The sequence below is a fragment of the Scyliorhinus canicula genome, chromosome 12 (assembly GCF_902713615.1).
Source record: "Scyliorhinus canicula chromosome 12, sScyCan1.1, whole genome shotgun sequence".
Lineage (NCBI taxonomy): Eukaryota > Metazoa > Chordata > Chondrichthyes > Carcharhiniformes > Scyliorhinidae > Scyliorhinus > Scyliorhinus canicula.
In genome coordinates, this window is record NC_052157.1 from 131931792 (window position 1) to 132075970 (window position 144179).

Here is a 144179-nt window from a genome sequence, read left to right on the forward strand (position 1 = left end):
ATGCAGAGGCTAAGGAATTTTTTTCCCACTGGCTGAGATGTTTTAACGCCTACCTGGCAGAAGCCAGCACCGCTGGAACAACGGAGGAACAAAAACTCAGCCTACTGCACGCGAGGGTAAGCGACAGAATCTCTACACAGCTAAATCCGGCCGGTTCTTACACCGCAGCGCTGGCGATATTGGACAAAATGTACGTTAGGCCCATTAACGAGGTTTATGCACGACTCGCCATCAGCGGCCTACAGAAACGCTAGCCGAGTTTGTACGGGAACTGAACAATCTTTCTAATGACTGTAATTATCAAGCCGTTACCGCGGCTGAACATAGGGAGCTTGCTGTGCGGGACGTTTTCGTAGCGGGCCTTAGATCTAACTATGTGCGCCAAAGACTGCTAGAAAAGTGGGCCCAGGACTTAGATACTACTGTGGAGGCTGCTACCACTATGGAAGTCTCCTTCCGCAGCCTCACCTCGTTTCCCGTGGACCCCGCGACCTCATCGTGGACCCCCGACCAACAATCCCCCCAGGCCTGTGCCGCATGGCCCCCCCAGCTACTGCGCTGCCAAAGCCAGTTACTCTGCTGCCCCAGCCAGCTACTCAGCTGCTCCAGCCAGCTACTCAGCTGCCCCAGCCTGCCATTTCTGTGGCCAAAGCCAGCACCCGCGGCAGCACTGCCCAGCCCGATCCGCGACCTGCAGCAGCTGCGGGAAGAAAGGCCACTATGCCAGAGTGTGCCTCGCGAAAAGGGCCACAGTTTCTAACTCCCTGAATTCTGAATTCTCCCTGTGTACCCGAACAGGCACAGGAATGTGGTGACTAGGGGCTTTTCACAGTAACTTCATTGCAGTGTTAATGTAAGCCTACTTGTGACAATAAAGATTATTTAAACAACCTGCTGCATTGGCCAACTGAACATTAATTCCTTGGGTGTGATGTCCTGAGCTTGCGAAATGCAGTGTGGTGTTTGTATTCCCCGCTGGCAGCTTTACATAGAAATGTACAGCACAGATACAGGCCATTTGGCCCACCACATCTTTGTTGGTGCTTGTGTTCCACACAAGCCACCATCCACTCTTCTTGATTACACTATCAGGGTACCCTTACACTTCCTTCTTCCTCATGTGTTCATCAAATTCTTTGAATGTATCTACACCAGAATCATTGAATAGTGACAGCATAGAAGGCTGTTTTGTCTGTGTCAGTTCTCTGCAACCATAACTCAGCTAGTCCCACTCCCCAACCTTTCTCACTTGCTATGTCTCTACTCGTTAATTTACCACATCTTCCCAAATTTGACCCCTTGGCCCCACTATTTAGTTTTAAACCCTCTCTACTCCCCTGGTTATGCGGCTCACCCAAACACCAGCCCCAGCACAGTTCAGGTGTAGACCGCCCCAATGGTGAACTCCACACTTTCCCCAATACTGATGTCGGTGAGCCATGAACCAGAACCCACTTCTCCCACACCAGTCTTTGAGCCAAGCAATTGTTTCTCTGATTTAGCTTACCCTATCCCAATTTGCATGTGACTCAGGTAATAATCCAGAGACTTCCAGGTCTGGGAAAATGGCACACACCTTGGCACCAAATGGTCCAGTTGACTCTCTGGGCAGGATTCTCTGTTAGCCGACACCATAATCATGGCAGGCACCGATTTGACGGCAAATAGTGACTGTCCGTTACCTCGAAAACGGCGTCAATGCATTTCACTCCGCATGTACAGTAGGCACCATTTGCATATTAGTGGGCCCGACCCGGTATTCTCCAGGGCCTCCGCAATTCTCCGCCTCCGATGGGCCGAGTTCCTGACGGCGTGGTTCACTTCTGCTTTTAAAAATCGTGAAACCGGCGTGGCGACTGCTGAGGGAGAGAGAGGCGGGGTGCAGAAAGTGTCCAAAATGGCCATAGTGTGCTAACAGTTGGTCCCCTGGCCAGGGAACGTCTTCCAGGGCCAGGGGAGTAGCGGGGATGGCCAGGAGGTGGGCTGTGGGGTCAGGGTGGACGGACACGGAGCACCATTGATGTAGCTGGCAAGGCAGCCGCGCACACTGCTAACAGCCCGTCTTGAACCTAGTGCCACAGGTCATCTAGGTGTCCCTCCAGGACACCGCCCTGGATGCCCTCTGGCCCCAGCCGACCCATCAGCTGCATGGGCGAGTTCCATCACAACCAGTGCCATCTTTTCACTGGGATAAGTGTGAGTGGGGATTATAATGTGTATGTGTGGCTGCAGCTTGTCAGACTCCCGAGTGTCGATCACGGACCCGGTGTATCCTGCATCATTTTTCAGTGGAATCGAGTGTGTTCCACGTGGCACCTCTGCTAGCCCCTCAACGGTAGTGGAATCGATCCAGGTGTGGCGACAGTTTTTCTGTCGTAAAAGTCCATGGATTCTTTGTAGGCATCAATACTTAGTCTCAGAAATGGAGAAACTAGCCCTCTATCTTTGTTGCAGAGAACAGTGTCAACCCCACCTCGCTATACTGTTCCCCACTTCGCTATACTGTTCCCCACTACTACATTCTTTTTACACCCCCCCCCCTCCCCCCCCCCACCTGAATCCTTCCAGTACAACAGTGCCATTGTCAGTCAGTTGATCCAACCTTCAACCCCCACACTTATCCAAGTAAGCTGAAAGAATCTCAAACCTGTTGGACAATTGCAGAGGCTGATACTCCTGCCCTCTGTGACCCCTTCTTTACCTGCCTCAGCTAGTCATAACCTCATGTCCTTGACCACCTTCCAAATCAGAAGACTCTATCCTACCTTCTGGTACAAAGTACCAAAGTAACTTTGCCCCTCTCTGATGTGTTGTAGTGCCTGCAGCTCAAATTACCCTAAGCTGAAGCATCTCAAGCTGCAGCTCCTGACTACACACCAGTATCTAGAAGCTCCAACATGCTGCAGCCATGACACATCACCTGTCCTGCCTCCCTTGTGTGTCAATTAATTACCTAATTATTGTATTCAATTATTTACTTTCTTATATGTGTTTTAATAACCTGACCACAAATCCCTGTACTATTTTAAACTTTAAGAATGGAATAGACCTTAACCATTTACCAGATACTCACCAAACAGCTAGCTTCTTACCCTCTAATAGAGCAAGAACTAATTCCCACAGTGTGAAAAGTCGGAAAAAGCAAAGGGGCATCTCCCTCCCCTCCTCACTTCTTCAATACACCGAACTCCCAGAACTCCATTGAGGTTGCACTGTGATGTCTGAATTTATATGTTCTGAACCTAAGGGGACGAGCAGAGCCTAATGTGACGACTGCAATATTTTAGGAATTTTGGCATCTAAATATTGGGACAATTTAAGGGTTAAAAGCCTGGGGTTAGAGTGTGCTTGACTGCGTGGGTCATGCTTTTTAAAAAAAATAGTTGTTTTGCAGGGCCAGGGCGTTTTTAGCAGCCAGAAGGCGAAACTGATGAAAGAATGTGTTTTTTCAGTGCGATGGGCTGAAGGGCCTTTTCTGTACTGTAGACCTCTATGACTCTTATACACTGCTCACAATGTCAGCTCCTCTACATCGAGGAGACAAAACATAGGTTGTGTGAGCGTGTTGTAGAGCACCTCCATTTAGTTCACAATCATAACTCCAAACTTCTAGTCACCTGCCATTTTAATTTACTGCCCCACTCCTCAGCCTGGTACACTGTTTCTATGAAGCTAATGTAAGCTTGAGGAACAGCACTTCGTTTTTCAATTAGGCAATTTAAGTGCCTTCCAGGGTCAACACTGAGTTCAACGATTCCAGGTCATAACCTCTGCTCCCCTTTTTTTGTTTGCTTTCAGATGGTAGCCATTTTGGAAATGATTTGGTTATTTTCCCACTTACAACTCCTTTGACACATCTTCTGTTTCTTGTTCACCTCTCCCCCTTTTGCCTTGCACCAACATCCCTTTTGTTATTCAATCTGTCCTGTCCGCCACTTGATCACAGACCTTCACTTCATTTATTTTGCTCCACTCCACGTTTTCCCTGCCACGTGTTTTAAATCTGTTTCATCAGAACTGGAAAAAGTAGATGAAAGTTTAAAGACCTAAAATTTTCATCAAGACAAACTTAACACCATACAACCAATTCTAGCCCCATCTTATTCCCAAAATGCACTCGCCCTATACCCCAAACTCACTCTCCCTTAACACCTCCATAAAAATCCAAAGCCTTAATCCAACTAAAAAGACAACCCCGGCCCCTCGCCCCCAACAGCTGACGGTAACGTTCCCTGAAAAAGGAGATGAAAGGCTGACCCGAGTAGAACCCTTCCACAAACCCCCTCATGGTATATTTGATCTTCTCTAGGTGCTTGTACACTGAAAAGGACCCAAACATCTTGAGCAGCTCCATTATCTCCCCCTCCTAGAGAGAGGGTCTGTAATATATAGTAACAGATCGCCCGCACTTAAGGACACCCTATGCTCCCTTCCCCACACTCTATCTCCCTCCATCAGGTAGATAAACTCAATGCAATGGCCAGCGGCTGGATTGCCAAGGCAAACAATAGCAGAGACAATGGGCTCCCCGTCTTGTAACCCTGGTCAGTTGGAAATAACCCAAACACAGGGCATTAGTATGTACCCTTGCAGTGGGGGCCTTGTTTCAAAGCTTAATCCATAAAATAAATTTTGGCCCGATGCCAAACCACCCCAGGATCACAAAGAGGTTCCCTCACTCAACCCTACCAAACTCCTTCTCCGCATCCATCAAAACAATCACCTCTGGCTTGGTCTCGAAGGAAGGCAACAACCTAACATTTAACAATCCCTGAATATTAGCCGACAACCGCCGGCCCTTAACAAATCCAGTCTGCTCCTCCAAAATCCACCGGTAGGCTGTGCTCCAACCATATTGCCAACGCCTTAGCCACCAAGTTAGCGTCAGCATTTACCGAGATAGGCCGATACGACCCACATTCCATGGGATTCTTGTTCTTCTTCAGCATCATGGAAATCAATGCCTGTGACAGTGGGACTGGCTATACCCTCCGGGACACAAAATCATTCAACATATCCAGCAGAAGTGGGGCCAACTGACCAGCAAACTGATTGCAAAATTCAATGGGAGGACCCATCCGGCCCTGGGGTTTTGTCCGTCTGCATTAACCAAATACAATTCGTGATCTCCTCCAGCCCCATCGCGTCTCCAACTCCTGCCTTCTCTCCTGCTCCACCTCCAGGAAGGTCAACCCATTCAAAAATTGTCTCATTGATGAGCCGCCCACTGGAGGCTCTGACTCATGCACCCCATGGTAAAAGGCCTCAAACACCGCATTAACCTTCCCTGGGGCAGAAACTATCCCACCACCCGAGTCCCTAACCTGCACTATCTCTCGGGAGGCTGCCCGTTGCCTCAGCTGGTGAGCCAAAAAGATGACTGGCCTTCTCCCCATACTCATAGAAAGTCCCCCTTGAGCGACACAACCGGGTCACTGCCTTATCCATTGACAACTCATACTCCATTTGCAACTTTCTGTCCGCCAATAACTCTGACGTTGGGCGATCGAGTACTGCATGGCATCCACCAGCCTTTGCCTCTCCACCTTCCCAGATTTATCCCTATGCGCTTAACTCTTTCTCCCCCCCCCCCCCCCCCCCCCAACCAGCTCTTTCAGGGCCTCCAAGAGCATGGACGGCGAGACCACCATACTCCTCAATGGCAGAGGATACCTGCGCACAAAAACTCTCATCTGCAAGCAACACCATGTCTAGTCTCCACAGGTGTCTCCGAGAGCAGCCCAGCTCCAACATAAAGTCCACAAAATCAGGAGCTTGCTTCGATATAATGAACGACGAGTAACCTGCCCCCTCACCCCAAGGAGAAGAGACTTATCACCACAACAAAGTAAATACGGCTGTAGACCCGGTGGACATGAGAAAAAAAGAAGACTGCTTATCCCTCAGAAACTTAAATTCCATGGGTCCTGGAAACTGGGTTCGCGGAGCTGACCACACCGCAAGCTCTGACTCCACAGGCAGGAATGGAATGAGTGACCACCAAGCAGAGTAAGAGAGCTAGGCAGTCAGTGCAGGAATCTCTTGTGACCATTCCCAATGCAAAACAGATGTACACCGTTGGATACTGTTGAGGGGAATGACCTCTCAGGGGAAAGCAACAACAGCCGGATCTAGTGCATTATGGTTGGTTCTGCTGCAGGAGGGGAGGAGTAAAAAGTGTGGGAATGCAAATGTTACAGGGATTCAATTGTAAGGGGAATAGACAGGCGTTTTTGTGACCGCAAACGAGACTCAAGGATGGTATGTTGCCTCCCTGGTGCTAGGGTCAAGAATGTCTCAAGAGTGGTTACAGAACATTCTGGAGGGGGAGGGTGAACAGCCAATGGTCGCTGTACACATCGGTACCAATGGCATAGGTTAAAAAAAAAAAGGGATGAGATCCTAAAAGCAGAATATAGGGAGTGAGGAATAAAGTTGAGAAGTTGGACCTCAAAAGTAGCGATCTCAGGATTACTGCCAGTGCCACGTGCTAGCCAGAGTAGAAATAGCAAGATACATTGAATGAATACGTGGCGTGTGAGGAGGGGGGGGGGGGGGGGGGGGGGAAAGAGAGAGAATTCAGACTCCTGGGGTATTGGTACTGGTTCTAGAGGAGTTGGGTCCAGTACAAACTGGACAGGTTACATCTGGGCAAGGCCGGATGTCCAGGACCAGGGGCTGGTTTAGCACAGTGGGCTAAACAGCTGGCTTGTGATGCAGAGCAAGGCCAGCAGCACCGGATCAATTCTCATACAGGCCTCCCCAAACAGGCACCGGAATGTGGCGACTAGGGGCTTTTCACAGTAACTTCATTGAAGCCTACTCGTGACAATAACCGATTATTATTATGTCCAGGGGAACTATTTGCTCAAGTGGTTGGGGAGGGCTTGAACTAAAATGGCAGGGTGATGGGAACCTATGCTAAGAGTCAGAGGAGGAGGAAAAAAAGACAAAAACAAAAGACAGAAAGGTGAATAAGAAAAGTGATAGACAGAGAAACCAAGGGTCAGATTCAAACAGGGCCACAATGAAAAATATTGGTAGCGAGGCAAGTAATGTTAAAAAGAAAATTTTAAAGGCTTTGTGCCTTAACGCATGGAGCATTTGCATTAAAACAGTTGAACTAATCGCGCAAATTGACCGGTATCATATAATCGAGATTACAGAGACATGGCAGCAGGGTGACCAGAGATGGTAACTGAATGTCCAGGGCTTTTCAGTATTTAGGAAGGACAGACAAAAAGGAAAAGGTGGTGGGGTTGCATTGTTGCTTAAAGATTGGAGGGTAGCTAACGTAACTCCACTATTTAAAAAAGGAGGTAGAGAGAGGGAATCATAGACCAGTAAGTCTGATGTCGGTAGTGGGGATAATTCCAGAATCCATTATCAAATATTTTATAGTTGAGCACTTAGAAAACAGGGTAGGATCGGGCAGAATCAGCATGGATCCATGATCTATGGAATTCTTCGAGAATGTAATTAGTAGAGTTGACGGGGTGGGGGGGGGGGGGGGGGGGGGGGGACAGAGCCAGTGGATGCGGTATATTTGGACTTTCAGAAGGCTTTTGACAAAGCTCCACATAAGAGATTAGTGTGTAGAATTAAAACGCATGGGACTAGGGCTAGTGTATTGAGAGGGATAAAAAACTAGTAGGCAGACAGGAAACAATGGGTAGGAATTAACGGGTCTTTTTCAAATTGGCAGGCAGTGCCTAGTGGGGTCCCACAGGGATCGGTGCTAGGACTATATTGATGCGATTCATAATATATATTAATGATTTAGAGGGAACAAAATGTAGGGCGGGATTCTCCCAACGGAAGTCTAAGTGCCGATGCCGGAGTAAAAACCGGAGTGTTTTACTCCGGCGTCGGTGCCCGTTCCCAGACCCCTATTCTCCCCCCTCCATGGGGCTAGCAGGGGCGCCGTGCGATTTACAGGGGCGGGGCCCCGGCATGGCGTCAGAGACCCAGCGCCGCGTAAAAGACGCGGCGCCTTGGGTCCCGCACATGCCAGACCCCATCGGAGGCCCCCCCATGCCTTTGCGGCGAGTACCCGCCGGCAGCAACCAGGTGTGGATGGCACCGGCGGGACTAGGCTGTTTACGCTTGGCCCATCCGGACCGGAGATTCTCCGAGCGGCCCGACGCGATTCGCACAATGCTGGTTCGGGGGGGGGGGGGGGGGGGGGGAGAATCGCGTGCAGGTGTCGGCGATTCTGCCACCCGGCGGGGGGGGGGGGAATACCGGCCATAGTATCTCCAGCACGGTAGCCTTGTGGATAGCACAATTGCTTCACAGCTCCAGGGTCCCAGGTTCGATTCCAGTTTGGGTCACTGTCTGTGTGGAGTCTGCACATCCTCCCCGTGTGCGCGTGGATTTCCTCCGGGTGCTCCGCTTTCCTCCCACAGTCCAAAGATGTGCAGGTTAGGTGGATTGGCCATGATAAATTACACTTAGTGTCCAAAATTGCCATTAGCGTTGGGTGGGGTTACTGGGTTATGGGGATAAGGTGGAGGTGTTGACCTTGGGTAGGGTGCTCTTTCCAAGAGCCGGTGCAGACTCGATGGGCCGAATGGCCTCCTTCTGCACTGCAAATTCTATGATATCTATGACACCAAGTTGGGTGGAAGGGTGAGCTGTGACAAGGATGCAGATTCTTTGGTGTGATTTGGACAAGTTGGAGGGAGTGGGAAAATTAATGGCAGATGCAGTAGAATTGGGATAAATGGGAGGTTATCCACTTTGGTAGCAAAAACAAGGCAACAGACTATTATCTGAATGGCCATAAATTAGGAGGGGAATGTGAAACAAGACCTGGGTGTCCTCGTACACGGTCACTGAAGGAAGCATGCAGGTACAGCAGGCGGTAAAGAATGCAAATGGTATGCTGGCTTTCATTGTGAGAGGATTAGAGTATAGGAGCAGGGATGTCTTTTCTGCAATTATACAGGGCCTTAGTGAGACCACACCTGGAATAGTGTGCGCAGTTTTGGTCTCCTTATCTGAAAGAAGGATGTTCTTGCTCTCAAGGGAGTGCAGGGAAGGTTTACCAGACTGATTCCTGGAATAGTGAGGCTGACGTGAGGAGAGATTAAATCATCAGCATTGTATTCACTGGAGTTCAGAAGAACGAGGGGATCGCATGGAAACCTAGAAAATTCTAACAGAACTAGACAGGGTAGATGCAGGAAGGTTGTTCCCGATGGTGTGGGTATCCAAAATTAGGGGTCACAGTCTGAGGATACAGGGCAGACCATTTAGGACAGAGATGGGAAATTTCTTCACCCAGAGTGGTGAGCCTGTGGAATGTGTTACCACAGGAAGTAGAGGCCAAAACATTGCATATTTTCAAGCAGTTAGATACAGCACTTGGGGTGAAGGGGATCAAAGGATATGGGGAAAAAAACAGGATTAGGCTAGAGTTGGATGATCAGCCATGATCATAATGAATGGCAGAGAAGGCTCGTAGGGCTGAATGGCCTCCACCTGCTCTTATTTTCTATGTGTTGATGAGTGTAAGTGTATTCAACACAACCCAACAGGCACCAAGGTAATTCAGGGTACATATTTTTAAACAGTGTGTGCCGATAGATATCCAGAACCAATTAGGATAGGCTGCATGTTTACTGTGTGTGATGGATGCTTAAATGACATTTTCCAAACACTTTAAAATGCGAAATCAAACAGCACGAACAGATCAAATTATTTTTTAAAGCAAATAATCTCATATATGGCATGGGAAGGATAATTCTGAAGTTTGTTATAATTGCAAATTGCTGGGGTGGCACTGCTGCCTACAGCGCTGAGGATCTGGGTTCAATTCCAGCCACAGGTCACTGTCTGTGTGGGTATAACCCCCACAACCCAAAGATGTGCAGGGTAGGTGGACTGGCTATGCTAAATTGCCCCTTAATTGGAAAAATACTTGGGTACTCTAAATTTATTTATTTTTTTTAAATTGTAAATTGCTGATACCGAGCTGGAAAGTTATTGTTGACGAGAGAAATAGAATAATGGGAGGAGGTGGGTTGAAACAGCAACGTTGGTGCAGCAGCATCAGTTAGCTCAGCTGGCTAGAAAACTAGTGGTACAATCCCCATCCTGGCTGGAAGAGCTTTTGGGGTTTTGCTTTCAGCTGTGTTTAGCAATCCTCGGATAAGGAAGCCACATCGAGAGGGTAAGCTTACTTACTCCAGCTCCTCTGGGGTGAGCAGGGAGTGAAGAGAGAGATTTTGTAAAATGTTTTGAGGAAAGAAAATGCAGAATGTGCCATTAAAGTGCATTTAATAAAATATTTCCCTTTTGCTAAACAATAGAAAAAAATGAATCATTCAATTTCTGTCCAATATTAATTAACTTTTGCTTCAAAGATATATAAAGAGGGTAACATGTCTACAATGCATTTGTTCTGCAGTTATTGAAAGGGATCAGTCACTTGCTCACAAACACTGATCAAAATTGCTATTCTTAATCAAAATTCAATATCAAGTTGACACTTTCAAAAATAATGTGAATTTCTCAAACGCCATTTATTTTTTTATTATGGCAATATTGAACCATATTCTTCAAATCGGATTTCAAATATTACAGTTGGTTCAAAATATTCTGAACAATTTTCACATCGCGACATCAAACCAAAGTATTACACATTTTAAGTATTGAAATCGGTGAAGTCTAATGGCTACAAACTGCAATTCATCCTCTAATAAACAGTCATTGCCTAATCATTTAAAAATCACTTGTAGAAACACTCAAAATATATTCAGTTTGGACTCCCTACAGATTTTTGTTGGAACACTTGTATAAGATGGAATGAAAACAGGCATATTCAATATAGATGATATTTTTAATCACATTGATTTTAGCTACAGAAAAATATTCAGAAATAGAAACTTCAGTTGCACCAATTTACCAGGTTTTTAGGATTCGTGTTTAAGATATTGAGGAGCTGTTCCGCTTCTGAATTTCCAAATTCAATAGATGACCAGGAAGCCAACAGCTTTATAGTAATTTTCACACATCAGTGATAGATAATGTTCAAACTGTGATCAATGAGCCAAAATTCAGCCCATAAAGAGATTTTATCCAATACTGTGCCCTTATAGTATGTGATACAATGGTGTTCTACCTCTTCCAAATGGTGTTATGCAGAATGCACAATCCATGATTCCAGGGCGAGGAAAGGCAAAGCAATGCAATCTCACCAACTTGTTCACAGACCTGTCAACAAATTAAAACCATTGCTTGATCAGCAAGTGGCAGTACAAATCAGAACACATTGGCTCACATGGCAGCTGATGAAGTGGCAGTTTGAGTTACAAGAACATCCAATTTTAGTTTTCTAGCATTTGAGATTTTGATTAAGAGCTGGTGTTTTTCACTCCATTTTTGCTTATTCTTCTGATCAATTTTCACAAAGGTTTTTCTCAAGTTGCATGTGCCTGATTTGCTTCCCCCAGACTCAATCTTGGGGTATCATAGAGCTTATTGAGAGACTGCTTTTCCACAAATGAAAACACCAAGTGCTCCGCTAAGAATTCATGAAAGGTTAATTTTAATATTTACTCTATATCTCTCAAATTAATAAGTTGTGAGATATTAAAAATAATCACTAGAGAACAGCACACAGGGCATGACCAAAACTGATTACTTAAAAACTTGGGCCATTTTTGGAAGGGCTTTTACATCTAAATGCATGCATGTCATTCTGGAAATTTAATCTTGCACCTTTCACTGTCCTTGTATTATTTGTGCAAGTTATATACAATGAAAATAAATTAAACTCTCAGGAGTGTCAAGTAATATGGGAGAGTTGGAAAATATAAGCGAAGAACAATCCTTGTAATGTGTAATGAGCCATATTTCTGACGTGCATGCTGACTACAGAGCTCACCCAGTGAGGAAGAAAAATTGCTGGGCAAGAAATGTTTCTTAAATAAAGACGCTTTCAGTTTAATTTCAATTTTGACTGTTTCAAAAGCAAATTCCATCATTTCTGCCCTTTCCCTAGAAGGGAATTATAGATGCCCCACCCCCCAAAGTTGGACAGGCAAAATTGAAAGTCCGACTTCCACAAATTATGAACATTATCCTTTATCTGCATGTGGTCTAACCTCAAGGGTTCAAACTAAACTTAAAGTTTGTACAAGCTTAAAAAGTCAGCAAGCTGTGCATGCAGTGCAGTTATTCTTTGTGGAAATTATTAAAAATCCTATGATACAGTACTAGACCAGTTAATTTTTTAAAATACAAGTGGCAACTGTGCCAAGTCTACTGCACTTCACTGATTAAGTTACTGAATTATTAGCGATCACAAAAATATTAGAAATGTATAATTTAGATCTAGTTAAAAGCTATTTCAAGTTGCAACAAATAATATTTAGGTGGTGTGTGTGCTAATCCTAAATAATTAAATTTTATGCAACTCACAAACAGGGTAATTTGGTTTCAAAGTAGTTCTCCAACATAAATAAGAATATTTTCACTGCTTCTATGGGAAGAACAGATTCATCCTCAAGTTATTTTGTGCACACATTGCCATAAGGTGATGGACCAATTAGCGAGATTTTATACAATAGTGCTGGTCTGTGTTTATGATGATATGCAAAAAAAATCTGAACGAGAAATGAAAATGCATTCTTTCCAAAAAGTATAAATTATGTAAAATTGTTTGTCCTGAAAGAAGCATGGGCAGTTGTCCGTTGATTATTAACAGTAGTTAAAAAACTCAGGAAGATGTTTTAATAACATTTTATAAATATCCTCTATATGAAAGCTACATGGAACATTCAGTAATGCCAATGTTTATCTCTTCACTACCTTGCCAAAGTGGTTAATTTTTATACAAGGTTAGGTGTCAAGAAATATCACACTATTTGAGGGCAGGCGAATCATGGCAAAGGCTGATTTTGCCCTCATCAGACAACTACACAGCACACTTTCCAGCAGGGCTACTGGACAGCAATTACAAATGTAAATACTGGCTTATACCAGGATACAAAAGTCAATCATCAAGTTCTTTGCCGCTTCAATTGACAGTAGCCAACATGAGCTAGAATGACATTTTTAAAAATTGCTTTTGCTTTTATATAGCACCTTTCACAATTTCCGAACCTCCCAATGCACTTTACAACCAATGAAAGACAGAGACTGTTCATGAAATGCTAAAGGTTATATAATGCAGGTTTACGTACAGCTCATGGAGAAACAATCAAATTAATTACACTGAAACTTGAAGTTAAAACAAAGTTAATTGTGGAGTCATGGAGCTTTAATGTAATGTGATGAAGTAGTGTAACAACAGACTACTATATTTTAATCTCTGAACATAAAAATAGACAATGGCAAAATTTAAATAGATAAGTACTGTTGCCATTAAAATATTGTTAGAATAAGTTTCCTTGTATGCAAATTGCTCTGGAGACTAAAAAGTAATTAAAACAGGCCGATGATTTAAGTCAAAGTGATAAATACGAATACGCAATTTGAAAAGTTTAGCAACCACAACTACTACAAGATAGCCAAACCAGAGTGTATAGTTTTTTCTTCTGTCAAGGTAATGCCTGACCTCTGCTTGGATTTCAACACCCATTAAGCACATTCCGGATAAACCATTGTAAACAGATCATAAAAGAGTAATGCAGCAAGCACGTTTTCAGATTCACAGCTGGGCCATACAAGGACAATCTCTAGCTAGAACATCTTAATTACTGATTTGTTTTTTTAAATTGAGAAATAAAGGAGTTGGCAAATATGATAAATTTAAACAGCCTTTCTATTTTTTTCATGATAGAACACTGGAGATAAAATGGAAAATGAATGCTTTGTCCTTTACTTGAAGGGGCCCTCCTACAATGTACCCCAAATTATCAACATGCAGTGCAATGAGGAACAAATGATATTTACAATGAAACATTGTACTCAGGTTAAGATTACCAAGAAATATTAATGTTATTTATTTCTCTAAAGACTGAATCATAGATTGGATTGTAAAACACTGATGAAATTCCCAGAATTGCATGCATTAAACACAATTTGCATTTACTCGCAACTTTAAACTAGAATCCCTGAATATTAACTGTTCTTATTGATGACATCAGGGGAAAAAAATGCTGTACAGAACTTAGCAAATATAAAACATACCTTGAAATTTGCAAGCCAGATTTAAAAGGGAAAACAAAGGTGAAGTACTCTGGGTGCTGGGAATCTATAATAAAAATGGAAAATGCTGAAAAAACTCAGCCGGTCAGGCTACATCTGACTGAAGATTCTGAGGATGAAGCCCAACATGCTGAGGGTTTCCCTCATTTTCTGTTTTTTATTTCACATTAAAAAGAGGTACTAATTGTAACATTACAATTACGATCTCTTTAAAAAATTCAGAGGTCAGGCATTAACCTTTGAAGTAGCCTTTGTTATAAATCCCCACTAGATTTATATCTTTCAGCTGAAGTACCAATATTACTTCAAGCATTTCACAACATCATTAGTTTGAACACAGTTGTGCTCCCATTATTTATGTTCCAGCACCATCATCACCAGTCAACAGATTGAACCTCAGAGCAGAGTTCGCTCAGGTTTAACATGCAGTTCAAATTCTTTCAGCCAACAAACACTTGTGGCTGGATGGGTGGTGGAAGTTTGTCATTTTCTACATTGTCAGAATCGATTGCAGCCACTGGCTGGCCTCTAGGTTTGATATCAAGTGGAAATTTCTCAATAATGTCTTCAACCTCTTTGGTTACACCTTCGCTCCAATCAATCAGGTCTTTCTCAAGCTGCTTGGCATCTGACAGGATGTTGTGCTGTCTCTCATTCAGCTGTGAAATAAGATTTAGGTTTTTGTACATTTGTTTGAGTCCTGGGCATGTGTCAGGGGACCATTCCTCAGAGTCCTGCTTCTTAGGTGATGCTTGGCCAGACATGTAGCGATCAAAATCTTCCTGAGTCAGATTCAAAGATTGGGCATCCAATTTTTCAATAAAGGCAACTGCACAACACTGAAAACAAGATAGGTGTCACAAATTTAAAAACCACAGAAAATATAATTTAAACATTATTTGAAAAATGTCAAACTATTTTTGGCAGCATTGTACATTAATTCATTCATTAAATCTCAGGCAAGAACCAAAGTAAAACTTTGCTAAACATAATGCATTAAATAAATTTACTAAAGGTTAGGGATTATCCCAAACCTATAATTTGTCACGTTTCCATTTTAACTGCATTCTTAACTAAGGAAAAATGCACAAGCTTTAAACAGATGATGTTAATTCTAAGGGGTTTTAACCCATTCTGATCTTGCACCCTTTAGCAATTATAAAACGTTGCTGGAACGGGCTTGGGATCCATTTCCTCCATTGCTCAAAGAACTAGTGCATGAAATTGCAGACCCGTCATTGGTCATCACTGTTGAAAATGAGGTTCATAGGGACTCAGCTATTATATTTGTTGCAGTAATGTTATTTTAAAAATCTGGGTACAGTACATACAGTATGTCTGCCAAAGCTGTGGTTTAAGGTGTCATAAAAGAAAAGTAATCTGGGGGAGTGTTCTGCTGATCGAAATATTTACTCGTTTACAGGCAGCTGGCCAGTGGAATATTGTTTTGGTTTGGAGGTCGCTGGGGTGTAGATGGCATTTGGTCCTAGTTAAACAGGTCACAGGACATCTTGTAGGAAGAGACAGAATAATACCATATGCACAAAGAATAGCAAGTAAAACCTTACTGGCTGCTAACTTTCCCGATAAGTGGTATCTAAACTATATTGGTTTGCTTAATTGGGATATTTAGTGGCAGATTTAGGAAGTAAATTGTCCCATCAAGCCTACACCAACAAAATAATCTATCTAATCTCACTAGAGTTCCATCTTTGATTTAAGAACTGTTAACTACAAAGTTATATATTTGTTGTTAATGTGACTAATTCTGTGTTTGAATTAAAGTTTGTTTTAATATAAAAAATATCTATTGGTCAGTGTTATCACTCCTGTGCTGCAATGGCCTTTCCTCACAGTTTTACAAATTGCAAGTAGTTGGGTTCTCATCCGGGAACCTAATGACCAACTCTTTTCTCTTGAAAATTCCCACATTGTTGGGCAGTCAATATTAGCCCAGAAGGTATCTGCATTGCATTATGATCCCCCATCACTCATTTAGGATGTGGGTACTGCTTTTTTGCCACTGACAAAAGTTGATCACTGTTGGAAGTACAACTCCCTTACTGCTTCAGAACATGGGTGTATGAAGATGCATACGCAACAGAATTCTCTACATACATTACATTCTATTTAAAATGGGAGTATATTTAATTGAAATTATCAGCAGGTTCATAACACTGATCTATAATTTCTAGAAAACAATTCATGTGCATTCGTCGTATCAGTCAAGTATCATCAATTTGACTTTATCAAATTGTTGACCATTTTAAGAGGATTCTAAATGCCTTGTCAGAACACTTACTAAATTTGTAAAATAATATCCATCTTCACCAGTCATCAGTCTGCTTGGATTACAGAATCGGGTAATATACTGGATGTTTGACTGTAAACGAGGTGGATTAGCCTTCAAAACAATGTAGATAAGTGTGGGTAAGAAGTCATCCGCAGAAGCAGGCTCATTCTTTGTGATCTTTATAGCATTGAATATTTGCTTGCTGCATTTTGTGATGCAGGTCAATTTGTCACGTGGAACACGTCTTGAATCCACTTCGATAACAGCTGTAAAAATTCACAAAATTACTTACATTATTAGACCAGTTTTACCACGATTAGTTTCCTTTTGTTCCTTAAAAAAAGTGGTTAATACATGGTTTGAACATTTGATGGCGCCAAATCTCAATTCATGAGAGCATAAAAGGGGTTGAAAATCTGTCTTGGACAGTGGCGGTAATATTGGATCAGTTGCCTGTTATACACCTGGTGTGACAAATAATTCCACTGACTGCAAAGGATCTGATACTGCAGCTTTGCATCAATGCCAGAGATGCATTTCTACCCCAAAGAGCAGTGTCAGTGTGGCTCAATTGGTAGCATTTTCCCCTCCGAGTTGCAAACTTGCAGATTCAAGTCCCACTTCAGCCTAAAAATTAAGTATGTCTTTCAGATGAGGTTGAACCATCCTCAGGTGGATGCAAAAGATTCCATGGTACTATTTTGAAGGAAGGAGGGGAGCTATTCCCAGTTTCCTGAGCAATATGTATCCTCAAATCAACATCACAAGAACGGATCATCTAGTTATTATCACCCTCCTGTGCGTGAGAACCCAAGTGTCCAATTTGGCTGCCATGTTTTCTGCACTACAACAATGAATACACTAAAAGTACTTCATTGGCTGTGAAGCATTTTTAGACGTTCATTGGTTGTATAAATGCAAGATTCACTCACAAAAGCAATAATCATGGCTGCATAGACCCCCACCGGGCGGAACATCGGTCCGGGGTTGGCGACGACATTTTGGTGGCAAGCATAGACAGGTGGCCATAGCCTCAAAATTGGAGAGTTCAGCCCCATGTCTTTGACCTGACCCCGTCCCCAGTACACTATATACGTGAATTTCAGCGCCAGCCCAGTCTGAAATAGAGTTGAAAAAGCTATAAATTGCTTGAAAAACAAGGCCTCTGGATCAGACAAAATCCCAGCCAGAACCCTAAAGCATGGTGGAGATATATACCTGGATGATTGCCAAACCCACTATCTCTTATTTGGGAGGAGCAGGTCATGCCAGCAGATTGCAAGGATGCGTCTCAACTGTCTCCTCACAATGGCCAAAGAGCTTCGCCCAGAGTTGCAGTCTGGATTTCACCCACTGAGGGGGACAATACAGATATGATCTTCACCGCACAGTAAATCCAGGGGAAAAAAACAGGAAGCAGCACAAACTGCTGTAGAAGGCATTTTTGACATCACAAAAACCTTTGACTCAATCACAAGGCTTCAACTTTTAATCGCCTCCACTCCAAAACTTAGGTAAGTCTCATCTCAGTCACCAAGCTTCATACATAGATGATGCTGGTCTATGTGCTCACTTGGGAATCAGATCTCCGGAGCTCCAATTCATTATTGGCTCCTTTCACTGAAGCACACAAGATGGGCCATACTCTAAACATCTGGAAAACTAAGGTTTTCTTTCAACCTGTTCCCACAGCACAACAAAATAATTGCCCACCACATTGATCCACTGCGCGACCCTGGAAAACGTGAACCACTTACCATACCTTGAGAGTTTTCTCTTAACAAAGGAAGACATAAATGAAGGAATCCACCCCATCGCCAATGTTCTAGCTCAGCCTTTGGCCAAGAGAGGAAAAGAACATTCAAGGACCGGCCCATCAAACCTAGAATTACTGTCATGGTTTACTAGACAGCATGAATCTCCACCGCTCATACGCACTTTGGCGACTTGGATCATTTACAGCAGGCATCCCAAGATATTGGAGAAAAGCCAACAACACCGTTCCTTAAAAATTCTCCTTATACATTGACAGGATAGGCAATTTACTGTCAGAATCCTCTCCCAAGTCAATATTTCTAACTTCAAAGAACTTCACGCAAATCCAGCTTTGCTGTCTAGCCCAACAACAGGTTCCCAAAACAATTGCTCTACTCTGAACTTGATCACGGCAAAGGGCGCCTAGGGGGACAGAGGAAATGCTTTCAAGATGTTCTTAAAGCATCCCTGAAGAGATCCAATATTCCCATGGACTCATGGGAATCCATGGCTTGTAACAGCCCAAAATGGAGGAGGAGCATTTGAGGAGGCACCAAGCACCTCTAGAGAAATCAATGGCAGCGGACAAGCAGCTCATCAACTCAAAACTTTGAAACATTGGCTTGTCCACATGGTGGAGTCTGTATTGGTTTTGTTAGTCAACTTAGAACTTATCGAACCAAAGAAGACAAGTCATCCTTGATCCTGAGGGACTGCCTAAGAAGAAGCTACCAACTTCTTTCCATGAAAGCAGAGCATTGCAGATGTCAGCCTGTTACTGTGAAATACCGGGCAACCCCAGAATCTGTTATATGTGCATTGAAGACAGAAATCTGTGTGTCAACTTTAACAGAAAGATAATACTTGCAACTACCTACGCATCATAATAAAGCTCAAATTCAAATCATGTGATTTGAATGATATTGTAAACAATGAGCAGCACGGTAGCATTGTGGATAGCACAATCGCTTAACAGCTCCAGGGTCCCAGGTTCGCAGGTTCGATTCCGGCCTGGGTCACTGTCTGTGCGGAGTCTGCACATTCTCCCCGTGTGTGCGTGGGTTTCCTCCGGTTTCCTCCCACAGTCCAAAGATGTGCAGGTTAGGTGGATTGGCCATGATAAATTGCCCTTAGTGTCCAAAATTGCCCTTAGTGTTGGGTGGGGTTGCTGGGTTATGGGGATAGGGTGGAGGTGTTAACCTTGGGTAGTATGCTCTTTCCAGGAGCCGGTGCAGACTCGATGGGCCGAATGGCCTCCTTCTGCACTGTAAATTCTATGAAAAACAAAATTCTATGAAAAAACCTCAAGTGTCAGACATATCATTAGAAGTTAATTTAAACCAGGTGGTGTGGTTCCCAGGAACCTGCTGCTCTTGTCCTTCTAGATCAGGGGTGGGCAAACTACGGCCCGCGGGCCGCATGCGGCCCGCCAAAGGTATTTCTGCGGCCCACCAAGTCATTAAAAAAAAAAAAAAAAAATTTTTTTAAAAAAAATTTTTTTTTTTTTTTTTTTAAATTTTTTTTTTTAAAGGTTAATGGGTGGGGGGGGGGGGGCTGTTGGGTTACTTACTGGTATAGGGTGGATACGTTGACTTGAGTAGGGTGATCATTGCTTGGCACAACGTCGAGGGCCGAAGGGCCTGTTCTGTGCTGTACTGTTCTATGTTCTATATGAGGCGCCCACAATCATAACCGGGTGAAGTAATTATTTTACTTAATATACTATGCGGCCCTTTGTGAATTGTGAATTTCTGAATGCGGCCCTTGCACGGAAAAGTTTGCCCACCCCTGTTCTAGATGGTAGTGGTTGTGCATTTATAAGGTGTTGTCTAAGGAACTTTAGTCAGTTACTGCCATGCATCTTGTAGATGGTGCACACGGCTGCCACTGTTCGTCAGTGGTGGAGGGTTTGAATGTTTGTGTAAGGGGGAGCAATCAAATGGGCTGCTTTGTCATGGATGGGCTTCTTGAGCGTTGTTGGAGCTGCACTCATCCAGGCAATAATTACACTCCTGACGTGTGCCCTGTAGATGGTGGACAGACTTTGGGGGGGGGGGGGGGGGGGGGGTGGTTGTGTGTGTGTGTGTGTGTGTGTGTCAGGAGGTGAGTTAGTCGCCATAGGATTCCTAGCCTTTGACCTGCCCTGGTAGCTACAGCATTAATAGGGCTAGTCCAGTTCAGTTTCCGATCAATGGTAACCCCCCCCAGGATGTTGATTGTGGGGAATTCAGCAATGGTAATGCCATTGACTGCCAAGGGACAATGGTTAGATCATCTCTTGTAGGAGATGGTCATTGCCTGGCACTTGTACGGTGCAAATGTAACTTTCCACTTGTCAGCCCAAGCCTGGATATTGTCCAGGTCCAGCTGCATTTGGCCATGGACTCCTTCATTATCTGTAGAGTCGCGAATGGTGCTGTGCAGTCATCTGCAAACATCCCCACTTCTGACCTTATAATGGGAGGTTGTTGTTGAAGCAGTTGAAGATGGTTGTGCCTGGGACACTACCCTGAGGAACTTGTGCAATGATGTCCTGGAGCTGAGATAATTGACCTCCAACCACCACAAACATCTTCCTTTGTGTCAGATATGATTCTTACCAGCGGATTTCCCGCCGATTCCCATCAACTCCAGCTTCACTAGGGCTCCTTGCTGCCATACTCGGTCAAATGTTGCCTTGATGTCAAGGGCAGTCACTCTCACCTCACTTCTGGCATTCAGCTCTTTTGTCCATGAAATGCCACTGAATACAAGGCTACAGGCCAAGTGCTGAAAAACGGTATTAGAACAGACAGGCACTTGATGATTGGCGTGGACGCGATGGGCTGAACAGGCTCTTTCCATGCTGTAAAACTCTTATGACTATGATTTTCCCATTCTTCAGTTCTCACTCCAAATCCCCATCTCCTAGTATGCATATTTTCCCAATTCTTATCTGCCCCCTCTGAACCCCTTCCCCGATTTTCCCCGACGTCCCCATTCTCCTTCTCTCTTTTCTTGGGCTCCCAATTTCAGATCTCACTCAGATTTCAAGCTCAAGTTCAGCGACCATCAAAATGGACACCTATGATTTGTGAATGTCTACTTCTGACTGTCCAGCTCCCCTGTCACCGAAATTCCACATGACGGTGGATCTCTGCATTGGTGTTTGGGCGCTATCATCAGCCTGAAAATATTAACTGTTTCTCTCTCAAGAGGTGCTGCCAGACCTGCTGAGTATTTTCTGTCATTACTGCAGATTTCCAGCTCTTGCAGTATTTTACTTCTGCAGAAAACACATGTCTTTATTTTGTAATAGCAAACGTCAAATTGTTTTGGGGATTACAGTAAAAATGGATTGTATCCATATTAACAGTAATAAATAAACAAACCTGTAATTGCTTTTACAACTAATTCATAAACTTCCGGGATTTCTTCATTTACTGGAACACACAGCATTTCAAGAGTCACCCAGTGCAATGCCCTGGAAGTCAGAAAACATAGTGTGAACTTAGAATTGCAGAATCTCACAATTGTTAGAGCAGAAATGGCTAAATTATCTTCCAAATTCTGAAGTAATCAAAACATATCAATTGCAAAGGACATTTAATTCTGTCTACTTGCTTCCAATTAGGTCGCTTCCACAAGGTTGGAGTACTTGCAAACTTGTTTGTTGCTGGCAAGTATTTTAACATACTAAAAAAAATGGTGCCATCACATTCTTAAGTCACTGTAATATTAATTCATTTTTGAATTAAGTCAAAGATAGAGCCAAGTAGTCTCAAATTCTGGTAAAACACTGCACCCTTTCAGTCTGCAATGCAAGACTGTTGCCCACTAGAAGAACCATAGAGCCCCGACAGTGCAGGAGGTGGTCATTCAGCCCTTCCGGTCTGCACAGATCCTCTGGAAGAGCACCCTACCTGGGCCCATTCCCCAGCCATATCCCCATAACCCCTCCAAAACTGCACATCTTTGGACTGTGGGAGGAAACTAGAGCACCCGGAGGAAACCCATGCAGACATGGGGAGGAAGTGTAAACTCCACACAGTCACCCAAGGCCAGTATTGAACCTGGGTCCCTGGCATTGTGAGGCAACAGTGGTAACCATTGTGCCACCCTAGAAGAATAAGTATATTTGATACAATTAAAAAAACACACTTGTGGGGCACGGAGCACAGTGGTTAGCACTGTTGCTTCACAGTGTCAGGGTCCCAGGTTCAATTCCCGGCTTGGGTCACTGTCTGTGCAGAGTCTGCACGTTCTCGTCGCCCCTGCATGGGTTTCTTCCGGGTGCTCCGGTTTCCTCCCACAAGTCCCGAAAACTTGTGCTGTTAGGTTAATTAGACATTCTGAATTCTCCTATAGTGTACCCGAACAGGCACCAGTGTGTGGCGACTTGGGGATTATCACAGTAACTTCATTGCAGTGTTACTGTACGTGTGACAATAATAACGATTATTAGTCTGGATAGCTGGGAATTGGATATTTTTTGAAACACAGATTAGAACACAAAACCGGCACCGAGTCCTCTTGACTCCTGGTCCACATACACCCCCCCCCCCCCCCCCACACACACCTCAAAATTTAAATTTAAATTTAAAAAGTTCCCATTGTAGTGCTTACATCCTTTCATGATCTCCTTAATGCTAACCTCAAACATCCAAGCCTCCTGAACTAAAGCTTCTGGTGAATTTACCTTCACCCCATCATAGTGAGCAAGACATTGGCTAATTAGGTCCTATGCTTTGAAATTTCTTCCTCTCTTCATTTAAAGGTTTGCTTTAAAACTCAATTCTTTGAACAAGATTTGGGTCACCCTCCTTCACTGGTTCATTTAAGAAAAAAATGATTTCCTAGTTAAGTGCCTTAGATCATCGCCCCCCCCCCCCCCCCCCCCCCCCCCCCCCCCCCCCCACCCACCCCCCCGATCTAGGGCACAATATAAATGCATATTCTTCTTTAAAATGTTTCATGCATGAACACTGAAAGTTGGATATCAAATTCCACCACAAAAACATTACAACTTAGTGTTCCTTAATAATATGCTGAATTCCAATTAGTGTTAGAAAGCTCCCCGTCACATTCCCACTTTCAGGGGCACTTCCAGGAGCAGTCGAGCAAGAAATTTGTCAGCCTGCTCCAGCAAGGGGCAGCCAATTATACTTCTTGAGTTCCCAATTCGGGATCATTATCAGATGTGCCCCTGCCCTTTTCCCATTGCACTGCAAATATTCTCTCTTCATCTATTTGACCAATGTTACCGTTGAAAGCTCCGACTGAAAGTGCGTCCATCACACTCTCGGGCAGAGCATCCTTTTCTTTTGATAAACAGTTTTAATTAGGTATTTTTTGACATTGTAAACAGTAGAATTACAGAACGAGAAAACAAAAGGACTGTACAATAAACAAAGTACATAGTGCAATTGCCGTAACCCGTCCCACCCAGAAGGGCAGAGCATTCCTAACCGCCTGCGTTAAAAAAAAACGTTTGCCTCATTTTTCTAAACTTCAATGGGTATAGGCCCACCTTTCTTCATAAGATAAGCCCCTCATCCCAGGCGTGAATGCATTATATATATTTTTTCAAATAAAGAGACCAAAACTGAGCACAGTATTCCAGATGTGATTTCACCAAGGCCCTATGAAGTTGCAGTAAAATTTCATAAAACGTTATGCACATAACTGAAGTCCCTCATCGTTGGAACCATTCTCCTAAATGTTTTCTGCATCCATCTTCTTAAAGGAATCTGACTTATGAAGAGACAGTGGAAATATATGGGCTTCTCAGCCTGAAATGTAAGCATCTAACAGCTGGATTTTATAGAGATATACATAAAGATCAGAAAGGTTTTAAAAATATACTGTGCAGTTAAGCCAAGAGGCACAGATTCAAAATATAAAACGATAACATTAGGTCTGATACCTGAAAATGTTTTGTCATAAGGAGAGGGGGATTAGAGCAAAGTGGGGATAGGAAAAACCCTGGCAGGAACTTTCCAGCTGTTCCCACCGGCAGGATCTTTTGGTTCCGCTGACCCCGGTTGCATTCAACAGGAAACCCCATTGACAACGGCCTCCGTGAAACATGTGGTGTATTGTGCAGAAAATCCCACCCCCGAAATTCATGTAAGATACAATTAAATGTACCAATGGAGTGAAAGTAGGGCAATTCTGGATGGATAAATTAGTGTGGGAACATGGTCTTCCTCATCCACAATAATTGTGATTGCATGAACAAGTTTAGAATTGGTTTAATATTTTTTGAAATACCTTGGAAAAATCTTTTACCTGATGTCTAACCTCACTTGAAACTTAAGTTCATGAAAAGTAAATATCTTTACCTGATTCTTTTCTGAACCGCAAGATCTTTTTTCTCATCATCAGTTGTCTCTGGACAAAAAACATTTTTGTACAGTCGTGTCATGATGTAGTTTTCAATCTGGTCCATTACCTTCTCTATCCGTTCAGAGGAACCTGAAATAACAATTAGATTTATAAAAACATACCTATATATAACTGGATAATTTTATCAGCAGAAAATACAGTTGCACAACCCAATGGAGGACACTGACACTATTATAAAGCTGGACTTTTAAAATGTGATTTTGTTGCAACTGGCATCAAGGTAACTCAACAAAACCCAGAATTATCACTTTGCTTCTGAACGTCAACCACTTAGAGGAAAACAATACGTGCAGTCCTGTGATTCCTCAGAATTGAGAATCAAGCACCCAGTCACTTAGTTACAAACCATTCACAAGGATTACTTCTTACTTTCAAATCCCGACAGAGCTGAGGAACATTATTTGATTGGAGCGGAAGAATAGAAAAAAGGAGGATGCTAATCTTATATTGATTTATTTAGCCAATGTCAACAGAACTATCTACAATTTTTCTTGATAAACTTTATTTTCCTCTCTTTGGTTCTGCAAAGCATATTCCTGCTGGGGCATAGTTCCACAAACACCATTCATCTTTTGCTGTCGCACCCAAGTAGTCATTATTCGCAAGTGATCTTTGACAGTGAGCATTATCAGGCTACTTGGGCTGTCATGGATGGGGATCACTGCTGCATTCAATCTTGTTCTTAACCAGTATCTCACACATGCCTTTTTAGCTGGGATCATTGGAGAATTATTAGAAATGGGAGCAATGGTCTTTTACCCTCGCTAATAGAGACTCACTGTCATGCCGTTATTTGTGCATGACCACAATCAACTAACTTAAAGGAGACCAGGAATTGAAGTTTGAACGTCCCTTATCTGTGTAACTCCACCACTCCCTCCACATCATTGAGAAATGCCATTTCTCCCTTTGACTGGGACCGTAACATGTTAAACAAATTCTATTTTAGCTCTTCAAAACCCACTGGAAAAGTATATATTTTTTAAAAATAAACAATTTTATTGAGGTAGTTTTTGGCTTTATAAACAGTTACAGACATCATCAGACAGAAAGCAAAAAAAGGCAAAAATGTGCAAACATCCATATACTTTCAATACTTCAATCATAACATATTGCACAAGCCCGCTCCTCTCCCACCGGTACTACCCGTCATATTTTCCCTCCTACTCTACTTCTCCCCCCCCTCCCCTGCTGACGCTCACTCTCCCGCAAAGAAGTCAATAAATGGTTGCCACCTCCGGGCGAACCCCTGAACAGATCCCCTCAAGGCAAACTTAATTTTCTCCATACCCAGGAAACTCGACATGTCCGCAAGCCACAACTCCGTCTTCGGGGGCTTTGAGTCCCTCCACACCAATAGTATTCGTCGCCGGGCTATCAGGGAAGCAAAGGCCAAAACATCGGCCTCTTTCTCCCCCTGGACCTCCGAAACCCCAAAGATTGCCACCACCCCTGGACTCATCACCACCCTTGTTTTTAGTACCCGGGACATGATCCCCGCAAATCCCACCCAGTACCCCCTCAGCTTAGGGCATGCCCAAAACATGTGCACGTGGTTCGCTGGTCCTCCCGCGCACCTAGCGCATTTGTCCTCTATCCCGAAGAATTTGCTCATCCGAGCCACCGTCATATGGGCCCGGTGAACGACCTTAAATTGAATCAGCCCGAGCCTAGCACATGTCGCGGTCGAATTTACCCTACTCAGGGCCTCTGCCCACAGCCCATCCTCCATTTCTCCGCCTAGCTCCTCCTCCCATTTAAGTTTCAGTTCCTCTGTCTGGGACCCTTCCTCCCTCATGAGCACCTTATATATACCAGAGACTCGACCCTCCCCTTCTTCCCTCCTAGAGACTATTCTGTCGAGGATCCCCATTGGCGGGAGGCGTGGGAAAGATGGGACCTGTCTACGAACAAAGTCCCGCAACTGTAGGTATCTAAAATCATTTCCCCTTACCAACCCAAATTTCTCCTCCAAGCTCCTCAGACTCGCAAAGCTCCCTTCCAGGAACATATCACCCACCCTTCCCGCCCCCCACCATACTCGGAACCCCCCATCCATACTCCCGGGGGCAAACCGATGGTTGTCGCAGATTGGCGCCCAGACAGACGCCCCCATCTGGAAAAGTATATTTAAAGGGAGTGCAGGAGACAACAGGGGTAGATGTACACAAATCTTTAAAGATGGTAGGGCAAGTTTAAAAAAGCAAATGGGATCCTTATTATTAAAATGGAACACAGAGGTAAAGAAAAAAGCTAAACCTCCATTAAAACACTGGTTCTGCCACATGGAGCATTATGTTGAATTCTGGGAACTGCACTTTGAAAGGTATGAACGATTTAAAAGAGGGTGCAGCTGAGATTTAGGAGAATGGTTCCAGGGATCAGGGACTTCCTTGAGAGGCTGAAGAAGCCAGCTTTGTTCTACTCCAAGTAGAGAAGGTTGAGAGGAGAGGGGTCTAGACAGAGTAAGTAAAAATAAATTATTTCCAGTGAAAAATAAATTATTTCCAGGGTTAGCAACTGAGGGCACATTTAAAAAAATGATTGGTTCAGGAACCAGATGGTAACATTAAAAAAAAAAATTAAACCGAGCTTTTGTGATCAGACAGTGCTGGTAAATTCAAATTTCAAGCAACAATCAAAATTATAAGAAAATTGAATAAATGCTTCAAGAAAAGAAACATTCACAATATATTCGGGAAAAGCAGGAGATTGGAATTAATTGTATAGCTCTCCCAAAGAGCTGGTCCAGGCACGATGGAACAAATAGCTTCCGTCCCTGTTGCATCATTCTATGATTCTGAATCAATGTTTTTTTCTTCATCAATGCTCACTTCACAAGTTAATGGCTGAACAACTTTTGTAAATTAAAAAAAACACAAGATGCAAAGACTGTGACCTTGTACATGAGAACAAGGGCAACCTCAGCAATTGCAACTATCGAGACATCTTCCTACCAAGCATCGTGGCTGAATGCATCTATCCCGAATCGCAGAGTAGTTTCGGGACTCGAAATTTATCCCAGTCCAGCAGCTACAAGAAAAATACCATGAACTATGGAGCCACTAAATATTGAGCGCGATTCAACCGAAAGATTTCTCCATGCCCGATTTCAGGCACGTTTGGCGGGGTGTTTCTCAGCGGCTGCAGCATCGAGAAACATTTTGCTATTCAATGACACATTGCTGTTTTATTTGGCCACAGGGAGATTCTCTCCACCAAGGCCACATTTAAAGTGATATCCTGCTGGCAAGTTTGAAAAACTCCTTGCAGGTAGGGGCTCTATTTTGGAAGGACGTCCCAATCTCCCCCCCGGAAGGCTATCCCAATCTCTTTCCCCCCACCCCTTGCTAATGCCCCTGGGCCCGAATCCTGGCAGTGTCAACTTGGCACCTGGGCACCGCTAGCCCAGCACCCTGGCAGTGCCCTGTCAACCCACCCAGGCACCTTGGCACTACCAGGGTGCCAGAGAGAGCCATGGTGCCACCCTGCCCCCAACCACTCCAATGGCCTGGGAGATCCCCACCCCAGGGTCGTTGCGCCTGGTCTACAGGAGGTCTTAACCAAGCAGCTTTGGTAGGCAGCCAATTTTTCTCAATTTAATAGATCACCTCTGCTCACATAATCGAATGCTTAAGTGAAGTCAATGGCCACGATTCACAACTCTCAATGGGCGTGGCCCATTTCTGCATATTTAAATTAGCTGTGAAGCTCACTTAAATAAACATTCACCGAAATCACCCGGGTCTCCCCGGATGTGCGTGTATAAGGTACCCTGGTGACATCTCGCACGCGCAGCCGTCAAGGGTAACAGAATTGACCATCAAAGCACAACCATCGCCTCTAGAGATTGAAGGTTGCCGGAATCAGAGTAAAACAAAAGTCTCAGCATGCACAGATTCCAAGTAACCTATTGAGAGAACTCAAATAAGCGGAGTGGAAAGTAAATGTATTTAAAATTGCAATTTCTTGAACACGTTAGAAAACTCACATCAGCAACAAAGCATGCACAGAAAATCTGTTAGGGCAGTTAGACTGAGTGTATGTAGAATCATAGACTGGTTACAGCATAGGAGTCTATTTGGCCTACTGCATCAGTACCAGTGCCTTGCAAGAACAACATTTCACCTTGTTCCACTCCCCTGCCTTTTACCAATAGTCCTACAAATTTTCTCCAGATCATTATCCAAATTTCTTTGGGTAACCTCCACCTGAATCTGCTTCCTATGTACTCCCAGGTAGTGCATAGTAGATCCGAATCACTTGCTGCATAAAAATGTTTTCTCATGTGCCATTGCTTCTTTTGTCTATCATCTTGAATCAGTGTCCTTTGCTTCTCGAACCTACAGCTAACATGAACCATTTTGCCCTATCTACTCTGTTCAGGGTAAAGTGACAGGCAAGGTATACTCAGCATACAACCAGATATAGCAGAAGTGAAATTAAAAGGAAATGAATTATTATGGCAAGAAGAGTAGGTACCATAAAAGAATGGAATACCAAAGCCTACGGCTCAATTTCATGTCATGGGCTTGATTTAAAAAGTGTTACCTTTAAAACTGGAGTGTGTCTGCAGTCTGTCAACCATGTTTTGATAGAAGTCTTGGACAAACTCAGACTGCTCCTCAATGCCCAAATCCTAAGAATTAAGTTGAATATAAAAACATTAGTTAAGATTCACTTGTAATGAATACTTATTTCTAATATAATCTTTGCAAACATATAAACATAGATTTATAGTTACAAATAGAACAACTTGCGTTTCTATTCTGCCTTAAATGCAAAAATACATTCCAAAATACTTCACTGTGGCAATAGACAAAGTGCAGAGAGAGAATTTAGGACAGTGAGGAAAAGCATCTTCAGAGATAGGTTCTGATGAGCATTTTATAGGAGTGGTACCAAAATTATGGGGTAACAAGGGAGTGTGCCAGAACGTGGAGGGTCAAAATAGTTCGGTGACAAGACATGGATGAAAGCTTGTGTTTGAATCCATCTGGTTTAAATCTAGAACTAAAATGAGAAATGAGACTCCAGCGGCAACTGGAGTGAATTCCAGGCAGCGGCACTCATTTCCACAGGTCCCGAAAGACGTACTGTTAGGTGTTTTGGACAGTATGAATTCTCTCTCTGTGTACCCGAACAAGCGCCGTCGTGTGTTGACTGGGGCATTTTCACAGTAACGTCATTGCAGTGCTAATGTAAGCCTACTTGTGACACTAATAAAGATTATTATATTTACAGCATTGTATCACTGGCAATAAGGTCAATGGCATAATTCCACCACTGAGATTCGGAAACTTCTCGGGATTCAACAAACTTTGTAGACTTGTAGTAAGTACTAATGTGCACCTTTCTTTGGATTGCTACCCTTCTATGGTGGGGAGGCTTGAATGTTCCGTTGATGGCAAAAGCAATGACGTTGGGAATCTTAAACTCCTGGCAGGGTCACCTATGATGGCAGGGAACCAGACAAAGCACAATTTTTTTTTAAATCCTCGACGGTGGATCGGGTGGAAGAAACTAGTGTGGAATCAATGGCTGCAATGGCAGATGAAGGCTGCAGCTGTAGGGAGATCCCCAGTCGTCGAGGTTCCTTGCCACTGGAACTGGACATATCCTCGGTCAAGGACAATATGATTGCTGATGTGCAACAGCATAGCCACATTAATAGATGTGCTGCACCAGGCGTTTCCCTAGAGAAAACCCTCACAGACGAGCTCTGCTCTAATCGGTGAGAAGTGAAAAGGACAAGACTGTGAGATCTGAAGACCCTAACTTCCCGGCACATGGACAGTGGACTTTGATTCAGTCGCCTCGCTCTTGGAATAGGAACAGGAGAGCATTTCAGCAGCTTTCCTCAGGATCCACTCTTCTCACCCCACATGGGGAAATAGCTAGTAAAGGTGCCCTAAAAATAGTTTGTCCCATCCCCAACCTGGCTGGAAAATGGCATCTACCTGCAGTCAGAAAATCAAAGTTGAACCTGAAGTATAGTAATAATAATAATAATCTTTATTAGTGTCACAAGTAGGTTTACATTAGCACTGCAATGAAGTTACTGTGAAAATCCCCTAGTTGCCACACTCCGACGCCTGTTCGGATACACCAAGGGAGAATTAGAATGTCCAATTCACCTAACAAGCACGACTTTAGGGATTGTGGGAGGAACCGGAGCACCTGGAGGAAACCCACACAGACACGGGAGAACGTGCAGACTCCGTACAGACATTGACCAAGCCGGGAATCGAACATTGGTCCCTGGCGCTGTGAAGCAACTGTGCTAACCATTATGTATGAACCCTCATGAATAATTAGTAAATCAATCAACCGGAACCGAGAACTGTCTTTGTTGACCATGAACTCAGATACTTCAATACAGATGTCACTGCCTTGCAAGAGACCTGAAGAGCAGGTGAAGGGCAACTGAGGGAAGTTGACAGTGATTACACCTTCTTCTGGAGAAGAAAACTCAAGGATCAGCCCAGGATACATGGAATTAGGTTCGCCATCAAGAACAAACTCACCAAATGACTCTTTGAGTTACCTGTCGGCATCAAGTGTCCTCCTTCTACAACTTGCCAGGAACCAACAGGCAACGGTTGTGAGTGCCTATGCCCCAACCCTTGATGCCAGTCCAAAGAAGGCTTCTACTCTACCCTGGACATCATCCTCTTTGGGACTTCAACGCCAAGGTTGGAAAGGACTCAACTTTGGAAAGAAACCATCGTAAAGGAAGGGGTTAGGAATGGCAACCAACTGGTCTCTTCTGCTCACCAAATGTGCGGAGCACCAGCTTATCATCACTAACATACTGTTCTGCAAAACGACAAGTTGAAGACTTCCTGGAGATATCTGCAACCAAAGCTCTAGCCATGATCGACTTAGTCATCGTCCGATCCAGAGACCAAAAGGATGCCTTCATCAGCAAAGCGATGACCTGTGCAGATGACTGCTGAACAGACCCCTGGCTCATCCGCTCCTCTATGTCCATCCAACTCCATCAGAAGGAGTGGAAGATGAAGAAATTATTATAAATAGCCCAACAAAAGGATCAACGTTGAGTGGCTTCAAGAGCCAAGCACGCTAACAAACGTCCAACAAAGCCTTCTCCAAAATGCCCATTCTAATGGCGTGGAGAAAAACTGGAAAGAGCTGGACAACGATCATAAGCTGTGAAGAAACCATCAGCTACAAGACCAGAAAACACCAATAATGGTTTGACGAATAGAAGCACACCATCCAAGATCTCATCCACGCCTGGCAATATGGCATAACCAACAAGGGAGAGCTCATCAATGAGCCAAGATGGAGGTGCAAAGAAGAACTAGGGAAATCAAGAACCAATGGTGGACTGAGAAAGCCAAGGAGCTGCAACTGCTCACTGACGAGCAAGACTCCCGGGGCCTCTTCAGTGCCACATAGGCAATATATGGACCAAACACCCTAAGCCTCAAACTGATGCGGACCAAAAGACAGAACCCTCTTGAGAGACAGAGAAAACATTGGCCTCCAATCGAGCAAACACTTCAAAGATTTCCTAAACTGTGATACAATCATAAAAATTTGCTTTGTAAAAGCTTAAAGACAAATCTTATGGGTGATTTTACAGTTTGAAATCTGAGCATTTTAGTTAGCCCAAGATTAGATAATGTACAATTCTGAGGTCTGTTGATATTAATGTTCATCTTTTATTTTCATATACAAAGCACACAGCTGAAACAAACTCTTTGCAAATTTTACCTTTTTATGTTGCATAGACTCAATGAATCCTCTGCATTGTTTCAGTATATCTTGACCAGGCTTGCGAAAGCTCTTCAGAAAATCAATGAAATCCTTAGATGCACGTTCTGTTTCTAGGCTGGCCTGCCTATTTATGGATGGACTCGAGGATTTGGCTTCTTGACTGTCTGCTATTTGCGATAAAATTGTATAAATGAGAAACCTAGTGTTCAAATATAATTGGTTTGTCTCACATTTAGTTTGTCTGAAGGCACAATTGGGGTATCCGTTAAAAATGGTGCCCTGATCTCTAAGGAGCGGGACTCATCAGATATTAGGTCCTGCCCCTTCTCAGGTCCAGCAAAAACCCCGATGTGCCATCGAAAACCTCAATCCTGGTTTTAAAAAATTCGCAGTGTCATTCTGCATTTTCAGTATAGAATGTACTACAATATCTGCAATTACTTCAGGAACCTTGAGCTGAGGAACAGATTTATACAATGGATGGATGTTATTTTAACATTACAACTTTTGTTTCTAGGTGGTCTTCCTAATTGCTGGGAAAGATATGCGTGCAACAAGAGCAAACAATGACAATCAGAAGGGATGGAATAGCTCTGACCTTCAGAGAGTCAAAAGCAATCTCAATCTCCAACAATTATTGCTAACTAAATGTCATACAAACTACTTTCTTGGTTCTGTGCTAGCACAAAATAAAAATCACAGCAAACACCTTGCAAAGTGCTCTACATGCAACACATAATTTAAAGTAGGAGACAATGCAATTTCCAGTACTGAATATTTAGATTTTCTTTGAAAAGTGCAGTATTTGTCAAAATATCAACAGGCTAAAACTATCAGCGGACTAGCATGTTAATAGGTTATTCCATTAAATATTTTAACTGACTCAACTAGTTTAATGAACTGATTAACCCCAACATAAAATAGCAGACATAGGAAGCAGTGTTCATTAACACAATCAACTGCAAATTTGACCCTTATTTTGCAGCTGAATAGAATGCAATACCGAAAAAACTATTTGAATTAATTAATAGGCTATACAATTCTTAAAGCATATATTTATACATTATTTATGTTCATTAAACATTCCACAGTGAATAGTTAACATATTTAATTCAACAATTCAAAGTTGAGCTTTTAGCACAAAATTGTATCAAGCATGAAATAAGATAAATAAATCTCCACTAATAACCACTAAACTAAACGGCAATTACTACAATATTGGAAATTACTAAAAGCTAGTAACAAGAAGCTCAAAACTGTTAATAATTTTACATTCAAGTTAAAACAAAATAGCCCCTGAATTAGCTCCCAGGAAGAAAACCAAATTACAACCTTTGTTTAAAAAAAAGCACAGATTTCAAATTATACCAGAGTGTGAAAGTCTTATTTCAGGTATAAGTGTAAAAGAGAGAGAATATTTTCTATTGACGATTGTATGAATTGTGGGAAAGATTAGAACCCTTTTAAAACCACATTTCTTTCATGTGGTTTATCAGAATATTCAGAAAAACCCAAGCTACAGCAATTACAGTTGTGATTCTCCGCTTTGCAGACTAAGTGCTCCCCCAAGCGATGAATCGGGACTGATTCCTGCTGGAGCGAAGAGTGAGGCTGACATGCCATTGAATGGCACTTAAGAAATGTTTTAACCAGGATTGGGGTTTGCGTGCCACTCAATGGCATATTGGAGTATTGCAGGACCGGAGAGGAGCAGGGCCTAATCTCCGACAGGTCCTGCTCCTCAGAGATCAGTCTTTCACTCTCCTCAGGGATCTTCCATTTTGACATGCTGGTCGACAGTTTTAAGGATTTACGGCTGCAGACAGGAAGGCCAGCCAAATGGTCCCCATCCTGGGAAAAACCCTCAACCTGAGCCCTTCCAGCCCAGCCCAAGAACCCCAACAATCTCTCTTCGACTCCAACCCCATGAAGGACCTTCCTCGCACCCTGAAGGCAAATGTAGGGAGAGTACCCAAGGGTACCCACCCTCTTGCCTCCTCCTTGGAGTGCAAACCGTCATGTCCCTATTTCTCAGGACTTTCACTTATTCACGCCAGCGGGATTCTCAGTTGGGGGGGGGGGGGGCTGCAGCAACCCAGCAGGCAGGCAAATTGGAAGTCTTGCCTGATAATGGTATGAAAATTAGGTTTGATCAGGTATTAGCATGCTCCCGCTGGGTACGGGTGGTACCCTTCTTGGGGAAGGCTGGGAGACTCGCCAGGGTGAAACCAGTTTTTGCCTCCCACTCGATTCAGCGGGCCTGCGTAATTCCTGCCATTGGCGAGCAGCCCTGGAGAATCCACACGCCCGTCCCCGCCACCCCGACCTAAATTTAGTTCTGCAGCAGTGGTAAAGTTATTTTTAAATTGCCTTTGTTTAATAGGTATTTTAAAAAAGGCTTGTGGATCCTGTATAAAAAAAATTGAGACACAAACAAGAACAATTTTCTTTCGCTGAAGTTGAACAGTTAAACACTATTAATGTTTTCAAACTCGAAAACAAAAAGGGTGTTAAAAAAAAACCCCACTAAGTTAGGACTCCAGTTCAATCCCAGCCCTGGATCGCTGTCCATGTAGAGTTTGCACATTCGCCCCCTGACTGTGTGGATCTCACTCCCATAACCCAAAAAGATGTGCAGGGTAGGTGAATTGGCCACGCTAAATTGCCCCTTAACTGGAAAAAAAAAGTAGTGTACTCCAAATTTATATTTTAAAACTATTAGCATTACCAAACTTACTAATGCCTTTAAGCAATTCATTTATTTATTTAGCGAATGCAAATTCCCTAAGCCAAACAGTTTCTTTCAGTCCTGCTGTGATGAGCACTGATGGGCCTCCGCTGAGTCTGTGTATTGGACATTCTTCTATGATGCGGTGCATAGTATGCTCTCTCCCACAGGTGCTTAAGGGGCTGGCACTGATGTCCATCTGTAGAGGTTGGCCAAGCAGGGGCTGTGACTGAACCTTCCTCTTTCCTTGGAATGCTGAAACCAGGCAGTTGGGTTTATGCAATTAAAAGCTGATCACAACTAGGGTTCATCTGGAGGTGGCAGTTGTTTGTCAACTTCTTTGGAGAAAACTGTCAGCAGAGGTGGGGGAGGGGGGTTAGATTATTGTTTCGAGGAAGTGGGACTTGTGAGGGAGGGAGTGGTCTTTGCATTATGTTTATATTTGTACTGTTTACTGTTATCATTATAAAATTATAAATGCTTTAATAAAATGTTTTTTTTTAAACGCCGAGAACATACTTGACGTACCATCAGCCATGTAGTTATATATTGTAATGTTTGCACTTTTACATAGGTAAATACTTCATGAAATATTAATTGTTTTGTTTTACAGGAAGGTAATAATTTGATAATGCACTTTTCTTGTCAATACCCTTTTTTTCCTCATTGAAAATTGCCGGAGTCCCCTTTCAGTGTTTGCCCATCTTTATCCCTAGGGCCTTTTTTAGAAGGGTGACTAGCAGCATCACGAGCTTTGTCTGGGCGCATGGGACCCTGAGGGTGAAGAGGGTCTTCTTGGAGCAGGGTAGAAATGGGGGGGGGGGGGGGGGGGGGGGGCTGGTGTTACCTAATCTCTCGGGGTATTATTGGGCGGCCAATGTGTCGATGGTGCGCAAGTGGGTGATGGAGGGGGAGGGGGCAGCATGGAAACAGATGGAGAGGGCGTCCTGTGGAGATACAAGCCTGGGGGCCCTGGTAACGGCACCGTGGCCGCTCCCTCCTACGAGGTATACCATGAGTCCGGTAGTGGCGGCTACCCTCAAGATTTGGGGGCAGTGGAGGCGACATAGGGGAGAAGTGGGGGGGGGCTCGATGGAGGCTCCGTTAAGGGGGAACCATCGGTTCGTCCCGGGGAACATTGATGGGAGATTCCAGGGTTGGCACAGAGCGGGCATCAGACAGCTGAGGGACCTGTTCATTGAGGGGAGGTTTGTGAGCCTGGGGGAGTTGGAGGAGAAATTTGGGCTCCCCCCGGGGAACATGTTCAGGTATCTGCAGGTAAAGGCGTTTGCTAGGCGGCAGGTGGAGGGATTCCCTTCGCTCCCCGCGAGGGGGGTGAGCGACAGGGTGCTTTCGGGGGTCTGGGTCGGAGAGCGGAAGATATCCGATGTCTACAAGGTAATGCAGGAGGTGGAGGAGGCGTCAGTAGAGGAGCTGAAAGCTAAGTGGGAGGGGGAACTGGGGGAACAGATCGAAGACGGGACATGGGCTGATGCCCTGGAGAGGGTTAATTCTTCCTCCTCATGTGCGCGACTTAGCCTCATCCAATTCAAGGTGCTGCACCGGGCCCACATGTCCGGGTCTAGGATGAGTAGGTTCTTTGGGGGCGAAGACAGGTGTGTCAGGTGTTCTGGGAGTCCAGCGAACCATGCCCATATGTTCTGGGCATGCCCGGCACTGGAGGAGTTCTGGAAGGGGGTGGCGAGGACGGTGTCAAGGGTGGTAGGATCCAGGGTCAAGCCAGGCTGGGGACTCGCGATTTTTGGGGTTGGGGTGGAGCCGGGAGTGCAGGAGGCGAAAGAGGCCGGCGTGCTGGCCTTTGCGTCCCTAGTAGCCCGGCGGAGGATCTTGCTACAATGGAAGGATGCATGGGAGGGCAACACGGTAGCATGGTGGTTAGCATAAATGCTTCACAGCTCCAGGGTCCCAGGTTCGATTCCCGGCTGGATCACTGTCTGTGCGGAGTCTGCACGTCCTCCCCGTGTGTGCGTGGGTTTCCTCCGGGTGCTCCGGTTTCCTCCCACAGTCCAAAGATGTGCGGGTTAGGTGGATTGGCCATGCTAAATTGCCCGTAGTGTCCTAAAATGTAAGGTTAAGGGGGGGTTGTTGGGTTACGGGTATAGGGTGGATACGTGGGTTTGAGTAGGGTGATCATGGCTCGGCACAACATCGAGGGCCGAAGGGCCTGTTCTGTGCTGTACTGTTCTATGTTCTATGATGCGAGGCCCCCAAGCGTGGAGACCTGGATCAATGACATGGCGGGTTTTATTAAGCTAGAGAAGGTCAAATTCGCCCTGAGAGGATCGGTACAAGGGCTCTTTAGGCGGTGGCAACCTTTCCTCGACTTTCTAGCTCAACGATAGGGTACTGGGACAGCAGCAGCAGCTGCTGGGAGGGAGATGATGATTATGTTTGCTTATTTAATTTTAATTTATTTTTAAGTTCTCTTGTTGTTCACTGGGTTTGGGGGGGGGGGGGATGTGTTACATGCGTTGATACGGCCTTGGGAGTGTTACAGTTATTATGGGGTTATTTTGTTGCATTTCATTGTCTGTTGTCATATTTTCTTTAAAAAATTCCAATAAAAATTATTTTTAAAAAAATGAAAATTGCAGGAGATTGTATGAAGACTTCCCACCCTAATTAAAATGCTGTCTTTTCATACATCCACTGTAAGTTGAACTTCACCTGGGAGGCATTACAATTACACAAATTAATGGAATACTTTAACCTTGTGTCACAGACTAGATATATACCTTGAATCAACAAAATTTGTGTATTTTTTTGCTGAATGAAATACATGCAAGTTCCATAACAATTTTGAGCCAAAATGATAAATTGGTTAGCACCCACCTTGCAATTTGCCAGCAAATACTGCAGTGAAATGAGGGGTAAAAGATACTAAATGAACGCAAAGCACAACAAGAGGTACACATTCCCCATATACATGCATATGTAAAACAAGTGAGAAATAGAAGCAATTGTAGTTATTAATTTTAAATGTGTCACATTCGCTTTACACCAAGATGAAGGCAGTTTTGCAAATAATGCAGCGCTTATCAAAATCAGAGTTTGTGTTATATAGTAGTAACAGTTTGTCAATATTGCAATTGCCAATCTAAACTGGTGTTTTTAGGCCTCAAAAGTTTCATGTATTTGTCACTTAAATGTACTATCGCCCAATGCAATTGGGCCTTTCACTCTACTTGCATCACTGGTAGTCTCCTATATTGGATATCCTCTGGCCTCCCTATGCTCATTAAGAACTGGATTAATTATGCCCAATTTATTTCACACAATCTTTACAGCCAGTCAGAGACAACCTCTTGCATGTTGAATAGAAAGCTCTAGGATATAAAGTTCTAAAATTAAGTATTTAATAATTTGGTCATCAAACTTTCGTGGAAAAGTGACTGGATGCTTTATTTATACTGGAAGTATTGAGCACTGAATACCAGGGTGCTTGTAATGCATTGGTATGCATATAAATGTTGCGGGTTATATCATAACAAGCATTGTTTAAAACAGAATTCCCTTCTTACACCCCAAATCCTGATTTTGTTGGAATAGAGTGCAAAATGTGTTTTATTGCTCTGCATCAGATTTAAGTGTAGGATACTGATACACTTCCCAAAAGTGAAACTTCCATTCCCAGCACTAGCATGTCCCGCCTTCATAGAATTGTTTTTCTAGATTCCGGTTCTATCTTCTTTCCCTTTACTATTATGATGCCATGAGAGTTGAGCTGAATAAAATTAAATAGCTTGGTGTAATTAATAAATGGAACAGCATGACTCATCTTTTTCAAGTACATATTGTTAGGAATACCCCATAGAGCTTAGCTTTCCTGAATGTGAAACAGCACCAAAAGCAAACAGAACTCCTTTCTATGATTTCCAGTAGCGTTTGTGTTCATCAAAGTGAGCCTTTAAATTTCACCCGACTGCATTGAGCTCAAATGCATGCTATTAAATCAAAATTAATAACAGTAAGAATTCTAACTGTGATTCTTGCACCTGTTTCCACTCAGCATTTGCCCCTTCCCTAATTTCCAAAAAGTACACTGCTACTTCCTACTATCCTTTAGTCAATGTCTTTGTCAAATCTTATCCTTATCCTGAATCCTCAATTCGATGGTCTTATCTCTCACATTTAACAGAAAACATTCCAAGTTTAAAGTGAATTTTGATTTCCAAGCTTTACAAAAAGAACTGTCACAGCTCATTCACCTCCACAACACTTGTGAACCATTTATTTTCCATCCCTCACCTACTCTGCATTAAATCACTGTTGGTACTGACATTTCAGTTTAAATAACAGGTGTAGCAGTGGGTAGAGGGAGAAAAGATTAAAACTGGCTTGATCAAGTGAAAATGTAATTATCCCCAAAGAAGATTCCAGTGTCTCAATGAACTGAAAAAATGTTTTGGAGATTTTATTTTAGCTGTGCATTCTGCCCATCAAAATTCATGGTTTGAGTTAATTTTGTAGTTATTGATGGGTTGAAAGAAGTCTCAGGAATTCTTTTGCTTCAATTATTTTTTCCATTTTTAGGAGCAAACATGTCAAGTTGTGAGAAAATATTTATAGTATAAACATGATTTTTTTTCAGGTTTGATTATACATTGTTCTAAATTCCAAACATACTTTAGTGAACTTGATGACACTACATTATAATGCAATAATTTTGGTCATCTTGGTATCATTATTCAGAAAGCACCCTTCTGAATAATCTGTCTATTCTATAAACAATAAAGAGAAATCTAAGGTGGAGGAAGGGAAATATATAGACAATTTATATAAAAATCTATTTTGAAAACAGGGATTAGATTTTTAGTAGCCATAGTTGTTAAAATTTAAAAAGCAGATGGACATGATAACTCTCACCTGAGGTAATTGATATGGGGTAGTTACAAAGTCAAATACTTTATTCTGACTTCATGCTTTGTTTACTAAAACATCATATGCCCTTGAAACAAGTATATAGGGAATGAAAATTCTAGGGGAAAAAAATCAATTTATTCCGATTCAAAACTACACTTCACGTTTTGATTCACTGCGCTGAAACGAGGTTAGTAAACAGAGATTTGCCACTTTTATTAATGTCTTCACTAAGTGAAGATATGGTGCCAAACTTATCGGTAGGCAGATCTGGCAATATTTAAGGCAGAGATTTGAGCTCTAAAAGTCTGCTACCAAGTGTGCAAAAACAGCCACTATATTGTTTAATATTGAAGCAGGTACCAGACTTTAGTTTTGGATGCAAAATGAAATAACTATCAAAACACAGAAGGTATTTTAACTTGTATACTAGTGCAAGAAATACAAATGAAAGCTTGAAATTAGTTTTCATACACTAGAATTCAAATCAATTACATCTCTCCTCAAAAAATATGTAAAGATAATTATAAAATAACATTGCGATTTGAATAAAAATGTCAAATTAGTTATTCAACAACTATGGGCAGTAAAAGTAACCCCAGTTACCAAAGCCTGGTAACACACGATACTAGTCAGCACAGACAGACAGCTTTGTGGCTGTGCTGCATTACCTTCAGTAGGAGATGCCAGCTCCCATGGTGGAGTAAAAATCTCCTTCAAATCCCTAAGAATGTTATCCGCATTGCACTCCCTCCCACCTATTCCATGCTTAAGAACTTTGTCTTGATTCGCTAAATGCCGATGCAATAAAAAGGGTAAAAACAGAAGCAAGAGACAAGTTGGAGAACAGCATGAATGGAAAGCAGAAAAAAAAAAATCACAAAAAAAAACGTCATTATTCAGACCATAATCATACGGAACAGACACAATGAAAATTAGATACCAACAGCTGTTAGATGCCTCCATGCTGTGTCAAGTGACGAGAGAGCACTGATATGTATGAAGTAATGGATTTATTTTCCTCGTTGTGTATGTTATAAGTTATTATTCCATTAAAAACAACTTCTGTCAGATATCTATTGAGCAAAAAATGCAACATTGCAATTTAAACATTGAGGTATCTGACTCCTAAATTACAGTGGCTGGAAAACTCCTCTAGCTGTTCCTATCCCACCTCTGTTCCTTTGCCAAAGGTGCAGCAAAATAAAAACATAGTATGTAAATTAGATTTCTGATCCACTTCCAGCAAAGCAGCACCAGTGGACTGGGAAGAGCGCCAAGAAATTTTCCAACAAACAGGTTTGCATTTTAATTTTCTTTATAACCGTTGAAAATAAATGGTTTTAAGGGCTGTAACGCACTGCCCGAGACTCTGCTGGAGATAGATTCAATTGAAGCATTCAAACGGGCGTTAGACTGTTAGCTGAAAAGGAAGAATGTGCAAGGGAGAGGGTGGGGGAATTGCACACCATGAATTGTTTATTCAGACAGCTGGTGCAGACATGATGGGCTGAATAGCCTCTTTCTGGGCTGTAACAATTTGGTGATAGAAAATAGGAGATCTGCTGAAAGAAAAGGCAACATGTATATTTTTTGAGAAATTGGTCCTAATTTTGTACTACTAATATGAATTGCAAACTTTCCAAATCGAAATGAAAATTGAGAACATGGAAAATGTCTTATGATATGCAGCTATTAAGTGAATGTATTGTTATCAAACTATCTAATGCAAAGTCATTGGTTCATATGAAAATGAAAAATCCATTTACATATTTCATAAGCAAATATATTAATGAGAATATTTACAGTACAAGTATGATTATGCATTTTCTAAATTCAGAATATATTTAATGAACTTGATTACACATTATCATGAATAATTTTAGTCATCTCAGTAACATTATTCAGAAAGAACACCTCTGAATAAGCTGTCTAGTCTAGAAGCAATAAAGAGAATATATACTTACATTTTATATAAAAAATCTTTTAAAAATGAAAAAGAAGTGATTAAATTTTTAGTCGTTAAAATTTAAAGAGCTGGACAAAATAACTCATCTGAAGTAATTGATATGGGGTAATTATAAAGTCAAAGACTTTATTCTCTGGCTTCATACTTTGCTTAGCAAACATCATATGTCCTTGGAGCAAAGTATATAAAGAAAAATAAATTCTTAATAAAAGTCAATTCATCCCAATTTAAAAATTCAACATGATACTTCATATTCCTGATTCACTCTGCTGAAATAGACTTGTCGAACAAAGATTTGGCAACTTCATTAATGCCTTCAGCAAGTGAAAATATTGTGTCAATCTGATCAGGAGGCAGATCTGGTACTATAAAGCAGATTTGTGCTCTAAAACTCTTCCATTAAGTTGCAGGATTTCAAAACACAAGCAGCTCCTGGCTATGGAGGGGAGGCATTCACCAAAGTGGGGGGCGGGGGGTGAGGCAACCCATTGTGCAGTCACGCATCTCATAGCATTGTGACAAAATCAGCAATGGTACTTTCTGTAGAAGGACATAAATGTGTGGGGGAGTTGCAAGAACAACCACTACATTGTATAATATTCAAAATAATCCAGATAAAACAGATATCAGACATTGGATTTGAATGTAGAAACTATAAACCTAAACAAAGAAGGCATTACTTTTACACAACGGTGCAATAAATAAAAATGAAACCAAACTTTTTTTGAGAAGCTGACATTATTTTTCACATACTAGATTTGATATCAATCACATCTCTCCTCACAAAAATTGGAAAATTAAATATAAAATAAAAAAATGTGATTTGAAGAGAAATAATAAATCAATTGTTCAGCAACTGTTAAAGTAACCCTAGTTACCCAAGAATAGGTAACTCACAATAATAACCAGCATAGGGAGGCAGCTTAGTGGCTGCGCTGTATTACCTTCAGTGAGAGAAGCCAGCTCCCATGGTGCAGTACAAAAATCCCTCAAATCCCCAAGAATATTGTGTGCATTGCACTCCCTCCCACCTATTTTATACTTAAGAGCTTTGTCTTGATTCAATAATGCAGTTGCAATGGAGAAAAAATAGCAAGATCCTATAGGAGAACAGTATTCTCAACAAAAAATTAAGCTTACAAATGGGAAAAGCTTTAGATTGAAAATATACATTTTTAATTTCAAAGAAACCCGTGCTGTGTATGCTCGACATCTTTTATCCATGATGCCTGCAACTGCCTCAAATTGAAGTGCTACTAAGGGCCCAAGATGATTTCGACGGGAAATGTAAGCATTTTTTGTACCATCAATAGGGACATGTTTTGTAAAGTGTGCAAATACCCAGCACAGAGTACAAAAAAAACTCAGAACAGTGAAAAAAAGAGAACAAATAGAGGTCTCCTTGCATTAGATAATACCAATTGGATATATAATTGATGTTCTATCAAGCTGAAAACATATGGCACAATGTTGCCTCATATCAATTAGACTTGAAGCATCACATTAAGACTGTGCCCTGTTGCATAATTAAATTCACTAGTTTAGCATGGGGCAGGACAAGGGTTTCTAACAAGCTGCATTTTTATATAAAGCAGTGCTCCAGCATCTGCAGTAATTTTCTTTTATCTTAATGCTGATACCTTGCCTGAAGTAGTTTTCCAGATTTCTTTTGGTTGTATAGTTTAACAGCAATCTTGTTGCTGATGACTATCGATAAGAATATAAAGCATAAACCTGCAGATGCTGGAAATCTGAAATGAACACAAAATGCTGGATATTCAACAGATGAAAGATAAGGAAATATCTAGTATTGCTATCAGAATGATTTTCAAAGCAGCCATGTGGTATATCTGAAGTGTGATCAAATGATAACCTCAAAATAGAACAAGCGCCAAGATAAAGTATGTTTTGCAAACAGATGGTGCAAAGTGAAAACCTGTTTTTAAATAACAGAATCCAGAACAAGAAGCATAATTTTAAAAGTTTCACTAAAAATACATAGTTTAACATTTCATTGTTTCTATGACATTAAACACCAGAAGGGCTAGGGAGTAAACATGCAGTTACCCTATAAACCAATGGTCAATTTTCATTCTCACTGTATCTCAGTGAAGTTTCTCTTGCTGATTCTTGTCAAGTGATGATCCAATATTTTCTCCATGTGGAATTCTCCATGCCATACTAACGCAAGAATTATTGCTATTGATTTAAAATTTGTAGTACAAGAGATTCATACCAATATTTGCAATCAGAAAAACATTGCAAACTCCAAGGCTGAAACATTAAATAACTGTTTTCTGAAAAATAAGTTCAGCTCAAATGTTTCCAAGGTAATTTACCTTTCTTTGGTGCAGCCCGGGATGATGGACTGAAGAACTTTTTGACAGTCTGGACTTTTCTTTTTGTCTCATTTGTTTTTTTCTCCTCAAATTTAGAAAAAGTGAGTGATGGAGCCCCTTGACTGCTAGCATATGCAGCCTCCTCTTCACGCTGTAATCTATGGATTTAAAATATACTGTTTTAGATTAGTTTGCAATACAGAAGCAAATATTCAGTGCATATTGCAGAGGGTCTCTAACATGGTGATAAATTAACCTTCAGGTAGAATTTAATTGCATTAAATATTTTCAACCTATTGCTGAACTAGGTATCATAATACTGTAGTCAGAAAGTTCCACTTCAATTAAATAAAAAAGGAGTTTTAACTGCCGACATATTAGGAATGTTATGTCCAGGAATTGCATGAAAAAGAAGCAAATGAGAGGAGACACTAACTGAAAAACATACCAGAGAAAGCAATACCAAAAGAAATAGCTGCAGGAATTTAGTGGGAGCATAGGTACAGGTCTAAAAGTAATAACACAAAATAATTTATCCTGGTGCCCAAAATGTCATATTGCACTTCACAATGTAGAATGTATTACATTCACTCAGTTTCATTTCTTGTTTGCATTGGTAACATTTTATAAAACTCAGCATAAACCAGGTTTTGGACCACGGACGATTGTTCTGTGAAGCATGTTACATTTGGCATATACAGAAAAATACATTTTTCGGATGGGATATTGGGTTGTGTTGTTCAAGGGATTAATTTGTCAAAAAATGAACAACCAAGATGAGAAAATAAAAGTCTCTGCCAGTAGATCTTAAATGTATAAAAAGGGTATTCCCAGTGAAACACAGAATAATTAAAGTGAGAGCACTACCGTTCTGCAAACTCCCAGTCTTCCTGAATTTGTCGCTGTCTCGCTTTGCTGTATTCTTCTCTCCAACACTTGGAACAAAATCCTTGCCAACCAGGATTGCCATAGTAACCACAGCCTTTCTTACACAGCAATTCGGATTGGTCCACATGGATTCCTCTACGCTCAGATTTCAAGCTCATCTTTCTATTGGAAGACAAAGCAAAGTTACAGAAAAGATAAAACTTTGCCCCAAAGCCGGAAAGAAAGATCCAATCAGCATAAAACAGCTACTTAGATCTGATGGAGATCATTAAATAATTTACTCAAATGCCTTCACTGTACAACTTTTATAAATTTTTTTAAATGTTTCATTATATAGGATAAGCTCTATAAAAAAATGTATTTATTCAGATGAAACTAGTGATCATTGAATTATTTTTTTTCCTCTTCCTTGTAGCTCTATTAGAAAAAATGTATACATATTCAGGGTTCAGCTATCAAAATTAACCTTCATGCTTTAACTTTTTTTTTAAAATCACATGGAAAGCATTTTAATATTCTCAAAGTGCTAGCTGCCTCATATATACAATTAGATACAGTATCTACATTTATATTGTAAAAGAGCATTAAATGTCCTTAAGACTGTTATGTCGTTTTCTAGTGCAAGCTGACATCAAATTATTTTGCCAGTCATGTGCTATTTCTCAGACCATTTTAATTTTAAAAAATATATTTATATTAAGTTTTTTCATTTTTACAGATAACGCAACAAATCATCAGGATTCATACAGCATGATATAAATGTTTCAACATACAAAAAACGCTGTACAATTGGTTCCGCCCAATTTTAAAACTTGGCACCCCCATTTACACCAGGAGAAAGGATAAACGGATCAAATGGAGAATGAGGAAAGAGGATAAAGCCAGAGTGAAGGGTGTGCAGTCAACAACACCCTGCATCATGGGGAATGTCTGGAATCGGAGCAAAGTACTGTGCTTATCATGTATACTTGCCTGCGATTAAGAGAGAATGAAATGTAGTTAGCTCTTAATGAATGGAGCGAATGGTCTCTCTCTGACAGTCACAGATAGGAAACTGAGGTGCGTAAACATCTGGAGTCCGGTCCAAACGTTCAACACCACTGTCACCTTCACAGCTACTGGGAACTGATATAAGTTGCAGTGCAGCTGCAGCAGTTGACAGATTTCAGTGAAGATGACCTTACTGAAGGGCAGCTATCATACATATTGCCCCTCACTGAGGTTCAGGTGGGAGAATTGCTCCCAAAATATTCTGGGCAGATAAAAGAGCCATCCAGACTCTAAATATTAGCTCTCTTCTCTCTACAGATGCCGTCAGACCTGCTGAGATTGTCCAGTATTTTATGTTTTTGCTTCAGATTCCAAAATTCAACTACTTATGATTTCCTGTTGAACGCCCTTTTTTCCCCTTCCTTTCTCTTTCAATAGCTTGCCCTGCTCTGCATGGCCCTTGTTCAATCCCCAAGCAATGCCATATCCAAGGGGAATAAAGTGCCACGGATTCCATTTTTGACAATCAACACTGGTTAGCAATCAAACAGGATGACGTGGGCTTCCGGTTGCGGCTATGACTAGCTAAGCCGCACATTTGGAAGCTCCTGCAACAAAGGTGTTTTTGGGCCAATTGGAGGGCCCCAACGGCGCTGAAAAAACGAATCCCGGTGGGGGAAGGTCCCCTGAGGAGAACTAGACCGATTTTATGGTCGGTACCCGGAGTGGAGCGGCAAGAAAAACGGCAGCAGCTCCCCAAAAAAAGCGGGGGAAGAAAATCAAAATGGCGGCCGGCGGTGCACCGGAGGAGTGGAAGAAATGGGCGGAGGAGCAGCAGGCCGCTCTCCTCCGTTTTTTCACGGAGATGAAAGTGGAACTCTTAGAGTCCATGAACGCGACGGCCACCAGGTTGGTGGGAGCCCAGGCGATCCAAGAGGCGTCGATTAAAGATCTGCAGCAGGAGATGGCCGCGAGGGAGGAGGAGGCCACAGTCATCGGGGCAAAGGTGGAGGCGCACGAGGCACTCCACACGAAGTGGCAGAGCCGCTTCGAGGAGCTGGACACTCGGATGAGGAGGAAAAATTTGAGGATCCTGGGCCTGGAAGAAGGCCTGGAGGGGTCGGATCTCCCGGGATATGTGGCGGAGATGTTGAGCTCCCTGATGGGGGAAGGGGCCGGTCCGGCGCCCCTGGAATTGGAAGAGGCATACCGGGTCATGGCCAGGAGGCCTAGGGCAAACGAGCCCCCGAGGGCGGTGCTGGTGCGGTTCCAGCGGCTAAGTGATCGAGAGAAAGTCCTGAGGTGGGCTAAAAGGGAGAAAAGCAGCAAGTGGCAGAACTCGACGGTAAGGGTGTACCAGGACTGGAGTGCGGAGGTGGCAAAGCGGCGGGCCCGGTACAACCGGACAAAGGCGGTGCTACACGCGAAAAAGATCAAATTTGGAATGTTGCAACCGGCGCGCTTGTGGGTCACCTACAAGGACCAACATCATTATTTCGAGTCCCCAGAGGAGGCCTGGACCTTTGTACAAGAGGAAAAGTTGGACACGAACTAAAACCTGGGAGCACCGGCGGTCGTAGCCGCCGGGGGACTCTTGATTGTGCAAGTGGCCCTTTTCTTTTTCAGGCCAGGTCGGAACTGGGTAACAGTTTCGTGGAGTGTTTGGGGTGTTTTTTCTCGAACGGTTGACTTTTCTGAATATTTTGAAGGTTTCGAGTTGGTGGGTGTTTCTGTATATTTGTACTGTTGAAATCTCTATTGTGGGTCGTTAGCTTCTTATGGGGTGTTTTTTCCCGTTTCCAATTTCCCTTAGTTATTTACCCCTCCTACCCTTTTTCTTTGGGTGCTTGGGGGGGTTTTTTGGTTCTTTTTTTTCTTTTCGGGTTATGGTTATCTGCGGTTATTTATACTGTTTGATGGAGGGTGATGGTTGGGCACGCGGTTAGTTGATAGTTAGTTAATTATTTTGTTATTTAAGTATGTAGTTAAGTATTTATGTATTTAGTTGCCATTGGGTATTTGTATTTATATCGTTAAGTTGGGGAGACGGGACGGGGGGAAGCGGGTTGATTATGCGGGTCTTTCTCGGGGGTTTTAAGGGGATCTTTCACGGGCGCAGATGGGGTGAACCGGGAGGAGTCGGAATGTGGCAGGAGCAGCCGGGTCAGCGGAGACCAGCTGACTCTCGGGAGTACGATGTGGGGTACATCGCGGCTAGGAGGGGTCCTAGCCAGGGGGGGGGGGGGGGGGGGGGGAAGGGGGGGGGACTGGGGGGGGACACCGGGTTGCTGCTAGAAAGACCAGGGACGAGAAGGGGAGAGCCGGGGGGGGTGGGGGGGGGGGGGGGGGGGCCATCGCTATGGGAAGCGGGTCAGAAAAGAAGGGATGACCCGGGGCGAGCAAGGGACAAGACATGGCTAATCGACAGGGAGTAGGGACGGGTCGCTCTGCGACCCGATTGATCACGTGGAACGTAAGGGGGCTGAATGGGCCGGTCAAAAGATCAAGGGTCTTCTCACACCTGAAGGGACTGAAGGCTGATGTAGCAATGCTGCAGGAGACTCATTTGAGGGTAGCAGATCAGGTCCGCCTGAGAAGGGGGTGGGTGGGACAGGTGTTCCACTCAGGCTTGGATATCAAGAACCGGGGGGGTGGCGATTTTGGTGGGAAAGAGAGTGTCGTTTGTGGCGGCAGAGGTGGTGGCAGACAAGGAGGGCAGGTACGTGATGGTGAGGGGTAGGCTGCAGGGAGAGAGTGTGGTACTGGTAAATGTGTATGCCCCGAACTGGGACGACGCGGGTTTTATGAGGCGCCTGCTGGGCCTCATCCCGGGACTGGAGGCAGGGGGCCTGATCATGGGAGGGGACTTTAATACGGTGTTAGACCCTGGGCTGGATAGATCGAGTTCCAGGACGAATAGGAGGCCGGCAGCGGCAGAGGTGTTAAGGGGGTTCATGGAGCAGATGGGAGGGGTAGACCCATGGAGATTTGGTAGGCCTAGGGCGAGGGAGTATTCTTTTTTCTCCCACGTCCACAGAGTGTACTCTAGGATCGATTTTTTCGTATTGAGCAGGGGGCTGATACCGAGAGTGCAGGACACGGAGTACTCGGCCATTGCGATATCGGACCATGCACCACATTGGGTGGACGTGGACATGGGGGAGGCGCGGGACCAACGCCCGTTGTGGCGCCTGGATGTAGGGCTGTTGGCGGACGAAGAGGTGTGCAGAAGGGTGAGAACGGGCATTGAGAACTATCTGGGTACGAATGACACAGGTGAGGTGCAGGTGGGGACGGTCTGGGAGGCCTTGAAAGCAGTGATTAGAGGAGAGCTGATCTCCATAAGGGCACACAGAGAGAGGAAGGAGAGGCAGGAAAGGGAGAGGCTGGTGGGGGAGCTCCTAGAAGTAGATAGGAAATATGCGGCGGCGCCAGAGGAGGGGCTATTAAGGGAGCGGCGTAGCTTGCAGGCCAGGTTCGACCTACTGACCACTAGGAAGGCGGAAATGCAGTGGAGAAGGGCGCAGGGTGCGGCGTATGAGTACGGGGAAAAGGCGAGCAGGATGCTGGCACACCAGCTTCGTAAGCGAGATGCAGCCAGAGAGATTGGGGGAGTGAGAGAGAGGGGTGGGGATGTAGTGCAGAAGGGGCAAGAGGTGAATAGGGTCTTTAGGGACTTCTATAGGGAATTGTATAGGTCTGAACCGCCGAAGAGGAGAGGGGGAATGAAGAACTTTCTCGACAAATTGGGGTTCCCAAAGGTACAGGAGGAGCTGGTGGAAGGGTTGGGGGCGCCGATAGAGCTGCAGGAGCTAATTAAAGGGATAGGCCAGATGCAGGCGGGGAAGGCGCCGGGGCCGGATGGGTTCCCGGTGGAGTTTTACAGGAAATTTGTGGACTTGGTGGGTCCAGTGCTGGTGCGAGCCTTCAATGAGGCGCGCGAGGGGGGGGTTCTGCCTCCAACAATGTCGCAGGCCCTGATCTCCTTGATTTTGAAGCGGGACAAGGACCCGGTCCAGTGCGGGTCCTACAGGCCTATCTCCCTCTTAAATGTAGATGCCAAGCTGTTAGCAAAGGTCCTGGCAACCAGGATAGAGGACTGTGTGCCAGGGGTAGTCCATGAAGACCAGACGGGGTTCGTGAAGGGACGCCAACTTAACACAAATGTTCGGAGATTGTTAAATGTGATTATGATGCCAGCAGTGGAAGGGGAGGCGGAGATAGTGGTAGCGCTGGACGCGGAGAAGGCATTTGACAGGGTGGAGTGGGAATACTTGTGGGAGACGTTGGAAAGGTTTGGGTTTGGGGAGGGATTTATCAAGTGGGTAAAACTGCTCTATTCAGCTCCGATGGCAAGTGTGGTAACAAACGGGAGGAGGTCAGAATATTTTGGGCTCCATCGAGGTACTAGGCAGGGATGTCCCCTATCTCCCTTACTCTTTGCATTAGCGATTGAGCCGTTGGCGATGGCACTGAGGGGTTCAGGGGGGTGGAGAGGACTGACAAGGGGAGGGGAGGAACATCGGGTCTCGCTCTATGCGGATGATTTGTTGTTGTATGTGGCAGACCCGGAGGGGGGAATGCCGGAGGTAATGGGGATACTAGCGGAGTTCGGGGACTTTTCGGGATATAAATTAAATCTGGGGAAAAGTGAGGTCTTTGTAATACACCCGGGAGACCAAGGGGAGGGAATTGGGAGGCTCCCCTTCAAAAGAGCAGTTAAAAGTTTTAGGTATTGGGGGTGCAGGTGGCAAAGAACTGGGGGACCCTACACAAGTTGAACTTTTCCAGACTGGTGGAGCAGATGGAGGAGGAGTTTAAGAGGTGGGACATGGTGCCGCTGTCGCTAGCAGGGAGGGTGCAGTCAGTTAAAATGACGGTCCTCCCGAGGTTCTTGTTTTTGTTCCAGTGTCTGCCCATCTTCCTCCCCAGGGCCTTTTTCAAGAAGGTAACGAGTAGTATCATGGGGTATGTGTGGGCACATGGCACCCCGAGAGTTAGAAGGGTCTTTTTGGAGCGGAGTAGGGATAGTGGAGGGCTGGCGTTACCCAACCTTTCCGGATATTACTGGGCGGCAAATACATCGATGGTACGAAAGTGGATGATGGAAGGGGAGGGGGCAGCCTGGAAGCGCATGGAGAGGGCGTCCTGCGGCAACATAAGCTTAGGGGCACTGGTAACGGCACCATGGCCGCTCCCTCCCACGAGGTATACCACGAGCCCGGTGGTGGCGGCCACCCTCAAGATCTGGGGGCAGTGGAGGCGACACAGGGGGGAAGTGGGAGGTCTGATAGGGGCACCACTAAGAGGGAACCACAGATTTGCGCCGGGAAACACAGGAGGGGGATTCCAGAGCTGGCAGAGGGCGGGTATTAGACAACTGAGGGACTTGTTTATAGAGGGGAGGTTTGCGAGCCTGGGAGAGCTGGAGGAGAAATTTGGGCTCCCCCCGGGGAACACGTTCAGGTACCTCCAAGTGAAGGCATTTGCCAGACGACAGGTAGCGGGGTTCCCCGCGCTCCCCGACAGGGGGGTGAGTGAGAGGGTGCTATCAGGGGTCTGGGTCGGGGAGGGGAAGATCTCGGACATCTATAAGATTATGCAGGAGGTGGAGGAGGTACCAGTAGAGGAGCTGAAAGATAAGTGGGAGTTAGAGCTGGGGGAACAGATAGAGGACGGGACATGGGCAGACGCCCTGGAGAGGGTTAACTCGTCGTCGTCATGTGCGCGACTAAGTCTCATTCAATTTAAGGTACTGCATAGAGCCCACATGACGGGGACAAGGATGAGTCGGTTTTTCGGGGGTGAAGACAGGTGTATTAGATGTTCGGGAAGCCCTGCGAATCATGCACATATGTTTTGGGCATGTCCGGCACTGGAGGAGTTCTGGAAGGGGGTGGCAGGGACGGTGTCGAGAGTGGTGGGGTCCAGGGTCAAGCCAGGATGGGGACTTGCGATCTTCGGGGTTGGGGTGGAACCGGGGGTACAGGAGGCGAGGGAGGCTGGAATATTAGCCTTTGCGTCCTTGGTGGCTCGGAGGAGGATCCTGATTCAGTGGAGGGACGAAAGGCCTCCGAGTGTTAACACCTGGTTAAACGACATGGCAAACTTTATCCAATTGGAAAGGATCAAATTCGCCCTGAGAGGGTCGGTGCAGGGGTTTTCCAGGCGATGGCAACCCTTCCTAGACCTCTTGGATCAGAGATAGAAACTGAGGCCATGACAGCAGCAACCCGGGAGGGGAGGGGAGGGCGGGGAGGGGGGGAGGGGGGGGGGGGGGGGGGAGGGGGGAAAACGACGAAGGAAGTACGGTAGCGGCGGTGGCACGGGCAAGGCCTGCCCGAGGACGCTGCTAGAAATGATAAGTTGGTCTGACTGTCGGTTCGCCGGCGGGGGGGGGGGGGGGGGGGGGGGGGGGGGGGGGGGAATGAGCGGGTAGGGGGGGGGATGCGCGGGTAGGGGGGGGGGGGGGATTCTTTTTCTCTTTCTTGTTAAGTAGGGGGGTTTGACTTTGTTCTGTTATAATTTAAATGTAAATGTAGGGGGGGTTAAAATGTTTGTATTTTGAAAAATTCAATAAAAATTTAAAAAAAAAAAAAAAAAAAAAAAAAAAACAGGATGACGTGCAATTTTGCACTGAAAATATTCAAATATATCTCCTTCTGAATCAGACTATTTCAAAAGAATGCACCAAATCATGAAGATCATCAGGACCTGTACATATGTTAACCAAAACATACTGAAACAGAATGCTTGCAGTACTATTGCTAGTGCATATTAATTTAAATTATCCTTTCAAAACTGAAGCAGAAAGCAGCCTTGGATGTTAATGCAAGAGATGCTGGCAAACATAAAAAGGGTGAAAAAAGACCATCAAGCTCCCTGGCACTCTCGTCCTATCCACTAGGTGGTACAACCTCTTGTCATGAGAATGTCACTTTAGGAAATGTTAGTCTGCTCAAGTTATTGCAGTGGTGTCAGAGTGTGGGTGAAGCTGGGCTGTCTGTCAGCTTTTAGTTTCAATTTGTGTGTCTATGTTTTTTGGTTTTGTTTTAGTGTTGGAGCTGCAGCCAGCCAAAGAATGTGTAATGTTGTTCTCTCTGCCATGTAAAGACTATCTCTAGATCATTTGGTGAATTCAGAGTGATAACTGTTTCCAGTAGTGAATTTAAACCTGATGTGCTTCTGTTGAAAGGTTTTTTTTTTCTGTCTTATGGATGTTAAAAGGAAGTTTAAGGATTTCTTTGTGTTGTATTCTTTGTGGGTTGTATTTGAATTTGGTTGCTAAGATGTTCACTGTATGTTTTAATAAGGTTAACTTGAGTTCATAGAATAAACATTGTTTTGCTGAAAAAAATACTTCTCGATCTCGGTTGTACCACACCTGTAGAGTGGGCCGCGTGCTCCCCATACCAAAATCTATTAAAAGAGGAGTGTCAGGTGAACTCCATGATACATTTTGGGGTTCTCTAAACCTGGCCCAAAACAGAAAACCCTGCCCTCCTGACTTCTAATGCCGAGAGAGGAAAAAGAGGGATAAAATGACCTTTCCTCCAACATTAGGCCAGATGTTCATTGATGATTTCACATTGTTCAGTACTATTTGCAACTCCTTATAAACTGAAGCTGCTATGCCCATATGCAACAAGACCTGTACAGTAGTCATGTTGGTCAGTGGGGGTCAGTTTCATTCATTTGGCTAGGCAGTTGGTTCGTGACGCAGAGCAAGGCCAGCAGCCTGGGTTCAATTCCCATACCGGCTGAGGTTATTCATGAAGGCCCGCCTTCTCAACCTTGCTCCTTATCTGCGGTGTGGTGATCCTCAGGTTAAATCACCACCAGTCAGCTCTCCCCCTCAAAAAGGGGAAAGCAGCCTATGGTCATCTGGGACTATAGCCACTTTATCTTTACAATAGTCAGACTTGGGTCAAGTGGCAATTAATGCTCACACCACCCAAGTGCCAGACAATGTCAACCCCAACAACAGAAAATCGAATAATCTCTCCATGACATTCAATGGCATTACCATTGCTGAATCCCCTACCATCCACATCCTTATGGCTACGATTAACAAGAAACTGAACCAGCCATATAAATACTGTGGCTACAAGAGGTCAGAGGCTGGGAATTCTGTGGCAGTAACTGATGACCTAATTTCTAAAAGCGGTCCACCATCGTCAAAGCACAAGTAAGTATGATGGAATACTTTTCACTTGCCCGGATGAATGCAGCTCCAAAAATATTCAATAAGCTCTGCATTGTCTAGGAAAAAGCAGTTCATTTAATTGGTACCCCATCCACCATCTGAAATATTCATTCCCTTCACAACCAGCACACAGTGGCAGTGGTGTGTACCATTCATAAGATGCACTGCAACAACACATCAAGGTTCCTTCGGCAACTCCTCCCAAACCTATGTCCTCTACTGCATAGATATTTTTATTTTATTTTATTTTTTTTTTTAAAAAGGTGCAGACACACGTGAACACTACCAAGTACATGTCCCTTTCCAAGTCACACACCATCCTAATTTGGAATTATATCGCCGCCATTCCTGGGTAAAATTCCTGGAATTTCCTCTCCAACAAGCACTGTGGGTGTATCTACATCACATGAACTATAACAGTTCAAGAAGGTGGCTCACCGTCTTCTGCTCAAGAGCAATTAGAAATGGGCAATAAATGTTGCCATGGATGCTCACATTCCAAGAAGGATTTCTTTTTAAAAGATGCTCAACTGAGGTGTTCTGGAATTTTTGACCATTTGTGATAATATTCCACCAAAACAAATCTAATTATTAAAATCATAAAATCAAGCTCACAATAGCTTTAAAATTATTACTTTAGGTGGAACCAAAAGATTGGGGGTGTCACTGTGGAGCTAAGTGGACAGAGTGTATTCAAGCAATTTCAACCAGTTTTCATGGTGTTGCTGATCACATACCACTTAGCTGAGGCATTAAAAGCAATGACTCAACCTTCCTGCTCCTACCTTAGGATAGGGTAGTTTCCAGAGGGTGGATAGGAGAAGGGAGCGTCTCAGACATTTACAAGGAACTTATGGGGTCAGAGGAGACGCAGTATGAGGAGCTGAAGCGCAAGTGGGAGGAGGAGCTGAGAGGAGAGATAGAGGATGGTAAAAGAGGATGGAATGAGTAGAGTCACCGCGCCCGCAACAGGTGCCAGGCTCAGCCTGATACAATTTAAGGTCGTTCACCGGGCTCACGAGTGGCCCGGATGAGCAGATTCTTTAGGGTGGAAGTCAGGGGTGCAAAATGTGCAGGAGGACCAGCGAACCATGTCCACGTGTTCTGGGCATGTCCAAAGCTTAAGGGATTTTGGAAGGGGTTTGCAGATGTCATGTCCACGGTGTTAAAAACAAGGGTGGCGCCAAGTCCAGAGGTGGCAATTTTCGGGGTGTCGGAAGACCCGGGAATCCAGGAGGAGAAAGAGGCAGACGTTATGGCCTTTGCTTCCCTGGTAGACTGGAGACGGATACAATCAACTTGTAGGGACTCAAAGCCCCCGAAGTCGGAGACCTAGCTATCGGACATGGCTAGCTTTCTCTGTTTGGAGAAAATCAAGTTCGCCTTGAGAGGGTCACTGTTAGGGTTCGTCCAGAGGTGGCAACTGTTCGTCAACTTCTTCGCGGAAAATTAATCGTCAGCAGTAGCGGGGGGGGGGGGGGGGGGGGGGGGGGGGTTTAGCTTAGAGTAGGGGGTTAATAAAGGTGGGACCTGTAAGGGAGGAAGACAGCTTTTGCACTACGTTTATAGTTTCATGAACATTGTTTGTGTTGTTATAATACCAAAAAATACCTCAATAAAATGTTTATTTAAAAAAAAGCAATGACTCATTTGGAATTACTTTAACCCAACTTGCCTTTCAGAAAGAAAAATGTTGTGATCAGGTGCAATGGAATGCAATATCGGACAGGGTATAAAACCAGCATTTTACTCAATCCCATGGGTCATCCACCCAGCATATTAGGTTTGAAGTACCCTTATTGCGCCAAGATGGCTCCATGAACATCAGAATGGTGTGGCGGAGTAGCGAGGGCAGTAAATTGTCCACTATATAGGTGAATCTGTGCTCAGGAAAAGAGTGCTGTCCATAAAGTAGACAACAGTCAAGTCAGATAAAATGATTTACTGAAAGAAAGTCAAAAAAATGTAAGCAGTTTATTGCAAAATTAGTATTGAAGAGGGTCTGAACAGAAAAGATACAAGAATGTACTATTTTGATGTCTCAAATAGTCAGCAGTATAGACCCATTCCGGAATACAAAGCACAGGGATTGCTGATGGGAGTAATTAGTGCAACTGAACCAGGCAGAAAATCCAAGATAAATCCAAAAACTTGCAAAACTGATAAGAAAAGAGCTGGATGGACAGCCACAATCTCAGAGTTAAAGGTTCCTATTCTGGTTTGCAATCGCTTAATCAAGATTTTGATTAAAACTATGAAAGCAGGACATGTATGTCCTTTTTCGCAGAACATTTGATACTCCAGAACCACATGTAACAGAGGCATCTCAGCTCTCGCCAATACTAAAACACTAGAGGACAAACAACAAGTTCATAGCAAAAGAAAACAAAACAGGGTTTCCAATTTTCTGGATAAGCCTGCAGCCAAATTTGTAAACAATAAATCAGTCACCTTGAAATACTTTGTGATAAATGTACAGATAGCAAGAAGGTAAAAATAGCCCACTAATGCTCCATAAGATTGAATATGCCTTTAGGTGCGACACGAATACTGGAAATTCACATGGCTCCTTTATGAACAAGGAGCAGGAGGAGTAAGCCATTCATCCCCTCTAGCCTGCTCTGCCATTTATTAAGATCATGGCTGACCTGATATTAATCTCAAATCTGCATCCCACCTATCCCGTATAACCTATCATCCCCTTGCTTACTGAACACGGAGTAATATAATAGCGACATTGTCCAATGTTAATCTCACTTCCAAATAAGTTACTGTGACATACAAGAGAAATGTTTTGGACCAGTGGATCTCAACCAAGGCAAGGATTTAGTACCTGCATGCTTCCATCTTTGATTAGGCTCAAATGTCATTCCCCTATTCCAATGCTTTGTAACCCAGTCCGCATATGAGGAATGGCCCCTTGGACGAAGTGCTGTGTACAGGCAGTCCTCGGACATACATCACAATTGGCTCCTGAAAATCGCGTTATAAGTTGAAGCGTCATAAGTCAGGACCAATTTTCTCAAAGGAACAATGTTGAAAAGAGGGGATTGATGAGTGAACCAAGGCCCAATACCCTACTTACTAGTTACCCATTTCTCTTTTCCAACTTATTCTCAGGAGTTTATACTCGATATCTTGGTTAACGATATCACACTTTTTAACCAGTTTTCAGGATTTTTAATGGGTGAGAAAGTCTTTTTGGGCTTCGTCGCCAATTGCTTTTGAACGGGAACCCATGTCCCCAGCCATTCCTCATGAAGGCCAACGTCCATCCTCATGTGTTTTACTGTTCCCACTGATTTCAGACCTCTACAGGATGGCTGTCTAAGGTCCAGCCAACTTGGCTTAGGCAACATTGGACAACTCTGGAGCCTGGCTTGGGCCAGTGAGTTGCAGAGAACTGGTCAGGTGCAGTGTTCCGGAATGATCAGCCAGAAAGCAGCTTCCATGTTGCTGCAGGCTACCCACCAGTCATTCACCACTTGTCGTTGACATCTATGGTGCCGATGACACAGCTGGTGTGGGGCAGGCATGGGGATCTTTCTCGCGATCCACGATGCCATTCCCAGCTTGAATCAGACACACTGTTCCAGAGCATAAAGCATCAGAACGCAGGCACCAGAATCTCACGGTAATCAATGGGAAAGTGTTGGTGGGGCAAGGCTACCTTTTAATAGTGGCAAATCAGAGGGAGGTGTCTCTACTCCCTGAGCTCGTTTGGAGTCAGTGACACAATATAATAAAAATATAAAAGATAGGTAGCGCAGAACGTTCATGTACATGCATGAACCTTTGAACCGCTTTGCTGGCATTGCATTGTAAAGTTGAAACCCATGATGTAAAGTTGAAACATGTTGTCAATTTACAAATGTTGTAAGTACTGTTTGTCATAACTCGAGAGTCACAAAGTCAAGTTGAGGACTGCCTGTATTAACAGCAGCATTTAACAATTTTTCACATCGGTGTAGTGAAGCCGAGGTGAACATGGACAGCAACTACCCGATTCCATTTCTAAATGTTCATGTGGAGCTGCTGGAAATTGCTGCTCCAATTACTTTTTTTAAAGTGAGTGCTGATGAACTCAGTATTATTTTTATTCTTAAATCTTCGTCATAATCTTTTAATTGCCTCGAAATGTTCACAAATCAGTTTCCATCTCTGCCTACCGTTCCAATATAACCTCTTTGCACACTTTTTTAAATAAATTTAGAATATCCAATTCATTTTTTCCAATTAAGGGGCAATTTAACGTGGCCAATCCACCTAACCTGCACATCTTTGGGTTGTGGGGGTGAAACCCACGCAGACACGGGGAGAATGTGCAAACTCCTCACAGACAGTGACCCAGGGCCGGGATTCGAACCGGGTCCTCAGCGCCGTAGGCAGCAATGCTAACCACTGTGCCACCCTACCTCTTTGCACACTTAACCCATCTTGAAGATTAGAACAGTGACAATACTACCAAAATACTTTGTTGATTGGGAAGCACTTCTGGGGCATCATAAAATGTACACTTCATTATAAAATATTTTTCACCCACTATGTATTTAACAGAATTATAATGTTTATCTCAAGTTCCAGTTCCAATTCACACCCTAGATATTATCCTATTTTCTCATTACATGATGGGCCATGCAATATTATCTTTTGTTTTTCGAATTTAACATAGTTATACACTCTTTGAGCATGGTTTCACAGTATATCTGAATTCCTTGAAATGTTTACTATTGTAAGCAAATGCACGAGGATCATATGTAGGTATACACCCCTGAATATTAAAATGGTGTGTCATGCATGTTGACAGATCCATGGATGAAATACGAGTTACCATGTTGCCATTGAGGCACCCGTCTCCTCAGCTGGCAACCCTAATGCGGATTGGATTGTGGAAATTTGACCGAAAGGAATAGTTCTTTTTTTCATGGAATGTCAGCATTTCTGGCTAGGCCAGCATTTGTTTACCCATCCCTAATTGTCCAGGTGGTGGTTAGGTGAGCCACCTTCTTGAACTGCTGCAGTCCACGTGCTGCAGATATGCCCACAGTGCTGTTAGGAAGTGAGTGAATTCCAGGACTTTAATCCAGCGATAGTGAAGCAATGCTGATACAGTATCTCGATAAGGGGCAAATTTAGCATGGCCAATTCACCTACCTTACACATCTTTGGGTTGAGGTTAAGACCCTCAAACACGGGGAGAATGTGCAAAGTCACATGGACAGTGACCCAGGGAGGGATGGGACTGAACCCAGGTCCTCAGCGCTGTGATGCAGCAGTGTTAACCATTTCTCCAACATACTGTCCACAGTATCTCAAATTCAGCTGTCCAGAAACTGGGGCAATATTCTAAGCGGGCCATGCAATAATTTTTTGTTCCAATTAAATAAGTGGAGAAAAAAAAACTTAAACTGTTTGTGCAGGGCAATAAAGTTCAAGTATTCATGTCAAAAAGCCAGCAGATACCCCAAATGTCAGCTTTGTTAGCATCAATAGAAAAGACAAGTGAAGCTCCTTGGCAGGAAGATGTTCTGGAAAGGCTAGAAACTCAGATGGCTAGAAAACACTTCTCTATATATTTTAAAAGAATGTAATTGTCTTGGTTTCATATGTGCCCTTGTTCATTGAATTAAGGTTACAAATTTTACCCCACCAGAAACCAGCAAAACCCAAACTTCAGCACAGACCAGGTCCCGAGTATCCCTCTTTGAGACACCGTACCTGCAGTTCTAAGTCAGGATGGCGTGTAGCTTGGACGGCAACTGTAGGCTATGGTACTCTTGGGTTTGAAAGGTGCAAGGAAGGCTTGAACAATTCTGCAGTATATCTTGGGAGGTGATACACACGGCTGGCACTGTGTGTTGGTGTCGGAGGGAGCGAATGTTTAAGGAGGTGGCTAGCGTGTCAGTTAAGCAGGCGGCTTTGTCCTGCATGGTGTTGAGCTTCTTTATTATTGGAGTTGCACTCATCCATGCAAATAGGAAATATTCCATCACACTACTGACTTTTGCCATGTGTATGGTGGAGAGGCTTTTGGGAATCAGGTGGTGAGTTAGTTGCCAAAAGAATTCCCAGCTTCTGACGTGCTCTTGTAGGCACAGTATTTATATGATCCAGTTAGGCTTCTGGGATGTTGATAGTGAGGGATTCAGCGATGGGAATGCCATTGAATGTTATGGGGAGATGGTTAGATTCTCTCTTGCTGGAGGTGATCGTTGCCTGACACTTGTGTGACATGAATGTTACTGTGCCACTCATCAGTGGCTGAGTGCTGTCCAGGTCATGCTGCTTTATGGACATGAACTGCTTCATATATCTGAGAAGTCATGATGAACATCTGCGAACATCCCCAACTGTGAGCTTATAATGGTGGGGAGGTCATTGATAAAGCAAGCAGCTGAAGATAGTCGGGCCTTGGACACCAACTACTCTAAGGAACACCGCAGCGATGTTCCGGGGTTCAAATGATTGACCTCATGGTGTTTTCCCAGTTCCATGCAAAACACAATTTGTTACTCACTTCGACTGGCAGATTCATAACTTCCATGTATGAGACGGAAGGCAATTTTTTTTTTTTTTTTAAAGACTTAAAGCAAATAATTCCCCAGGGTTATTTAGTATCAATTACAGAGTGTAAAGACAAGAGACTAGAAAGAAGACATACAAGGCACTAATAATCATTGTACTGGAGTTTGTTGACAGGGATGACGTAGAAGATTGAAAATAGTCTTACATGGTGGTGCCCATAGTTGAAAATGTAATAGGTTAAATTATAGATCCATCAGCTTAACTGATTCCATTATTTTCCATGGAAGTTATCAAGTCCAAATATTTACCAAGTGAACAACAGTTAAAATGACTGTAGGCATGAAAATTCTGTTTGACCAACTGGTAATTTATTTTTGGATGTGTCAAATCAAGTCAAATGTGGTAAATGTGACAACACTAAACAAAAGCAAACAAAAAATCTTTAGGACCACAAATATGTGAACGTACAAGCTTAGATGGAGCAGTGTTTTTTAAATAAAACTTATGCCAATATTATAAAATTAAAAACTTTAACTTTCTGTAGATTATTAAAGAAAGTGCTAAAATGTTTCCAATTCACAGTTGTTCAGCGAACTAAAGAAATTTTAAAACATTCAGCTTTTTATTTTCCATTTTATGTCCCCGATTCCCTCCACACTTCTGAAACTGGCGGTCATTGGACCTGCTGTGGGTATTGTCTGGTTACATAGGCTCTCCTAAGTAGACTTCACGTGTTATATTTTAGCGTTTTTTTTCTAAAAATCTTTTCAAAGGCTGACTAAGATTGGAAAGACAAGGTAATTTATGAACCATTAAACTGCTTTATTATTGTGAACATAGCAAGTGAATATACAGAGCAATAATCATGCTCAGACTCACTTAATTCAGATTCAATCAGTATTAACTGACTTCACAATTTTTTTTAAAATGCACATGCTTCATAAAAAAATAATTACAGCACAGGAGGCTGTTCGGCCATAATGTCCATGCTGGCTAAGAACAGGAGTTAGTCCCACTTTTCCACCTTTTCCCTGGATCCCTTCAAAATCCTCTCTATTTGGGCAACTATCCAATTCCCCTTTCGAAGCCAAATTAATTTGCCTCTACCAAACACAGGCATGTGTCTCCTTTCTTGAAGATGGTCACAATTAAGGCATCTTTGAGATCACCCGGCATGCTCTCTTCCTTCCAGACAAGGTTGATAAGGTTGTGGATTCTGGTCAAGAGTGCCTTTGGCATAAACATTTTGTGGTGACTCGGCTGTGCGTGTGTGTGTACAGGTTGCTCGAGATTGGGGGGGGGTTTGGTCCTGTCCATAGCTGGAGGATTACCGGAAGGAGGTTTTTAGGGTGCACGTGAAACTGGACCCAGACGCTCGGGAGGCTATATTCGGGGTGTCGGACCAGACGGGGTTGGAAACGGGCATGGAGGCAGATGTTGTAGCCTTCGCCCAAAAGGCGGATCCTGTCCGTGTGGAGATCAACCTCTCCACCCAGTGCCCTGGCGTGGAGACCTGCTGGAATTCTTGATGCTTGAAAATTTGAACTGAGGGGAACGATGGAGGGGTTCTACAATTCATGGGCGTTATTCATTATGAACTTTCGAGAATTGGATCACATCGAACATTGCGGGGGGATGACGACTGTGTATTAATGGTGACTATGGGCGATTCCTTTTTGTAATTTGTTTAACATGCGGGCTAATGTCTGTGGTTTGGTTGGAGGATGGGATCTTTGTTATTGATATGGGGATTGGCATTACATTTGTTATTGATTATTGTTTATTGATTATGGGTGCAAATTTGGGAGAAAATGTGAAAAAGGAGAATAAAAAATATTTTAAAAAAAATACTTCAGCATGGATTCCATCTGTGCCAGTCCTTGTTTTTCGGCTGTCGTATGGCTTTTTGGACTTTACGACAAGCTGGGGTTGCTCTGAGATAGTGGCAGGTTTTGTCTTGCTGGATGGTGTCGAGGGCAATTGCGTCAAAGGCTATCGAAGTGCTCTCTTCAGCAGGCGTTGTCTACCTCGTTGTCTTTGATGAGTGCCTCTCCGTTCTTGGCTCTCGTGGGGTGGATCCCTGGGTACTCAGACCATAGATGGTTTAGATTGTAAAGAAGCCATTCACATAATGGTTGTCAGCAAATTGCTGAGCCTCCTGCACTCTTTCCACCCACCAGCTATTCTTTAGGTTGCGAGTTCTTTGTTGCACCTCGACCTTGCATTGCTTTTGGCTCATTTTCTCTCAGTCGTGTGTTGGTGGAGCTGCCAGTTCAGGAACGCCTTATGTTTGCGGCCTGGATCTCATCGATCACTCTCGTTGAACAAGTCTGGGTGTTTCACGGTCGAGAGCCCAAGCGCCTCCTCGCAGGTGCTGACTATGGTGACTTTTAAGGCGGATCAGGCACTCTGGGTATTCTGTGCTTCTGGTTCTCAAGTAGCTCCTTCTTCTCAGGGTCTTTTGAGTCCAGCGACATCCTGCAGCAGAGTTTTTTCTGCCCGTCAGTTTTTAGCCAGGGTGATGGGAGATGGTAGAGCAGATTAGTCGTTGGTCAGTCTAACAGTCATCAGCTCCGGTGCTAGTACAGGTGATGCGGATGTCTTTACGGTTCCTTGCTCAGACAATGATATAGTTTATTAGGTGCCAGTGCTTGGAATGGGGGTGTTGCCATCAGGTCTTCTGCTCATCTCTCTGGGGGAAACAGGGTGTTCATGATGATCAGGCCGTGTTTGAAACATTTTGTCAGGGGGAGGACTCCATTGGCATTGTTTTTCCCCCCACACCGTACTTTCCCAACACACCTTTCCAGAGGTTTGCATCCCTCCTGACTCTAGCATTGAAGTCAGCGAGGAGAATCAGCTTATCGCCCTTTGGGATGTGGGACAGTGATTGGTCGAGGCTGGAGTAGAATGCCTCTTTTGTCTCGCCTGTTGCATCTAGAGTTGAGGCGTGATGTGCTGCTTCTGGGGCAGGGTGAGCCGTAGAGTCATGAGGCATTCACTCGCTCGCTCACACCGCAGGGGAGTTAATGGAGATGTCTGGCTAATTTTATTTTTACGGCAAAGCCAACCCCGTAAAGGAAACCTTCTTCTTTCAGTTTGCCTTTCCAGAAGAAGGTGTATCCGCCACCTTGATCTTTAAGTTGGCCTTCAACTGCCAATCATGTTTTGCTCAGGGCGACGATGTCAATGTTGTGGTGCCAACTTCTCAGGCTATGATGGCGGTGCGACATTCAAGTCTGTTGCTGTTGGGATTGTCCATATGCTCCTGACATTCCAGGTCCCAAAATTCATTTGGGTGGGTGGGTGCCTGAATTCTTTTAATGTGGAGTGGTCATTGCACGTCAATCCCACACTGTCTCAGTGGAGCACGGCCATGGCCCAGCAGGGAAATTCCAGACGACTGGAGACCAGGCTTTGCTGTAGGACAGGTTCTAACAAACACTCACCATCCTCCGATCATTAGCTGTCCGTGATGTCACTTATAACGGGTAATGTAATTTTCCTCTCTCTCGTGCCTTGCAGTCTCACACCCTTGCTTGCACTGCTCCTCTCGCCCTTGCTTGCACTGCTCCACTCGCCCCTGCTTGCACTGCTCCTCTCTAGTTGGGGCTGGATATGATTTTAGACAACTAAATTGAATGTCCTCGAAACTTTCTCTTTTCGAAAGAGAACAGTTTCAGCTACACCAATGTATCCACTTCATCCCTGGAACCATTCTAGAAAATCTGTCTTGAATACTCTCCAATCCTTCCTGAAGTGTGGCACCCCATTTATTTTTACATGGTCTTTCCTCATTCATTCTACCAAAATGAATCGCCCCATACTTCTCTGCATTAAACCGGATCTGCCCTGTGTCTGCCCATTCAACCAGGCTATACTTAGTGAAGTCTATCACTATAGTCCTCACAGTTCACACCTCTTCGCTGTACACCCAAGTCTAGGTCTTGAAAAACATTGGCTCTAATATCAACCCCTGGGGAGGCCGTCGTCCAGTATCAAAAACAACCGCTCACCACTATGCCCTGTTTCCTATCACTCAGCCAACTTTGTATTCCTACTGCCACTGTCCCTTTTATTCCATACGCTGCAACTTTGCTGTCGCCCCCTGAATCATTTCCTTGACTTCAACAAAATAATTTCCTAACCTCCCATGTGCTAAATCCAAGTCTGCTGTTGCCACTTACTTTTTATTAACCTGATAAATTCTGTTTTAAAAGCCTCCAGAGGATGGTCTACTATGCAAGACAACCCATGTCAATGACCATCTAGCGACCTCCCAACACAATGGGTGCAAGGTATTTATTGATTACTGATTTTGGGCTACTGCATTAATTATTACTCCTATATCTTCTCCATCACAAAGACTACAATTGATTAATCATCTGCTGACATGTTCAGACTTGCTTTGAGACCCTCAGGCTTGATTATTCACATTGTTCCAGATTATGAAAAACTTGGCTGTTTTTATCTGCCCATTAGCCATGTTCCCACTGAATCACAAGAGCTTTGCAGATCCTGTAAAACCTCAAATGTAAAATTCTTGTTTATTAAAATCTCTCGACAGCTTCAGCCTTCCTTAGCTTTGTCATCTTTTGCAGCCTTCTTGTCTAACATCCCCTGTAATCACCCACCAGTGGCAGCCTTATCTTTAGCCTGGGCCCCACTAATGACATTTCCTCCCTCAACCCATTCACTTCTCTCCTTAAAATCCACTTCATTATACGTGCCTACAATTTTCTTCTGGGCAAACAAAGGTAGAACTTCCGAACAAAAGGCAACTGAAGTGGCATCCAGTAGTAACTTGGGTGTTTACCAGGAAGACACCCTTCCTGTCATCTGACTCCCTAATCATGTGTCATGACCACAAGAAAATAACATGCATAACGATAGCAATCAAAGTTGGCAGCAACAGTACAAAAACTCCTTGCAGAAAAAATGAAAACATGGAGCAGATAACCGTCTCTACATTTATTCACTGGGAATGAACGTCTCGATGGAAACAGGCCACATGAAGGACACACAAGACTGCCCAGAGGGCACATTGCAACACATGAATAAAACAACCCGAAAGTGCGCCGCCAACAATGTAAACATACAGCCCCCAAACCTTCTCAGTTGGCCGGGGAGGAAATAGGGCCACGGATTCTGTACGCCGTTTCCATCTCAGGCGCAAAAATGTATTTCACAGCCTCAGGGCATTCCGAGGTACCTCAATTTAGGGAATTGGGGCGACCTGGAGTGCAACCGAGAAGGGGAGGGAGGGTGCAGGGGTTCAGTTCCGATGAAAGGTTATCTCCGCCTGGAAAGGCTGACTCCCGGTATTGTTGATTTGGCCTCAGCTTCGATGTCTCTCTCTGTCGTTGGGAGAGCGAGTGCGGCGCTGGGATGGTGGTCAGCCGGGGGGGGGGGGGGGGGGGGGTGTTTGTTTACGCCGAGGCGGAGTGGAGTGAGTGCTCATCCACGGCATAAGCGCTTCTCGCCCGAAGGGTCCAGCCGGGTGGTGCATCTTGAACGGCAAGCGCACCAACTTTTCATCAAGCCCATTTCCCAGACGCTCCGGGGAGGGGATGGAGAGCGAGGCCCTCCCTGTCCCCACAGCCATCAGAGAGGCGAGTGTGCAGAGTCGGGGTGGAGTGGACCGGCCCGGCTGCCTATCAGTCAGCCGGGGGCCCATTCCTAACTGCCGCTCCCCCAGCTAAGGCGCCGCATCCCGGACTCGGCAGATCGGACAGGCTCCTTAAAAACCGCCGTCCCTATTTTTTGTGTGTGTAAATTCCGCGCTAACCAAGCGACCACAACGGGCCCGGGCCTCACCTGGATCGCTCGCCGCCTCTCTCCCTCCTTCACCTCCCACCGGGATTTTTTGTTTTCTCTCTTCGCCAACCGCTGCTGAGCTGCGCGCGCCGCGGGGCGTGGCTGCGTCACCGCGCACAGAGCCACGCAGTGACGCCGCCGGCGTGCAACACTTCAGCTGACGTCACGTCCCCAGGACCCGCCCCGCCCCCCCCCCACGCGAGGGCGAGTCACTGTGGCAAGGTTTTCCTAAGGAAGCAGCTGTGCTCCGTAAGCTAGTGATTCAAAACAAACCTGTTGGACTTTAACTTGGTGTTGTAAGATTTCTTACTAAGGTTTTCCCGGGAAGTAACTTCTCGCCACTTCGCAACTCCAGCAATCAGTCGTTGTTCGTTCATTCAAATGGGTCCCGCGCTTTCTCCCCCAGTGCTCCCTCCGAACGCCATTCATGATCAGGGAATTTAGCTCTTACTTATTTTGTAGACATGGAAGGAGGCCATTCGACCCATCAAGTCTGCGAAAGAGCGCTCCACCTTGGACCTATCCCCGTAACCCCACCTAAACTGCACATCCTTTGGACGCTAAGGGGCAATTTATCATGGTCAATCCACCTCACCTGCACATTTTTGGACTGTGGAAGGAAAGCGGAGCACCAGGAGGAAACCCATGCATACACAGGGAGAAAGTGCAAACTCCACACAGACACACCTGAGACTGGAATCGAATCTGGATTTTTGGGGCTGTGAGGCACCAATACTAGCCACTGTGTCACCGTGCTGCCCACAGTGCCAGCCTGTTGCGGGCACAAAATATATTTTCTGTACAAGACTGGGAGCAAATATATATTTGATCCTTTCTCTGGTGCTTTTTCCCAGTTTGTTAGACCCTACAATATGTCTGCCATGTCTCAGTTGCTAGTACTCTCAACTTTGAGCGATTAAAGTTCTGCTTTCAAGTTCCACTCCCAATATTTAGCTCTCAAACACAACATCACAAATAAATAAACTAACATTGCTGTTTCTGGGTGCTTGTGCACAAATATGCTGCATTTCCTACAACAGTTAACACATTTCAAAAGTACTTGATTAGCCATATAAGTGCCTTTGAGACATCTGGTTGTCATAAAAAGTGCAAGTGCAAATCTTATTGCTATATTTTTTAAATTGTGAAGAAGAGATAATTTGCTGCCTTGTTGAACATACTTCCCATTTGTCATTTACAAGTGAACTACAAATAACTTTTCTCCTTTATAGTAAATTCTGTGATAACTAAGAAATTCTAATTTTATATATTTTTGCAGTCATGTTATTAAAAGCTAGTTAAGGTGCTTACAGTTAGTATATCTGCCAAAGCTGTGGTTATGTGGTTGTAAAAGTGTGGAAATCATTGATTTTGCAGGTGAAGTGTTCTGCTAATAGATTTGAGAACCAGTTACTTGTTTACAGCTGGCGAGCTAATGGAATATCGTTTACATTTAAAGGACAACTGCGGTTTGAATAGTTTATGAGGGGTATTCTGTTTGGTGCTGGCTAAACAGGTCATTGAGCATCTTGTGGGAGGATACAGAAGAGTGTCTTATGTTTTCGGTACAGATTATGTAAATAAAAGGTGGAGCCAGGTCTGTCTGTTAAAGTTTCTAGGATTTTAATCTGAACAGAGGCATTTCAGTTTTGGTCCTGAAAGATTCTCTCTCCAAAGATCCTGGACAGAGAAAAGCAAGAAAAAGACCTGATTGTCAACTTTATTCATGAGTGGTTTTTGAACCCTGTTGGTTTGTTTAATTGGAATAGAGTGGCAGGTTAAGAAAGTAAGTTTTCTTCTTTCACTTAAGAACTGTTGTAATTGCTAACTGTAAAGCTATTTCTCTCTTATTAATGTGGTTAATTCTGTGCTTAGATTAAAGTTTTGTTTTCACATAAAAGATACCTATTGGTCATTGTTATCACTACTGTGGTGCAGTAACCTTTTCTCACAGTTTTACAAATTGCAAACAGTCGGGTTCTCATCTGGGAACCTAACAATGGAAACTCGGCAGTCTCCTCAAAAGCAGATGGTTTAAGACCCACGAGAGTCTTCCAGATCAAAATTTTAAGAGGCTTTGTCTCTTTCAGCCTCACACCAGGTTTGGATAACAAGCCTGCAACAATCCCGGGATTGGATTATTTACTCCCTTTAACTTCACTGAAACCCCACTGATGTTATGTGGGGGAGTGTTCCAACCGGAAACACAGGTTTTGCGGCGTGTATTATTTTTTGGGTACGAGTACAAAATGTCTCTGGAGACAGTGAAAACTCAAGCCTATCTTTCATTGAAGAATCCCTTTTTGGGAAACCCAAAAGCATCTATTTATCCCATAATCCTAAACTCTAGTGAGACTCCTCCATTTCCTAAACAACAACCATACATTTGTTAGAACATAGAACAGTACAGCACAGAACAGGCCCTTCGGCCCTCGATGTTGTGCCGAGTATTGTCCGAAACAAAGATCAAGCTATCCCAATCCCTGTCATTCTGGTGTTCTCCATGTGCCTATCCAATAACCGCTTGAAAGTTCCTAAAGTGTCCGACCCCACTATCACAGCAGGCAGTCCATTCCACACCCTAACACTCTCTGAATAAAGAACCTACCTCAGACATCTCTCCTATATCTCCCACCCTGAACCTTATAGTTATGACCCCTTGTAACAGCTACATCCACCCGAGGAAATAGTTTCTGAACGTCCAGTCTATCCCCCTCATCATCTTATAAACCTCTATTAAGTCGCCTCATATCCTCCTCCGCTCCAAAGAGAAAAGCCCTAGCTCCCTCAACCTTTCCTCATAAGACCTATCCTGCAAACCAGGCAGCATCCTGGTAAATCTCCTTTGCACCCTTTCCAATGCTTCCACATTCTTCCTATAGTGAGGTGACCAGAACTGCACACAATACTCCAAATGTGGTCTCAATAGGGTCATGTACAGTTGCAGCATAACCTCGCGACTCTTAAACTCAAGCCCCCTGGTCAAATCTAGCCAGAAACTACCACACCGTACAGCCTAAGTGGCCAAGATTTGGGAATGGCCGTCAGTTCAGCGAAGAAAATCATCTTTTGCACAAACCGGCTGTTTGCCTTCAGCGCGTCATCTCTAGCAGTGCTGTTTCCTGAGGTTGGCTGCCTCTGTCTCTCTTGCTGTTGTTTCTTCAATGCCTCATCTGCAACTAGCCTACTTCCTAGCTTACAGCACTCTGACTACTAAATGTATCAATTGTAAAGAACAGCCTGCTCTCTATTCTTTTCTGTTCCTTCCTGTCTCTTAGTTGTTGCCCAAACTTGGTTCACAAAATACATAGCAGTTTGATTTTACTTGTGCAAAAAATACATTCATTTTAATAGATTCCCACCATTTTGTGACACTACACGCACCAAACCCAGACCCTACACTACCAACCATGGACTTTGAAAGAAAGAAATATGAGTCGTCCAGTCAGCCCGTCAAACGTTTTCTGCCATTCAATTAGATCATGGCTGAAATTTACCCTAACTCCATCTATCCACATTGGCTTCAACCATTGCTTAACAAAAAACCCTCAATATTAGTTTTGTCATTTTCACTTGGCCTAGGCCTTTTGGTGGGGGGTGGTGGGGGTGGGGGTGGGGGTGGGGGGGGGGGGTGGGGGGGTGGGGGGTGGTTTCCCCCTTGTTCTGTCTGTCCCACTGAGGAAATATGTGCTCTCCATCATCCCTATTAAATCCTTTATTTATCTTAAATTAGATCATTCCCTAATGTGGTTCAAGTCTATACAACCTGTCTTCATAACCTGACCCTATTAACCCTGGTATCATCCTGACAATTCTACACTGAACCCCTCCAAAGACCAATATATTCTTCCTTAAGTGCAGTGTCCTGAATTGAATGCAATGCACAAGAACTCTGTGCAGATGCAGCATAACGTGCATCCATTTGTATTCCAGCCCTCAAGATAAAGGCCAACATTTCATTAGCATTTTTAATTCTTCTCTTCCCCCCTTTTGTTTTTGGCACAAACGGTCCCTTGAGATCGATTGGTGGCACAAAATTACACATGTGTGCAGGAGTATAGAAAAGAGTATTATCGGCTGAAATGCCCCTGCCCTGGAGTAGAAGGATTCATCTCGCGATCCGATTCTGACTGACCATTACGTCTTTAATCCTGCCAGGAGTAACTGGAGAGGCATGTGTTTAGTCAGAACAGTGACAGGGCTTAATCCCATGTTGTAACTGAAATACTAAACTGACCAAAACACTGCCAGGAGATGGCGTTCGCAGATTGGAAAACCCTGCTCGACCATGGAGCGTTTCCTTGAGGGAGCCCCCAGTGCCCAATAAAATTCTTCAGGGTGACCTCCGACCTCGCCGGTAACAATCGAAATGCCCACACTATCTCACCTGGTTTCACACACCCATTTTGGAGAGGCCTGACACCAGCAGTCCTCCAGGTGGTGGTGCTGGCCACCCCATTGTGGAACATACCAATCCTCTGGATACTCTGCTTGGCATATATCATCATGAATCATCGGATACAGGGATGTGTTTCACTACCTTGTCTTGGGTTGGGGCAAGTGAGAACTGATGGTCCACCTCCGGAATGGAGACCACCCCTCTCTGCCACTCTGCCCTCGCAGTCTTATCCATGTGTGCTTTGTAGAAAATTATCTCTCCCAGATAAACACCTTAAGGGCTTCCCACTGAGTAGAAGGCATAATAGATGGCGGTGAACATATGTTCGCAAAATCCCTTGGCCCCAAATAGTACCGAATCCAATCTCCATGGCAATTGCTGGGAGGACCTGACTCTAGTGCCAAATCAACAAAATGTGGGGCATGGTCTGAAATCACAATTGTCGAGTAACCCTTCACCGAGGGGTGGAGACACCTACCTACCACAAAGAAGTCAATGTGCAAATATACCTGGTAGATATGGGGGGAAAGAAGGATGCTATCATCCGGATGCAAAACCACAGATCTGCCCCACCTATTTGCTCTATAAAAACCAACAACATCTTTTCCACTGCTGATGGAGTCAGAGATTTTGGTCTGGACTGATCCATCCTGGGGTCCAGAACACAGTTTAAGTCCCCCCCACACCCCCCAAAATAAACTGATGAGAATCCAAATCAGGGATGGAGGCTAGCCGAGATAATAAAACTCGTATCGCTGCAGTTTGGGATATATCCATTGACAAGGACCACTGAGGTGCCCGCCAAAGATCCACAGACAATAACGTGCCTACCATTGGGATCAGTCAAGGTCTTAATGGCAGAAAATTGAAACTTTTATTGATCAGAATTTCTGTACCCCGGGCCCTCCAATCAAAGTCCGAATGAAAAACTTGTCCCACTCACCCTTCAGCAACTTTGTCTTGTCTCTGACCCACAACTGAGTCTCTTGCAGAACCACCACATCGGCATTTAAACTTTTAAGATGAGCAAATACTCCCAACCTTTTCACTGGGTCATTCAAGCCTCTGACATTCCAGATGACTAACCGAATTGGGGGCTCCACACCTCCCACGAACCAAAATCAGCCATTTCCATCATGATGGATTATCCAACAGTTACACAGAAACTACAGCAACCAGGCCCTCCCAAGATGGCCACTAAACCCACTAACAAGATTAAACAAAGAAAAATCTGCAGTCAACATCAGCAAACTACCCCTATTCCCCCCCTACCACGCCCTCAGATATTACTGCACCCAAATATACATCCAGACAGTAATGCGAACATGATCCATTAAAACCCAGAACTAATAAGCCCCTGCCGAACAACAAAAACACTAAGCTCATTACCTCAAACCAAACTAATATAATAAGCTGCAGTCAACCTCTCAGGACCACTCCCGTTAGATAACTCTTTGGTTAGCAGGACGTTAAGACAAAGAAAAAAGGACACAAAGTATAAAAACCCCTTAACACGTGGTATTCCAACAGGGAGCTATATATTTACACAACCGTTAGAACAAATAGAGCAAAACCTCAGATAAAAATGAAACCCCTTACCCAAATCCAACTTAGGAAGCATCCAGTCCAAACAAGAACAGAAAAATGCAGAAATGAACAAGGAACCCCAACAATTCCACATATCAAAATGCCTAACTCCAATATACAAAAAATCTCAATCAACCCATACCCAGCCCATGTTTTTTTTACAAAGGAATCCACCTCCTCGAGTGCATAAAAAAAAAAGTATTTCCCCTCATAAGTCACCTTTAGCTATGCTGGGTACACCACACCAAATCGGACTCTACTTTTATGCAGGGCGGCTTTGGCCTTATTGAACATCTCCTGCTTTGTCGGCTCCACTCCCACGTCCTGATAAAACCTGATGGCATGGCCTTCCCATTTGTAATCATGATGCTCCTTTCCCCGTCTCAGGATCCGCTCTTCCTCTTATAAACTGTGAAACATCGCAATTACTGCTCTCGGTGGTTCGTTGGGATGGGGCTTCTGATGGTTTGTTTGGTGGGCACGCAGGTCCATCCTCCCCCACCATCATCCCAAACATCTTCGCAAAGAATTCTGTGGGAGACTCCACAAAACGGATATTTTGCCTCCTGGAACGATTCTCCAAATCACTGTTTGGCCTTCAGTGCTTTATTCACGTCGGCCTTCAGAGACATCTCCGCTTCCAGAGAGGCAATCTGGTCACTATGCCTCAAAAGGGCCGCCTCCATACCTTGAATCGTGCTGGTTCTCCCCAATGCCATGCAAATGGAGTCCAGGGCTAGGCGCTGTCATTGCAGACTTTCCCAATCTACATCATCCCCTCCATCAACATTTGTTTGCCTAAACGTGCAAATTATTCCTCTCAAATAGAATAATTGAGATTTTAATTTTGCAATGCCTTTAATGCACTTAGAATGATCTCCTGATGGTCGGCGATCCCGAATGTTTTGATGTAAAACAGTTGATCTAAGGTGACCATTTTCCAGACCGAAGCGAAGGAATGCCACGCTCTGGTCCCAGCGTGAATGCATTCTATGCCACACGCCAGTGTGGGCATGCAAATTGTACAGTAAAGGCTGTTGGCATATCATTAATAGGCCCGACCCAGCATTTTCCGTGCCTTGTGTAATGCTCTGCGTCCGCGAGGAGGAATACCGATGGCGAGCTTCACTAGTGGTATTTCAAATCGGGAAACAGGAGCTATGGCTGCTGAGGGTACAGGAGGGGGTACAAACAGTGTCCAACATCGCTATAGTGTGCTGACGGGGGGGGGGGGGGGGGGGGGGGATGGCATCTGACAGGGCTGTAGGGAGTAGTGGGGGTGGCTAGGAAGTGGTCTGTGCCACCGGGGGTAGCGGCTTGGTTAGGTGACCTGTACGACTTCCTACGATTGGAAAATATAAAGTTTGAGTTAAGGGGCTCTGCAGGGGGTTTGAGAAAAGGTCGGGAATATTTGTGACCATGTTTGAGGAGCTGTTCGTCGCGCGGGGGGGGGGGGGGGGGGGGGGTTGGGGGGTGAAAAGGGAAAAAACATTGTACAGATTGTATAGTTGATTGCTGGGAAGTATGTTTCCCAGGGTGTTTATTTGCTGTATCCTGTTTTGATACATGTTTGTAATAAAATACATTTTTTTAAAAAGGAAGTGGGCCGTGGGGTCAGGGTGGATGGGCACAGACTGTTATTGCCACAGCCTGCAAGGCAGCCATATGACTGCACACGCCACTGACTGCTCAGTGGGAACTTAGCACCACGGTATAGATACCTTCTGGCTCCAGCTGACCCATCAACGGGATGGGTGTGCTCCAGGCAACCAGTACTATCATCTTGGCTGGGATGAGGGTCGGCATACAATAGAATTGTGTGAGTTCTACGTGGCACCGGTACTAGTCCATTAACAGGAACCGATTCGCTCCAGGGCTGGCACCACTTTTGTCCATGTAGAACACTTGGGATTCAGTCCCGGGTTGACTGGGGTTGAGGTCCAGCGATTCTGCCCTGTGGCAGTTGCAGATGGGGAAATAAATTCTTTTAAACCTTTAACACAGTTTGTCCTCGCTAAAATCTCATTCCGAACCCTCTCAATCAATGCACCTGCGAACTATAGAATGCCACTCAGGTTGACCATGGAGTTTACCCGTATCCTCCCAACTAGTCTACTTCCATGGGTTATACACAGTATTGAGGCACTCTGATGGATCACAGACCCCATTTTGGATACCCCCACGAGTGCCAAATTTCACCTCTCCCATGTTCACCAAATTATTTAAGGGTTTCAGGCTCGATTGTGGCATTAAGCAACCACATTAATCATGAAAGCCCACCCAGGGATGCCAATGTTGACCAAGGCTCTGCTGCTTTGGTGAACACAAACTCACAAGATTTCCAGGATTCCATCGATCAATCTTTATTTAACAAGTTCAAGATTTCCCAGATTCATTCAATCAATCTTTATTTAACAAGCTCAAATAACTGCCCATATTTGTTTAGAGCAACTTTCTACCAGCATGCAATTCGGTCTAGCTACAATACATAATCGTCTTGCCATGTTATCAGATATTATTCAATGAAGTACAGTTAGTCAATGCACCTATGTACTTCATCCTTAATTACAATCATAGCTAGATGTTTATAAATGTTGCAGTTAGTTTCACAGCTGGGTACTTTCAAAGCCCATACCTACGATTGACAGCTTCTGGGCCACATCAAAGACATTTAAGTGCTTTCTGAAGAGAAAAAGAGGACGTGAACTTAAACGAGCACTTAACTGGCTAGTTTCACAGCTGTGTACTTCAAAGACTTTCAAGCCTGAAGGGAGATGAATGAAACAATGCAAACAGCTGGGTGTGTGTGGAAACTGTCAATCACAGCCTAGTAAAAGCAATTTCACAGAGATATACATGAATAGCATGTAAATCAAAGATCTGCCCGGATTTAAACCCAACTGACTTTTTCTCTTTCCAGGAATTCACATATGCTGCTTCCTCTGCCTGAGCGAGCAGGTGTATTCCATGGGTGAGTTTTAAAGCTGCGTTTTTCTTTCATTGCCTCAACATGGACAGCTCTCTAGCTTCCAGGCAGGGGTCTATCTTATGGGAGGCTTCCAGGCAGGGGTTTCTCTTAGGGGGGGTTTCAAGCAGTGGTCTCTCTTATGGGCAGGGTGGTCTCTGATGGGAATCTCTCTAATTAGGGGGTCTCTCATGGGAGTCTCTCTAATTAGGGGGTCTCTCCTGAGCGTATCTCTAATCAGGAGGTCTATGGTGGTGGATTCTCCAATTTGGGGGTCGCTGGCAGGGGGACGGTGGGGGGGTGTCTGGAGGAAGTGCGGTGGGCAGGTCTTGCATTGTGGGAGGAGGGTGGCCCTTTGTTGGACTTTGGGGGCAACTCCCTTAAAGAGCTATCCCCTTGGCCCTTAGCGTCAGGGCTGCATTTGTCAAGACCTGCACCAATTCTCGCCCACGTGATTCCAGAGGATCAGAGAGCCACGCTGGCCTGGAGAATATGGGTGTGAACCTCACTCCTGATGCCAGCAGGGGACCGGAGCATCGGAATGGGACTGCGCCCTTGTTGCCTGATGCTGAATTCTCGGCTTGATCACAAATTGCCCTTTCGGTGAAGTGAGACGGAGAATTCAGCCCAGTGTGTCTGGTCGAGCTGTGATTAAAAGTGAGGTAATCAGTGATTTTACTGGGGAAGTGTTCTGCTAATAAATATTTAAAAACATTTTACCTGTTTGCTGATAGATAACTAATGCAATGTTGTAACAGTTTGAGACTGGCTAAACAAATCAAGGCACATCGTTTAACAAGAGACAATAGAATGTTGTGTGCTTTGAGTGCAGCTGGTGTAGCTAATAGGGGCCTGGTCTGTCTGGTAAAAAAAGCCGTTTTTCCTGGACTCTAAGCTGAGCAGAAGATTTTCAGCTTGGTCCCAAAAAAGATGTCTCTCTCCAAAGACTCTGCACCAAGATAAGCAAGTAAAACCAGATTGTTAACCTTATACATAGGTAGCATTTGAAATATATGGGTTGTCCAATTGGAATGTAGCAGCATGTTTCGGGAAGCAAGTTAAGATGTTGTGACTGTTCATTGTAAAGCCATTTCTTTGTTGCTAATGTGCTTAATTCTGTTCTTAAAATGAATGTTTGTTTTAACAAACCAGGGGAGGTGGTGGCATAGTGGTATAGAGCGGGCCGGGTCCTAAAGGACATAGCTGCTAGACTGGGACTGCAGCAGGTGGTGAGAGAACCAACAAGAGGGAAACACATATTTGATCTCATCCTCACCAATCTGCCTGCCATAGAAGCATCTGTCCATGATAGTATTGGCAGAAGTGACCACCGCACAGTCCTTGTGGAGACAAAGTCCCATCTTCACATTGAGGATGTCCTCCATCGTGTTGTGCAGCACAACCACCGTGCTAAATAGGATAGACTTCGAACAGATCACGCAACTCAAGTCTGGGCATCCGTGAGGCACAGTGGGACATCAGCAGCAGCAGAATTGTATTCAACCACAATCTGCAACCTCATGGCCTGGCATATCCCCCACCTCACCATTACCACCAAATCAAAGGATCAGCCCTGGTTCAATGAAGAGTACAGTAGAACATGTCAGGAGCAACACCAGGCATACCGAAAAATGAGGTGTCGACCTGGTGAAGCTACAACATAGGACTACTTGTATGCCAAACAGCATAAGCAGCAAGTAATAGACAGAGCTAAACGATTGCACAACGAACACATCAGATCTAAGCTCTGCAGTCCTGCCACATCCAGCCGTGAACGGTGGTGCACCATTAAACAACTCATTGGAGGAGGAGGCTCCACAAATATCCCCGTCCTCAATGTTGGAGGAGCCCAGCACATATGTGCAAAACACAAGGCTGAGGCATTTGCAACAATCTTCAGCCAAAAGTGCCGAGTGGATGATCCATCTCAGTCTCCTCTGTTGTAAATGTACTGGAACAGCTCGGTCTCCTCTGGGGTTTCCCAGCATCACAGATCCCACTCTTCAGCCAGTATGATTCACTCCACATGATACCAAGAAACGGCTGAAGGCACTGGATACTGCAAAGGCTATGGGCCCTGACAATATCCCGGCAATAGTACTGAAGACTTGTGCTTCAGAACTTGCCGCACCTCAAGCCAAGCTGTTCCAGTACAGCTACAACACTGGCATCTACCCGGTAATGTGGAAAATTGCCCAGTTGTGTCCTGTACACAAGAAACAGGACAAATCCAACCCAGCCAATTACTGTCCTTTGAGGCTACTCACCGTAATCAGCAAAGTGATGAAAGGAGTCATCATCAGGGCACTTACTCAGCAATGACCTGCTCACGGATGCTCAATATAGGTTCTGCCAGGGTCACTCAGCTCCTGACCTCATTACAGCCTTGGTTTAAACATGGAAAAAAGAGCTGAATGCCACAGGTGAGGTAAGAGTGACTGTCCTTGACATCAAGGAAACATTTGACCGACTATGGCAGCAAGGAACCCTAGCTAAACTAGAATCAATGGGAATTGGGGAAAATTCTCCGCTGATTGCAGGCATACCTGGCACAAAGGAAGATGGTTGTCGTGGTTGGAGGTCAACCATCTCAACTTCAGGACATCACTGCAGGAGTTCCTCAGTGTAGTATCCTTGGCCCAACCATCTTCAGCTGCTTCATCAATGTCCTCCCTTCCATCTTAAGATCAGACGTGGGGATGTTTGCAGATGACTGCACAATGTTCAGCACCATTCACGGCTCCTCAGATAATGAAGCAGTCCATGTCCAAATGCAGCAAGACCTGGACAATATCCAGGCTTGGGCTGACAAGTGGCAAGTTACATTCGCGCCACACAAGTGCCAGGCAATGACCACCTCCTACAAGAGAGGATCTAACCACTACACCAGCTGCACTCAAAGCACACAACATTCTATTGTCTGTAGTACCCTTTACTACAATGGCATTACCATTGCTGAATCCTCCACAATCAACATCCTGGGGTTACCGTTGATCAGAAACAGAACTGGACTAGCCGCATTAATACTGTGGTTACCAGGGCAGGTCAAAGGCTAGGAATCCTACAACGAGTAACTCACCTCCTGACCCCCAAAAGCCTGTCCACTATTTACAAGGCACAAGTCAGAAGTGTAAGGGAATACTCTCCACTTGCCTGGATGAGTGCTGCTCCAACAACACTCAAGATGCTCAACACCATCCAGGACAAAGCAACCCGTTTGATTGCTCCCCCTTCCACAAACATTCAAATCCTCCACCACTGACAAACAGTGGCAGCCGTGTGCACCATCTACAAGATGCACTCCGGTAACTCACCAAGGTGCCTTAGACAACATCTTCCAAACCCACGACCACTACCATCTAGAAGGACAAGAGCAGTATATATCTGGGAACCCCACCACCTGGAGGTTCCCCTCCAAGTCACCCACTACTCTGACTTGGAAATATATTGCTGCTACTTCACTGTTGCTGGGGCAACATCCTGGAACTTCCTCCCTAACAGCCCACCTCAAGGACTGCAGCAGTTCAAGAAGGCAACTCAACACCACCTTGTGACGGGCAAATAGGGATGGGCAATAAATGCTGGCCTAACCAGCGACGCTCACATCCCATAAGTGAATAAAAAACAAATAAATAAAAGCTGTCTACTGGTCAGTGTTATCATTCCTGTGGTGCAGAAACATTTCCTCACGGTTTTACCGAATGTACATAGTTGGGTTCTCGTCCAGATCTTAACGAAAATTGGGGTTCTGGCTCAGACCCGTAACAATAAGGCAAACTAACTGGGGCATTGTATAAACCTTCTTTAATGTTTCTTGTAAGCTGCCCGCATGCGACCACACAACAACCTCAAAGATACCGGCAGGCTACTCACAAGGTGTATCCCTGAAGATACTGCATTAAAAAAATTATAAAGGTACCACACACTGAACTGAATAGGCTCTGCCAAATGAAAAGAATTAAGAAGGGACACTGGATGTGATTTGTAGATTCCAAATTTTACACATTAAATAAGAAAAGATTGGTCTCATACTCTTTAACTTTTATCATTTACCGATTGGCATTTTAGACAGGGTAGATTTTCAGAGCGAGTTTGTCACCTGTGAAAATGGGAGACCTAAATCACTTTTGTGGATGGGCCTTGTTTCGACGTGATTGTTGAACTGCCAGTGCTAAAGATTGGCACACAGTGGGGGTGGGAAATCTGGCAGTTCTCAGCTCAGCTGAAAGTTTGTGATCAATTGAATTGGGAAGAAAGGAAGTGATCCTTGGAGAAGGCTGCAGAGAGCTGAGCTTCAGATTGAGTGGAGTCAGGAGAACCATTAATAGTCCTCATTGCACCACTAAAATAGTTCTAAAAATGTACTGTGGCGATATGCAACACTGTAAATACACATGGGGTTAATGTAAATACACTACGACTAAGTAAACACTAGAGGGAGGACCAGAGACGTCATGACATGTAGACATACAACTAATGAACACATAGAATAGGACACGACCAATGGGCAGTCAAGACACCCAGAGGTGACACTACCAAAAAGGGGGCAACCCAGGACAGGGCACACATGTTCGGTCTCTCTCCACAGGCGACACTTAAGAGAGTAGGGCAGGGGCAGGTCAGAAGCATCACACCCATCGCGTGGCTTAGAGCAGACGGGTTAGTTAGACTGAGTTACTATAGCAAGATTAGCAGGAGAGTCGAACTCATAGAGAACTATGCTAATAGTTCAATATAATGGTTCAATAAATCACATTGAACTTACTTCAAGGTCTGGAGTATCTTTTGGTCAAAGCTGCATCGAGTTGCAGCCTGTGTTATCCCAGAGTACATAACACAACATGTACCTCTGTGAATTTTGAAGTGGTCTACACAGTCCTTTTAAAATTGGTCTGTACATGTTCTCCCATTGCTACTTCAAAATTGCATCAAGATCCTACTGAAGGCATTAGGACTCATTTGCGCAGGCTAATTTGGTGTTTGGCTATTTCTGCTGGCTACCTGGGGCCACCCATCACAAGGACTCACACTAAAATGGGTGGTAGAAAGGCTAAGGTGATTCATGCTGTGTTGTGTGTTCAATCACACTCACCCTGCAGTGAAGACAAAATTCACCTGCAATATTTCTTACATACTTTATGGTATTTATCAGTCACACAGACTGCACTTGCATCGCACACAGTTTATACTTCTGGCTGTAGTATGAGCTCAGTATCCATTTCAATACTAGTGTAAAGCTGAACATGTGGAAAGAAAGGTACAGACTGGCTCTCATGATAAATGTAGTTTCTACTCCAGGAAATCTATGTAATATGATAACTCATCATATTATTCCAAACCGGTTTAGTTAAACGTTCATTCCCCAGTTTTCTAGATCACCTTCGTATGACAGCTTCATGGACTATGGATGAATTGCAGTCTATACTCGAAATGTCCAGTAACTTTACGAATAAGTGCTGCAGTGAGAACTTTGGGCAGCTTTGCAATGGAAAGTTTTGTCCTCGGATGGGAAACTTCAAGGAGCACGCATTTGAAGGCAAGAGAAGGACCAGTATGAATCTGTCAACGTACAACACTTACAAAATAACAACACTGAGAACGACTTGCGAGCAGATCAGCAGTCATTTCCTCAGTCATAAAGTGGTGTGCTGGAGGAATAAGCTCAATTTTAAAAAGGCAGTTGATGCTACCTACATTGTAGGTCACCCTTGCAAATGGAGGATCAAAATACAATTTTTGGCATTGTTTAAAGAGTTTCTCACTGCTTCAGTCATAGTGTACCTCCAGGCTATTTCAAAGCATTTTTTTAAACAACGTAATAAATACCTTTTAAGTTTATGTTTGCTAAATTTTAGCACTTTTAACACATGTAAAAATAAAATCATTCCTAAATGTCTTTGAAATAATAGGACTCTGAAATTCTGTGTAAATTCTGCCAGACTCTTGCCGTAACTTTGGCAGAAGATTTGCAGAACCTCAAGAAAAACTATGTAAATGGCTGGACATACGACCATATTTCTAGGGATTCTGCTGATATCAGAACTTCCACGTAATTTCTGGGCCAAGAATTATATTGGATCAAATGTTGATATTGGTCTATATGAGAACACATAACACAAGCTAATAATCTCTCAAACTGTTTGCAGAATTATTTTTAAAATGCTGATGAATTTTGTTAGACGCCCATTTTTTTTTTTGCAGCTTTGTAAGGAATAACGGAAACTTTAAAAAAAAACATGAGCCAAAGGAAGAAACAAGATGACTTCTATACTTCAAAATCGGAGAATCGAACAAAAAAGTATTTGGTGTGAATTTATCTTTTCCAAGAATAAATAATTTCCAGCAAAACTGACTGACTCGGGTTTCAAGCATCTTTAAGTGTCCGCAACCAATGACATTAGCAGTGAGGAGGTGGGAGGAACTAGTTGAAGCAAACTCACAAACTTACGCTATTCTTCATTTGTTGGAATTCGTAAGTGGTGTATAGCATGAAACACTGCTTTCTACCTTTCCAAAAATTGGAAAAGAAGGGAAAGTATACTGCTAACTACAGTGTTTGCATCTTAAGTGTCTGATTGCAACTTCTGGCAGTCTTTCAAATTCTGTCTAAGTTTGGAAGGAACTTGTACCACATGATGAAGTGCAACACAGTCACAAATTATCAGCTTCATACAAGAAACCCTCACGCTACTGCTGTGTTTTCTGATCGCTTAACATGATTGAGGTGAACGGTGAAAGTATGTTGACGGTGATTATCCCACCATCTAATTTGTGAAGATTTCATAGTGGAGAGAAGCCTGTGTGGTGAAGGAAAATTAAATGCATGTTATTAATTTAATTATACACAATCGTACTACAACACTCTAATTCCCTGGAGAAATACGAGCAAACCATTTGACTTGTCTGATTAAAAATAAGAAAATGTACTACAGCGTTCTAAAGTGACTGTAGTGCAGCTGCATCCTGAAGTATTGCACCACAGTCTTGTTCTTGACGACAAGACAGATTTTGTATTAATTTATCTTACTCGTCAGCATGAAAAATGTTACAATATGCTAAAACTCTAAGTAACTAATACAGGAACTATTCCTTCCTTCCTACAGGACACTGTTGTGGGGTGTTGGTTGCTAAACAGATCTACCGTTTTGCTGATTTCGTTAATAAATTAAATTGCAAAAACTACTCCCCTCATAACATTCTGTCAAATGAACATGGAAGCTGAAAATGATTACAAAAGTTAGTTACCACCAGGTAATCTTGAATTCATAAATTGGGCGTTTGCAGTAGTAATAGTTTATGAGATGCTTATCACAAACACCTATGCATTGATGATCCACTGTAATTCCTCTGTCTGCTAAGTCTGTCACGATGCAGTGAAGAAGATCGTATACATCAGCAATAGCTTCCCAAGGGCCAAACGACACATCAACTTCACAGTGATGTTCAAAGAGCTTTGTCTCATTCTCACTTCTGTCAAAACGTAGTGAGTTGTACAGAGGGCGTTCATATGGTGTGACCGGCATCTCCTCCTTGTAAACACAAATTTTCAACTTTGCAAATCTTGCCTTTCGTTGAATTGCTCTTTGTTTTGCAATATCAATTATTTTTTCCAAATTCTCTGTTGATAAAAGGAGACAAAAGTGAACAATACCAGAAGTACACGATTCAATTTTAGTTACCTGGGCCGGAATTCCCTGTCGTTTGCTGGTGGCGGGATTCGCTGGTCCTGCTGGCAGCGCACCCCCACCCGTGGGTTACCCGGTGGCATGGGGTGGCTTCAATGGGAAATCCCAGCGACAAGCGGCGGGAGTAGAGAATCCCTCCGCCAGCGATCGGTGCGGCCAAATTCTCCGTTCTCGCTAACATCAGAAGCGGGACAGATCCGCAATAGAGATTCCAGCCCCTGGTGTTCTCTTCGAGCTCAGAAAGAAATTATCATCACCATTGCTTTCTAGGAGACAGAGAAGAAAAGAACTTGCATTTGTAATTTTCGTACGCAGTGGATAAAACTTTGCTAAGAAAGCGAGTTAATTCCCAAGCTGGTGTGACCTTTGACCTCCTCCCACAACCTTGATACATATTAATCACATTATAAATCAAAGAGCCATACCTTAACTAACTGGGAGATATCAGCAGCTTGTCTTCCTGTTGCGATGTGTATTTTTCAGAAATACTTGCACAAATCAAAAATCCAGTGGTAGTCACCACTGTTGTATATATATCACATATGAGGTATAACACGGTAAGGCTCCTGCACTACTACGGGGGTAGATCCCTGCCTGCTGGCTCTGCCCAGTAGGCGGAGTATAAATGTGTGTGCTCACCGAGCTGCAGCCATTTCGGCAGCAGCTGCAGGAGGCAACACATCTTTGCTTAATAAAGCCTCGATTACACTCTACTCTCGTCGTAATTGATAGTGCATCAATTTATTAAGCAGAGATTTTACAACGATGGACCTACACATCAAGCCAGATCGCCTGCAGCTGCACCCTCAAGCAGACAACGCCAAGTCGGCATTGGCCCACTGGCTAGCTTGCTTTGAAGCTGACATCGGATCTGCGACAGAACCACCCTCAGAGGCACAGAAGCTGCAGATCCTGTATACGCGGCTGAGCTCCAATATCTTTCCCCTCATCCGGAACGTGCCTACCTACGCTGAGGCCATGGCGCGACTGAAAGAGAACTACACCCAGCAGATCAACAAAATCTACGCCAGGCTCCTCCTGTCCACGCGTCATCAACTCCCCAGTGAGTCTATGGAAGATTTCTGGTGTGCCCTGCACCCCCTGGCGAGGGACTACGATTGCAAGGCCATTTTGGCCGTTGAACATTCCGAACTCCTAATTAGGGTCGCTTTCGTTACGGGCATAGGGTCGGCGTACATCCGCCAGCGCCTCTTAGAAGGGGCTACCCTCGACCTCACGGTGACCAAGAAACTCGTGATCTCACTAACGGGCGCCCGCCTCCCGTAATGTACAAGTGTACACCCCCCGACTGCATGGTGCCCCCCCTCCTGGACATCATGGATCCCACCAGCGAACACCCCATCGTGGACCCCACCAATGACCACCCCCAGCCAACCCCAAGCCTGCGCCGCGCTGCAGCCAACCTACCCCGGAGGACCCAAGTGCTACACCTGTGGACAGACAAAGCACCCCCGGCAGCGCTGCCTGGCGCAGAGCTCTGCAAGGCCTGCGGGATGAAAGGACATTTCCCTGCCGCTGTAACCAGGCCCATTGACCCTGCACCCCCCACGGGCGACCCGTGGGCGCTGCCATTTTTGCCCCCGCAACCCACGGTGGCCCGTAGGCACCGCCATCTTCCTCACCTCAGACCACGTGCGGCCCGTAGGCACCGCCATCTTCCTCACCTCAGACCACGTGCGGCCCGTAGGCACCGCCATCTTCCTCACCTCAGACCACGTGCGGCCCGTAGACACCGCCATCTTGCTTGCCTCAGGACATGTGCGACCCGTGGCGCCACCATCTTCCCCCCCATCAAGCCTCGTGCGGCCCAAGGGCATCGCCATGTTTAACGCCGCCCGCCACGTGCGCCCCGTGGGCGCCGCCATCTTCCCCGCCTCAGGACCCTGCTCATCAGGCACCTCATTGGGCCGCTCAGCGCCTGCAACCGCCATCGACCAGCCAGGGGCCTTCCAACACCAGCCACGCCTCGCCTCCATCACGATCGACCAGTCCCGACCGCACAACCTCGCGACCGCGTCGACGACAGTAAAGGTTGATGGGCACAAGACATCATGCCTTCTTGACTCCGGGAGCACTGAGAGCTTATTTCACCCCAATACGGTAAGGCGCTGCTCTCTCATGGTACACCCCATTAACCAGAGAATCTCCCTGGCCTCGGGGTACCACTCCGTTGTGATCTGGGGGTTCTGCCCTCACCATCCAGGCTTAGAGTTCAGCGACTTCCGGCTCTACGTCCTCCCCAACCTCTACGCTGCCTTGCTACTCGGCCTGGACTTCCAGTGCAACCTCCAGAGCCTAACCGTGAAATTCGGCGGGCCCCAACCGCCCCTTACTCTCTGCGGTCTCATGACCCTTAAGGTCAACCCACCTTCTCTGTTTGCAAACCTCACCCCGGATTTCAAACCCGTCGCCACCAGGAGCAGACGGTACAGTGCCCAGGACAGGACCTTCATCAGGTCTGAGTTCCAGCGGCTACTGCGGGAAGGCATTATCGAGGCCAGCAACAGCACCTGGAGAGCCCAAGTGGTAGTTGTGAAAACTGGGGAGAAAAACAGGATGGTCATTGACTACAGTCAGACCATCAATCGGTACACGCAGCTCGACGCGTACCCCTCCCACGCATATCTGATATGGTCAATCAGATTGCACAATACCGGGTCTTCTCGACAGTGGTGCTGAAATCTGCCTACCACCAGCTCCTCATTCGCAAGGCGGACCTCCCATACACTGCGTTCGAAGCAGACGGCCGCATTTACCATATCCTTAGGGTTCCCTTCGGCGTCACTAACAGGCTGAATGGTTGACCAGTACGGACTGCGGGCCACCTTCCCGTACCTGGATAACGTCACCATCTGCGGCCACTGATGCACGATCAATTGCACAAAGACGAGAGTTGAATACAACTGAGGCTTTATTACATGAAGATGTGAGGCCTCCTACAGCAGTTGGCGAAATGGCTGCTGTATGGGGAGCACACATATTTATACTACGCCTACTGGGCAGAGCCAGCAGGCAGGGATTACCCCCGTACCTGTAGTACAGGGTCTTACCACACATCTAATATATACAACAGTGGTGATTACCATAGCCATGACCAGCAGGACCACGACGCTAACCTTTCCAAATTCCTCCACACCGCCAAACTCCTCAACCAACTGCTTAGACATCCTCGGCTATGTGGTGCAAAATGGAGTTCGAGGGCCTGACCCCGATCGCATGTGCCCCCTCATGGAACTCCCTGTCCCCCACTGCCCCAAGGCCCTCAAACGATGCCTGGGGTTCTTCTCATACTATGCCCAGGGGTCCCTAACTATGCGGGCAAGGCCCGCCCACTCATTCACTCCACTGTTTTCCCACTGATGGCCGAGGCTCACCAGGCCTTCAACCGTATCAAGGCCGACATCGCCACGGCCGCAATGGACACGGTCGACGAGACGCTCCCCTTCCAAGTTGAGAGCGAAGCATCAGGCGTCGCTCTGGCCGCCACCCTCAACCAGCCAGGCAGGGCAGTGGCATTCTTTTCACGCACCCTCCATGCCTCTGAAATTCAGCACTCCTCCGTCGGGAAGGAGGCCCAGGCCAACGTAGAAGCTGTGCGACATTGGAGGCATTACCTGGCCGGCAGCTGATTCACTCTCCTCACTGACCAACGGTCGGTTGCCTTCACTAGGAGCGCTCGGTCTGGCTGGTAGCTGACAGCTCCTGGCTGGCAGCTCCAGGCACCGTTCTTCTCTGCAAGCACGTGCGGCTCCACAAGGTGGACCCGTTGGTCGAGAGGGTACAGCTACTCCATGCAAACCCGCAGTACACCCGCGGCCGCCAAGACAGTCTCCCCCAGGGACCTGGCACCCGCTGGGTCGGTCCCCCCCCCCCCCCCCCCGCCCCGGCGCCACCCTTCCTCCCCCAGCACACCCCACCACAGCCCCCGATCCAGGACGATTCGTCCTCCCCTTGGTCCCACCCGGGGATGAAGATGAGGTCGACACGCTCCCGGAGTCACCGGCGACCGAACCGACGCCTGCATCGTCACCGGGACTGCGGCGCTCGCAATGACGGATCAAGGCGCCCGATCGTCTTAATGTGTGAACTTTCCCTAAAATGTTACCCTATGCATGTAAATAGTCTTCCACCACCCCCGCTGGACTCTTTTTGAACAGGGGGTGAATGTGGTAGTCACTACTGTTGTACATATATCACATATGAGGTGTAATACGGTAAGGCTCCTGTACTCCAGGTACGGGTGTAGTTCCCTGCCTGCTGGCTCCGCCCAGTAGGCGGAGTATAAATGTGTGGGCTCACCGAGCTGCAGCCATTTCGGCAGCAGCTGCAGGAGGCAACACATCTCAGCTTAATAAAGCCTCGATTACACTCTACTCTCGTCTCGTCGTAATTAATAGTGCATCAAATCCCTATTCACTAATCTTGCAATTTTGCATTCATTTATTGACATTTGAACCAGAAATGGATGTTTTCTATGCATTATTATAGCCATGCCTCATGCCCTAAGATTTATGGGCTTTTATATTGGGTGGGATGTAGCAGACCTGTTAGCTGTTGCCGCAAATCCCATCACGGCCGCAAACTATCGCGAGAGGCCAAAAATGCAATTTGCGCCAGCGAGACTTCCGATCGTAATGGTCCTGAGTTCTCCCCAATGATGTGATCTCTGATTCGCCACAATTTGAACGCATTATATAATGTACTCGGCGAAGTTAAAGTCGAATCTTCAGATCTCAGTAAATCTTCCAACCCATCAGGCTTGATGTCACAAGAACCAGGCGCCATGACCTCCAGAAGGGAGAAAGGATTCATAGATTCATAGAACATACAGTGCAGAAGGAGGCCATTCGGCCCATTGAGTCTGCACCGACTTACTTAAGCCCTCACTTACACCCTGTCCCCGTAACCAAATAACCCTCCTAACCTTTTTGGTCACTAAGGGCAATTTATCATGGCCAATCCGCCTAACCTGCATGTCTTTGGACTGTGGGAGAAAACCGGAGCATCCGGAGGAAACCCATGCAGACACGGGGAGAATGTGCAGACTCTGCACAGACAGTGACCCCGCGGGGAATCGAACCTGGGACCCTGGCGCTGTGAAGCCACAGTGCTATCCACTTGTGCTACCGTGCTGCCCTAGGTGAACACCATTATCTCCAAATAGAATCAGGGAGCCCAAGGGACAGAGCCCGCTACCCAGGACCAGAGGGCGGGGTTCAGAGTGGTGGGGGCTCAGGATGGGAGGGGGGTTCGGAGCCTCTGGTATGGGGGGGGGGGGGGGGGGGGGGCAGCTGCTTGTGTAGCCCAGAAGCCTGCTGCCTGTGTCATTTAAACATTTTTTTAGAGCACTGTGTCATTCTGCTGCCTGTGTTATTAGCAAAGTGTAATGAGTGCCGCGTTAGTCAGCCGTTAGTGGCATAGGGGTATGGGGGTTCCTGTAGGTGCGCGGCTCTTGAGGTGGGGGGTAGGAAGTGATGAGACTGAAGAAGGCGGGCTGAAGAGGTTGGGTGGATGAGACCCTGAAAGAAAAAAACAACACGGGGGAATGGGGGAAATCGGGAAAATTAATGGAGTGTCTATTCAGGAGTCTTAAATGTAAAGATCTGTCAGCAATGAGATCTCGGGATGGTGCAGCCTTATTGAGAAGTGTACGTATTTGTTTTGTCTATCCCTGGTACAGAAGGTAATTGTGCTCTCTAACATTCCTGAGACTTATGCTCGTCAAACTAATTGGCCCTCATGAGTGAGCCCTCAACAATGTCAGCTGCCCACATTCTAGAATCATAGAATTCTCAAGGTCAAGGAGAGGGGTGATAACTCATGGTTCACGGACAAACGCTTGGGTGCACGGGATCGAGAGGGACTGTGGCTGCATAAGCCGGACTCCAGCGCCTGATATTGAGGATCATTAGCCTTCAAGGCGGACAGAAACTTTGAGTTGATCAAGCCCATGAGGGATGGGCGACCATTGAAACCTCCCGTCAGAACCCCCAGTAATGTCGAGATTAAGGGAGGGGACAATGAGGCATGAGGTCAGAGGCGACTCTGATGGGGCAAGAGCATTGACCAGAGCAGGTCAAGCAATGGCGATGGAAGGACACCCAAGATGTGAGTGAGCGTTGGCCACTGGATAAGGTGGAGGAATGGCTGCTTCCATGACCGGGACGACAATGGGTGAGGGCAGGAACTGAAGTTAAGCAGCAACCAACCTGACTGTCTTTTTCTCTTTCTCTAATCTTTGCAGCTTACCGATCAAGATCGGAATGGTGCCAGTAGAGCTGGTAATTCTGCTAATTACAGCATTGGAGGAGCACAGATTCCAGCAGCAACTTGCGGCGGGCGGCACCATGGGAACACCCAATGCCAGAAGAACAGGGGGCACAGAGGCAGCAGCAGCCAGACAGGGGCACGAGGGTGAAGGAGACCGAGGGTATATGGGACACATGGTGGCACTGGTGTTACCGCAGCACCCTGTTCAGCCCGGAAGGCTCAAGGGAGGATTCTAGTGACGAACATGTCCAGAGGCACAGCACTTAGCTGGGACACAGCTCTGTCCAGGGATCCAAAGTTCCTCCCTCTATCTGATATTCACCAGACACAATGTCCTCTCCCCATCCCCCTCTGCTCCTCTCCATTGTGTGAGTTCTTCTCTGCTCTCCTCTCTCCCCCCCTCCCCCTCTCTTTCCCGAGTCACTGTTGGCTTTGAACAGATCTTGGAACAAGCCGATGAATAGCCCCCACCCTTTCTGGATGTCCTAGTCTGACCCTCGGATGGTGTATTTCAGGGGTGGGCAAACTTTTCCATGCAAGGGCCGCATTCAGAAATTCACAATTCACAAAGGGCCGCATAGTATATTAAGTAAAATAATTACTTCACCCGGTTATGATTCTGGGCGCCTCATATAGAACATAGAACAGTACAGCACAGAACAGGCCCTTCGGCCCTCGACGTTGTGCCAAGCAATGATCACCCTACTCAAGTCAACGTATCCACCCTATACCAGTAAGTAACCCAACAGCCCCCCCACCCATTAACTTTTAAAAAAAAATTAAAAAAAAAAAAAAAAAAAAAATTTTTTTAAAAAAAAAATTTTTTTTTTTTTTTTTAATGACTTGGTGGGCCGCAGAAATACCTTTGGCGGGCCGCATGCGGCCCGCGGGCCGTAGTTTGCCCACCCCTGGTGTATTTGATCTTCTTCAGGTGGAGAAATTCCGACAGGTCTGCCAGCCAGTCTGCAGCTGTGGGTGGTGCTGCTGATCGCCAGCCGAGCAGGTATCGCCAGCGTGCGATTAGGGAAGCGAAAGCCAAACCGTCTGCCCTCTGCCCCATTTGAGGTTCTGGCTGGTCCAATACCCCAAAGACTGCCACACTCAGGCACAGCTCCACCCTCACCCCCACAACCTTGGACATCGCCTTGAAGAAGGCTGCCCAGAACCCGAAAAGTCTGGGACAAGCCCAGAACATGCGGGCGTGGTTGGCCGGGACTCCCTGGCGCCGTTCGTATTTATCCTCCACCTCCAGGAAGAACCTGCTCGTTCGGGTTCTCATCAGGTGTGCTCTGTGCACCACTTTAAACTGCAGTGAGACTGTTGCTAAGGGTGAGCAGTGCTGGAAACCTCAGTAGTGACAAGCATGCCTTGGCAGCCCTCGAGTATTACCTGTGAGGCTAGTGCCCATGAAAAGTGCCAAATTTGTTTTTAAACTCAGTTGTTAAATAGAGGAAAGCGGTCTGGGACAACCACTCACACACTGGCAACAAAAAAATTCAGCTGAAGCAGGCACTGAAAAGACTGGAGGGCATGTTCAGAAGTCATTCCGTCGTTCGTGAATCATGGAAGATTTCGAAGGACGAATGATCAACAGAGACCAATTTGTAAATGCCGTGAGAAGATTAGATGTGAGTCTAAAATTGGCAGCGATGCTGCAATACCCTTCCAAAAATAGCAGCCAGATCAGGAAAGTAATTTTCATTGTACTTCATTTTATAATGACTTTCTACTTAAACGCTTAAATTGCCCTAGATCACTCATTTTATGTAAATTAAGAATTCAAAGCAATACATAAACCTGTTCAATTGTATAGAACTGAGTTCAGTCTACTCTGAATTAATTGCTCCTTTTGATGTGATCAGCATACCACTAACATAAATCAAAACGCATGAAAGCTAAAATGGAGCAGTGTTATCCTGCATCAATACTCGAATAGACTGCATCAGAAACAAATTGATCCGACTTCCTGTTCAGGATCCCCATGCATTTAGCGGAGCCAGCTGCATCACCAACGGAAGCAATAAGAATGAACAAAGGAGACACTGCCTCAAATATACACGAGAAATAAATTTTCAAAACAATATGAGCAGGTGATATGTCTGGAAGCTGTCCGTTTTGAGAATTTTAGATTATACGCAGAGACCTCAAAAGAAAGGTAAGGGAAGAAACTGCCTCCTTTAAAAAAAGGGTCACACTCTTTAAAATAGATTTTAAAGGTACGTAAACATGGGCTTGGATTTTGCAGTGGTGATGTTAACAAAGCTGTCACCGTTCACCATGATTATTTCACTGAAACTGACAGTAACTTCAGTAACTTGCGTCCACACGTGCACATTAATGAGTAAATCCAGACGTACCGTCAGTGATTCTATGTTCCTGCATTGGGCATGCTGTTGAGGTATTCCCCAGACTCCAATCTCCATTGCAATCGCGGGAGAGAAATAGAGTTAACTTGGACAAGAGTCATATGGACTCAAAACGCTGTTTCCACAGATGCTGCCAGACCTGCCGAGTTTCCCCCCAGCATTATCTGTTTTTGTTTCAGATTTCCAGCGTTCCCGGTATTTTGCTTTTCTTCCATTGCAATCATGATTTGTTGGGAGACTTGTAAATTCTGTGGTGTTTGTCTCGCTTTACGAACCCTTGACAAGGTCACCTCTTTTTGAATATGACAAAGAAACAACTTGTTGAATGTGGTGTATCTCATTTTTCAACAGTGTAACAACTTCATAATTACGACTCAACACCCTAGTTGGCCCTAAAAAGCTCATTTTATATGGTGGAGAGTCAAATTTCACCTTTGTTATAAAAAAGTTCCACATTATAATTTTAGAGGCTTAAGAGTAGAAAAGCAAGGAGGTTTTGGTGAACATTTAGAAAACAGTGGTTCAGTCCGAACTGGGCATTTTGTCCAATTCTGGGCACTGCACTTTAAGGATGGAATGTTTTAGAGAGGATGCAGACAAGAAATTATGGGAATGGTCCGGGAATGAAAGACTGGAGAAGTTGGTGTTGTTCTCCTTGAAACATAGAAGTATTCTGATCCTAGATCAGACCTCCATGTTTTTGATAAGATCCAATTAGGGGCCAATAGTGTTTTGATTAAAGTAAAGTTTGAGATTCAACATATTTGCCAAGAGAATAAGGCCACAGGATTCCACGGGTTTTGAACAAAAAAAACCCAAACTTTTTAATACATGGTGAGAAAGATAAAGCTATTTAAAATATCTGTCTTATGCTCTAACAGTCAAGATAGATGTGAGGTGCATGTGAATTAACAGGCAACCTATGGTCAAATACCAACACACTATACAATAAATGGAAGATGCGACAAAGAGTCCATGGATTTTTCAAAAACCCACCCGGATATCACTAAGGACTTTGAGTCTACCAAACGTGTAGAACCTCTGTCTCTCTCATGAGGACTCCAGTCTTCGCCTTCGAAGATCGAGCCTTGGCATTCTCCAAATGTCTCTCCAGCTGGAATGGCGTCAAGTACGGCCCACCTCACAAGGTATCAAACCCACCTCCTGAGACTCTGATCCCCTGAATTCCCGAGTCTGCACTTCAGTACCAACTTACTAACTCATAAGCACAATTTCAGCATTTCGACTGGGCTGAGCAGAACACTACTGCTCCAAAGGGTACCTTCGCCCCAAAGACCCACAGCATGGAGTCCCAAACTTGTGCCTCCCTCTTCGATTTACACAGCTTCTTCTGAGCCCTTCGCACGCGAGGTCTGCTGACTGCAGCTCGCTTCCAACCTACACTCCGAGATCTGTTGGGACTTGGAGGACCTGACCGTTGCCCTCGACTTTAAGGTAAGTCTGACATTCACAACAGAAGGGTAAGAGAAGATTTGATAGAGGTGTTCAAAATCAAGACAGTTTTCATGGAGTAAATAAGGAGAAACTGTTTTCAATGGCAGTACCGCTAATAACCAGACGATGCAGATTTGAGAATGGTATTCATAAAAGAACCAGCTGCAGCATTTTTTAATGAATTGTTCTGATTTGGAATGCACTTCCTGGAAGGAAGGTGATGCTCGATTCAATGTTCAATAGCAGCACTCAAAAAAGAATTGGATTAGAGGTATTTAGCAGGAAAAGCAGGTAAGTGGGACTAATTGGATAGCTTTACCATGATGGACTGAATGGCTTGCTTCTCTGCTGCATCCTTCTATGATGCTAAAGCAATGGTTTTAACTACATTTACTTCATAAGATAATGGCTGAACATTTTTTGCAAAATTATATTTTTTTAAAGCTGGGGCTGTCTCCTGAAACTGGTTGAGAGGAGATTTGATAGAAGCGTTCAGAATCGTTAGGGTCCTGTACAGAATAAATGGTAAGAAACTGTTCCCATTAGCAGAAGGTTTGAGAATCAGAGGGCATAGATTTGAGGTGCTTGCCAAAAGAACCAAAGGTGATATGAGGTGAAACTTTTTTTACACAGTGAGTGGTTACAATCTAGAATTAATTGTCTGAATCGGTGCAGGAAGCAGATTCAATTTTGGTCTACAAAAGGAGTTCAATAAGTATCTGGGAAGCAAAGAAACTCTGCAAAGAAAAGGCAGGAAAGTAGGACAAGCTAGATTGTTCTTGCAGAGTGCTGGCTGGAGTTCAATGGACCAAATGCCCCCCCCTCCCTCATCTTCTGTGCTGTAACCATTCTATGATTCAATTTGTGAAATAATTTCTTTCTAAAATTTCTTGATTTTGATACTTTGGCTTTTATCTATTTCCAATCACAGCCATTTACCTCGCTATTTGAAAATGGAAATTTAAAACTCGAGGAGTTTAGTGAATTTAACTTCCTGGTTCACTGTGTGTGAATACTTCAGTGTATTGTAATTGGATGCTCACCTGTTTGTTGACATCACTGCCATTGCTCACCTGGAGATCCCCTTGGACTTGGTAACAAATTTAAACCGACAGTGGAGGAGGGGAAGTCACATCACAAAGATTGTTAGATCTTTGTGGGTGGCTTTCTTCAAGGTCAGCGACAAGCTTCCTTGCATGAACGCTGACCATAAAATCCAACCCATGAGTTTGTTTTGATAAGCTTGAAATTAAAACTGCGCAATCCTAAGAGGGCAGATCCTCTGGCCAATAAAGCCGATTAGCGAACAATAAACATCATTGGTCCGCTACATTTTCAAAAATTCGAAATGTATATGATGGACCCAATCGATCCGTGCAGTCATTTTGGCATATTAATTAACGTGTTTGCATTAAATCCAATCTTAATTTATAAATAGTATGTTAAAAAGTGTGCTAAAAGTGGACACAGAAGACATTAGAATTGACAGTCAATATTAAAATTAGGGGTTAGGGTGAGGGGGTGGTTGAATTTCCAGGGGGATCTCTGCTTGCGGCACGGTAGCACAGTGGGTAGCACTGTTGCTTCACAGCACCAGGATCCCAGGATCGATTCCCGGCTTGGGTCATTGTCTGTGCGGATTCTGCACGTTCGCCTTGTTTTTCTGCGTGGGTTTGCTCCGGGTGCTCCGGTTTCCTCCCACAAGCCCTAAAAGACGTGCTGTTAGGTAAATTGGACATTCTGAATTCTCCCTCAATGTACCCGAAGAGGTGCCGGGATGTGGTAACTAGGGGATTTTCACAGTAACTTCATTGCACCATTAATGTAAGCCTACTTGTAACAATATTAATGATTATTATTGTTATTAACTGGTGGAATCTATGCTATTTTTCCAAGGTTTCTGCGACACATCTAGCAAAGTTACAACAGACGACTGACGGTATCCTGCACATATTCATTTCACTGGAACGTAAACCAAACTTCATTTCGAGCCCAAATAAATCATGTGCATGTTTGTATGTTTAGGAACAAACAGAACAGGAGTTGTCATCTCGCCCCTCAAGCCTATTCTGCCTTTCAGTAGGATCATGACTGATTTGCAACCTAACTCCATTTAGTGGGCTCTTCATTAAATTTTTTTTTGGAAGAAAAGTGGTAAAAGTAGGCAGCATTACCTTTGTAATATGGCAGCAAGTCCAAAAACGCCTTCCTGACTTTTTCACTAGCCAAGGGCTGTAGTTCATCCAGACACTCAAGAAGGGGTCCAATAGAATAATACTGTGCTTCTTTGTAAACTGTTCTTACTCGCTCACGAGGTGGTAGATCATCACTCCTTAAAAAATTGAGAATGTCTCTGAAAAGAGAAGGAAGGTAATGTATTAGCCCAGTTTGTGTTGATCTCTGTAGTATAATGTTTTGGCAGACAATTAATTTATTTACATCTTCCTCACAAAACATCTATTTGTACTTAATCTTATCTGTTTGAGGGCAGTACGGTGGCACAGTGGTTGGCACTGCTGCCTCACGGCGCCGAAGACCCGGGTTCAATCCCAACCCCTGGTCACTGTCCGTGTGGAGTTTGCACATTCTCCCTGTGTCTGCGTGGGTCTCTCCCCCACAACCCAAAAAGATGTGCAGGGTAGGTGAACTGGCCATGCAAAATTGCCCCTTAGTTTGAAATAAAATAATTGGGTACTCCAAATTTTTTTTTTTAAATGTTTCTTTTTGAATATCATGTTGGTGTTAAGTGTGGTTGAAAGAACAACATTTCTGTAAGTGCACGGTACTTTCTTGTCCTCACGCAGACTGACAAAGCATTTCAGGGTTTAATCACATGGGTACAGGCAGCATTCCTCTGCCTCATCAAAATCGGCATTTCTTCAAGTATGAGGATAGTAAGTGGGCAGGATTCTCCCTTCTGAAGACTAAGTCCCCAGGCCCGCCGGAAAACGGGCGAGAATCACTCTGGACTTTTCCCTCGAAGGTCCGGGGTAATTCTCCATTTTCCAGAGGGCTTGCAGAGCCCCGGCGTGCATCCCGCAGCTCTGGCTGCTGGTGGGGCCCTGCTAGCCAGACCGCCCGGCCGCGCATGCCGGCCGTAAGCGGGTCCACACATGCGCGCAGCGGCCCACTTCTGCACAGCCGCCGCCGACATGGCAGAGCCACACACCGGGCCCGCGCGGAGGAAGGTAGGTCCCTCACAGATCGCAATGGCCTGCCGCCGATCAGTGGCCCCGATCGCAGGCCTGACCACCGCTGAGGCCTCCCCCCCCCCCCCCCCGAGTCAGATACCCCCCCCCCCCCCCCCCCCAACCAGGACCGCCACCGCGGCTGCGGGTCCCAGCTCCGGCAGGGTGGTACCACATGTAAAACACATTGGCGGGAGTTCGGCTGGTCGTCCGCAGAGAATCACCACGGGGGCCTGTTCCGACGGCCACGACTGGCGCCATGTCGACTGCGCGCGAGGGACTGGCGGGTCCGCGGAGAATCGCGGAAGCGTCGTCGCTCAGGATTTCCGGTGTGAACGGCTATTTTCCGCCTCGCGCCGGGTGCGATTCCATCGCGGAGGGTCAGAGAATCCCGCCCAGTATGTCATAGAAACTGAAGTATATAATTCAACCTCTCAACCCTGTTCTGCCATTCAATTAAGCTAATGTGCACATCAGCTCCATTTACCGACTATGATATACCTAACAAAAATGGATCCTCTCGATCTTGAAAATTTCAATTGACCGAGCACCCACACACTTTTGGGAGAGGGAGTTCCAGATTATACAACAATATCACGGAGATATACTTCCTGATTTCACCCCGAAATCTTAGCTCCAATTTTAAGATTGTGCCCTTGTTCAGACTTCTCCCACCAGAGGAAACAGTTTCCCTGTAATCTGCCTATTGAATGATTTAGCACTTCAAAAACTTCAATTAGATCACATCTAAATTTAAGGGAATTCAAGCCAATTTTATGCAATATGGTTTCATAATTTAAACAAACCATGTCATCTGAGAACACACACTCTACCCCTTCTAAGGCCGATATCGCAATCCTGCGGTGCAGTACACAAAACTGAATGTAATTCTCCTGACGGGGTCTGACCAAAGCTCTGTACAACTGAAGCATAATTTCTTCACTTTTCAGCATCCTAACTGATTGCTTGGGCATTACAACAAAACCTGGATTTGTTCTCATTAAGCGTCCACTTGAATGCATTTTCCTGCAAGTTCAGTGGATCTAATGAAGGGAAAGAACTCGGCCTGATTTACTTTTCCCTTGTCCCAAGCTTATTAAGGTTAACTGTAAGGCATTGCTGCCTCAAAGTGCTAGGGACCCAGGTTCGATTCTGACCTCGGTTGACTGTGTGGAGTTTGTACATTCTCCACATCTCTGCGTGGGTTTCCTCCAGGTGCACCGGTTTCCTCTCACAGTCCAAAGATGTACAGGTTAGGTGGATTGGCTATGCTAAATTGCCCCCAAGTGACCAAAGGTTGGGTGGGGTTACAGGGATAGGGTGGGGTATTGGGCTTAAGTGGGGTGGTCTTTTAAAGGGTTGGTGCAGACTTAATGGGCCAAATGGTCTCCTTCAGCACTTTAGGGGTACTATGATTCTCTGCTGGCATCGCTGTTAGTATTATCCAGTTCAGTAACAACCATGGATCATATTGGCACATTCAGATTTTGTGTGGCTCAGCACAATGCAGTGCATTTACCAAAATAATTACTACGGGAACTACCACCTACATTTCCAGTTATCATCCTTACTGGCAAACCGTTTCAAATGTAATTTTTTTTTAATTAATTCATGGGATGTGGGTGTCACTGGCTAGACCACTTCACTCAAGTGTTAATGTAAGCCGACTTGTGACACTAAGAAAGATTATTATTATTATAGACCAGTATTAATTACCCATCCCTAATATCCCTCAAGAAGGTGGTGGTGAGCTGTCTTCTTGAACCAGGATTTAGACCCAGTGACAGTGAAGGAACGATGAGATATTTCCAAGTCAGGATGGTGAGTGGCTGGAAAGGAAGTTCCCGGTGCTGGTGATCTAATGTGTCAGTTGCCCTTGTCCTTCGAGATGGTAGCAGTTGTGGATTTGGAAGGTACTGTCTCAGGTACATTAGTGAGTTCCTGTGGTGCATCTTGTAGATGGTACACACTGCTGCCACTGTGCGTTGGTGGTGGGTGGAGTTAATGTCAATGGATTGGGTGCCAATCAAGCGGGCTGCTTTATCCTGGATGGTGTCAAATATCTTGAGTGTTATTGGAGCTGCGCTCATCCAGGCAAGAGTACATGATATCATTACCTACCCAAAGTAGGTCCCATCTCTGTCAATAAAGAATCGCCCCTCGGAATCTGTAGGAATACGATGTCGGCCACTGAACATTGCTGCTAGCATAGTGTCTTCATAGCGCCTCAAAGTGGATAGTCTTGTGGTAAAATATGTGCCTCCTACATTCAATGGGACTACCTCTGGAAACTACAGAGGCAAAGAAACAAGACTGTTAGAAAACACATCAACTATCCTGGTTGATTTTCTTTCTGAGCTTCCATGATTATTTTAATTATTGCTCATTTATCATTATTATAATTATTCCTGTGGAATGAATATGACTTGCTTAATACGTGGGAGAGGGAAAAATAATTATTCTATTGCCGAATGTACGTTCAAACTACCCACTCATCTGCTACACTTTCCAACATAGCTGGCTCCATATGGTACATTTTATCTAACTTAATAAAACTTATTTATAATCAAGACAACCCAGCAATTGGGTAACTTGTGACTGAATAAGCTAAGGACAACCCAGATATTGTTCTTTGACATTTTTCTTACAGTAAAACAAATCAAATGTGAAGATATAAACTGCCTATTGTCTTAGTTTATGCTGGGTTCTCCAGTGCGTCTAGAAAGGAAAATATCCAGAAATGACATTTGGTTAAAAGAAATGGTTGTTCACATTTACTGGGGAAAACAGTCAGATATACTTATAAACACAACCATAGCAACTCAAGCTAGATCATAGCATGGCTGAATAGATTTCTCCAAAAGGAGAGATTTGCCATTTTTCTTATACAAAGAGAGAAAAAGAATGATAATAAAAAATGTTTGACAGACATAGAAGTGAGTGTATTAACCCACGGAGGTGGTTCAGGGGATGGGCAGCCAATAAATTACTGGAGAACTGAATTAGGAGAGCTGTCCAATGCATTCCCATTACTGAGTCATTTTAGCAGTGGCGTAAATGGCATCAAGCTTGGCAAGGCCCCATCCTCACATTCAGAGGTGGGTGGCCAACTTGAATAATTACAATAAGATAAAAGCAAATTACTGCAGATGCTGGAATCTGAAACAAAAACAGAAAATGCTGGATAATGCAGTACGTCTGCCAGCATCTGTGTTGAATAATTACAGACCCAATTGATGGTCCTTTTCCCTGACTGCTAGCATTTCTGGCTTAGTAGAAGGTGCAGTGGAGTGGTATCATATCCACAGGCTTCTTGGCATCGCCATTCCCTCGGGCCGACTGCGTGGTTTCAGCAGAAAGGTGATTTGTCTTCCTCCCCTGTGAGGGTACCTCAAAATGGAAGTGTTCTCATGTTCTCCTCTCTCGCTAGCACTGTTGATGCTGCAAGTCAATCAGCCCTTTAATTTGACAATGGGCCCAGATTCTGTCTGCCTTTTAAACATTTTTTCAACTTGTCCTGTCACCTTCAACAATTTGTGCACATATACCACCAGGTCTCTATCTACTTCTACCTAAAGCATTGGCCCTAATAACAATATCTGCGGGATCCTCCTGTAAGACTTCCTTCAGTCCAATAAACAATTCACCACTACACTCTGTTTCCTGTCACTCTGGCAATTATTCTGGTGAGCCTACTGCATGACACACTATTAAATGCCTTTCTGAAGACTATATACACCATTTCAACCATAATACACTCATCAATCCTCCATGTTACATCCTCAAAACTTCAATCAAGTTGGTCAAAACAATTTGCCTTTAATAAATCTGTGCTGGATTTCTTTAATCTATTCTTTCTAACTGATTGTTAATTTTGTTGTGAATTATTGTTTAGAACAGCTTTCCCGCCACTGTGGTTAAAGTGACTAGCTTGTAGTTGCCGGGTCTATCCTTATAACCTATTGTGAACAAAGTTGTAAGATTTATAATTTTCCAGTCCGCTGACACCATTCCATACTGAAGGAGGATTGGAAGATTATGACCGTGGCCCTGCAATGTCCGTCCCTTATTCCCTCAGCATTCTCAGATACACCATAGAAGATAAGAGCAGGAGGAGGCCTTTTGGCCCTTTGAGCCTGCTTCACTCTGGCATGTTCAGTTCTGATGACTTATCACGCAGAAGTACAGCTAGCCTGACCAATATCTCTTCCTTAGTCCATTGAGTATCTCAACTAACCCCCCACACACAAAGTAGTTAGCACTGTTGCCTCATAGCGCCAGGAACCTGGGTTTGATTCCAATCTCAGGTAACTGTCTGTGTGCAGTTTGCACTTTCTCCTCCTGTCTGCGTGGGTTTCCTCCAGGTGCTCCGGTTTCCTCCCAAAGTCCAAAGATGTGCAGGTTAGGTGGATTGGCCATGATAAATAACCCCTTAGAGTGGAGTTTCAGGGATAGAGTGGGGGATTGGGCCTAGGTAGGGAGATCTTTCAACGGCTCGGTGCTGACTTGATGGGCCGTATGGCCTCGTTCTGCACTATAGGGCTTCTACAATTACATGACTAAGACTTGGGCATCATCTTCTTCCTTGGTAAAGACAAGTACTCATTTAGCACCACTCTAGGCTCTCTCCTTAAACTCCTTCACCATACTACCTGCCAGTCTAGTTTCAAAAGTCTCCTTGAAGCCTCTTAGTTTAACCATACTTTCAGTCATTATCACTCTATTTGGTTTGAGTTGAGAAGCAGGAACGGTGTGACCACTCTCCTGGGGGTCACATAGGTGAAAGAGAGATAGAGAAGCAAATCTGCAGGGAAATGACAGACATGTTAAGGACTATAGAATGGATATTTTGGAGGACTTTATTTTTTAAAAATAAATTTAGAGTACCCAATTTTTTTTTCCCAATTAAGGGGCAATTTAGCATGGCCAATCCACCTACCCTGCACATCTTTTTGTGCTGTGAGGGTGAGACCCACGCAGACAGCGAGAACGTGCAAACTCCACACAGACAGTGACCCGGGGCCAGGATCGAACCCGGGTCATCGGCGCCGTGAGGCAGCAGTGCTAACCACTGCGCCACCATGCCGCCCCTTTGGGGGAACTTTAATTAGGATAACATTTGAGTGAAGAGAACGGGGGGGGGGGGGGGGGGGGGGGCGAGGAATTTCAAGATGTTCAGGAGAACTTTCTTGACCAATATGCTCTAAACACAAGTGGGTAAGAGTCATTGCTGGATCTGGTGTTGGGGAATGAGGTGGTTCAAGGGTCTGAGTAAGAATGATCATCACACCGTACGTTTTAGGTGGGTAGTGGAGAAGACCAAGGAACAATCTAAAGTGGAGCTTCTAAATTGGAAGAGGGTTAACTTCAGTGTGGTGCGACGGGATCTAGTCAAGGGAGGTGAAGAGGAAAGTGAGACTGACAAGGAGAGAATATAAGAATAGTTTATTGCAAAAGAACTGAAGTATAAAAGTAGAGAAGTGTTGTTGGAATTGTATAGGGTGTTGGGGAGACCACATCTGGAGCATTGTGTCCAGTTTTGGTCTCCTTATTTGAGGAAGGATGTGGTGGCATTGGAAGCAGTTCAGAGGAGGTTCACCAGATTGATTTCAGGTGGCACGATGGCACAGTGGTTAGCACTGCTGCCTCACAGCGCCAGGAACCCAGGTTCAATGCCGCCTTGGATGACTGTGCTGAGTTTGCTGATGATTGCCCAATGTTTAGCACCATTAGAACATAGAACATTACAGCGCAGTACAGGCCCTTCGGCCCTCGATGTTGCGCCGTCCTGTGAAACCCCTCTAAAGTCCCTCTACATTATTATAGAACATAGACTAGAACATACACTATTATAGACCATGGTATGACTAAACTGCATATATGTACATGTATACAGGATATAACCCAAATTATGAGCTAACTCCATGCTTGCTTCAACATAGGTATCTGTCGTCCACAACTGACTCTAGTCTCAGGGCATATGTCTTGTTAAATCACAGTGTGGCGATACTGTTACCCAGTCCAACAGTACATTGCCCTTGTTATGCCAGATACCCTTATACTACACAACTCATCCTCATAATTTAACCTTTTTGCCCCAAGCATAATTCTTGTGAATCTGAGCTGATGCTCCCTAATGCCAATATATCCTTCCCGAGGTTCATGCTCAGAACTGAATGCAGTACAGCAAAGGGACTCTCACTTATACTTGATGCAGCTGTAGCCCAACCTTCATCCTTTGTATTCCAGGTTCAATTATGGTCTTGGGTTATTGTTTGTGTGGAGTTTGCACTTCTCCCCTTGTCTGCGTGGGTTTCCTCTGGGTGCCCCGGTTTCCTCCCACTTTCCAAAGGTGTGCGGGTTAGGTGAATTGGCCATGATAAATTGCCCCTTAGCGTCCAAAGTTGTGTAGGTTATGTTTTGGGGTTGCAGTGGGGAGTGGGACTGGGTAGGGTGCTCTTTCGGAGTGTTGGTGCAGACTCAATGGGCCGAATAGCCTCCTTCTGCATAGTAATTCTAAGTATTTGTGAAACAAGTGAATTTTAAAAGAGATGGCACCTGCAATTTCCACAGTTTCAAATATCTATCATTTTGGATAAAGAATATATTGTGACAGCATATGTCTCCTATAAACTTTATAAATTTTATGCACAAACTCTAAAAAAAATCCGTTGTAATTAAACCATGCATGAAGTCACGCAAACTCGCATGAACATGTTTCTGCCATGATATTAATAGCTTCCATGTATTTAAAGATAATAGCTGATGATCCTCATTAACACGGCGAAGTGGAAAATCTTATCGGTTCAACATTCGAGTTGCTGCTTCCCCCTGTGAATGGTTTGCAAAGTGTGGTCTGTCTGCTTTGCCCATTCTATGTTTTTATAATTTAACATTCACAACAGGTTCACAGGCACGGCGCACGTTCATGAACAGAGATCAGGGGAATTTAACTTCAGGTTAAAAATATCAAATTATAAAAAAAAAACATTGACGCCCCCCCCCTTCCACCAGACACACTGATTTATTTGCATAAGGATCCCAGATGTTAGGGCAGCACGGTAGCATGGTGGTTAGCATAAATGCTTCACAGCTCCAGGGTCCCAGGTTCGATTCCCGGCTGGGTCACTGTCTGTGTGGAGTCTGCACGTCCTCCCCGTGTGTGCGTGGGTTTCCTCCGGGTGCTCCGGTTTCCTCCCACAGTCCAAAGATGTGCGGGTTAGGTGGATTGGCCATGCTAAATTGCCCGTAGTGTCCTAAAAAGTAAGGTAGGGGGGGGGGGGGGGGGGGTTGTTGGGTTACAGGTATAGGGTGGAGGGTGGATACGTGGGTTTGAGTAGGGTGATCATTGCTCGGCACAACATCGAGGGCCGAAGGGCCTGTTCTGTGCTGTACTGTTCTATGTTCAGCCAGTGCAGTGTCAGGTCTGAGCTGTTGTGAAGCAGGGAGGCTCTGACTGACAGCGGGCACATCCAATGGCCAAGCAGCCTCTTATCACAGACAAGAGGAAGAGGGGACTGGGCCAGTCACAAACTCAGCACCGGGGGTGGGGAGTTGCTGTTTGTGCGAAACGTCTTCCACCTGTGGAGCCTGACCCATCCTGGGCGAAGACAAGATTATTGCAGAGGGGATAACCCCCCCCCTCCCCCACCCCCACCCCCACCCCTGAAAGAATGCGGATTAGTGGAGTCCGCGCAAGCACCGCCGCTGCCACAGTGCGGCACCCACCCTCCTCACCTCTTGCACAGTCAGTGTGTTTGCAGGTCGGTTGGCAGCTGCCTTCCTAACGCCGTCTCTGGAATCGGAGCCCGACATTGTATCGCCCGACTGTTCGCTTCCCTGGTGTCCTGAAATAACCACCATCCCTCTCGCCTAATTGTGCAATGTTAAAAGCTACTGTTGCAAAAAAATAAATAATATACCGATATGTCGGGGGGGGGGGGGGGGGGGGAGAAAAGTTACTCCCTTAATGGCCGCAGCTCATCTTGCAATGCCCCACCTCCTCCTCCTCTGTGCCCACACATCGACGATGGTACCGGGTTGCGGCTGGCTTATCTGCTGCACCATTAACCTGCTGGGGGATTCTGACAACACTGTCCCCGCTGCCTGTGTACCGCGCAGCCGCAGCCTCGCCCTCCCGGCCCCTCGCAGTTCAAGCCTCACAGCCCCGGGAAGCAGCTTAAAGCTGCAGGGCATCGGAGGGAAGGACCACTGCAATGTTAGCAATAACACACAGCCGCCCCTCACAGTGGCTGGTCCCAAACACATTCTCTTCACAATCTTCGTGGCTGCCTAGACCCATATATTTGTGTTGGTAACGGGGTTGCCAATGCCAGAGGATATGCAGCTGGGGCAGATAAATGGTGTGAAGGGACCGGCCATGTTCCTGGGGCTAAATGGCCTTAGTTTCTGTGTTACAATTTTTGGTTTACCAGACACTTCCATCAGCCTCAAGTCATATTTGCCCCCTCAGGTGGTCCAAAAAGATCCCAGTGCACTATGCAAAGAGCAGCAGGCCAGCTGTCCTGAGATCCTGGCCACTATTTATCCCTCGGTAATTCTAAAACTCTGGTCATTTATTTCATTGTTGTTTAATGGGAGCTTACTGTGCACAAATTGGTGGTCATGTTTCCTACATTGCAAAAGTGTTGACAAAAGAATAGGGTGTCCAGAGGCTATAAAAGGCGCAATCAATGTATTTGCTCGCTAGAATTTCTGATGCTATCACCAAGCTACCTTCCTTTAAAAGCCTCCTTAAAGTCATTTACTTAGACCTTACTTTTGGGGGGGGTGACGCAATGGTTAGAACCGCTGCCTCATGCCATCAAGGACCTAGGTTTAATCCCAGCCCTGGGTCAGTGTCCATGTCGAGTTTGCATATTCTCCCAGTGTTTGCATAGGTTTCGCCCCCTTAACCCAAAGATGCACAGGTTAGGCAGATTGACAAAATAAATAGACTTTTAGTCATCCTAACTATCCCACAGTCACTAGATTGAAGTGGTTTGGAACATTTTATACTTTGAAAGTGATGTACTGGTACAAATTGTACTTTCAATCCTCTGTGACTAAAATGTGTCTCCTCCAGTCTGGCCTGGATCCAAACTTAGTCTGGTTAACTCACAGCCTGGTGCCCAGCCTCAGTGGCCCACCGCCTACTAACACAAGTCGAGTATGAAAGGGACTTTATACTGTATTCATCAACTGCTTGTGCATAGTGACAATAACCAGCTTTAGACTGGCAATGGATGTGAAAAGCCAGGAATCAAAACAGGTCTTATTTTGGGCACTTTCGCCAAGCTGATTGGAACATATGTTGCACACAATAGAAAAACTAAATGTGAACAATAAGGTAAAGCTGCTGTTTAAAAAAAAATGAAACCAATCACTCTAAATTGGTTCAGTTTTTTAAAAATGCTTTCAGCTGCTTTTTATATTTCAGTATGTAAATTATAAAAATGAAAATAGGGTATTGTAACAACATTTAAAAATGTTAAAAATATCAATTAGAATATTGCAAGAGAGGAAAGAAATGGGCACATGCCCATTTTATTCTTCCAACAACATACTTTTTCTCTCTAGGCTCCCTTTTTCTCTCTAAGCTCCCTTCCCCTTTCTCCTGGGTGTAATTGGGTATTTTTGTCTCTGGCCCTCCCCATTACAGAGTCTGTCCCAATAAGATTTATAAAAGACTGTAAAACAGCAAGGAGGAAAGTTTAGGGGAAAAAAATCTTTCCACAGAGGATGGATATTTTTACAAACCATGTTAAAACGACTTGACAAATTATTTTGAGAGAAAACTTGTATTCCCAGACCAAAAGGGGGCTACAACATTCTCATTCCAACCCTCTTATCCAGCCTCAACTCCCTGCTGAGAAGCATCGAATTAACCCTGACATGATCGGAATAGATATAGAACAGATATACTGATCTCAATTGGCCTGTTTCAGTACTTAACATTAGTTAAAGTTAAGTGTCACCCCAAGTAGTTAGTGTTGGTAAGCAATTTAATAATTGAAGCAACAAAACCAAACCTATTTGTGTCTTCCTCAGGTCAGCATTCTCAGCAGAGGTGGGTCACAAGCAAAAAAGCCTGAGCAGATTAATTTTCCTAGGTTAGGGAATGGAAATAAAGTTGATTTGTAGGTGACTGCAGTGATTTTGATTTCAGTGGGTAGATTCACATTGAATTTTATTTGTTTATAGTCTTAGGATTTTAGGAGTAGCTTCCTCTGTCTAACGTACAATAAACTTTCTAAAATAAAGGAATACACTTAAACCACATGATATATTAGACACTTATGCAGTACATTTGAATCAACACAAAACTATTTTAGTTGTTTCAACTTTCACAAGAACTATTTTTATAACCTATATCTTGCTGAACAAACAAAAATTCTATATAGCTACAATGGTCAGTCAGCAATTTAAGTGCTTACTCATGAAGCATGACAAACTGCATTTGTTATGTTACCAATTCATTTTGCTCTTTTCATTTTCAGGAGGTTTGAAGTTGACACGCAACAGCTGTTTGTTTCATTTTTATAAATCACTGTTTTTTAAAAATTCTGATGCAAAACCTTTCCACATGACAATAATTCCTGTCCTGTCCATATCACTTTTGAGATACTGCGTTTTGTTTTGGATAAACTATTTACTAATGAAAAGACCCAAGATGAAAATACAAATACTTCTGAGTATCTCACCAATAAAGGCCTTCAATAGAACACAATGTAAAGTATACACAGACATTATACTATATTGTTCTCATTTTTATGACATTAGTATTGAAACAATTAAACACATTTAAAGAAAGTATAAAAGGAAAATTACTCCTTGCTGGGTTTATGAAATGAAGCCCATAATATCTAGGTTCAACCTCAGACTCTATAATTCTCGGTTCAGCTGCCAGCTAGCCCTACAAAGGGTTACCCTCATACAGCGGTATCAGATAACCGTGACCCTGCAACACCAATCATTATCTCAATGAGGGCCTTTTTAAAAAAATAATTTTTATTGAAACATTTTGATTTTATACAACATTGACGCACCTTAGTAAAATACCGAAAATAACAATATTAACAGTCATATACATTCGCCCCATCCCCATGAACCCAGCATTTTAACAACAATGCAAATTAACACACTATAAAGTTACAGAATAAACACTATAATAATGCACCCCCCCCCCCCCCTCCCCCCCTCCCCCCGGGTTGCTGCTGCTATTGACCAAGTTACCTATCTCTGAGCCAGGAAGTCCAGAAAAGGCTGCCATCGTTTATAGAACCCTTGTATTGATCCTCTCAGGGCAAATTTGACCTTTTCCAATTTTATAAATCCCGCCATGTCACTGATCCAGGTCTCCACACTTGGGGGCCTTGCATCCTTCCATTGTAACAGAATCCTTCAACGGGCTACTAGGGACGCTAAGGCCAGGACACCGGCCTCTTTCGCCTCCTGCACTCCCGGCTCTACCGCAACTCCAAAAATCACGAGTCCCCACCCTGGTTTGACCCTGGATCCAACCACCCTCGACACCGTCCCCGCCACCCCCTTCCAGAATTCTTCCAGTGCTGGGCATGCCCAGAACATATGGGCGTGGTTCGCAGGACTCCCCGAACATCTGGTGCACCTGTCCTCACCCCCGAAGAACCTACTCATCCTAGTCCCGGACATGTGGGCCCGGTGCAGCACCTTAAATTGGATGAGACTAAGCCTCGCACATGAGGAGGAAGAGTTGACTCTCTCCAAGGCCTCCGCCCAAGTCCCGTCCTCTATCTGCTCCCCGAGTTCCTCCTCCCATTTAGCCTTCGGCTCCTCCACTGACGACTCCTCCACCTCCTGCATTACCTTATAGATGTCAGACACCTTCCCCTCTCCTACCCACACCCCCGAAAGCACTCTGTCCATCGTCCCCTGAGAGCGCAGCAAAGGGAATCCCTCTACCTGTCGCCTAGCAAACGCCTTTACCTGCAGGTATCTGAACATGTTCCCTTGGGGAAGGCCAAATTTATCTTCCAGTTCCCCCAGGCCCGCAAACCTCCCGTCAATAAACAGGTCCCTCAATTTGCTGATGCCCGCCCTTTGCCACCCCCTGAATCCACCATCCGTGTTCCCCGGGATGAACCGATGGTTGCCACCCAGTGGAGCCTCCATCGAGCCCCCTGTTTCCCCCCGATGCTGTCTCCACTGTCCCCAGATTCTTAGGGTCGCCGCCACCACCGGGCTCGTGGTAAACCTCTTAGGGAAGAGCGGCAACGGTGCCGTTACCATGGCACCCAGGCTCGTACCTCTACATGACGCCATCTCCATTCTTTTCCACGCCGCCCCTCCCCCCTCCATCACCCATTTACGCACCATTGACACATTGGCTGCCCAATAATACCCCAGAAGGTTGGGCAGCGCCAGCCCGCCTCTATCCCTTCCTCGCTCCAGGAACACCCTCCTCACTCTCGGAGTCCCATGTGCCCACACAAAGCTCAGAATACTGCTGGTCACTCTCCTAAAGAAGGCCCTGGGGATAAATATGGGCAGGCACTGAAAAAGGAACAAGAACCTCGGAAGCACCGTCATTTTGACGGACTGTACCCTCCCCGCCAACGATAATGGCAGCATGCCCCACCTCCTGAACTCCTCCTCCATCTGATCTACCAGTCTGGTGAAGTTATGTTTGTGAAGAGTCCCCAAGCCCCTGGCCACCTGCACCCCCAGGTACCTAAAGCTCTCCCCTGCCCGCCTAAGCGGGAGCCTACCAATTCCTTCCTCCTGGTCTCCAGGGTGCACCACAAACACCTTGCTCTTGCCTAAGTTTAATTTATAACCTGAAAAGGTTAGCAACTCCATCACTCCCGGCATCCCTCCCACCGGGTCCGCCACATACAGTAACAGGTCATCGGCATACGACACCCTATGTTCCTCTCCACCTCGCACCAAGCCTCTCCACCTCTCTGAATCTCTCAACGCCATCGCCAGCGGCTCGATTGCCAGTGCAAACAACAAGGGGAACAGGGGGCAACCCTGCCTGGTCCCTCGGTAAAGCCGGAAGTACTCCAACCTCCTCCTATTCGTGGCCACGCACGCCATCGGGGCCTCATATAGCAGCCTTACCCATCTAATGAACCCTTCACCAAATCCAAAACTCCCCAACACCTCCCATAGGTACCCCCACTCCACTCTATCGAAGGCCTTCTCCGCATCCAGCGCCACCACTATCTCTGCCTCCCCCTCAATCGCCGGCATCATGATGACATTCAGCAATCTCCGCACATTCGTGTTCAGCTGCCTTCCCTTCACAAAACCTGTCTGGTCCTCGTGCAGAACCCCTGGCACACAGTCCTCTATCCTGGTGGCCAGGTTTTTGCCAGCACCTTAGCATCCACGTTGAGGAGAGATATGGGCCTGTATGAACCACACTGCTGGGGGTCCTTGTCCTTCTTTAAAATTAACGAGATCAGCACCCACGACATCGTCGGGGGCAAAGTCCCCCCTTCCCACGCTTCGTTGAGTGTCCGCACCAGCAAGGGGCCCACTAGGTCCACAAACTTTTAATAAAATTCCACCGGGAACCCATCCGACCCCGGTGCCTTCCCTGACTGCATCGGCCCGATCCCCTTAACTAGCTCCTCCAGCTCAATCGGCGCACCCAGCCCCTCCACCTTCTCCTCCTGCACCTTCGGGAAAGAAAGCCTGTCAAGGAACCTCTCCATTCCCCTCCTCTCCCCCGTTGGCTCCGACCGGTACAGTTCCCCGTAAAAGTCCTTGAAGACCTCATTCACCTCTACCCCCTTCCGCACCACATTCCCACTCTTGTCTCTCACTCCAGCAATCTCCTTAGCCGCATCCCGCTTATGGAGCTGATGAGCCAGCATCCTACTCGCCTTTTCACCATGTTCGTACACTGCCCCTTTTGCCTTCCTCCACTGTGCCTCCGCCTTTCTAGTGGTCAGCAAATCAAATTTAGCCTGCAGGCTGCGCCTCTCCCTCAATGAGGGCCTTAAGGCTCTATAATAACCTTCACCTTTTGTTAGGTGCCTGTACCATTTGATGCACCAGAATTAGCTGCACATGTGCCCAATACAGTGCAAATTTGTATAAGATCCATGAACACCACAGCATTTTCTACACTAATTTATTTTGCTTTGTTTAAGATATCACAATACATTAAATATCAGCTAACCCAAATTTTAATAACCGTGGCATTGTCTGATTTCAGTGTGATTAACCTCAATACTTGTCCTTTGTGGAAATATATGGTGTTTGCCCCTCCTAAGCATTTCCTTGATATGAGGAGGACATGAGCTGAGTTGATTGAGGACATGATTGGCTGCTGGGTTCCAATATTCATTGGAAGATGGTCCACATTGCCTTGAGTTGATTTAGTAGCCAACTCTGCAACTATGCTTGCCATTACTATTGCAGTGGCTGTCTGGACTTGTATGATATCGAAAACACATTTGGAATCATTTGAGGTGCTGTATTAATACATATGAAAGATTGCTTGAGTAACATTTTTGTAATCCATGTCACCGCCTGGTTTACTCCCTCAGCGTATCCTGAAATGCACGTGGCATCAATGAGGTTGCTGAAGACCTGTTTTTATGGCCGCCTCATTCCGATTCTCCAGCATGGTTAGTTCAGACAAGAACAAATACAGATTGCAAACCAAGGTCTCTGAGCCTCAGTTAGAGGACTTGTTCTAGAATCTATGAGCTCAGGAGGGTGTCATATGTCGAGTGCCATGAAGTGGCACACCTTTCATGGTGGAGTACAGCTCAATTAAGAAAAGGATGGTACTAATTGCAAGTCTGAGGAATATCTGTCCCCCACAACTACGATGGCTGTTTTCAGGCCCAGAATTAGGAATGCCCCTTCTGGTAACTTCTGTTCTGCGCACATTGTTGCTGCAATATGTGTTGCTACATGTGCTTTACACTTAATTGCTCTGTTTTATAACCTTGCTCTAGAGTCAAGGTTCAAGTTCAAGTGCTGATCAATAACTCAATACACCAGTTAGTAAGGTTTAGATCAAAACACATTTATTATATACACAGTCAATCGCTACTCATGCATAAAATACTACTCACTAGACTATCACTAACGCAAATAGGCCAATACTTAGCTTTGGAAACTGGCCCACCAGGTCAGGGGAACAAATGGCCTTTCGTTCGCTTCTGAGTCTGCAGGCTTCAAAGCTGGTATGGACTAGTAGCTAGGAGCGCCTATCCCGTAGCGTGCATTGACTGGAGGCTTACTTGGTCGGTGCCGCTGCTAGGTAGATCACGGTCAAGGGTTGTTTAGAGCTGCTGCGAGACCCTGCCAAGAAGGATGAATTGAACTTGGGGACTCTACTTTATAGTCCCCAGGGGCTTCGCACCTTTTTGGGCAGACCCCGTACCTGGTTCCAAGTGATTGGACTGAGTTCTGATCACTTGGATCGATTTCTCCAATACTGGAGCTGTTTCCTGATCGCTGGGCGGTTCCTAAGTGTCCGCTGGCCTTCCTTTGTTTTGGCTCCCGCTGGCGCCGAGGAGTCTGGCTTGGCCTCGATTATCTTAACTGTTTCAATTGTTCCCGGGGATCGTTCATCAATATGTAGATGGTCGTCAGTTTCAGTGCTGTCTGGGTTTCTGCAAGTTCTGATATCCAGGAGATTTTGCACCTGCTTGTTTTCTTGCATTTGGCCATTTCTCCCTGCATTCTTAGCGGATCTCCATTTTAAAGTCGGGAAGTGGCCAACCCAGGTGGCTACATATGTGGCTTTCTCCTGTGAATCCATATGAAAAAAAGAGATTCTGAAGTGAGAAAAAGGAAATGCATCACTCAAGGGTCCCATCTACCCCTTCATGAACATGCACCACACAGATAACCTATTGGACTGCATGTTCAATATTCACTGTTAATAAGATTTATGGGTAAAAGAAAAATGCACGATCGCAATAGATCAGTGTTTTTCAAACTTTTTTTCGAGCAACCCATGTTTACAGAATGGCTGACTATTGTGACCCACGCCACAATCACGAAAGATTCTCCATAATTACTTTTTAAGTCACACTCACTGTTGGCACTTCTGTATTATTGAATTAAATTTGTAAATTGTGCTGCTGTTTCACCTTAAATGACACCTCCACCCTGACACCTTGCTGTAGGGTGTAACTCAGGATTATTTGATTGTTTTAATCCTTCACACTCATTTTTAGCACTTGGAAAATTGCGTGCAAGCGCTGGAAAGATTCATGGGCTTGATATTGCTGAGTTTTAACATAGTCATGCTCACAGTTCAAAACGTGACACAACCTTGGATAGGAAATGAAACTCAAAACTTCAACATAAGAAACAGGAGCCCTAACTGTTGAACGAAAAACTCGGTCAGACAGAATGTCACCGGATGCCAGATAATTATGTAACAGACTGAAACCATGCTAAAAAAAAACCAATGCTGGACACAGCTCAGCTGACCAATATGCAAAACGTGCAGAAACATTCTATTCCATACACCTGCAACATTTTACCGGCTCCTGTATACATGAGTGTAGTTTAGTCGCCAGCTAATGCCATCCTTGGCGAACAATTCATGTCCCGATAAAGGTAGATACAAAAGTCCTTTCTGTAGAGGAGCCGATTCAGCTGATGGAGTCCATGTAGCCACACAGCAAGAATGCTTGGGGTATCTGGGGAGAGGGAGTGGATAGCGGCGGGGGACATGATCAAAAAAAGCAGCGTCCTTGAAGGACAAGAGTCCCGGTGTGGAGAGACAATTCAGAAGTGGAAGGAGTGGACATAGGGGCTTGTAGGATTGGAGGAGGCTGTATGTCCAGGTTAACTGAGAGAATGATAAAAGACGCACGGGGGATGTTAGTGACACACTGAACTCAAGAAATACAGATTCTGACGCTGAACACAGTAGCAGGAAATGCCACTCAAAGTGAATTTTACAGGTCTCTGACTACAAACTGCCAACTACACTGTGGCCCAGAGAGACAAGGAAGTCCATGGCACTGGCTTCAAAATCAGCCCTGTGCAGTCCTACTCTAATGCACTGAGAATTTACCTAGAGAGAAAACGGTAAACATGGTCAAGCGATATTTGGGGATCATTTTGGTGACCTTTTGACGACCCATTCTGCACCATCCGGCGACTCATTCGCGGGTCGCGACCCCCACTTTGAAAATCACTGCAATAGATTACGCTATATTTGGAAATGGGTGAACATTTATCAGACTATTGTCGACATTTTCTTGATTGATTGTACCAAATCTACATTGAATTGCTGCTGGCATAAATTATGAGGCAAGTTTTTATAATTAAGCAGTGTGAACTTACTAACCTGCCACTTTTCAGATGATTTCCTCCTCACCTACTCCTAGAAACACGCTACTCAGTATCATATTCAAATTCATTTTAATAAAAACTTTTTTCCAAAATACCCCCAAATTTTTTAGCATCCAAATAACTCAAGAATTACATACATGAACAATAGTGTGCACTTGTTCGTGCCTCTGTACAAATTGTATATTTTACATGGAAATGTGTAGGCAAAAATACTACACTTTCACATTTCATGAACCCTATTATGGTTACAAAGCATTTAGCAAAACTGGGTTCATGTTTCATTCAAACTCTCTCCAGGAGATTGGTTACAAAACCTCAGTCATAAAAATGTAATCATAAAAAATAATTTGCCCATGGTGATCTTTTTTGTCAGGAATAAAACTCAAGTGGACAATGGACACATTTAGTCTTCATTTGATGATACTTTTGTAATTTCTAGGCAGCATCCTAACATTGCTGCCAACAACAATGGTTGCATGCCTTCCTCACATTCGGTATATCCGCATTAAAAGGATTGACCCACAGCAGGAGGCGGTGAATACAAAAATAAAAAGTGCAACATTCCACATTAACGTAGTTCAGACAATGGACAAGTACAGGATCTGTTGGAAAACGAGATCTGCCCTGAACTGGATACATTTGCTGAGAAATCAACTCGCTTTTCTGAGAATCAGGCAAGTCGTCATCCCATTCATCCTCATTTTACGATCTCACCTGCAGCAAAACACAATAGAACATTTTTATTTTGCAGCTCCTCTGCAAAACAATGCAAAGTGATGGACTCCTGAAGAGAAAAGAAACCCAATATGACCCATTAGTTTCTGACCACTTTCTGCCAGCCACTTTGTAGTGAGTTGAGAGATTAAATTATTGGATAGCGAAATTTGATATTGCACTATTAACTAAAACCAAAAATTACAGTTCAGATGTGGGAGACTTTGTGCTATGAGAGGAGTCCTTGAGTTAAAAATGGGGAATTAGAAAATACAATATGAAAAATGGGAACTTCTAACCTCTGATTAGCAACGGTAGGCAATATTTTTTTTAAGCATGAGAATAAGCTCAAATAAGATAAAAGCAAATTACTGCGGATGCTGGAATCTGAAACCAAAGAGAAAATGCTGGAAAATCTCAGCAGGTCTGGTAGCATCTGTAGGGAGAGAAAAGAGCTAAAGTTGAGAGTCCAGATAACCCTTTGTCAAATAAGAGTTGAGCTCTTTTTTTCCACTCTTGCATGGGAAATGGGCATTGTCGGCAAGACCAACAATAATCACCCATCTGCAATTCCCCTCAAGAAGATGACGGTGAGCCCCTGATTCTTTTTTTTTTTAAATAATTTTTATTCAAATTTTCACAAAAAAAAACAAAAACAGAAAATTCTAAGAACAAAAAAATACAGCCCCCCCCCCCCCCCCCCCAGTACAAAAGAGAAACAATAAATTAACGCCCGTCATTGGCAAAAAACAGATATTCAACCCAAAACAAAAACAAAGAGGCAACCCCCCCCCCCACCCCCCAAAAAACAGCTCATCCTTGTCCCGGTCATATGAGCCCTATGCAGGTCCTTAAACTGTATGAGGCTAAGCCTCGCACACAAAGAGGAGGAGTTCACCCTTTCTACGGCATCCGCCCACGTCCCCTCCTCAATCTCCTCACCCTCCCATTTATCTTTCAGCTCCTCCACCGAGGCCTCGTGCATCACCTGGTACACTTCCGAGATCCTCCCCTCTCCAACCCATACCCCTGAGACCACCCTGTCCTGGACCCCACGCGGCGGCAGCAGGGGGAACCCCGCCACCTGCCGCCTGACAAACGCCGTTTCTTGCATGTACCTAAAGGTGTTCCCCGGGGGGAGCCTGAACTTCCCTTCCAGCTCACCCAGGCTCGCAAACTTCCCGTCTATGAACAGGTCCCCCAGCCTCCTGACACCTGCCCTGTGCCAATCAGGAATCCAACATCAATTCTCCCCGGAACAAACCGGTATCGGGGACCCCATCGAGGCCCCCACCTCCCCCCTGTGCCGCCTCCATATCTTGAGGGTAGCTGCCACCACCGGGCTCGTGGTATACCTCGTCGGAGGGAGCGCCAGCGGCGCCGTTGCAAGCGCTTTCAGGCTCGTACCCACACAGGATGCCATCTCCAGCCTCTTCCATGCCGCCCCCTTTGCCAACAACTTGGCGTCCACATTCAGGAGTGAGATCGGCCTGTATGACCCACACTGCAGGGGATCCTTGTCTCGCTTAAGGATCAAGGAGATCAGCGCCCGAGACATTGTCAGGGGCAAAGAGCGTCTACCGACGCTCCCAGCCCTACACCGAACTCCGACTTCAACAGCGCCCCCTCCATAGCGCCCCCTGCCCCCCAGCCGACACCGACCACCCTAATCACTCCTGATACCCCCTCCCCCCCCCTCTCCAAGGCGGACAAAGCTTCAGTCAACCATGCTCCCGGATAGAACACCATCGGAACCGACCGCATCCACGGCACCACCACCGGAGCGGCGAAAGTCAACACGGACTATCAGACCACCACAAAGTCTGAACTTATAATTTAAAAACACTTCATCCCCGACGGACTATGTGTTTTTTTAAACGGGGTGAATGTGATGATCGGAATACCTTGCCCCTTTAAGAGGCTTGGCATTGCCCCTTTAAGAGGCTTGGAACCCTGGGGGACTCCGCCTCTGGCTACGCCCCCTGGGAAACAGTATTTAAGATGAGACTCCATTTTGCGAGCACACTTCTCTTGGATGCTGCCATTGTTCAATGCTTATTAAAGCCTTTGATTACTGACCTAACTTTCGCGTCGTAATTGAGAGTGCCTCAATTACCGAGCCTCGTTGAAGGTCCTAACCAACAGGGGGCCCAGCAGGTCTGCATACGCCTTGTAAAATTCAACCGGGAACCCATCCGGCCCCGGCGCCTTCCCCGACTGCATGTTCCCTATCCCTTTAACCAGCTCCTCAAGCTCAACTGGCGCCCCCAGACCCTCCACCCGTCCCTCCTCCACCCTCGGGAATCTCAGCCGGTCCAAAAAGCGCCCCATCCCCCACTTCTCCGCCGGAGGTTCGGACCGATATAGTCTCTCATAAAAGTCCCTGAAGACCCCATTAATGTCTACCCCCTCCGCACCACATTTCCTCCCCGGTCCTTAACTCCACCAATCTCCCTAGCCGCATCCCGCTTACGGAGCTGGTGTGCCAGCATCCTACTCGCCTTCTCCCCATACTCGTACACCGCACCCTGAGCCTTTCTCCATTGAGCCTCCGCCTTTCTGGTGGCCAACAAGTCGAACTCAGCACGAAGGCTGCGCCGCTCCCTCAGCAATCCCTCCTCCGGGGCCTCCGCGTACCTCCTGTCCACCCTCACCATCTCCCCCACCAATCTCTCTGCTCCCCTCTCTCCCTGTGGGCCCGAATAGAGATCAACTCACCCCCCGAACCACCGCCTTCAGCGCCTCCCAGACCGTCCCCACTCGGACCTCCCGTCATTATCGGTACCTCTCGATGCATCCTCGAACCCGCCCCCTCACATCCTCGTCCGCCAGTAGCCCCACCTCCAAGCGCCACAACGGGCTATCGCCGAGTACTCAGCGTCTACTACCCCCGCAATCAGCACCCTACTCAAAACAAAGTCGTCGATCCGGGAGTAGACCTTATGCACATGGGAAAAGTATGAAAATTCCCTGGCCCTCGGCCTCGCAAACCTCCAAGGATCCACCCCTCCCATCTGGTCCATAAACCCCCTCAGCACCTTAGCCGCCGCAGGCCTCCTACCCGTCCTGGAACTGGATCGATCCAGTGGCGGATCCAGCACCGTGTTGAAATCCCCCCCCCCCCATTATCAGGTCCCCCACCTCCAAATCTGGAATCCGGCCCAACATGCGCCGCATAAAACCCGCATCATCCCAATTCGGGGCATATACATTGACCAGCACCACACACTCCCCCTGCAGCTTGCAACTTACCATCACGTACCTCCCGCCGCTGTCTACCACCACACTCGACGCCTCAAACGACACCCTCTTCCCCACCAGGATCGCCACCCCCCCGGTTTTTTGCATCCAGTCCCGAATGAAACACTTGGCCTACCCACCCCTTCCTCAACCTGACCTGATCCGCCACCTTCAGGTGCGTCTCCTGAAGCATAGCCACGTCCGCCTTCAGCCCCCTCAGGTACGCGAACACGCGGGACCGTTTGACCGGCCCATTCAGTCCCCTCACATTCCAGGTGATCAGCCGGATCGGAGGGCCACCTGCCCCCCTCCCCCGTCGACTAGCCATCACCCTTCTGTAGTCCGCCACGTGCCCGCGCCCCCAGCTCAGCCCGTTCCCCACAGCGACAGACTGCCATCCTGATCCCCTCTGCACGCCCCAGCTCCTTCTTGGCCATTCCAGCAGCAACCCGGTATCCCCCCACTCTCTCCTCCTCCCCCTCCCAACCCTCCTCACATTCCTGATGCTTTAGCGCTTCCCATCCTCATGCTTCATTAAGAGGGTCGGGATAAATAGGTAATTCCCTGGCTGGCGAACTGTAACTAGCGGGGTGTCGCAGGGGTCAGTGCTCAGACCTCAACTGTTTATAATCTATATAAATGATCTGCAAGCAGGGACAGAGTGTAACATAGCAAAATTTGCATAAGACACTAAAATAGGTGGAAAAGCAGGCAGTGAAGAGGAGATAAAGATTTTACAGACAGATATGGATAAGCTAGGAGATTGGGTCAAAATTTGGCAGACAAAGTTTAATGTGAGGTTATCCATTTTGGCAAAAAAAAATAGGAAGGCAAATTAGTATTTAAATGGAAAGCAGACTCAAAATAAGTCTAGTCGTCTTGGTTCATGAATCGCAGAAAGTCGGTATGCAGGTACAGCATGTAACTAAAAAGGCAAATGGAATGTTAGCGTTTACTGCAAATATACTGGAGCATAAAAGTAGAGAAGCATTGTTGGAGTTGTATAAGGTGTTGGTGAAACTACATCTGGAGTACTGTGTCCAGTTTTGGTCTCCTTATTTGAGGAAGGATGTGGTGGCATTGGAGGCAGTTCAGAGGAGGTTCACCAGATTGATTCTAGGGATGAAAGGGTTGACGTATGAGGAGAGATTAAACAGTTTGGGCTTATATGTGGTGGAGTTTAGAAGGATGAGAGGGGATCTGATCAAAGTATATAAAATATTAAACGAGATTGATAAAGAAAATGTAGACCAAATGTTCCCCCTTGTAGGGCAATCTAGAATGAGAGGAGACAGATACAGGTTGAGAGGCGGTAGATTTAGAACTGAAATGAGGAGGAACTACTTTTTGCAGAGGGTGGTGAATCTGTGGAACTTGCTACCTCATACTGCAGTGGAATCTGAGTCATTAAATGGTTTAAGGAAGGAGATAGATATATTTCTGATTTTAAAAACAGGTTAAAAGGATTTGGGGAACAGATAGGGAAGTGGATTTGACACCAGGAAGAGATCAGCCATGGCACAGCAGGCTCGAAGGGCTGAATTGCCTACTTCAGAACATTCCTATGTTCCTAAGATGTCTACCTTTTTCAGATAAGCCGTGAAGCTAGTAAAGGACAATAGTTCTACTAAAAACTGGAAATGAGAAAACAAATGCAATCCAGATTCACATGAGTGACATTGTGAAAAACCTATTTTTCTTATAACAGTAATGGATTATCAAGAAAATAGTTTTTGGAAATGGGACAACGGTGATAAAGATTAGGCAATTTAAAACATGGAAAGAGACTTAGAAGTATTCTTTAAAACCTTGAACAGAAATAAAACATCTAGGAAGTAGCGACCATAAAGATTAATGTAATGATTGGTTTTTGTACTTTTATATCTGTCAAAATTATACTTTGAAACAAAGGACAACTATGAGAATGACTCTGTAAATTGGAGGAAAATATTAAGTAGTAGAACAAAATGGGAAATATTTTAAGGTGGGGGGATCGATAAGACTTATTTCTCTGAAAATTATAATATACTAACCAAAATGCCCTGGATAAATAAAGGAGTGACTTTTGTTATATATGTGTGCGGTATCTCTTCAAAATCTAAGTCACGTGACTTAGGTGACATTGATTACATCACGGGCTTTTAAGGAGTCTAGTGCCAAACCTTGTATAGCGAAGACCTATTCAATAAACCTCTGTTAATCTTGCATCAAACCTAACCACGGTGCCAGTGGCGTGCAGAGGTCTGGTGATGCCCGGGGCAAATCTTGATTGTATGCCCCAAAGACTCAAGTATAAGGCCTAATATACTGAGAAATATTGTGAGAAAGGAAAACATTTTGAATATATAAACACAGATGAAACATGAAATAAACGCTTTATTCGATTTTAATATAAATCAATCAAATTTATTAAGTTCTTTTCCCCAAATGATACCTCCTGTCACAAAACACCTAAACTACTTCACTTTTTACATCAGCTGTGAGAAATTCTTTTTCAATGCTTATTAAAGCCAGGTTGGTCAGTCGCTCCTGTGACATAGAAGACCTCAGATATGTTTTTATTAATTTCAGTTTTGAAAATGACCTTTCACAGCTTGCGACTGAAAATGCGATTGTAAGCAGTAATCTGTATGAAACACACAGCGTTGGAAAGACATCCCTCCAATACTGCAGTAAAGACTCCAGAGCATCTTTAGGATCAGGGGAACTCTATTCCCTCCAGCTCGAAGGAGCATCACAAAATCAATAATTTTGTCATATAACTGAATTGCAACCACATCATTGTCATAATAATTTGCAAAGTCTGAACATTCCTTTTTTAATTTCTCTCTTTCTTGTTCATCTTCAATCACTCCTGAATTCAAGTTCAGAAGAAAAGAAAATCGGTCACTGAGTCTTTGAAGACGGACACTGCGGTCTTCAATTTCAGTTTTTAATCTGTTCACAATCTCTACCATTACTCTATTCATTTCTTCTTGTGCCGTCAGTCCACTATCTCTTGCTGACTCTCCAGGCATTATTCTTCTTCTCCTTGTTCGTGCAATTGGTATTCCCCAATTTTGACAATATTCATTGGCTAAATCTATTGCATTGTGGATAATTTCGTCATTCTTCAAATTCAAGATATGAATAAGTCCTCTCAGATCACAAGAAGCTTCATGGAACCCCATTTTCGGATCCTGCAAACGTTTTGAGACTTTATCCACTGATGATAAAACTGAGTACCAAAAATTTAATAAAGCTATAAACGGGAACTGTTGAATAGAGTTCAGTAGCGATCCTGCATCAGATTTAGTTTCCCTTGAAAATTCTCCTTCCAGCAGGTGTTGAAGGCTTGCAATAACGTTGTCACACTCTTCGTGGATTACTTGCACAGCATCATGGCTGGAACTCTGTCTTGTGTCACACTGTCTTTTCATAGTCCGAGTGACAAATGATTTTAACACTTCCCAACGAGAAGTAGATGAAGAAAAAAAAGTAAAGAGTTTTTCTAGAATGCCAAAAAATGTAACAACAACAGGTTGCACCTCACTTGCATGGACACAGGACAAATTGAGGCTGTGGTTCTCGCAGTTCACAAACACAGCTTTTGGGTTAACTTCAAGAATTTTTTGTTGAACACCTCCTCTCACTCCAGCCATAACTGCTGCATTATCATATGCTTGACCACGACAGTCATTCATGGAAATTTTGTCTTCTTCCAATTTTTCCTGAATTTTATTTACCAGGCTGACTGCATCTTTCTTGTTGACTTGAAAAAATCCCAGAAATGTATCCTTTATTTCTACTTTTCTGTTTTCATCAATATGAACGTAACGCAGAATTTCAGAAACCTGATCTTCATGGGCAATATCTGGAGTTGAATCCAGCATTATGCTAAAATATTTTGCGTCCTTAATTTCGGAAATTATATTTTTCTTGACAGTTTCACCAAGAAGATTGATTATTTTGTTTTGAATTCTGTTGGACAAGTAGGTGACACTTTTTGGTTTCTCTTTCCCTCTCTGCAAGTGTTTTGCTAAGATGTCATCATATTTGGCCAAAAGTCTGATTGTTGCTAGAAAGTTTCCTGTATTTTCACTGACTGTCTCCCCTGGCTCTGATAACCCAGATATTCCTTCTCCTCGATGTCCACGATAGGCCAGATTCTGTTTTGCCAGAAAGGATATAACCTCTACAATCCGTTCAGTTATAGCTTTCCATCTTATCTTTTCAGCAGACATTTGCTGTTGAAGTTCAGCATCTATCGTAGTTGAATGATGGAGTCGAACTACGAGGTTCAGGTATTCCCTCATGTGAGCTCTATGAGAAGGGCTTTTTTCATGGTCAGGTATTGTTGGATTTAATTTTCTCCAAGTGGAGAAACCGTCTTCCTTTCCAAAGTTTAACACAGACGACAAATGCTCCTTTGAAAACAAAAAGCAAACAAAACAGTAGCATGCTTTCCGATATGGAGAGTAATACAACTATTTTCTCTCCACAATTTCTCCGTTTGTGGAAACTTTATCAAACCACTGTTTGGAAAATGATCTCCCATCCTTCTCAGCAAATGGACCACTTTTATTCTGATATCTTTCAGGGCCATGTTGTAATATTGTCATCTTCAAATGATCTGGAATCGGTTTCTTCAAACAGCCAAAATCGCTTCTTTGCAAAAATATGCAAAAATCTTCTTTATTTTCTTCACATGGATCATCATCCTGACAACGAGACTGAGGAGAGAGAGTATTATGTTCTGACCGAGCTGAATCCGTATCAGAAAAATCCTTCTCTGCACCCACATCATCTTTTACTTCTCCGGGTTCTCCTACTTCTTCTTTACTTCTTTTTATCCATGCATCTAATGCCCCTCTTTGATGGGACTCTTCTCTCTTCTGGCCCCCTTTTTTTTCCTGTTCTGTACTCCACTCAGTTGTACACAAAATACTCGTAACATTTCATTTTCTATCTCAAAAACCGTAAGACGCATGAGAAAATGGGAAGAAAATGGTAAACAATCGGTCAGTTGCAGACGGATAAACCATATTTCATTTCTTTGTTCCTTCGTATCAAATTATTTCACACTGATTCTCCACTGATAATTTTGTGCAATTTATATCATAGACTTGCAAATTAGTGGTATCTGTATTCGAATATTAGCATGTTAAGGAATAAATGTCTCCTATTCTGAGATTAAATGCCATAGCAGTCCTCTGATCATCCAGGCTTCACTCTTACTACATCCCACGTAAATATTTCATTAAATATCGCCAAAAAAACCTATAAAAACCGTAGTTACACCTGTTCTAGTGCTATTCACTGACATGAGTAGGTAAAAGAACTAATCTAGATGCACAAAAAGCTGAAGAAAAGACGAGTTATGACTCGAGGAAACGCAGGAACGAACAGCCATGTCTGCTTATTGCTTTTGATGGTTGCACCACGTACATCATCCGCATGCGTGTGGGGGGATGGGGAGAAGGACCATTTTCTCTAGACAGAAAGGGTACACCATGTTAAAGGAATAAAGGGCTAACAACTGCCTCTGCAGTGTGGTGAGCCTCCAAAATTGATTTATCACCGCTGAAATTTTAAAATTACTATCTTATTTCCTTCTCTGGGGCAGCACGGTGGCCTAGTGGTTAGCACAACCGCCTCACGGAACTGAGGTCCCAGGTTCGATCCCGGCTCTGGGTCAATGTCCGTGTGGAGTTTGCACATTCTCCCCGTGTCTGCGTTGGTTTCGCCCCCACAACCCAAAAAATGTGCAGAGTAGGTGGATTGGCCACGCTAAATTGCCCCTTAATTGAAAAAAATAATTGGGTAATCTAAATTTAAAAAAAAAAATTCAAAAAAAAAAAAAAAAAATTTAAAAAAAAAATTTTTTTTTTTTCCTTCTCTGATTGGATGCCCCCATCCAATGGATGCCCGGGGCCAATGCACCGTCGGCCCCCCCCTCTGCACGCCACTGCACGGTGCCGCCCCTCATTGAGAGAACATACAATCTCAATTGTGTGCATCTTTTTGTCTGTTAGATTTGTTTCAATCCTGATCAGGCTTCACCCATCAAAACTGATGACCGTGTTAAAGCTGCTTTCTGTTTGCATTTTCATCCGAAGCATTAAGTTTCAAATTTCCATCCCTTACCTTTTCGTGGAACATCTTTAATTCTTGTTCCTTTCCTGTACTTCCCTTTCTGAATCTAAAACGACAAAGATTAGAGTTCAGAATAAAAGCTTGGATTTATTACAATGGAAAGAAACATCTCGAGGACGAGCCCAAAAGCGTGGTTTGTGGAGTTTTTTTTAAAGGATGTGGCAAAGTTTAGGTGGTGGTGGGGGGGTTGTGATGTGAGTAAGAGTGATGGAGCCTGGTAGAGGTAGAATGGGACAAAATTATTAACTAAATGCAGATGAAGGTAAGAATTTCTTAAGAGGATTTGGGGATCCAAAGATCAGTTCTTGTTCAGTAAGTGCTGATACATCAAAGTGTTAAATACAGATGAGATATTTAACAGCTTGAAGCCAAGGAGTTGACAGAAATGGCAGAGATGTTGCTTGGTATCAACATGCACATGTTCACTCCAAACCTGAAGGTTATGTTGCTAAGGGGAAGATTACGTTGCTAAGGGGCAGCATTTTTCTAAGAGGAAGGGCATAATTAAGGGCATACCTTGATGTCTCCAGACTTGACAAAACTAAGGGAGGAAGAAAAGTTGAAGTACATTGACTGCATTTGAAAAAGTAGAAATGGAACAGAGTAGTCCTGGGTTAGTAACCCATAGTCTGGACTAATAATTTGAATTCAAGGCCTACCACAGTGACTGGGAAACTTAATATCAGTTAATTAAATACATCTGGAATAAAAAAATATAATCACTAATGGTGTCAGTGAAAAGTTTGGATCATTGTGGAAACCCATCTGGTTCACGGATGTCCTTTAGTGAGGGAAATCTGCTGCCCTCACCTGGTCAGGCCTATATGTGACCCAAGTTCCATAGAAATGATAGATTCCTAACTGCCCTCTGAAAGGACCTACCAAGCTGCTCAATTGTTTTCAAGAAGATGGCTCACCACCATCTTCTTGAGAGCAATTAAGGATTTGCAATAAATACTGGCCTTCCCATCAACAGCCACATCTGGTGAGTTTTTTTTTTAAAAAGTTGGGGGTATGTTAGACACATACAACTACACACGTCTATTATTCTGCTAGTTTTTCTATTGGAACTATCTATTCTAATTGCATTTCCTTGCTCTTTCCTCACATGTACTATTGTAAAGTTTGCGGATGACACAAAAATAGATGGGAAGGCAAGTGATGAAGATGACACAAGGAGTCTACAGAGGGATATAGATGGGTTAAGTGAATAAGCAAAAACTTGGCAGATGGAATATAATGTAGGAAAATGTGAAGTTACGCACTTCGGTAGGAAGAATAAAGGAGCTGAATATTATTTAAATGGAGAAAGACTGCAGAAAGCTGCAGCAGAGGGGGATTTGGGGTACTTGCACATAAATCACAAAAAGCTAGCATGCAAGTAACAGCAGGTAATAGAGACGGTAAATTGAATGTTAGTCTTTATTTCAAAGAAAATTAAGTATAAAAATAGGGAAGTCTTGCTAAAACTATACAAGGCACAAGTTAGACCACACTGGAATACAGTGAACAGGTTGGGTCCCCATCTCCAAGGAAAGATATACTGGCATTGGAGGCAGTCCAGAGAAGGTTCACTGGGTTGATCCCAGGTATGGAGGAGTTTTCTTATGAGAGATTGAGTAGGTTGGGCCTGTACTCATACGAGGGGAACCCTTATTGAGACATAGAGGATGCTGAGGGGGATTGACAGGGTAGATGATGAGAGGTTGCTTCCCCTTGTGGGAGAGTTTAAGACCAGAGGGAATAAGCTAGATTGCTTAAGACAGAGATGAGGAGGATTTTTTCCTCTCAAGGTAGCGAATCTGTGGAATTCTTTACTGCAGGGAGCTGTAGAGGTTGGATTGTGAAGTATGTTCACAGCTGAGATGGGCAGATTTTGAATAAGATGCCATCCCTTCTTCTAGTTTCTCCATCTCCATCATACCTACTCTGATGACTTCATGTTTTACATCAGAATTTTAAAAATGTGATACCATAGGTGTGGCATATAGCTCAGAAAACCACTAAAAATTGAATAACAGCATATAATAAATCAGACTGATGGGCTGGATGAAGTCCAGTTTAACTCCATGGAAACGTTCAATCTATTTATACCATAACCGTGCCAATTTTTAAAAGACTGGCCTTAGAAGATGTACACTTTCTATTAGGTACTTCTTTCAGGAGTGAGGTAACGGTAAGAAACCGGAATCAGTCACACATGGTTAATTTGCACTCTAACAGCAATTAAGAACATAGAACAGTACAGCACAGAACAGGCCCTTCGGCCCTCGATGTTGTGCCAAGCAATGATCACCCCGCTTAAACCCACGTAACCCGTATCCCAACAATCCCCCCATTAACCTTACACTACGGGCAATTTTAGCATGGCCAATCCACCTAACCCGCACATCTTTGGACTGTGGGAGGAAACCGGAGCACCCGGAGGAAACCCACGCACACACGGGGAGGACGTGCAGACTCCACACAGACAGTGACCCAGCCGGGAATCGAACCTGGGACCCTGGAGCTGTGAAGCATTGATGCTAACCACCATGCTACCGTGAGGCCCCCAAAGAAAGAGACGTTTAAAAAATTAATTTAGAGTACCCAATTCTTTTTGTTCCAATTAAGGGGCAATTTTGCGTGGCCAATTCACCTACCCTGCACATCTTTTTGGGTTGTGGGGGTGAGGTCCACACAGACACGGGGAGAATGTGCAAACTCCACACAGACAGTGACCTGGGGCCGGGATTGAACCCAGGTCCTTGGCACCGTGAGGCAGCAGTGCTAACCACTGTGCCACCCCGCCACCCATATTAAGAAAGAGACTTACATTTATTTAACACTCTTCATGACCGTAGAACATTCCAAAATGCATTACAACCAATTAAGTATTTTGAAGTATAGTCATTGCTATAATATAGGGAAATGCCCAGATAGTTTTGTATTTTTTCAACTAATGTTGGTTGATAGACAAATGTCAGAAGAGAGACAAGTGCCAGCTGCGACTTGGTAGCGACGAGTTTGAAAACTGTGTGTTCAATTGGCACGCTAGAGACTTTAGCACAGGAGCTGCTGAACTGTGACAGGCACCATCATTTGAATGAGACATTTACTTGTGGCCCCATCTGTCCCCTCAGGAGGCAGTACAAATTCCTATGATGCTACTCAAATCCGTGTCCTAGACACGATTAATCACTAAACCAGCAATTAAATAAAATGACCAGATCATCTGTTTGGTATTAGTTGAAAAATAAGTGTTGGCCAAAACACAATAACCAGCTGTAAATATATAATACAAACCTTGATCTCTACATCGTAACTTGAGGCCTCTTTTTATTCAGTTATGAGGTAGAGCTGAATGCAATCATGGGAGGTATCCCTCTCAAATATAAGGCTCAGTTAAACATCTAGGTTAAATATTCAGAAATAAATCGCTTCCGACAGAGCGCTGGCACAAAACACTTATATTTCTGGGTTGTAAACACGAAAGTGCATCTCAAACAGGTGGTAAAACAGTCAAAAGGCCACAATGATGAACAGTTACGTACTTAAACAAGCCAGAAATGAGGCCCATGTTTCTCAGTCACTGTTCAGTAATAAAAGCTGCAGAATCAACAAAAATAGAATCAGTGTATAAAAATGGGACAAAACCCAAATTTTCATAGAAAGAGACACAGATATGGTTGTGGAAATGCTATGGTTAAGCACTCTACAAAGTGGTATTAATAGACCCAGGAGACCTGGCACTTGGACAAAATAGACTGAAGAGAAATCCACATTCAATTCCTAAGCCGGAGAGTCTCAGTGGCTGAATGAGCTTTCTGAAGTTAACAGGAAAGGGAGCAGAGTTTTTTTAAAATGAGAATGGCTGGAAGAGTGTCAGTAAGAAGTCTAACCAGCTACAAATATCTCTGGTCAGCATTTTCTCAATGCATGCATCCAATTTAAGAATATTGCAAATATATTCCTGAAAACTATATTTAAATACAGATTTAACCTGAGGCAGAATCTGGCAATAAAATATCAAATGTATTACCACTGAGGTTATGGAAGAAATGATGTAATCCAAAAGGTTTTTTTCCTACTCTCTAGAAGTGAGAATACAGTGCTTAAATAGAAATAGCACAGCACGACATTGGCAAGCACTGCTGCACGTCACTGTGTTACCATTCTTCTTCGGCAATCACTCACTAATGAGTATGATTGTCCAATTAAGGAACTCGGTTACTGGTCATGGGGTCTGTGGGTCCTTGCATGACTGATGATCCCGATCCGAGAGCCGCATCTTCAACCGCACAGTGTTTCTAGGAGGTGGGACCTAGATCGCTGGTATTCCTTGCTCAGGTTCCTTTTCAGGCCTTCTTTTGTTGTCTGGTGTCCTCGAAGAGTTGTATCCCTTCAACTAGGAGATTGCTCAAGTAGGTCTTGTTGTGTTCTGTGACCTTGCCGTAGCAATGATGTGCACAGAACATCTGGTTGATTAACTAGAACAATGATTTATTGATGAACACGTGGAAAGGTAACAAACAGAATACTATACAGACAAAGTTACTATGTGAGTTTGGTGAACTCTCCTGGAGCTACCCTATGTGTGACCGTCCTGTTGTATGCCTTACTACCAACTGGTGAGTGTCTCATGTCAAGTGAACGATGTCTGACGCCACCAGCTGGTTGGAAGTTGCATTCCTAACTATGTACAAAACTATTCACAGGCATATCACCTCAGGTCACTTCTGAGCAAGGGTCTCCTAGGCATTAGTGTCCATGTTGCATTTCTTGAGGTAAGCCTTGTGTGTGTCTCTGAAGCACTTTCTTTGTTCTCCTAATTTGGAAGCATTCCTTGAGCTGGACGGAGGTGATTTGCTTTGGCAGTCAGGGCTCTGTCATTTTAAACACATGGCCAGGCCAGCGGAGTAGGTTTCGGATGATCAAGGCCTCGATACTGACTCTCTTTCAAGGACTTTGATGTTAATACGCCGGTCCTCTCTGCTGATGTGGAGAATCCCTCGACAGCATTGATGGAACCTCTCCAAGGCCTTGAGGTGGCATATGTATTAGTCCATATTTCTGAGCTGTATAAGAGTTGGGAGGATGGCTGTCTTGTACATGAGGATCTTGATGTCAACACGGATGTTGTGGCCATAAAAGACTCTTGTCCTTGGGCGTTTGAAGAGGATCTCGTGGAGTGGATACAATGTTGGATCGCCATATTGATGTCAGCCTAAGAGGAGAGGGAGCTCCCCAGGTTTGGAAAATGTTCAACGTTTGATTGGGTTTCTCTGTTAATCTTGATGTAGCGAGAGAGACCAGATCTCACCTGGGGTAGATTGGTAAAGGACTTGAGTCTTCAAGGTTGAGGCTGAGACCAATTCTTTGGTACGCTTCTGCGAAGGTGTCAAACACGGTTGGGAGATTCTCTTCTGAGAGAATGGAGTGGACAATGTCATCACATACTGAAGTTCCAAAAGCGATGCCAGTGTTATTTTCTTCTTGGAGTTCAACCAGTTGAGGTTGAAGTTTTCCGACTATCCTATAGACAATGTCCACTCCATTGGGAAGCTTATTCTTGAGAAGTTGAAGATGGTGGCAATGAAGATGGAGAAAAGGGTGGACGCAATGACATATCTCTGCATGACCCCAGACTGGACTTCGAAGGTTTCTGTCTTATTTCCATCAGCGAGGACCGTCGCCAATACCTTGTCGCGGAGGAGTCTGAGGATGTTGATAAATTTCTCTGGACAGCCGGCCTTTGACAGGGTCTTCTATACCACATCCCGATTGACTGAGTCAAATGTCTTGGTCAAGGCGATGAAGGCCAAGTAGAGGACCGATATATATACTTTTTAATTTGTTCACGGGACGTGGGCATCGCTATCTCGGCCAGAATTTATTGCCCATCCCTAATTGCCCTTGAGGATGCAGTTAAAAGTCAACCACATTGCTGTGGATCTGGAGTCACATGTAGGCCAGACCAGGTAAGGATAGCAGATTAAGGACATAATGAACCAGATGGATTTGTACGGCAATCAATTATGGTTTCATGGTCGTCATTAGACTTTTAATTACAAATTTTTATGAATTCAAATTTCACCTCCCGCAGTGGCGGAATTTGAACTTTGGTCCTCAGAGCATTGCTCTGGGTCTCTGGTTTACTAGTCCCGTGTACTAATCACCCCCCCCCCCCCCCCCCCCCCCCCCCCCAACCACCCGCTTTCTGGAACGATTTCTCCAGAGACTGGGAAAAGGTGGCTAGGTAGGGTTCAGGTGATGATCTTCTTGGTAATGGAAAGTAGGGAGATTCCTCAGTAGTTCCCACTGCCCGCTTGGCTTCCTTTATTGCAGATGGTAGCAATTATGTCATTCTGGAAGTCAACAGGAATTTCTTCTCGGCCCCAGATTTTCAGGAACAGCTGATGGAGATGACGGGTGAACTCACCTCCAAGTTTGAAAACCTCCGCTGGAATTCCGACCACTCCTTCATCTTTTCCATTCTTCACATGTCTGTCCACGGTGGGTGAGAGTCCAAGATCATTGTTGATGGGGAGTGGGGCATTACCTCAAACTATGACAGTATCACAGTTTGGAGGTTCTTTGAATCGAAGGCTGGTGTTTTCTCTATCTTTCAAGAGGTCCTTCATCCGCACCAGCTTGAGGCTAGGCTATTTGATCCATATATTGCCTTGGTGGCACTGAAGAGGCCCCGGGTGCCGTGCTCGTCAGTGAGCATTTGCAGCTCCTTGGCTTTCTCAGTCCACCATTGGTTCTTGATTTCCCTAGTTCTTCTTGTATACCCACCTTGGCTGATTGATGAGCTTCCCTCTTTGCCCTGCTGGCCATGTCATTTCGCCAATCGCAGAGATCTTTCCTCCACATGTCGATAAGGCCTTGGTTGGAGTGGCCATCCTCATCGTACCTCTCTTGGTGTTTCCTTGTGGCTGATGGTTTCTTCACAGCTCAAGAAGATGGCTGTTCGGCTCTTTCCAGCTTTCCACCACTCCATTCGTGGAGATTTTGGTGAAGACATTGTTGGAAGTTCACTAGCACGCTTGACTCTTGTAGCCTGTAGCTGCTCAACATTGCTATTTTTTCTGAGCTGTTTCTTCATCTTCCGCTGCTTCTGGTGGAGTTCAATGAACCTGGAGAAGATGAGCCGGTGGTCTGTCCAGCAGTCATCTGTATTGGTCATCGCTTTGGTGATGAGACATCCTTTTGGCAAGCATTGGCACACGTCACAGTGTCAACATTCCGTGAGAACTAGCAGGGATATTTTACAAAAAAAGGGCAGGACAAGACATCAGGTTGATCAAGCCTGTGCTACCTAACATGGTGCCACACACAGATAGTCCCTATGAGTCATGGAACGTCCTGGAGAATGAAAGAAAACATGGTGCCAATTGAGAAAAATTACAATTATTCTCTGACCAATTGAGTATGCTCCAGGAGAACTTATTGACTGGCTTAATTTTTCCCAGCTAACCCAGCCATTTACGGCACAGCTAGCACTGACAGGTCAACTTAGGAGAAGCATTTTTTGTTGCCGATTTTTAAAAATTCCTTCTTGGCATTTGGGCTGGCTGGCAAGCCCAGCGTTTATTGCCCATCCCCAACTGTCCTCGAAAAGGTAGTGGTGTGCAACCTTCTTGAATCGCCGCAGTCCAAGTGGTGTTAGTACATCCACAGTAGAGGGAGGAGGTTCCAGGATTTTGACCCAGTGACAGCAAAGTAATGGTGGTATGATTCCAAGTCAGGATGGTGTGCAACTTGGAGGGAAACATGCAGCTGGTGGTGTTAAAGCTCAGAAAAACAAATGATTCCCCTTTTTCCTCGGATGGTGATGACCAACACGAGGGGACATAGCTTTAAATTGAGGGGTGATAGATATAGGACAGATATCAGAGGCAGTTTCTTTACTCAGAGAGTAGTAGGGGTGTGGAACGCCCTGCCTGCAACAGTAGTAGACTCGCCAACTTTAAGGGCATTTAAGTGGTCACTGGATAGACATATGGAGGAAAATGGAATAGTGTAGGTCAGATAGGCTTCAGATGGTTTCACAGGTCGGCGCAACATCGAGGGCCGAAGGGCCTGTACTGCGCTGTAGTGTTCTATGTTCTATGACAGGATAACATGGAATAAATTATTTGACAGTGGCACATTAAGAGATCAGAATATGTTAATGGCTGAACAAAGATAGACAGCGTGTTAAAAGACAACTAGGAATAGGGAACAGATGGCCCAAGTGTGTTGTGGTGGTGGTGGTGGGTGGGGGGGGAGAGAATAGGTAGGGCAATGGTAAGGGAAATACGGATGGGTGGAAGGAATGTAAATTAATTGATAGAAATTAAAATAGGGTGAAGGTGGAGGAGCGAGTTCATAGTCTGAGGTCGTTGAATTCAATGTTGAGTCCGGAATGCTGTAACGGAAGAGAAGGGGCTGTTCCTCCAGTTTGCGTTGGGCTTCACTGGAACATTGCAGCAGGACAAGGACATGGACATGAGAGCAGGACGGTGAGTAGAAATTGCACATGACAGGAAGTTCTGGGTCCTGCTTGCTGACGGACCAAAGGTGTTCTGCAAAGCAGTCACCCAGTCTGCCTTTAGTCTTTCCAATATAGAGCAAACCGCATGGGTATCTAGCATTGAATTCAATACAATTTTAAACAGTCTGTTGTTGCTACTATTCAGCTAAATTTAAAAGGATTAATTTGCCACAAGTCAAATCTGTAGGCAGCATTGCATGAATCTGCCCTTACCACAATAAAATGAAAAGAAAATTGCTTATTGTCACAAGTAGGTTTCGAATGAAATTGATGTGAAAAGCCCCTAGTCACCACATACTGGTCAATTTAAAGAGTTGTGAATATGACTACCTCCTTTCTGTCCTTCGCCTGTGTCAGCATTCCCTCTTCCCACTCCTCCCCAGATAGCATGACGACTGCTGTACTTTGTGCAAGAAACAATTTTCCAAAGTTAAGTTTGGCAGGAGAGTTAACATTTTTATGTTATTCACTTCCAGCCCTGATGTCACCTGTCTGGCTTTAGGCTGGAGTGTCTGGAAATTTTCAAGATATACCGAAAGTCTGGTTTTCAATGCCAATTTTCTCCTTTGGCTTCTGTGTCTCATGAAATGTGGATATTACGGTTTTCATAGTAATTAAGCAAAGGTTGCAACACAAGCTACAATTGCACCATTATTCTGCTTCCTGTTTATTCAGCAACTGTTTTTATTTAAATAAACAAAAACAGATTGCAACTTGCATAGTTATGTTACCAAATAACTGCTTAATTTTTAAAAAATTGTTCAGTGCTTGCTATAGCTTCAACACCATTAAAAGTAGCTTTGTAACTAAGGGAACACTTCTGCGCAAAAGGATCTTTTAAAAAAAATGTTATCAAGGCAATTTCACCAATCCATTTTTCTAGATTCATATCAGTGAAAATTGGTGGCAGTAATATTGCATATTTTGGTTATAAAATTGGAAGAGTGGATCTTTTTGTTTTGCTTTTCTCTTTTTAGAGTAAACCAGTGTCTCTGTTCCAAAGCTAGAAACTTTTCTTTGCATCAATTATGTCTCATAAGATCAGAATTTATAGTTTTGGTCCCTTTGTCCCTCAAAGTCAGTTAACAAGCTCTTTATTGTAGCCTAACCTTTTGCTCCCCAGATCATGCTTTGAATCATGACTCTTTGTAGTCATAGTATTTATTCATAGCGCCACCTAGTGGCATTCTGCTAGAACAGCATATTTGGGTCTCAAAGCAAAAGGCCATTTGGTCAGGAGAATGATGGAATACTTAATGCTCATCTAGACGGGAGTAGCTGCAACAAATACAAGATGTTTATCACCATCTTGGACAAAACCATTTTCTTCATCAGTGCTCATTTCGTAGGCATTGGCTCACTGTAGCTGCTCACATCTTTGAACACCCTTTTGACTTTGTTGTTTCACAGTATATTGGCTCTCCATCACACAATGCCTCAAACGTAAATTCCTCATCCTCATCTTTAAATCCATCCCATTTCTGCACTTTCCTTTTGCCCTATATCCTCCTCCATTTCTCGGACTCCAATTTCTTGCACAAGTGCCCAATTTCTCCAACTCTAGCTTCATGCTTTGCCCCACCATTGGTAGCAGAGCCTTCAGCACATGGATCCTATTCTCTTCATTACCTCTCCATCTTCACCTCTTTCTCCTTAAATAATCTCAAAACCCAAATTTTTGGTGACCTCTCAATTTATTAATCCTGCTTCAGCATCTGTTATTTATATGTAGACCTGAGGGCAGCATGTGGCACAGTGGTTAGCACTGCTGCCTATGGCGCTGAAGACTGGGTTCGAATCCCGGCCCTAGGTCACTTGTCTGTGTGGAGTTTGCACATTTCACCCCCACAACCCAAAGATGTGCAGGGTAGGTGGATTGGCCACATTAAATTGTCCTCTAATTGGAAAAACAAAATAATTGGGTACTCAATGTATTTTTAAAATTTAAAAAAAAAAATTTACATGTATACCTGTGAAGCACTTGGAGACATTTTTAACATTAAAGTTACTTTGCAAACAAAAATCTGTTGTCAATTACAGGCTGGAGAGACACATCATCATACAAGCCATGTTGCTAGTGGTTCAAGCTAGCTGAACACCACTTTCAGGTTCTGCCACCTTTACCACCAACAAGGACAAGAACAGTTACACTAGGGGAATATCACCATCCCCAAATTTTCCTCCAAGTTACCTCAATGGCACATATCCCTTTATCATAAAAGCTTGGAATTTCCATACCCAACATCATGGTGCCACCTGCAGCACAAGGACTTTGAAAGCAGATTATAACTTTGTTATGGCAACCAAGATGGGCAATACAAAGGTTTTCCAGTCAGATCAAAAAAGGGCTGGGTTTAATTGAAGGTATCCCTGCACATGAACAAGGTTGTAAAAGGCCCAGGATGTCAACAGATTCATCCAAGGTGCAGTAATGGATGGAGAGAGCCTCATTCACAAGGAAGCAAACATTCTAAAGAATGTTTTCAAGTTGGCTTGTGATGAACGGCTCAGCTGGGAAATAAGAGGCAGAGAGTTGCGATGGAGAAAAATGATCAGGGTGGAGGTTGGACTGATATTCAACAGAAGGTGCTCAGCCATTCTGGGTTAGTACCACAGAAGTGACAGCTAAAGTATAGAGAGAATCAAGATTTCAGAGACAGTAGATATGATTTCTGGAGAATAGCATCTGATGAGATCTCAGGCATTTTGCTGAAAAATGGGAAGTTTCAGAAAATAATGGTCAATCTTATCAAAGGTTGCAGACAGGTCGAGATGGACAGAGTGAAAGTTTAACTTTGTCACAGTCACACAGGACATCATCTGTGCCTTTGAGAAGAGTTGTTTCATTACCGTGGCGGGGCAGAAACTTGATGGGATGAATTTAAGTATGGGGATTAGAATAAGCATATTAGGGACAGCAGGTGGCCTCAGGTGTGAAGTGGCAGCCAATAATAATAATCTTTATTGTCACAAGTAGGCTTACATTAACATTTCAATGAAATTATTGTGAAAAGCCCCTAATCGCCACAGTCCGGCGCCTGTTCGGGTACACAGTGGAAGAATTCAGAATGTCCAAATTACCTAACAGCACGTCTTTTAGGACTTGTGGGAGGAAACCGGAGCACCCAGAGGAAACCCACGCTCGGAGAACCGTGGCATTACTTAAAATAAACAGAAGAATTATGTTATATAATAGAACCATTAGACCACAGCACATTGACATGGAACCATTTCCAATTTTATTTAATCTCCTGAAGGAGACAAAGGAAAAAAAAAAGAAGAAAATTGTCTGGTGAAATTTCTCTCAGGAGCCTGAAGCTATCCATTTCTTGGGAGTTCATGCATAATTTAACATTGCAAATCTGTATTGTTCAATTTGACTAGTTGCATTCTGAGATAACATTTCTCATGATCTCAAAAGAACTAGACCTTCAGCATTCCTCTAACATTCAATCTGGTCCCTGTCCAAATATTTGCTCTGCTGCTTAAATATCTTAGCAGTGACTAGTTTAAATGGTCTTTTACTGCACACATTTATCATTGTGTCAAAGGAGGGGGAAACAGTTTCTAGTGTCTTTTGAGATTTGCCAGCACTATTCACTTTCAATCCATTAATCAGAGCTGAATTAATGTTCTACTATGCACGCCCTTTACCATTTTATAGGCCCAGATTACACTCTTCAAGTTCAACTCTTGTCAGCCTTTTGTTATTATTTAGAGTTTTCATTCTCAGAGGAATTTCGAATGCATTATTGGTCTTTGTACATGAATGCTATAATGATGCTGATGGAGTGGAGGTTCAGCTTCTCCAGCCAGTGCCTCAGTATGGCTGAGTGAGAATCTGATGGGAGTTTCTATACCTCAAGCAATTGAGGGGCTCTACCGGAGATGGCAGCCGTTTATCTTGTACTTTAAAGAGCTAGCCAATATAGCCGATTTTCCAAGTTGCAAATATTATTTTACTGGTAATATGTAGAAAACAACCAGATAAAAGTAGTTAAAAAGTGATTTATTTAATCGACTAGCCATTGGTTTAGCACACAGTAATACACACCTTTTGTCAGATATTTTAATAATTCATGAAAAATTTGTAATTTGGGTTAGACATTTAGTGGAAGGGCTAGATCAAAGTTCTTAAAACGGATGGAAATATCAGAGATCAACAACACAGGCTGCTGAGAGAGACAGCATAGACTGAGATCCAAGAGGAGTTACTTCACCATGAACATGGGTTGCGCATACACATATTATGAGATAAGATTCTCAGCAATGTGATTCGGGAGCATAAAGCATATATTGAATAAAATTAGTTAACTAGAGATATATTGCTATGGGAGTGTCACATTAGCATTAACAGGGCTAAGCCTTGCTTTAGGACAGAAGTAGGAGCAAAGCAATCTTGGTTACAAAATATTCAGGTAGGATTAAATAGAGCAGTGTTCTTCAAACTTTTTTCCTCGCGACCAACTTTTACCAACTGGCCGACATTCACGACCCATGCCGGCTGACCTTCACGATCCACGCTGGCTGACCTTTTCATCCCACCATTTTTGCTTACCTTTAATGCAACAGGTGAGCCTGCTTGGTCCTCACGATCTCACTTGTTTTGTCATTCAATGTTACATTCCTGCTAAGGACTTCAGCTGATGATTTAAGTTCTCGTTGCATCCTTTGAAAAAAGTCAAGAGGTTTGTCCTCGAACTCGCCATGCATCAAATGCCTTTGAAGTTTTAAACTTTCATTTGCCAGTAATTCACTGCATATGACGCATAATGGGCTTTGTCAAGTCGCATTGGCAAAATTAACAATGTTGCACCACAAGAAATCATCTTTATACTGCTTTGTTCCGGATTTCAGTTTCTTCTTAATGAATTGTTCACCAGAGGTCCTGGAGCTATGGATACAGCTCATACCAGCTGTGCTTTGTCCTACCATGGACTCTCCTGAAAAGCTCTCGCCAGTAGATTCAATTGTGAGATTCTAGCTGTTCGTGTCTCTGGTCCATGTTCAGTTCTTCACACAGATCAGTTGCTTGCTTGCTGGCAGCTACAAAATGGATGAATCTCTCCCCCGTGATTTTGCACCCAAAGCACAGACTGACGGGGCACGTGACGTCATTGTATGTGCCGGACTCATGACCTGTTCTCTGCAGCCAAGACTGGCTGGAAGACTCCAGCATTCGCCTTTAAAGGCCGGTTTCAGCCGGCATTCTCAACTTAAAGGTCAGCCGCGGCCGTCATTCTGAAAAACCAGTCAGTCAAGGTCATAGGGTGCTTCACCCATGATCGAGAGTGCCACAACCAATCATGCCGCAACCCTCCCGACACCCACGGGTCACAACCCAGAGTTTGAAAAACCCTGAAGCAGAGAAAACAAAGAAGGATGAAAATAATAGTCAGAGATCCATCACTGACAAAGAATTTAAGAATACAGGGGTTGGCATAAAACCGGAATCTGAGAACGGGAATTGTTACTCTTGGAGAGTGTGTCATAGACTGCTGAAAAGTGGAAAAAGCTAAAGGAAGAGTTATAAAGTCAAACACGCAGGAATAATCCGGTTTTGAAGAAGAGCCATATTGAACTCAAAACCTTAACTCTGTTTCGCTCTTCACTGATGCGGCCAGACCTGGTCAGTATTTCCAGCACGTCCTGTATTTTTATTTCAGATTTCCAGTTTCCACTTTTGCTTTAATTTTAGGGCCATAACAATAGCTGGCTTTAATTATCCAAAGACAGGCAAGAGTATGAGTAATTTTCATGCCAAGAATAGGAGTTTTTTTACAACATGCACGAGACAGCTTTGCAGATTAATGTTTTTAATTCAACATGAAAACAGTGCTGGAGCTGGTACAGGAAAAGGGCCGAGACAAAGATGCTTAATTGGAACATAAATTATAAAAGTGTAAAAGGGGAATAAAGCTACATAAATTTGAATCCAAGATTTGGCAGATAGACAGTGGAAAAGCAACAGGAAACCTTTGGGCAGAAAAGAAAAATGGCCCGAACTGGATATATGCCCACAAATTGCCACAGTATGCAGCAAAATGTGAGGTCCTTGCTGAAATAGAAAAATTAACATTTTTTTTAATAAACATTTTATTGAGTTTTTTTGGCATTTTAACAGCAGCAATATAAACAATGTACATAAAAATATAAACATAGTGCAAATACCGCCTCCCTCCCCCACAGGTCCCACCATTACTTAACCCCTAATCTATGCTAACCTACCCCTTCCCCCCCTTTCTGCTGACAGTTAATTCTCTGCGAAGAAGTCGATGAATGGTTGCCACCTCCGGGCGAACCCTTACAATGACCCTCTCATGGCGAATGTAATTTTCTCCAGGCAGAGAAAGTCAGCCAATACCGATAGCCAGGTCTCCAACTTCGGGGGCTTTGAGTCCCTCCGTGCTAGTAATATCCGCCTCTGGGTTACCAGGGAAGCAAAGGCCAGAAGATCTGCCTCTTTCTCCTCCTGGATTCCCTTGTATTTAATACCTTATTCATGATGTCAGCAAACCCCTGCCAAAATCCCATCAGCTTTGGACATGCCCAGAACATGTGGACATGGTTCGCTGGTCCTCCCGCACATTTTTCTCCACCCCAAAGAATCTGCTCATCCGGGGCACTGTCATGTGAGCCTGGTACACGACCTTGAATTGAATCATGTTGAGCCTGGCATATGTTGCGGTTGCGTTGTCTCTGCTCAATAGGTCTGCCCAAAGGACCTCTTCTATCTCACACCCCCCAGCTCCTCCTGCCATTTTCGCTTCAGCTCCTTGGTCTGCGTCTCCTCTGATCCCATAAGCTCCTTATATATGTCCGAGATGTTCTCTTCTCCTATCCATCCTCTAGAAACCACCCTATCCTGAATTCCCCCTTAGCGGCAGGAATGGGAAGGTTGTTACCCGTCTACGCAGAAAGTCCCGCACCTGCAGTTACCGAATTAGTTACCTCCTGCCAATGCAAACTTATCCACCAGTGCCCTCATACACAGAAAGCTCCCCTCTATAAACAAGTCCCCCATCCTCTCAATCCCTGCTCTTCGCCAAATTCGGAACTCCTGTCCTTCCTCCCCGGGGCAAACCGTTGATTATCCCAGACTGGGGACCAGACCGATGCTCCCACATCTCCTCCACTGCCCCCAGACTCTCGAGGCCGCCACCACCACGGGGCTGGAGGAGTACCACGCCGGCGGGAACGGCAGAGAAAAATTAAATTGATATTTAGAAGCACCCGATAATTCTTGGACAAATACCATGGAAGAAAGTCACATGAAATACAGGAACAGCTAACAAAGAGTACTGAGAAAATCGAGAACAAGAAAAGAAAACAGCAAAATGTTGATAGAAACACAAAACTAAGAATAGGTAAATAAAGGATAATGTAATAAAAAAGTCTTTACAGCACGGAAAGAGGCAGCCATCAAGCAACTAACTACTCTAATCCAAATTTTCCAGCACTTGGCCTGTGGCCTTGTATGCTATAGCGCTTCATGCGCTCTGTTAAATACTCCTTAATGTTGAGGTTTCCCGCCTCTACCACCCATTCAGGTAACGAGTTCCAAATTCCCACCATCCTTTGGGTGAAAACGTTTTTCCTCATATCCCCTCTAAATCTGCCACTTATCGGCTTTGTCAGACGGTGAAGGAATGGGGCAGGTACCATAGGTTGAACCTCTGAAAACTTCTGGCAGGCAGGACTATTTTTGAGTCTCTGTGCATTCACAGCAACACCACCTCTCCTGCTGTAATTTTACAGGAGGTGCCCAATCAAGAGGCTGCCTCCAGGATGCCATCCAATTAGGAACAACAGCAAGCAAGTTGTTGAGGCTAAAAGCCGAGTCAGCGTGTGAAAATGCAAGGCCAGCCAGCAACTTTAATTGTGTGCGTTATGAAGCGAGTGCAGTATGCGTGCACTAGGTCTGGACAAAATGGAAGCGCGGTAAAGCTGGAGGCAACAGCTGCCATTTTCTCACCACCATTATTCCTTATAATAATAATAATCTTTACTGTCATCAGTAGGTTTACATCAACACTAGTTGTCACATTCCGGTGCCTGTTCGGATACACGGGGGGGGGGGGGGGGGAGATTTCAGAATGACCAAATTACCCAACAGCACGTCTTTCGGGACTTGTGGGAGGAAAGCGGAGCAGCCGGAGGAAATCCACACAGACACGGGGAGAACATGCAGACTCAGGCACAGGGACCCAAGCCGTGAATCGAATCTCGGACCCTGGTGTTGTGAAGCAAAAGTGCTAACCACTGTGCTACCGTGCCACCCAAAGATCAACTCACTAGGTACCTCTGAGATTCAAACTCAAGATCTCCTGTTTACTAGACAGGCGCTTTAACCAACTAAACCACGACGCAGTCCGTTGGTGACGGGGGGGAATTTGCAAAGTCTTTGCCTATGGAGGAATTCAGGTTTGTTGCCAGTTTGCATCTTAAGGAAGTACATTTAACTAATTTGTCATGGCAAGCCGACCTTTTTCTCCATGTGCCTCCCATTGCCGGACACATTGCAGAGAAACAGCTGGGTCCCACGCAACACCTGTAAAATTTCAGTTACACTGCAAAATTGCAGCTAATTGGTTGATGAGCCCTTAATTGGCTTCCTGCCACCACCTGGCAGACTGCCTTCACCGCACTGAAATCAACTTCCAGGAAAAACACAAAGAGGTGGGAACATGTCTCTGATTTTTAAGCCCTCACCCTATCTCCATAGAATCCCTCCAGTGCAGGAGGCTGCCATTTGGCTCATCGAGTCTGTACCGACCCTCTGAAAGAGTACTCTACCTATGCCCGTAACCCTGCACATCGATCATGGCTAATCCACCTAACCAGCACATCTTTGGACTGTGGGAGGAAACCAGAGCACCCGGACATAATTCCACACAGGCAGTCACCCAAAGCTGGAATCAAAACCAGGTCCCTGGTGCAGTAAGGCAGCAGTGCTAATCGCTGTGCCACCGTGCCAGGCCTCCAAATGCACATTCTAGTCCCTGGGAAATTCTTCTCCCACCCTCACCTTCCATGTGAGGACTTTACCAAAGAGTTGGAGGTTTAGATAAGATATTCATAGATATGGAGGAAAATGGTCAACTCAAAACAGAAAAGGCAACAGTTCCTGTTGTCATGCATCAGAGTACAGTGGTGTAGTGTTATGGTAAATTATGTTAATCCGAATTCTACATTTAGGGCTGACACCAGAAAAAAAATCATAAAAATCCAAAATCCTTCAGGAAACTTGCTGCTTGTTCCTGTTCTGGCCTTCATTCATGCAATTTTGTTACCTCTTAATGCCTTTGAAGGGACTAAAGATAGGCATTAAATACAGCCTTGCTGGTGTAATTCTCATCCTAACAACAAATTAAAATATTCTGAAAAGCTAAGAGATGAAGAAAGGAAATAGCAAAGCCTCTGACGATAAACACATTTGTATATGCAAGTGTTGCCAGGATTGAAGACTGTCAAAGTAAAGCCTCTGGTAGTTAACATAACGCTTGTAGTAAATAATGTTTGGGAGGCCAGATCATTGGATAAAGTAATGCTTACAAAGAAACAAGTTAATTTTAGGACATCCAGCACAGAATTTTAAAAGGCAAGCACTGAGACGAATTTAAGAGAATTCTTTGAGGAAACATTAGTTAATATTTATGCTTCATCTTCCCCTTTTCTTATAACATTCTTGTACTTGGATGCACAGAATTACACCCGATGTTCAAACTGGGGTCTAAGGTCTTGTATAAGTTGACCGTCACTTCCTTGCTTTTGTTCCATTCACCAATCACCCCCTGCTTCTTGAGCGACAGTGGCACTTCATCTGAAATTTACAATTCATCTCAAATTTTAAAAATTCTCATTCTTGCATTCAATTCCCTCCATGGCCTTGTCCTTCCCTACCTTTGTAACCTTCCCCAGTTCTTTGCATTTTCCCAATTCTGGCCTTGTGTGTGTTTCATATTCCCGTCGCCTGACTATTGGCAACTGTGCCTTCAGCAGACTTGGCCGTAAGCTCTGGAATTCTGTCAATTAACCTCTACACTTCATCTAAGATGCTCCTAAAAGCCTAACTCATTGACACAGCTTTTGGCCATTTGTCCCAACTCCCCTTGTGTGTCTAAGGATCAAATTTTGTTTGATATCCATCTCTCCTGTGAAAATTTAAGTAAACTATTTTGTGCCAAATTGTCACTACCCAATGCTGACCATGCTCTTTTTAACTGACTATTTTCTGCTCACTGTTCTGCCACACCACCTGCATACTCCCTCTTAACCCATCTCCCAAATCGTACTTTTCCAAATTATTTACATTTGTCCTGGATTTGGTTTCTATTACCTAGAGTGTTAAATGTATTAAAATTTCAAATTTGATCTAATCTTCCCCTTTTCATCCATGGAACCTCAGCTTTCAATATTCACTCACTGGAATTTAATTGATTTGCAGCCTTTCTCCATTTTATTTAAATATGTTCCATTGTGGTCTACGATTGAATTTGTCAATTCTTCCTTCTTTTTAATCAGGGCAAGTACCCTTTTTAATTTTGCAATCAACTGCTTTTCCCCCCCCAAGTCAGGTACCCTTGTTCTCAACTTTTAATTTATTATAAGAGCAGAAATAAGTTACACTACAGTCAGTGGTTCCCAACTATTCCGCTGACTTTTGGTTCCTTACTTGCTCCTCTTGATAAGACTCTTGGGTCTCTTCTGCATCTGTCTCAACTAAATCTTGTCAATAATTGATCTTTGTGAGCAAAGGTACAAGAATGGCAGCATTTCAGAAACATCCTACGTACAAAATGAAATAAGGTTAAACTGAAGAATTCATATGAGCGCTTCTTTCTGATTGATTCGTTTCCCAGATTGTTTTCATCCAACTCATATGCCATTGGCCCCTGTTCAGTCAAATTGCAACTCTTAAACATAGCCTCAGAAGCAAAAACAAATTTAAACAATGCAACAAGTTATCACGGCAATCCCCGTTGACATTATGGGGGCTAGTACCATACCTGTGGCTGATCTTTAAGAAAGTCAGGTAGTTGAAAGTCACCTTTGATTACCTAAGAAAAGAAATTAGGTCTTTTAGCATACACCAAGTTTCTTTAAATAAATCCATCCTAAATAGTACCCATTAACATTGTCAATGTCTTTTCCTGGGGGAGGAGAGAGTAAATGGTGGGTCTATGACAGAGAGCCAAGTGAGGAAAACAAGACTAGGAAGATGATTAAATGCAATGAAAGTAAAAGAATGACATGAAGAGGAGAGTATTTCTCCAATTTATAAATCGAGGATGGGGGGGGGGGGGGGGGGAGGGAAGAGAGAATGACTCCCTTGTGTCAAAACAAGACTTTTCATCTAACAAAACCAAATTCAAACTTAAAAATTAAATACAACAGGTTTGGATTAAAGCAGCGTCAAATTGGTTTCTGCCCATCATATTGTAACCTAGAATTTGTTTAATATTTATGGAGGTTGAAGTGTTTTCACTAGTCTATCTTGGAGAAAAGGAACAAGCACACAATATTTATCTAGAAACAAAAGACAGGAGTAGTCATTTCATCGTTCTATCATTTCATAGCTGATCTGCATCCCAACATAATTCACCCAACTTTAACCTACATCC

General features: G+C 44.5%; 3 protein-coding genes across 22 annotated transcripts in view; all 3 read right to left on the minus strand.

The window, feature by feature from the left end:
* Positions 1 to 10510: 10510 nt before the first annotated feature.
* rabgef1 (RAB guanine nucleotide exchange factor (GEF) 1) lies at positions 10511 to 69782 on the minus strand. 6 transcript variants are annotated; one of them, XM_038814155.1, is made up of 11 exons: positions 69764 to 69782; positions 45126 to 45308; positions 44259 to 44416; positions 40622 to 40741; positions 37923 to 37943; positions 32339 to 32508; positions 29147 to 29234; positions 24532 to 24664; positions 21580 to 21671; positions 16463 to 16719; positions 10511 to 14999 (listed from the first exon to the last, which is right to left on the minus strand). In XM_038814155.1, the coding sequence occupies exons 2-11, from the start codon at positions 45302 to 45304 to the stop codon at positions 14601 to 14603; spliced, it is 1617 nt and encodes a 538-aa protein (XP_038670083.1). In that variant the 5' UTR covers positions 45305 to 45308; positions 69764 to 69782; the 3' UTR covers positions 10511 to 14600. The 6 variants fall into 6 exon arrangements, with proteins under 6 accessions (XP_038670083.1, XP_038670082.1, XP_038670081.1 ...); XM_038814154.1 differs by lacking the exon at positions 69764 to 69782 and adding an exon at positions 66685 to 66795; XM_038814153.1 differs by lacking the exon at positions 69764 to 69782 and having other exon boundaries at positions 32339 to 32505.
* kctd7 (potassium channel tetramerization domain containing 7) lies at positions 45151 to 104571 on the minus strand. 5 transcript variants are annotated; one of them, XM_038814164.1, is made up of 5 exons: positions 104358 to 104569; positions 98742 to 98911; positions 95607 to 95785; positions 82954 to 83253; positions 45151 to 45308 (listed from the first exon to the last, which is right to left on the minus strand). In XM_038814164.1, exons 1-5 carry the CDS (start codon positions 104481 to 104483, stop codon positions 45301 to 45303), a joined length of 783 nt encoding a protein of 260 aa, XP_038670092.1. In that variant the 5' UTR covers positions 104484 to 104569; the 3' UTR covers positions 45151 to 45300. The 5 variants fall into 5 exon arrangements, with proteins under 5 accessions (XP_038670092.1, XP_038670090.1, XP_038670087.1 ...); XM_038814162.1 differs by having other exon boundaries at positions 45174 to 45308; positions 82881 to 83253; positions 104358 to 104570; XM_038814159.1 differs by lacking the exon at positions 45151 to 45308 and adding an exon at positions 79423 to 82432 and having other exon boundaries at positions 82881 to 83253; positions 104358 to 104571.
* A 9426-nt stretch (positions 104572 to 113997) lies between these two features.
* The window catches only part of tpst1 (tyrosylprotein sulfotransferase 1), an 82767-nt gene continuing 52585 nt past the window's right edge, over positions 113998 to 144179 (minus strand). For 5 of the 11 annotated variants that reach the window (XM_038814165.1, XM_038814169.1, XM_038814166.1 and 2 more), the window contains 3 exons: positions 143565 to 143615; positions 124026 to 124080; positions 113998 to 114659 (listed from right to left, as the gene is read on the minus strand). In XM_038814165.1, coding sequence (XP_038670093.1) covers positions 114643 to 114659; positions 124026 to 124080; positions 143565 to 143615 — 123 coding nt within the window. In that variant the 3' untranslated portion in view covers positions 113998 to 114642. Of the gene's footprint in view, positions 114660 to 124025; positions 124081 to 124550; positions 124576 to 127567; positions 127623 to 135636; positions 135717 to 137874; positions 137914 to 143564; positions 143616 to 144179 lie in introns of those variants that run through there. The other 6 variants (XR_005462593.1, XR_005462595.1, XR_005462594.1 and 3 more) reach the window with 5 other exon arrangements.

What these genes read in the sequence shown, in the direction of transcription:
- kctd7 (XM_038814159.1), bottom strand. Translation starts at nt 104,483, where the DNA reads ATGGTGGTTATTTCAGGACACCAGGGAAGCGAACAGTCGGGCGATACA. An exon ending in ACACACTGACTGTGCAAGAG is followed by an intron (nt 98,912 to 104,357) that starts GTGAGGAGGGTG and finishes TTGCCTCTGTAG; the next exon opens with TTTCCAGAGGTAGTCCCATT. An exon ending in CTTGCTGCCATATTACAAAG is followed by an intron (nt 83,254 to 95,606) that starts GTAATGCTGCCT and finishes TTTTATCAACAG; the next exon opens with AGAATTTGGAAAAAATAATT.
- rabgef1 (XM_038814155.1), bottom strand. Translation starts at nt 45,304, where the DNA reads ATGAGCTTGAAATCTGAGCGTAGAGGAATCCATGTGGACCAATCCGAA. An exon ending in GACACACTCCAGTTTTAAAG is followed by an intron (nt 24,665 to 29,146) that starts GTAACACTTTTT and finishes TTGTTATTTCAG; the next exon opens with GTTCCTCTGAACGGATAGAG. An exon ending in GATATTATTTTACAAATTTA is followed by an intron (nt 15,000 to 16,462) that starts GTAAGTGTTCTG and finishes TCTTGTTTTCAG; the next exon opens with TGTTGTGCAGTTGCCTTTAT.